This window comes from Clarias gariepinus, chromosome 9 (genome assembly GCF_024256425.1).
Source record: "Clarias gariepinus isolate MV-2021 ecotype Netherlands chromosome 9, CGAR_prim_01v2, whole genome shotgun sequence".
NCBI lineage: Eukaryota > Metazoa > Chordata > Actinopteri > Siluriformes > Clariidae > Clarias > Clarias gariepinus.
Window position 1 is genome coordinate 11152970 of NC_071108.1, and position 144179 is coordinate 11297148.

The 144179-nt window shown below is 37.7% G+C and overlaps 5 protein-coding genes across 8 annotated transcripts; 2 read left to right on the forward strand and 3 right to left on the reverse strand.

Annotated features, from left to right (window-relative positions):
• Positions 1-12102: 12102 nt before the first annotated feature.
• On the reverse strand, positions 12103-26412 carry zgc:136971 (S9 family peptidase). Its single transcript, XM_053504535.1, has 22 exons — positions 26307-26412; positions 25598-25759; positions 24001-24127; positions 23757-23832; positions 23595-23670; positions 23364-23482; positions 23047-23181; positions 22492-22583; positions 22381-22418; positions 22127-22248; positions 21091-21151; positions 20846-20940; positions 20700-20757; positions 20517-20605; positions 19304-19442; positions 17583-17666; positions 17364-17444; positions 17161-17249; positions 16658-16851; positions 16036-16138; positions 15821-15927; positions 12103-15697 (listed from the first exon to the last, which is right to left on the reverse strand). Exons 2-22 carry the CDS (start codon positions 25737-25739, stop codon positions 15589-15591), a joined length of 2136 nt encoding a protein of 711 aa, XP_053360510.1. The 5' UTR covers positions 25740-25759; positions 26307-26412; the 3' UTR covers positions 12103-15588.
• Positions 26413-32768: 6356 nt separating this feature from the next.
• Positions 32769-62779, reverse strand: spats2 (spermatogenesis associated serine rich 2). 4 transcript variants are annotated; one of them, XM_053504147.1, is made up of 13 exons: positions 62686-62779; positions 56070-56160; positions 46277-46356; positions 45514-45622; positions 45002-45051; positions 44555-44792; positions 43418-43612; positions 39962-40097; positions 38911-38969; positions 36335-36444; positions 36149-36251; positions 35903-36057; positions 32769-35667 (listed from the first exon to the last, which is right to left on the reverse strand). In XM_053504147.1, the coding sequence occupies exons 2-13, from the start codon at positions 56092-56094 to the stop codon at positions 35392-35394; spliced, it is 1536 nt and encodes a 511-aa protein (XP_053360122.1). In that variant the 5' UTR covers positions 56095-56160; positions 62686-62779; the 3' UTR covers positions 32769-35391. The 4 variants fall into 4 exon arrangements, with proteins under 4 accessions (XP_053360122.1, XP_053360121.1, XP_053360125.1 ...); XM_053504146.1 differs by lacking the exon at positions 62686-62779 and adding an exon at positions 59437-59457; XM_053504150.1 differs by lacking the exon at positions 62686-62779 and adding an exon at positions 57357-57374.
• A 9749-nt stretch (positions 62780-72528) lies between these two features.
• pym1 (PYM homolog 1, exon junction complex associated factor) lies at positions 72529-76871 on the forward strand. Its single transcript, XM_053503366.1, has 3 exons — positions 72529-72601; positions 74225-74318; positions 75554-76871. Exons 1-3 carry the CDS (start codon positions 72571-72573, stop codon positions 76041-76043), a joined length of 615 nt encoding a protein of 204 aa, XP_053359341.1. The 5' UTR covers positions 72529-72570; the 3' UTR covers positions 76044-76871.
• Positions 76872-86008: 9137 nt separating this feature from the next.
• On the forward strand, positions 86009-91756 carry LOC128530652 (matrix metalloproteinase-19-like). Its single transcript, XM_053504703.1, has 9 exons — positions 86009-86116; positions 86256-86347; positions 86709-86839; positions 87011-87223; positions 88844-89089; positions 89180-89263; positions 90278-90442; positions 90725-90849; positions 91517-91756. The coding sequence occupies exons 1-9, from the start codon at positions 86009-86011 to the stop codon at positions 91754-91756; spliced, it is 1404 nt and encodes a 467-aa protein (XP_053360678.1).
• Positions 91757-92235: 479 nt separating this feature from the next.
• Positions 92236-113081, reverse strand: LOC128529710 (transmembrane protein 198-like). The gene is made up of 5 exons (XM_053503187.1): positions 112851-113081; positions 100742-101062; positions 99034-99612; positions 94482-94615; positions 92236-93661 (listed from the first exon to the last, which is right to left on the reverse strand). The coding sequence occupies exons 2-5, from the start codon at positions 100893-100895 to the stop codon at positions 93509-93511; spliced, it is 1020 nt and encodes a 339-aa protein (XP_053359162.1). The 5' UTR covers positions 100896-101062; positions 112851-113081; the 3' UTR covers positions 92236-93508.
• Positions 113082-144179: the final 31098 nt, after the last annotated feature.

Consider the following 144179-nt stretch of genomic DNA (forward strand, 5'->3'; position numbering starts at 1 on the left):
TATTGTGTAGTTTCCTGTTGTCCAGCCTCAGCAGTCCTGGATAACCCCACAACACCTCTAGGGCTCTGCTGTAGTGTCTGGCACCGGGTTGTTAGCGGATGATTCTTTGGGTGCATTCCATGGATGTTCTTTCAGATTAGGGTCTGGGGAATTTAGGGGTCAGATCAACAATCTGCTAAGCTCCTTACACAGGAAGCTGCGATGCACTGAATATTCTGATACCTTCCTATTACACCAAGCTTTGACCTTTTTAAAGACATTTACTGTATGCTACATCAGCTATTGGCCTTTTGTACTCACAGGCATACAGTAGATGAGCCTTGGGTGCCCATGAACCTGTCACCAGTTTACTGGTATATAATTATTAATTAATTTTATTCAATTCATCTGGCAATGAAATTTCCACACTTCACTGTGTGAGAAAATCATGCTTAGCCATTAATGCTTTAGACATGTTCAGACATCTCCACATTCACATTCATTAAACAAGCTCTTTAGCTTAAATTTATCTTTGCATAAAAGATAAAAGTTAGGTTCTGTTAAAGATGGCCAAATGTTTTGGGGTGTTTTTGGTTCTTTTCCAGTATTCAACCCCAGCAACGTCTACCAGGACGCTATACATCTGTTAGCAGTGAGCAAACATGGTTGGTAGTTTGCAACGTCAGCCGAATGGCCTTTCCCTGTGAAACTAGGCCACATTTAATGATGAAAAGTGCGGGACTCTTAAGAAAAAGTTACACATGACTTTACAGTATTTCATTTTTAGTTTTTGGTCTGATCTTGTGCAAGTTGTGTTTTGGTGAAGCAATATTGTACCTCACAAGGCTCTAAATGGGATCTAGGAAATACTTCACAGCAAGAGTGCAAGTGTTTGAGGAAGGAATGACTGAGAATTTGTAACTCCTTACAGAAATCACTAAATAGCAAGACATCACAAAAGCTTTAAGTTGTACAGCCAACATACAGTAATGTGATGAATAACTTCAGGATTGTCAGGACTGTCCTAAATCCCCACTTCATTGCCACTTTGCTTCAATACTGTTACCGCACCATTGTTTATTGTAGCAAAAAGATTTAGGTTGGAATAGCATAGTTGACTGTACAATCATAAAAACTACGTGTCGTTAGTTTGAATACATGCTGAATATACTAAACACTTTAAATGCTGCACCTGCATGCCAAAGAAATTAGTTTTTCCTTCTCCCATAAAAATTTCATTTCACGGGGCAGTAATAGGAAAAACAGCCACCTTGGTGCTGATTAGAGAAAAGCCGCTCTAAGAGGAGAGTGAGAAAATGGAACATGGGTTAAAGGGGACAGACAAAAGAGAGCCTCTGAGGTCATCTAAGAAAAGCACCTTTTTAAAGAGTGGGACAATGGGTTAAATAAAAGAAGGAGGGAAAAGAGTGACTGGCAAAGAAAAAGGACTGTAGAAAGAGAAATAGATGAAAGTGCTCTACAGATCAAAAAAAGCAACACTGAAAAGAGAGGATGCACAGAGGAAACAGAATAATTAGAGAGCGGAAGAAAAGAAAATAATGAATAATATAGCACAAAAAAAGTCAGCAGGCACACTCTGCACATATTCATCACATATGTGCCACCTCTCCCGCTTTGTTTAAACATGTTTAAACATTCCAGGACAATCATTCCCACTCCCCTTAAAATAATAATCAGTTCAGCTACTGCTGAGACATTTAAACATTTAAACACTCATTTACCAACTTCTTGTCTTTCCTCTCCTTTTTATCAGCCCTCTGTTAGGCTACAAGACTGATGAAGAAAACAGTGTGTAGTGTGGAGGGTCTAGATGCTTTTAACAGAATCTTGATGTTGCATCATAAATAGATCAAACACAGCATTTAGTGTAATGTAGTAAAGAGCATCCTTAGGCTGATTTAGCCTGTGATTGGATAATTATTGTAAAGATTAATACAGTATGCTTCACCTGAAAACAATTCAACCTTAAAATTGATTCAGTGAGTAGCTTCTCATTTATTGAAATGTATTTTCAGAAACTGATCCTGTGGTTATGGAAAAAGATATTATTGTGTTTCACAAAGGCAAATTATTGGTTTGCATAAAGCAAACAAAACAGCTAAAGAGATTGTGTTAAAGTGTTGGAATTGGGTTACAGTAAACTGCCCAATGCATTATTAAAACCTGAAATGGTAATAATAAACCATCAACTTCTTGGAAGAAATGTAGTCAGAAAATGAATCATAAATAAACATAATAAAAAATAAATAAACAAAAAACATAGAGATCACAGCTACATTTAATAGTTAAAAGTAAAGGAATATCCATACGCTCAGTGCAACAAGAACACACAGGATTGGGATGAAATAGATGTGTGGGCAAAATGTAAAAAATCATATCCCAGAGTGATGGATGCACCAGGTAAGAAGGAAAGTGCTTGAAAAGATGCACCTATCATGCATAGTGTCCACTGTACAAGCCCCTGGAGGCTGTGTTATAATGTGCAATTGCTTCAGTTGGTCAGGTCTAGGCTCAGCAACATCATGTAGCAATAAAATGAGGTCAACTGACTACCTAAATGTACTGAATGATGGCATGGGCATATTTCATTGACCACAATGGGGAATTATTTGCACACATAATTGGCCACAGTTAAAGCTTTTGGAATGGCTTTATGGAGTTGTTCAACTCATCTGCGAGTACTAAAAACTCTTAGCCAAAAATGTATGCAACTCTGGACAGAAATAAATGTTACAACATTGCATAAGCTTTTAGAAATCTTGCATGTGTTCAAGCTTGCTGTAAAAAAAAGGGGCATGTTATCTGGCAACTTCTTTACATCTACTTAACATTTCATTCATGAAGTTAACCAATCTGCCAATCATGTGACAGCAGCACAATGTATAAAGTCATGATACAGATTAAGAGTGTCAGTCAATGTTCACATCAAAGGGAAAAAAATGTGGCATGGCATGATTCATGATGCCAGAGGGCCTGGTTGGATTTCAAACTGCAGATCTTTTTGAATTCGCTCACACAATGGTCTTTATTGGTTACACATAATGGCTCTTAAAAAATATAAACCCCAGTGAGTACAGAAGCAGAAAAGGATTAACAAGCTTCTTGACACAATATTAAGAAAACCACTCCATCTTTCACATTCTTTGAAATAGGTCTAGTAAATAAAGTTTTCTTTCTGTCTTCATATGCCACTGTTATGTCCTTAACAGAATTGAATACTAGCCATATTTGATATTGTGGCAAAAACACATAACAGTCCAGTATAAGGATGTGATTCATTTTGGGTTAATTTTTTCTTAAAACTGTTGCATTGCTAAAGTCATTACAGTTATTGCAGTTATTAATGCAGTTATTAATGTTTTACAGTTATTATTCAGTGATATTTTAAGATGATGTTTTAAGTCTGTGGGTTTACATCTTAAATTTAAGTATTGTCAAAAAGCTACTGTTGTGAATTGCCCTGAGCAAGGCTATAACCCTGAACTACTTAGCTACATACCGGATATTGTATCCCCTTTCAATACAAGAGTACCATAAATAAAAACATCTGGCAAATTAATATATTTCATTCATCAGTGTTTATAAAGTCTTTTGTAGTATCTTAACATTTAACAAATAATCAAAGAATGTTTCTGGTTAGGGCTGAAATGGATTTGAATTCATCCTGGAGTCAATGGATGGGATTCATACTGTACATGCACAGTCACTCATGATGGCACTACTGCCACATATTCGGGAGGTGTGATGAAATCGGAGAACCCGAGAAAACCCCCCATAAAAGGGGGAGAATATGTGAAACTCCAAATAGGCAGTAATCCAATCTAAGAGTTCAACCCTGAACCCTGGAGCTGTGGGGCACCAACAGCGCCAAACACAGTGAGTGCTGTACAGGTATTTAACTTAAGTATGAATGGTTTTCTTTTCCTCCAACATCCGCATTAAACCTGCTTTCCACATTTATTTATAGATTTAAATCCACTTATACCTTTAAACCAGCCCAAAGTTTTAGTAGCAAAAATAGGTCCTATCATAAGGCATTTTTCAACTCCAATTTGGATCACATCTGGCACATTTTCATTGCTCAGCATTTTCCCCTTTCAAATGGTGATGGACAGGAGCACAGCAATCTACAAATTAAAAATGTAACCTTTGGTATGGAAGGTTTAATTTCTGTCTGTAAAACTGTTTAACGCTGCACAGACAGCAGGTGGTAAATATTAAGTACAATAGCAGTACGCGTGTCCGAACGTGTTTATTTTACGTTTATTTTAACAGCTTAAGATTGTTTGGAAAAAAAGCTCATGGACATAAGTATACAGACTACAAATGTAAATGTTTTTACATGTGGCAGAGTATAACTGGTGTATCATAAGGGATTCTGAACATAAAAGTGAACAAAAACCCTGAACAAATTATCAATGTTTATAAGAATGAGTATGCTCGCCCTCAAGATTTTATTAAATCTTTACTAGATGTAACTAAACAAGTTACAGTTACAAAATACATATTGCAATTCTTGTGATATTTTTGAAGCATTACTTTGTGATCTTTTGACATATCATTATACATCCCAACTTAAATGTTATTATGCTTTTATCCATTAACAAGAGTTTCCTAAACTAAAGTAAGCTTATAGCATGTTTTTTACCTTATGTATGCACCATATGTTAGGTATACACAATACTCTGTAGAGCACAGAGCATTTACTCATATTTTGCCTTTAAAATGTTTGAAACTCTTTAGAGCCTAAAATATGCAACATGGTATTCCCCAAGGCTAGGATTTAGGCACTCTTGTTTTACTTTAGATATAGAGCATTGTACAAGTAATTTACAAAAATTGTTTTTCACCATACAAAATAGAACTGATCTTTTATATCTGTTGTGTTTTTCATTTTTTTATTTTTATCTTTTTAATGAAAATGAAATATACATTATGACTTTGGACAGCTCGTCAGTTTTTAGGATACCTTGTTCTTCTGAGAAATTCATTAAACAATGAACACACATTCCACTAAACTGCACCGGTCTTAGTTTTACTGTACCCCTTGGATTCAGCTCTCATAATGTATCTCAAGATGAATATTTTACTGCAGTGCAAGGTTCTGTCTGTAGATTTATACTGTAGGTATAGAGAATGAATGAGGCACTCATTTCATTACTATTGTTGAGTAAAGTATGTAGTTTAAAGCATCAGTTACGTAGTAACGTGATATATTTTAAGATAATTTTTTTGTAATATGTATTAATATTGGTGGCACAGTGGCAGAGTATTTGGCATTGTGGCCTCGCACTTCCAGGATCGAGTGTTCGATTCCTGTCTTAGGTCTGTGTGCTGAGAATTTGCATGTTCTCCCTGTGCCTGGTGGGTTTCCTTCAGGTACTCAACTTCATCCCACACTCTAAAGATATGCAAATTAAATTAACTGGCGTTCCCAAATTGCTTCATTTAAGGAAGCAGGCAGGTTGGCTGCTTTACAGCTCCAGTGTCCCCAAGTCTACTCCCAAGAACATGCCAGCAGGTGGATTATCTCTCACTCATTCTCTATAATGCTTATCCTGTACAAGATCATTGAAAGCCTGGAGCCTACCCCAGGGGACACAGGGCACAAGGTGAGGTACACTTAAGCACACACACACTCACACACTATGGGGAATGTGGAAAAGCCATTCAGGATACCCTGCATGTCTTTGGATTATGGGAGAACAGAGTACCTGGAGTAAACCCACCAAGCTGGAGAAAAAATTTCTTGAACCCTTGACCCTGAAGGTACAAGGCCACAGTGTAACCACACTACTCCAGCAGGTACAGTAAGTAGGATACAGTATGTATGTGCCCTAATGTCTGTGAAAAGAGCCTGTGAATATGTATCCTTCAAAGGAATGTCCAACCCAGGGTGCATTCCTGCTATGGATCCAGAGCAACCCTGATAAGAATAAAGCAGTTACAGAAAATAAAATGAATGATATGTGTTTTTCTTAGCCTGTGAAAATTTTCAACATGTTTATGCAACAGGAACACATTGTGTAGGAATCTCAGCGTCCTAATGCAGCTAACATTAACCATGTCCCTCAACTGGAAAGCCACAGTAAATATGGGTGTTCTGAACTTTTTGCTTTCTGTATAATGTTACATATCAACATGCACATTTAAACAATCTATTTACATTGTCTAATTTTTCTGAGTTTCCATAATGTTACTCAAACAGTTCTTTGGATGACTCATTCTGTTTCTAAAATTGAGGCCCATATTATTATAACCTAGATATATCTGCAGTACATCAGTCTCTATTCAGCATTCATTGTGCTTTAAACTGCAGAAAGACCGTAACCACAGAAAATCGCTTTCCTTCACCGACTCAGTGGGTTCTGTTTATGGTTCTGGCTATAAACTAGCAGTTGATAACATTACACGGTTTGTTATTCTTTGCAGAACACACCCACACACAGCATTTCACCACCCAGTTTCGCTCTAGGGGTATTCAATATACAATCCCTGAAAGGAGATCTGTTTAATTCTATAGAAGCAAATAGACATCTGTAGTATTTTGATTCCCATAACTGAATAAAAAAAGGGGGAAACAGAGAGTTAACAAAAAAACTAAATCATTAGAACATTGTCACAGGAAGTGATGAGTTTGGTTAAAGTTGTTGAATAATGGATAAGCACTTTTTTTTTTAGGTCAGACACTGAGCAACGACTTTTCCCTACAAGGGCATCGAGTGGACTCATCCATTACTGGGGGTTGCAGATCAACCTGCATGTGACAAAACAGGGGAGACTGTGGTGAGATAAATTAAGTTTTCAGCAGCTGCTTCCTTTTCCAATTACCCAGAGCACAAGTGTGTTGTACTTACTGCCCTCTGAAAAGACATACATTTATTATATGACTGCAACATCACTATTATTCCCAGAGGTGGTACGTAACTGAGTACATGTACTTCTTTACCTTGTCCATAAGAACATGTTTCATGTATCTATACTTGAGTAATTGTCTCAGAGGATACTTTTTACTTTTACTCAAAACTACACTAGTGACTATTATGCATAATTACATGACTTGCCTTTTCTTCGCCTGATAACGCAGTTGCCTAATAGCGCACCAGGTGTTTGAAGTCAGAAGCGGAGCTGGTTGCAGACATTGATAAAAACAACATTTTCACAATTGGGAAGGGGAAAAAGATGAGAGTGAGTTTTAGGCTTCTTTGAACTAATGCAAGACCTGTACTTTGGATACTTAAGGTGAGTACTTTCATTCAAGCGTACAAATAAATGGAGGACTTTTATTTTTACTGGAGTATTATTTACTCAAGTGAGTTTCTAATTTTACTCAAGTACCAGTAACTTTGCTACACATGATACTCCATCAACAAACTGTGCCTTAGTATCCACTTCCCCTTCGGAAATAAAATGGACCTAATCGGTTTTCTTACTTCTAATTTTGCATTTGAAGGTAAAAACAAATAAATGCATTAGAATGGCACGAAGGTTAATTTAAAAAAGCAAGACCCATAGTATACACCCTCTCTAGAGCCACCTCTGGCTTTTATTACAGCTTCTGTTTTCTATGATAGGCCTTTTTTAGCACTGAACATTTGGATCCTTATCTTCCCCATTCTTCTCAGGGAATTTGCTCAAGTTTGGTCAAATTGTTTGTGAAGAACATATTTCGAATCTAACCCCTAGATCTAGAATTGATATTTGCAACCTTTTTGTGGGCAGGGATTCGACTGGGCTATTCAGGTTTTTACATTGAAACTACTTCTACTATTTTGTTGGCAGTGTGCTTAGGATACTGCTTTTGTCCTGCTGAAAGGTTAAACACCGCACTAGTCTCTAGGATTTGTCTTCCTCTAACCAGCTTACCAGTCCATTCTGATAAAAACTTACAATATGTAAATTCTGATTTATACTTTTCAGCTGTTTAGCTTTCTGACACTGTTGTAGTGGATGTACTAAAAAAAAAAAAAAAAAAAAAAAACACTAGGGTCTTCCAGAAACAGGTGTATTTATACTGAGAACATGTGATACTGAGTGATTTCTGACGGTTAATGGTTGCACCAGAAATACTTTAGGATAATCCTTAACATTAACTTACCTTGTCCATTTCAGCTCCAGGTTGTACTGTAGCACTACAAAATATGGAAATGTTCAAAATGCACTTCTGCAAGTAGTCCATCTCTCTTTTTTGCTTGTTCGCTCTCAAACACACACATACACACAACTTCAATTATAACACTCCACCTCCTCTTTCTCTCTCAGCCCATCATTCCCCACCTCTCATTACCCATGTTTATAGGTCATTACATTATTTCTCTCTCAGCACCTCTTTTGCGTCGTCCTTTGCTTCTCATTCTTGCAATTTATCGAAATTGCATCCCATTACTCTTTCTATTTACCCAGTGGAATTTTAAGGGGAAGAAAGTGAGAATGTGCTGGTGCTTAAAAGGTGATGACTCTGGACAAGTGTTAGGGTCAGATCGTAGGTTCTACTACAGGTGAGACAGATTCATGTGTTCCTGTGTACATCATCTGTTAAGATTAGTAATCGGATACTCTGGGTTGTTCCCTAGACATCTAAAGTGCATTCTGAAGAACTTTAGATACATTTCCACTGTTCACCAAGATGAAGCACTGCTGAGAAAGATTTTGGCTCAGACATAAATAAACCGTTTTAGTTTCTGCTTTAAAAGTAACAACACTAATAGTCAAGGAGAAGGAACTACTAGGTTGTAGCTCTGCTGGAATGGAAACACAAGTGCTAAAGAGACATGTTAAAATGGTCTGTTTACATCAATTAACTGAATGAAAAAAAAATATTTTCCCATGACAATTAGTTAAAACATGCATGATATAATATTGGCTTTACACAAAACTATTGGTTATGTTCAATGTTAGAATTGTTTTATTACATGTTATGAAAGATCACAACATGTTCCAATGTTCCAATACTGGCCATTGAGAATCCAAGCAAGTATAAAAGCATCGATTTTTCCAACTGAACTTTTTTTTGGTTGGCAATAGAGTATGGAATAGAAAAATCCTCAAATCACTTACTTTCACCTTCCTTCCCGAAGTTTACATCACTCCTGTTAATGGTCACATTTCCAGTTAAAAATACTTAATGTGATGATTAGGGAGAGCAATATGAAATCATTTGTGTCATCTGAACCACCACTGAGATTTCCATACATTATACAGTAAACAATACTACAACATCCACCAACTCTCTTACCCAATGATGATGTTAAAGCAGACACAAGTCTTGATTTTAAGACAAGAAGAAATAAACACTGTGAGACACATACAATACACAGAATCCATCCAGGCAAACTCTTGAGCTGTAGTGATCTTAGCCGTTACAAGAGCCTTACTGCAATCTGGTTTCTTTCCTACTCATATACTTTGAGATATATGCCACAGAATAATATATTATTCATGCTCACCAAATTCATGCTCAGGATCTATTACATCACAAATTCATGACTGTCTCATCTGACACAGGAAATGAACAATACACTTGCAAATTTCATAGTTAACGCTTATGAGCCAACTTTGCCATATTTAACAATAGTTCTCCATGTGCTGACACCATGCAGCTATTCATCCATAACATTGTGTTGAATAACCAACAGTGATGCATCCATGCCAGAAAACATCATCTGTTGACCAGAAACATCAGCGTCATGTTCTGTAATGAAACAAACCTACAGTACAAAGTCCAAAAGTACAGCACTAACTCAAACCACATGCCATTACCCCTCTCATAAATAACTCTCATCATAAAAACATTTTTTTTCCATGCCATTACTGACAACATTCCAGCTCTGATCAATGTTCTTCTACATAATTTTTCTTTTTTTCCCATAAATAACTATGGGCCTGATAAAACTTTGGTTATTAATGGATATTGTTTTGTATCTTAAGTATGCAAGTGTGTATAAGCTGAAAACAAAGCATCTTTTTTGTCTTAATTTAAATGTCCAATCAATTTTAATAAGCACTTTATCCAAAGCCATTTCCCAAATAAACTGGTCAAAAGGAAGAAATTCGCCACAGCTGTGAGTTGTGATACATTTCACACAAGTGAAAGAAGAAAAAAAAGAAAAATTATTCTTGTCATTCTGTTCGTTTATCCATCCTTGACTACTGGGTATCAGTATTGACGGGTAACACAGGTGACAATTTCCTTCTTTTGACCCATAATTTCAATAGTAGGACTACTCTTTAATGACTTAATGGCATATTTGAATTTGTAAACCACAACAGTGCACATGACATAGTTGATGGTCAATTAATATACTTATATAACAATGAGCTACCATAGATAATTATTTATAAAATGATGAATGCTTAGCGTGTTTAAAATGTATGACAGGCAAGAATGCCATCGTTTGATGCCCGTCATTCAGCACTGGGATAAAAATTAGCAACCTATTACTAGTGAAGTAGGATGCATATATGTGTGTGATATTATGACATAATATTTTACACTTAATAAAAGTAAGTGAAATTTTTTTTAAGAAAATATTTTGAATATTATCAGACATGGAATGCGCACCAAATTATAAACACCATCATAATCAGAATAACATTCTTACATAGGTGGTTTAGCACATCCAACATGCCTCCCAGCATATTTTTCAGAGTTGGGAGGAAACCAGAATGCCCATAAGAAACCCTCGGACACAAAGCGAGAATATGTGCACAGATACTGTAGTAATCCCAAAACTTATAAAGTTGAACCCTGGAGCGTGAGGCAGTGATGTTACTTATTGCTCCACCCGATGTGATCAGATTTAAATATTTCTCTTATAAAAAGCAGAGATCATGAAGTCTTTTACTTCAAATGTAAAAGCAAGAAAAGATTTACTCCATTTCAGAATGAAGGCCAGAAAAGATTTTAAACATGAATGGAAAAACAACTGTATTGAAAACATTTCAGGCAAGAGTGACAGACAAAGAGAGAAGTTAGTTGGCAGCAAATGTAAGTATAGTTATTTACAGTAAAACCACTTGCATGGCTGTGGCAGAGCTGAACTATAGTATTATAATACTAAATTTCATCTTCAGAATGATGGCAGAGAAATTGAACACAGTAAAGTCAAACATATTAGCAAATATTTGGATTACACTGGGAAAAAAAGTACTCAGAAAATAAAACATGAGAATACTGTATAATTCTAACTATATAATGATTGTAATAAAATCAGCTCACACTGAAATGAGCAACTCTAGAGTACAGAAACAAATAAAAAAGAAAATCACATGATGATATTATTTTAGCAGAATAGATGCAGAATATAAAGCACAGCCGATCTGCACAACTTACTGCAATACAATAAGGTGTCATCGACACCAGGGTTGCAAGGGTAGCAGTTTTTAAAAGAAGGCTGCAGCTCAAGTTGTCTCACACACTGTAGAGCATGGTGATTTTTTTTTCCTTCACAGCTCGTTAAGAAATTAGGATCAAAGCGCAGGGACAGCCATGATATATCACACCATGAGCACAGGGCAATTACAACCTAAAAAGTGGGGTTGGGGTTTAAACCTTCGACCTTCTGATAAGTAACTCAGGGCCATGAACCACTGAACTACCACTGCTGACATAAAGAGAATATGGCTGCAGGTGAAAGAAGTCGTCTACCGGTAGCATTGTTTGGGCTAGTTTGAAAGTATTTCACAGCTGACAATGCTTTGGAGGAAAGCAAAATAGCAGTACATTTATTTTGGGATGTTATAGGACATTGAAATACTGTATATCGATTGTTGATAAGCATGTTCGTTTCTTGATGCCCCTTTCAGACACTACTGTAATTATTTAAAATTACAACTAAAATGGGTGCATTTGCTAGCCAGTTCATATTGTAGCCTAATATCCTAACATTAATAGCTTAATAATAGTTTAATAACTTTATGAGGCCACAGTAGAGATACAATCACTGCTTAAACAGACAATAAGGCTACATGTAATGAGTCTTAAGGGTATTCTTTGAAATTTTCCCTGAATACAGACACATCTAACAAAGACAAACTACAATGTACTTAAAACCAAGTTTTATGACGTGCTTAAAAAGGGTGAATAATGACCAGGCGAGGTGATGATGATAAAAGCTGTATTACAGATTATATTGCAGAAAATATACTGTGTTTCACCTAAGATAGGCCTACTAGGTTTTATTTTTTTCAAAGAATTCGCAACCCTGGCCTGTATCGGATGTGATAAGACTACAAATAACTTTTTAAAATTAATATAAAAAATATGAAGCTTACTTTTAAAGCTCCAGCATGTGGGATCCTGTAAAACGTACCCACTCTTTTTTTTTTTTTTTTTTTTTAATTGATGATTCCAACAGTCATAGCAAACAACTTTCTTGAGAGAAAAAGCTGCTGTCTAGACTCAACACAGCATTTCTCATAACATACCATTATGGCAACTGTGGTTAGCTTAAATTCCCTTAAATTTAATCAGGCACTTTGCTTGATGGGAAACAAGTTTGAAAACCTTTGCAATCAAGAAAAACCTGGTAAGAATAAAAAAAAAAAAAAATCCTTATGGAAAAATAGCAATGCTCATACGTTGTGAAATGGATAACCTGTCTCTTTCATTATGTTTTCCCAAAAAGAAGAAAAGGCAACTTATTAAAAGATGCGTTAATGCTAATTAACGTCTCACAATGCTTTATAATCTCACTGCCCTGGTGGTACTGAAGGCAGACGCATGTGATTTTTCAAATCGATCACATTCTCAGGCCTTGACTGATTGAGGGATTTTCAAGTTGGCTGCAAATGACCACAATCCTGACTGAGCCTGTCTGGAGTTCATTAAACTAAATGTAATCCGTTTTCTGGGAAATGATAAATCAACAGGCACAAGATTTTGCTAAAGAACCTCTGGATTTGAAATTATGGGGTTTTGTTTGCTTGTTTGTTTGTCTTTCTGGAACAGACCACTGGGGTGGTCTTTATAAAATATAGTAAATGTCTTCATTCAGATTTTCATGCGGTTAAAATGTGCTTAAAGCGCATTTGCCACTGAACGATTTTTTCATTTACCCGGTTTTGCAGGATAAGTACCACCCATTGTACATTTGGAATTTTTATGATCTTTATGGTTTCAGTAATTTGGCTATAGTTAGGTGTAGTCTAAATTATTTCTTACACTTTCACTGTTTTCGTAATTACAATACAATGATTTCAAAAGACTTTATTTCTTCTTATAAAATGGAAATAAAACAGCAGCTCGCTTTAAGTATCCACAATGCCATTACATTCTCATGAAAATCTTTTAATGTGCACAGGCGAAGATGACAGATATGGTCTAGCTAGTTGGTACTATTAGTTTTAGTACTGAATATGGTACCAAGATGGACACTATTGAACTATTATACAATACTTATTTTTGTTATTATTATTATTATTATTATTATTTTAATAATGGGAAAAGGGCCTTCACAAACATTTCCCCATCTTCGTTATCATGAACAAAATGAACATTGGCCCTATCAAAGTTTTAAACCTATTTACCTATTTACCTAGGTTTAAAACAATGATCAGTGTGTCCTATTCCAGTCATATTTTTAAATACATTTAATATTTAATTGTAAAAGTTAACTTTCAAAAAAGAAGCTTAATACTAATATTAAAGGGCAACCTTAGTTTTTCTGGCATTTTTTTGCAGTGATTATTGCAGTAAATCGTGAAAAGAATAAAAGGTCTGCCACCTAGTGGTTTGCATCGGTAGTACCCGACAACCAAGGGAAGGGTTAGAGCAGGGCACAAGCTCGAATAATTAACTTAGTAAGAATTAAGTAAGAATTTGTGTATTTGGTCAGGAGATAAATATCTATATTCTTTTTCTAACCTTTTGCAAGTCACATGCCGTATTTGGCACAAAATATGTTATACTTCAGCTTGGATTTGTCAGACATCATCAAATCCTAACTTTAGGCAGAAAAGAAGTCTGACTACACAGCGACAGACAAGGGCTGGCAACCAAGCTAGTTAAAAAGAGAGAGAAACTAATACTACACTATAAAAGAAAAATGGATCCGAGAGTTAAACCATATTTACTGCTCATCAGCTGAGGCATTTTTATTGACCCAGATCTTAGGATGGCCAAAAAGATGATCGAAAGGAATTAAAAAGTTTGGTGCGTTTTTGCTGATTCGGTATATACAATTCAAGTAAAACTTTTTTTTGGCAGATTTTTCCCTATTTATTTATCTGTTCTACAAAGGACAGTTTTGTAATCAAAATTTTGTTGCTAATTTATTTATGGTAAATGAGAGAGAATATAGGCTTTTGCACCCGTTTAGTGTGTGCATTTTAGATATGGATTTTTTTTCTACTTTTTTTAGATACAATGCCTGGCCCAAAAAAAAAAAGAAAAGAAAAAAAAAACCTCCCTATTTTAGAGGAGTCAAATTTTTTGCTTGTATCCAGCAAAGGAAACAAAAACTAAGGAAGAAATTGCTGTTTGGTTAAGAACCACCCAACACATTAAATCCTGGAAGAATAGCAGTACACCATCAACTTCAAGAAAGAAATATGGTCAGAAATCATGAATGACCATGATCAGAGATTACTTAAACATTTGGTATAGTTTCATTTAAAAATAAATAAATAGAAATCACAGCTATGTTTAATAGTGAAACGAAAAAATTTGGAACAGAAACTCACAGGATTGGGACTAAATACTGTACCTGTATAGCCATGAGAAAAGCATTGGTCAATGAAGCTAATCAGGAAAAAATGCTTCAATCTGCATAAGGATTGGACTTTGGAGGAATGGAAAAAGGGTCATGCGGTCTAATAAGTTCAGATTAACCCTATTTCAGACTAAAGTGTGCATCAGGGTAAAAAGCGTGCATGGATCTAATCTAATCACATCGGGTCTAGTTTCAGTAATGTTATGTGGTAAAAAATGTCAGCTGATGACCTGAATGTACTGAATGACCAGGTTATTACATAAATGCATTTTTTTTCTCTGATTGCCCAGGCATATTTCATTACTTAAATTATGAGAGTGGTCCTGGATGCATAAAGAATCAGTTTCACACATGAACTGGCCACCACATTGTGTGCTGTATTTAAAGTTCAGGTGGTTGAACAATGGTTTATGATATGATAACTTTTTTTTTTTTTTGGCTAGGCAGTATAGTGTGCCACTATGTGTGTGTGGTGGGTCTTTAAATAATTTTATTTTCATTGTCCCAAACCACATTCCTCTCTGCATACCATGTTAGTCTACCGATGTTGTCACTGCTGTTTAAACATTGTGTTTGTGGAACGTGGCTTCAGATGCAGCCCTGGATTCTTAGTAAAGGTGTACCTTATACTTATTGTTTTAGCCATGTACACACATCGTTGTTGACACATCCCGTTTCACTGCACCTTCGTACCAGCTACGAGTGATAACGGCTTAAGGCTTGACCCTTAAACATCAACATCATCAGATTAATTTGCACAGTGTAGAAAGAATTTGAAACAAAACGTTATTATGCAAGCAGCACACAACAGCATTTTGTTTTACCGGTTTTAGCAGCTTCAACAATTGTTGATGTCTTAGTAGAGTCTAGATGAAGTTCAGTTTAGGTTTAAATGCTGTTTAAACCACAGTGCAACATTGAGGAAACAGTCTGACTGAGTTTTCACTTTAGACAGGGAATGACCATCATCATCGTACCACAACAGCCTGAGAGACAGACAGAGAGAGACGGGGACAGACAAATAGAGAGTGAGTTAATGAAAGCAGGCATATGATATGAGTGTTTCGATAGTGCAGCTGTATTTTACATCTGGTTTTGTGTTTGTATACCTGACAGACGAGTTCCTGCTCTTGAGCGCTTTGTAAAGCTCCAGACCTTGATATGGCGACACTCTTTTATCCTTGCCACCTAACATAAGCAACACTGGTGTGCGAATCTACTTCAGACACACACACCCACAGAGATAAGTTAAGGAACATGCAGTATGTAACAACTGCCTTCACTAGTGTGGTAGTAATAACATCTAGCAACCATATTTATGTACCTGTGCTGCATGCATTATCGGTGATTTCTCCAGCATGGTGGTCAGGTCTTGTGGAGTGGGCAGCTGGTCAAAATTGTATTCCAGGCCAACAGAGGAGTATCTCCTGTAAGGGGCAGCAGAACACATTAGTTCATTTACTACAACTGCAGTACAGGTTGTCCCCTACTTACAAACATGTTCCATTTCAGGAAAACATTCGTAAAAATTCGGATTTGTTTGTAAGTCGGGGACGAAGTGACTTCTAGACACCTTTGACACAAATATACCAATATAAAGCATACCAAGCCGCTTGATTAAATCTGTACCCTTTTCTAACACTGCCATCATGTGGCCAAAAAACCATAACTGCGTCTAAGGAAATGAAACGCGTAGTGAAATGTCATCTCTGGCCCTTAAAATTACGGGTGGAAGAAATAATGGAAAGTCCAATGATTCGTCTCACAATCCAAAAATATTCATATGAAAATGACTAATAATTTTACAGGCTTGAGATGCTTACTCAAGAATGCTTACTGATTTATATCTGTAGTTGCCATTATATAGTTTCTGCAATATTGTTTCACAGGATTTGAATCAACTTTTAATACTTAAAATGTAGAATTCCCATACTCTAAACATTTACCAATCAGTGATGTCACTTGTCCCGAGCAGTGTGGCTGCGTTGATGACGGGGTTCCGTGCTGCACATGCTCTGTAGAAATCCGGATACTGACCAATAAGATGACAGGCCAAGAATCCACCATGAGACCCGCCCATTACAGCCACTCTATTAGGGTCAAGGGACTTGTTACTCTGCAGAACGTGCAGCACAGCCCTCTGGGTAAGGATGGGAAAAGTGAGGAGACATCACGATGACTTTAATTTCAGCTTTAACAAGTTTTCACATGTTAAAATATACTACCCATGTCATTAAATTAAAACTAAAATTTAATGCAATTTAAAATTTAATAGAATATCAATTATTGTTATTAATGCTATTAGAAAAACAGATTTTCTCACTAGTGGCTTATGATTCTATTAAAATGTTCATTTACTGTAAGATGCTTCTACTGGACATTTTAGCTAAAAACAACTGTATTTAGCATATAAAGTATTTTATTGATGAGAACGTGAATCGAAACAAACCTGCACATCTTTGACGTCCTGACTGCCAATGTTTCCAAGGAGAGAATCGATACTGTCTTGGCCAAAACCAGTGGAACCTCGATAGTTTACTGTTTACACATGTAATTATCCAGTCATACATTTAAGGATTTATCCAAGCCAGATTCATTACATTTATATTTAAGTAGCAAGGACACACACACTCTCAGAAATACAACACTGACCCATTAGCACAGCAAAACCCAGTTTAGTCAAAGCTGCAGCAGTGACGTTCCATTCAGCAGCAAACTGAGAATGAGGCCCTCCTGCATGCACACATACACACAAAGATCTAGCACTGAAACAATTCACAGAGCATTCTTTAATGGTAATGGATCATGGTAAAAGGGAAATAAATTTATATTTTATATATGAAAAATTTTATAAAATATATTTGCATGCACCATGTATGAAAATGACCAGAGGAAATTTCAAAGTCTTGAAAGAGCTTGCTGGTTTCAACAGTATGGCACCAAAACGCAGGCCAGCTAATGAAAAAGAAGGAAAGAAAAAAGAAAGAAAGGGAGAGAGAGAGAGAGAGAGAGAGAGAGAGAGAGAGAGAGAGAGAGAAAGAAAGAAACAGTCAGTGCAGAGGTCAGGACATGTTTTAATTCAGCAGGTTTTTAAGCCATTTTCAGACATGCACCTCTTCATACAAGTTTTACTGAAGTTTAAGGGGTTCCACCCATAAAAAATAAAATCATGAAAATCAACCTGAAAATCATACTAGATCAGTCCGATTACCTTTTACAGATCACTGTCATCCAGGGAACAATAACTACAACGCACCGACTGGACATATGTGGAATGTAAACAAAAAAGTGAGCCAAGCAATCACAGCAGTCTAGAGAACGATGCTGTAAAGCTATGCTGCCAGATTGGGCAGGTGTAACTGCTAAGCAACTTTTTAAATTTATTTACTAAATCATCTTGTGGTTAAAAATGGGTTTGGCGCAGGTAATGAAAAAAAGAAAAAGACTTTTTAAAATGCTGAAAGTAGTAAGATAGCTCTGATCCATCGCCTATTGATCAGAAAAAAATAATGATCATCAGTCAATTCCGATCAGTTGTTTTTCAAATGGCGATTATTTAAACCAATATTGTTGTAATGAAGCAAAAATACACAGCCCACATCAACATGCTGTCGCCAGTCTGGGAATATTATCATGTCTCCTTAAAAAACCTCTAATTTGAAATATGCAAAGATTTTTTTTCTACAGCAAAACCACACAGGAAAACGTCTGTCAAAAGCTTTAACACAACAAACCTTATTTGCCACTTAAGAGCATCGTAGCGTGAATAATTGGAGTATGAAAAGTTATTGGCAAAGTTTACTATATGCAGCCAAATCTTACTAAACCCTCACTAAAAAGATCTGTGTGTTCATGTGGTACACAGATTGGTGCTCAGAACAACAAATCGTTATGTGTATAAAAGCCACCTGTCCACAGAATCTCTATCTTCCATTCAAACCTCACCACCATGGGCAAGACCAAAGAGCTGTCAGGGACAAGACTGTAGACCTGCACAAGGCTGGAATGGGCCACAAGACCATCAGCAAGAATGCAGATGGGAAGGAAACAACTGCTGAAGCGATTATTTCAGCGATCAGGATCGGCCCCTAAAACCCTGATTGAAGCAACCCTAGAAAGCAGTTCTCACTTAAATGGTCTTAAATAACATTCCTTGATGATAACGCACAGAGCTCATAATGTAACTGAAACAGTGCTAAAAGCTTAACCACTATACGCAAAGCTGAGAAAAAAAAATCCCTCCATGGCAACAAAAAACAATGCGAAATAAGGACAGCTGCTTATGCAACATGTCACACACAAACGCTGTCAACAACTTGTCAGAAGTTTTACAAGATGAGTGCATTTAAAATCCACAAAACATGTCTATGTGTTTAGTGAGTGCTACCGTGTAATTACGGCTCAGCGGGCAGACAGAGATTTAGCTGAGCTCCAGCCTCCCCAGGCTCAAGCTTATTTACTTGGTACTTTTCAGTGCAACCAAACCAAAGTGAGGTATGTATGAGCAAAAGAAAGACTTGTTTAATAAAGGCGAAAAATGTTACACATCTCACATCTGAAAAAGGCTTTATACATACTGACATGTAACTCACAGAACTGATGGTTTTCCTCTTCTGGTGTAGGAGTAATCATCAGTGACTCCCAGTCAAAGCTTTCATATGTGTTAGCTCCGCCCAGATGAGACCACTGTATACTCTCTGGGTGCTTCCCATCGGGTACAAACCCTACTTTCTATCCATACACAGACAGATCATCAAAAGCATTGTGTAAACCTCTTTAAAAAAAAAAAAAAAAAACTATTTACTAAAATCTCAGTCAATAAAGATAGAAGAGATAAACAAAATTAATAATCAGCTAAACATTGCTCACTTCAAAATGTTGCAAAATGTCTGGTGCGAATATTTAATCGTCAACTATTGTATCTTTTAGGTCTTGCGTATCTATGCAGGACAGTAAAGGAAATAATGTTCAAACCTACTGTAATCTAGGCTATAGTTGTATGCAATTATGTGCAATCACACCCACTCTACTAAACCTTTAACACGTAATGCATCTCTAGCATCATAAACAGACTATTTCATTTCTATGAGATTATTTTTCATGCATAGCTGCCTGGAATACCAGAACGTTCAAAAACCATACTTTTCATTTGTTCCATGTGTTTACACATAGCATACACCATGATGTGACTCACCACCTAAATACTAGAACTATAACACATTCACCTAATGCACTACATGTACGTATGCACAACCTTTTCAATATAAGGAACCGACCCGCTAGCAAAGGATTCAAGTCAAACTGGAACTTTTGATTGTGTAGAATAACAAAACACAGTTATAAAAAGTATTAACTAACTTAATTCCTCTATATACCAAGCTGCTAATGCATTTATCTGACTGTCTGCTCCATGTCCAAAATTCTGGCCTCCCAGAAACTTCCCAAACATGTGGAAATTGCTTATGGTCAAGGTAAGGACTGTACAGAGGATGTGGTAATAACTTCCAGCCATTTTCCTGTAATAAGTAAAATTGAAGTGGACGCCGAGTGACTTCACCAGCATCACCATTCAAGGACGTACGCCTTCTTTAAAACGTTTGCACTATTTAAATGCTTTACTGTGGCTAAGAGTCTTATCACTGTACTGTGCTTGAATTCTTCTGTACATGTTCATGAGAAATGTCATCTCAGGTCCCAGTTTGACTTGAACAACCCTGATACAACTGCCATAGAAAAATGTATATCGTAAACAAGAATTCCTAAAAACAGGCAGGTGTGTGTGTGTGTTTGTGTGTGTGTGTTTACCAAACTAGGGGGGTGATTAGGAGAAGAGCAGGACAGCACCATCAAGTCTTTCATTACTGCTAAAAGCTTGATACTCCCAACCTCTTTCCCTAAGGAGAAAACATAAAATAAAATGAATACTCACCACCAGTAACTCGAGTGTACACAGAGCATAAACAATATACACACACATACTGTACATACAGGCAGTGTCCTGCACAGGCGTTACCCTTCCAGTTCGTCTCTCCACAGAAAACAGCAACTAGCAGGACAAAGCATGGGCTGATTTTACAACAATAATGCTGAAATAATATGTGTATTCCTGTACATTTCTGTGCTCCTGTCTGTACCTTGCTGTTTTCACAGCCACTGCTCAAGAAGATTCTGTCACTGTCTGAAGACCAGCAGTGGTGGGCAAGTGGGTCATACACACCCATAAACTGACCTGCACATGTACACGTATACATTTTGATGTCATCTTTTACACTCACAGTATAAAAAAATGAATTTAACGAATAAAGTGAAAGCTAGAGAATAATGAGAGAGAGAGGTCAAAAAAGAAAAAAAGTGATCAGTCTGTGTGTAGATACTGTACCGTTCTCTGCTCTCCTCACTACGTCCACCAACACGGAGGTAGTTCTGTTCTTCATGTCATACTAAAACAGAGAGAGAGAGAGAGAGAACTGCATTTGTCTGCATTTTACATACCCTGTGCATCCCGCTCATCTGTCATCATCCAGTTACAAGCATAACAACTTAACAATACGTTTTCCGTGAAATGAGAAATCATGTCTGAGATGTGTTTAATTTAATTTTTTTTATTTAAAAAAAAATTTAACCTGTAAAGATGCCAGGGGCTTACCATAAACATTTCTACCGCAACAGAAGAGCTAATTTAATCCTCTTCTAATTATAATTTCCATTAGAAGTATTTGCAAACTGTTAGATTTTACACTTAACTGCATTTCTTTCCGGATTTATTTTCTACATTTTACTACAATACTGGATTTCTTTCAAAACTATGAAATAACACACATGACATTAGCTAAATAAGTAACAACAACAAGTAGTTATTTTTTTATTTTAAATCATGAAGGTCAGCTGTTCTGAAATAGGTTTCGCAAGAACAGTATTGTTAAGTGCACCTGCAGTATTGTTAAGTGCATTTGCAAAACCGCGTGCTGCAGAGGAGAAGTTACACATATGTCAGTAGAGTTACCAGTATATCGATATCAACTGTTTAAAGGAAATTACTGCATATTTAGGATGCCTTTAGCAGCTTTTACACTGTAGAAAGAAAAATCAAGAAATGACATAGAATTAGAAGATGGGTACAAACTTTTGACTAGTAGTTTACAATAGTAGAATTTATCTTTTAAGTGAAAATACAAGACAAGCGTTTACTGGAAGGTGGGAAGTTAATACCTGACTGTTTAAAACACTTATGCAACTGTCTGTTATTAAAGACATACTATATGTCGAATGGCTTACATGGTTGTCAAATGTACTTTATTTCTCTCCTCATAACAACAGCAATCATTTTTTCTGATGATACTTTTCCTACAAATGTGTATGCTGGAAATATTTCATTATAATACAGAAAAAACAAAAGGAAGATTCTGTTTGTTTACCAGCATCATGCGGAGACACTGTTTATGTGGGCCGAACACTTTTCCCTGCAGATAGACCAGCCACTGAGAGTCTGGACTCAGTCGAGGACTCATCACCGAGCCGGAATCACTTGACAGGAGCTCTATTGGTTGTCAGGGGTAACAGAGAGAGACCAAGTCTCGAGTGTGTATGGTGAAATATGAATGTCTAGGTTATAACTCCACATATACAGTATGGTCCATGCAGTAGTCAACCACATATAGCAAAAACGTACCACAATTTCCTTTCAAGTCAATTGAGAAAACAGCTGATCTGAAACAAGATAAAACGAATTAATAGTTAGCCTTCATGGAAATTATGTAGCTTGCTAACATTGTCCCCTCACCTCCGATTGGAACAGAACTGCAGGCCCAGTCGGAAGGGTTCGTGCCACCAGCCTACGAAGATCACGGCCTTGCCGTCTCCTGACCAAAAGGCCTGAGTAACAGCAATTACAAGTAAGCAAAGTCATAAAATCAAATTATCCATATTCTCAGTGCCAGTACAGCACACACAAAAATTATAGGCGAATGAGTGTGTTGGGAGTTGTGGTGCTGATTTTGGTCAAAACAAGCAAGAATTTTTTTTTTTGTAGGGTTGGGTACGAACATGCAAGGGTTTATTTTGCTTTGACTTAGTTTCGTCCCACTTCCATCAACAGAATATAATGGCAATGTCATGATTTTTGGATAGAAAAAATACCTAAAGATGACAACTATGACTTATCGGATTTTATTTAATGAAACCTCCCAAAGCACTCAGCAAAGTCTGATCTGGATATTTGCTTCTGCGTGTTTACTGTGTCATATAATTGTCATTACTGATATGTGTAAGAAATCAAGCTTGTTTTTAATAATTTAAACAACCATAATATTAATATAAACATGAATAAATTAGCTACCTGTCCAGGTGACACATGAGAGGGAACTCCAGAGCACACGGTCACTTCTCCTTTAGTTAGATTTGCTACACATAGCACAGGGGCACTTTTCCCAACCAGACCCTCACCCCAGTCCTCCACATAAACGTTTTTATCCTGAAACACATACATACACAAAAAAAAAGGCTCTATACATGAAGTACAACAGAATTAATAATAGGGTGCCAACCAAAGCTCTATTACAGTAACACATTGTCATAGAATTATGACCAGAATATGTTCGTATATAATATTTCAGACAAAGTTTTTAAAAAATAATTAAGGAAAAAATGATGTACCTCTTCTTCAAGAACACCTACACTTCCACCGTCTTTGGCCGATGGCCCCGGCCTCTTCTTCTCTGCTACGTAAAGTAACCTTTCCTCAAAGGGGGACCAAAATAGACATGCAAACTGTGCTAAAGACAAAAAGACATGCAATCAAATTAAACCGAATAAAAAACAATACAACAAACTAAACCAACTCAAGCAAAACAAACAAACAAACAAGGCAAAAGGAGGCCTCCATACCATCATCATACACTCTTCCATGTTTGTTTAGAGCTGCCAGGTCCAAGCTCTTCTCCAGTCCGTTGCAGCCCCATACCTGAGCAGTGACAATTCACCACAGCTTTAAAGTAAAAGGCATATTCTAATTGCTTAGCAATCTATAAATCGCATGGCTATAAGTACCTCAAGGTATTGACACCTCAGTCCATCTCGGATGACTGCCCTATACACTCCGGATGGGGCGTGGCTACTGAGCAGCCTGCAATCACAGGGGATGTGGATTACAATTCAATTATGATCCTTTGTGTTATATGTACTGTATATAGTATGTGTGTTTATTTATTTAAAATTGATCTGTACAAGTGTAAAGGTCAAACACTCTACACAAACACTGTGGGTTTTGCTTATGTATGTGCCAACGCCTTACTCTCCATTGATGTTCATAGAGGGTCCCAGACACACAGACTTTCCGAGAGCATTTTCGTTACATTGAAGATTCCAGTGCTGGCTAAAGCGCAATCTAGTGCCTCTGTCAGCATCACACTGACTCCACTCTGAAAATAGACACATGTATGATTTTAACAATGACTTTTGTTACAGACAAAATGAGACAAAAAAGGAGAGAAAGCACATTAGGCTTGGTAGTAGCCAAAAACATACTGGAGAATATTCAGTGCAATCTTTCTCTCCCACACAACAATCCGTGATATAGAGTCAAACAAGACATGACATCCTATAAAGGAGAAGGAGTTAGTGTGTGTTCATGGTTGTTGATGCAGTGTTCAATGGCTAAGCTGGATTAGTGGGAATTGAGCAGTGGCTTTGATTAAGAGGCACTCTTTCATCACCTGGCTGCCCTTCTACTCGCTTCAGCTCTCTCTGAGGCATGTTAACAGGCCGTGTAATTTAAGGGTCATTGGTACTAACTGACACGCAAATTAAACTCAGTAACATGTACAAGGGGTGTTTAAGTCAAACCAGGACACAATGATGAAGTTTCTTGTGAATGAAACCGTAAAATCGATAGACATTTACGGAAGACTTCAAGCACAGTACGATGATGGGACTCTTAGCTGCAGTAAAACATTTGAATGGTAAAACACTGTCAACATTCATTCGTTTATGTCAGCAGTCTTTCCCATCAACATTCAGCAAGTCAAGTGCCTGATCCTTGAAAATTGGCGGATAACTGGCTGAAGAGGTGCATCTGTCTGCAGGAATTGTAAACAAGAAAGAAAGAAAACACACCACTTACACATTACACAAATTTGGCTGTGAGTTATTGCCACATATCTGTGGTTTACTGAGAAAAATTTCTCTCTTGATGCACTTGAACATGGTACTAGTGAAACGCCTGGATGAATGCATTAGTGTAGCAGGGGATTATATAGATAAAGGTAGTTTATTTTCTTATAAACATATTCTGTTATTCTGCACAACCAACAAAAATAATAATAAAAATCAAAAACTCTTCTAACTCCTGGTTTCACTCATAGTTTGCTTGGTTACTTTAATGTGCATGGGTTAGCTATAGATCAAATAATTACTATATAAAAATAAAAATTAAAAATAATTTATGGGGTCCAGAGTGGGACAGTGGCAAAGTGTCCGCCTCATCATCCAGAGATTGCTAGTTCGATTGCGGTGTATTCCTGTAGCCTCCCGCAGCCATGGGCCTGAAGAGAGATGATTGGTGGTGAGCTCTTAGCGAGGTGGGATGGGATGGGATGGGAGGCAATTAGCACTCTCGCATCAATCATGGATCTACAGCCAATCATGGGCGTCTGTGAGCTCACGCAAGCGGTGCATGAGCGACACTTCAAAAATAAGAGGCCGGCTGGCATAACGTCGTTCAGAAAAAACACAAGACAGTCTTCGGCACTCAATGACTGAATTAGTAGCCTTGATGTGGGAGACCTCCAGCGACGGGTGGGAATTGAAAATGACTAAATTAGGGAGAAAATCTGGGGAAAAAGAAATAATAAATATATATTTGAAATGCACAAAATAAAAATTAAGGTTACCCGTGCTTAAGGTGAGGTTCTGGTTCTTGGGTTCAGACCCGATGCCTTTTTCAGTAGTGATGGAGGCAGACACAGGAACAGGATATCTGTTGTAGCTGTTGAACACATCTCTGATCACGCCCTCCTCCTCCACCATCATCATTGTTGTTGATGTTGTTTTGACTAAATGTTTTAAAGTATCAAGCATAAATAAATTTCCTTTTTATTATTTTAAAAGCAATAATTTCAACACACGAATATCAGGAATCAAATGTGAATAATGACTGTGATCTCTACTTAGTTTCCACCCTTATGTCATTTAATTCACAAGTGATTTGCAAACAGCTGATGGATTATAGATGTAGTTTTTCCTAACAAAGCAAAATTACTTCTAAAATAAAATCCTGATCTTGATCCACAGTGCCATGTCTACTATACATCTTTAATCCTTTTACTGTTCATGCAGTTTTGGTGAATCCAATGTTTAAATGATCACTGGAGTGTTGGAGGAATGTGTACTACAGGGACTACAGAAGCAGCTCAGTAATGCCATTATTGTTGCCTTCAATGTGCATCAATAAATAAACCATACACTACATAACTGAAGTGTAAACTTAAAAAATGGCTTTTATAGTTACATGAGAAAACTTTACCCCACCCTTAGACAACATTTTATTTAAAAGGTACTTTACGCATAAACTAAACGACTGATACTGATATGTATACTCACAGAGCTGCCGTTTAAACCAAACGCGGAAGTGACTTTAAACGTCTCCAACAGAGAAGGGTGACCGCACGCGCGCATATTGCCCAGCCGCGGCTCGTTTGTGTTTGTGGTTCTGTTTCTTCTTCGTCGCCGTGTACCGGACACAGACAACCCGCACATTACCGCCACCTAATGGATTGACGTTTGTTTGTACACCAAAGAAACATCTGTGTTTAGTTTGGCATACATTTCTGGCCTACTCTGCCCCTAGGGTCCTAAGATCAAGCATGCTTTCTATCTCTCTCTCTCTCTCACACACACACACACACTCACTCACTCACTCAGGTGCAATACAAAGGGTCATTATATTGCAAAGAGCACCAGTAGCCCATTCATTTTTATTTTTCATTCATCTTCTATACCTCTTGTCCAAGGCCATGGGGGGACAACTTTCAAACACACACACACACACACACACTAACGGATTGGGAATCATTACTGTCTGGCTCACAAATTAAATAAATTTTCTGAAAAATGGATTACATATGTGAAAATATAACTAAACAACTGAATACTTAAATGACGGACACCTAACGCGTTAGATTACTCGTTACATCAAAAAAGTAATTTAAGAAATCCAAGTACCGAGTGATGAGCAGTGTTGGGTGTAACGCGTTACAAAGTAACACGTTACACCCAACACTGCTCATCACTCATCATCTATATCTCTTTATCCTGTGCTTAGGGGGGGCTAGGGCATATCCCAAGAGTTAGGGCACAAGGTGGGGCACACCCTGGATAGGATGCCAATCCATCACAGTGCACACATATACACACACTTACACCTTCATTCACACACTATTGGTAATTAACATAATCTGCATGTCTTTGCACTGTGGGAGGAAACCCACCATCGCAGGGAGAACATGCAAACTCCATGAGCACAGACCCAAGGTGGGAATCGAACCCGGACACTTGAGGTGCAAGGTGACAGTGTTAACCACTGGGACATAACCGATTAATTTCCACAGAAAACGGACAGCTTTAAAAAACATAACTGAAATCCAAGCATTTAAAAGTTACTGACTTTTTGTGTGTTTTTCTGATGTAATATCCATGTGATAAATAGCAAGATTATTGTGGTATTTTTTATTAATGTTTAAAAAAAGTTTTTATTTGACTATTGTTATTCTTATTTTAGGTCACCAGGGGGGGCAAGTGTATTTCTGCACATGTTGAGTTGCAGTTAAAAGGGACTTTAAGAAATACATTGAAAAAAAAACATTAAAACTGTTCAACATTTAGATAGTTTTGTTTTCAAAAATTGCAAACTATATGTCTGCCTTTTTTATTTTATGAGATAAAACATTAATGCCTGTGATAACTACGTATTATACACAGCTGACATAAATGCATCAAATATTTGATTACATTTAAAGTAAATGACCTTCTTGATTGTTTAACTGTAAATTAACTTGACCAAATAAATGACAAATGTGTCACACAGAAAATATCCCTTTGCTAAAACACCTGCATGGAAAGTGCAGTAGACTTGTTTAGTGGTATACAACGATCAATCATAATATTCAAAACCATTAACATTACAAACATCTAGGTTTTGGGCTGATCTTGTGCCACCAGGTCACTCCGGGGTGTGGCTCCGCAACCCTTTCTTGGGGTGTGCTGTGTGTCTGGTACCAAGCCATCGGCTGCGAATCCTTTGAACGCAGTGGGTCTTGTCATGGAGTTTGAAGGTCACGTCATCAGGCTTGGGCACCATGCAGGTTTTCTGATGCCTTTCTGTTGTGACCAGCATTGACTTTTTTTCTGGCAAGTTGTGCTACATTGGTCCATAACGTGCTGGTAATATTATGGCTGATACAGTGTACAGTATCCGCCTATTCAGCATTTACACATTTAGAAAAGGCTTGACCACAGTTATATTTGCTTTTGAGAACATTATGTTCCCCAGAAGACACACAGCTGGGCCTGTTGACAGGCAGCTGAGCTTCATGCACCATTAGAGTTTCTTCTTGTCTCACACAAAAATAAAACACTTTCACTCATTTAACTCACACATCTAACTCTCACACAAGTTTCACTTTGGTCTATTTCGGTCAGATGGCTCTAAGTCATGCAGCCAGCTACACTAGCTCGTTTGTTTTACACCCAATGCCAGTGTGTCAGCACCAGTTCCCCAGACAATGCCAATTATTTTGGCAAATACACTTCGGATAATGTACTGCGAAATGAAACAAATCACCGAATTCTGGATGGAGTCTCAAAACCTATACAAGGACATCATTATCCTGAGAAATACTCGTGAAATGTATATTTCCTGTAGCACTAACAAACATTAGAACTAATCATTAGCATATAGGACGTGACCTTGCAGATGAATGTAGCTGTACTGCCACAGGCTCTGTCAGTTCTCCTGTGGACTATAAGAGATGTGTACAGGGACCAAGCAGCTAATGAACAATAGAATCATCTTTATGATAACTGAGGCTTGAGTCCTACTATCTACAGAGACACATACTCTTGGGGAACATAGGCTCTAAACAAGACAAGGGGAAGTGGAGAAAGAAACCATGAGAGACAGATATGACTGAGTCACTCTCACGATCCCTTATGAACTCTGTACCTGCCTCATAAACTGAAAAAAAAAAAAACTGTCAAGCTACATCTTCAGACAATATAGTTCTATTTTTAAAAAATTGACAGCAAAACTCACAGCGATGTTCCACACATACATTGTGGAAATTCCACACATTTCCACAATGGAAATGTGACTAAACAGCTATGTGCTCAAAATGAGACTAATCAGGAAAAGGGTTTCGATTTGTTACGGAACATTAAGAAGAAGCTTTAGAGGAATGGATAAAGGTCACGTGGTCTGATCAGTGCAGACTGAGGCTATTCCAGAGCGATGTGTGCGTCAGGGGAAGAAGGGAAGTGCATGAAGCGATGCATACATCATGCATAGTGTTATGATTTGGGGTTGTTACAGTCGGTCACATCAATGCTTAGCAATGTTATTTGGCAATAAAATAAAGTCAGCTGCTGACCTGAATGTGCAGTGATGGTGAATGAACCAATGAGGTTAGTATATCAATGGATTTTTCATATCAAAATTTTTTTTTTTTTTTTTAAATTGTCCACCATTTGGTCACCACATTGCATGCAATAATCATAGCGTCATTAATTGATTTATTTTGACAATAGGCAAAACCTTTCAACCATGTCAATTCAAGCCCGTCATATTACCGGCACCTAAAGATTCGTGATTCTGCTTATCCTCAGCTGCTCTATTCTGAGGCATCAACGCAAAATGAATGAATCCAACAGCATAGCAGGTCCTTTTATCAGCAATCGCTTAATCCAATCAGTAGATATCTTTAAAAACATCATCATAAACTAGATCAAGCTGCTATTTCATAGGCTAAGACTAGCGGCAAGAAGTCAACCCAGCTTAATAATTCACCCTGTGGTACTTCCATCAATCAGCTTAAAGTGGAGCTAATGACTACTTATGTAACTGGATTCCCTACAGTTTGCATATCACTCTATCCATTTTACAGGTGACGCATATACTGTACATGACTTGGCTCTGCTCCACCTCTTACTTCCAGTATGTAAGAATGCTGTTTACCCATGCAACCCATGGACTGCAGTTAGCCTGGATTGGGAACATGACTGTCCAGAGAATTATCTTGCTGTTCGCACTGATGGTATATCACTCTACTGTAAAGGATTGCCCAACCACATATGTTGTCTCATGACACAACAGCAATGAAGCAAGACAAAGAGCAGAGTGGGAACAGGTAGTAGACTGACGGAAAAACAACAAATCTACCAAAGTATTGTTTACGTCCAAAAGATTTGTGGCCATATTAAATTGCCCCTTCGGAATAAATGAAGTTTTTAATTTTAAATTGACTACCTACTGTACCTTAACGTCTTTCCAATGAAGATGGTCAGGAGATTCAAGTTCCTGTGAGTGCATGTATCAAAAAAACACCCTATTTAGAGGATCAATACCACAATGGTAGACAAGGAAGCGAAGTAACAACTCCTTTTTCTGTTGTTAAAGAGGCCTCAAGATTCTCCATCTTCCTTACCATGGTATATAGAGGTTGTTGTCTAGTTTGGCAACCTCCGTGCCTCTGACCATTCTTATCCTTTGGTCTTAGAGCACCTAATGTGTTGTGTTAAAGCAATGAAAATCACTAATAAGTGCAAGGCAGGGCTCTCCAGATGATTCACTATGGTGACCGCTGAAAGGGAAAAGCTGAACGACAAAAAAGGAGAAGATTGTGTAGATTTACCTTGTCCCACCAAAACAGCTCTGATCCATCAAGGAATTACTTGAACCTCTGAATGTGTGCTGTGATGTCTGGCACCAGAATGGATTCTTTAAGTGCTGTACATTGCGAGATGGGGTCTCCACAAATCAGACGTGGTTATCCAGCATCTTCCCTGGATGCTTGGTTGGATGGAGATCTGGGGAATTTGGAGAACCTTCAACTCTTTGCCCGCTACGAGACATACACAGCAAGCTCTGCTACATTAGCTTCACTGTGGGATCGGACCAAACAGTCTATATACATGCTTAACCATGCAAAGTCACATGTCATATTTAACATGTTCTTGTGTTTGTCAGCTTGATAAGACCATGTGTATCTTTTATTAGAGCATTTAAAATTTAGTGCTTTGAGTACAATTCACTCATACTGACCACTGGATGACCAACACGCATACAGTAGAATTGTTACTCTCCATAAAGATGGGTTAGGCTACAAGAAGATCGGTAACACCCTGAGTTACAGTACAGTGGCCAGGGTCATACAGAGGTTTTCCAAGACTTCCTGATCTGCACCGCAAGGCACCACAAGAGTTGATCAAAGAAGTTGAGTCCAACAAGTTGGTTTGCATGGCCGTCATACCAGAAGGAAGCTTCTTCTGAAGCTGGCTCCCAAGAAAGCCAGCAAACAGTTTGCTAAAACATCCGGTCCAAAAGCATGAGTTACTGGAACCATGTTCTGTGGTCTGATGAGACTAAGATGAACTTGTTTGGGTCAGATGGTGTCCAGTACTGTATGTGTGGCAACGCCATTGTGAGGAGTAAAAAGATAATCATCTCTTGCCTCCAGTTAACCATGGTGGTGGTTGCATAAGTGCTGCATGTACTGACTGATGAGGTTATTATATCAGTGGACTTTTTTTTATGTCTTGATGGCATTGGAATATTCCATGATGTTTTCTTTCAAGTTGTGAAAGAGGTTTTGGAAAAATGAATTCTTTTTTACACAGGAATTGGCCACCACCTTGGATGCAAGAATCAAACCTTTATTTATTTATTTTGACTGTAGGCATCTAAAGATGCATGACTCTGCTTATCCAAAGCTGCTCTAGGGGGCTATGGTTCATTGAAGGAAAGCATGGAAGCAGAACATGAAGCTCCCCCCGTAAAAACTGGGCCAAAGGGCATGATAACCCCAAACACATCACCAAGATGACAACTGCCTTGCTAAGGAAACTGAAGGTGATGAAGTGGCCAAGCATGTCTCCAGACCTGAACCCTATTAAGGAACCTGTGGGGCTTCCTCAAGCGGAAGGTGGCATAACACCGGGTGTCTAACATCCGGCAGCTCCATGATATCATGGAGTAGTGGAAAATTTATACGATCCTATCAAGCTGACAAACATGATGAATAGGACATTGGATTTTGCATGGTTAAAAGATGTACAGCTGTTATCGCTTAGTGTACTCACTTTTGTTGCCTGCTATTTTGACAATAGCGTCACATAATGGCGGTGTTAATGTTATGGCTGATCTGATTTTTTTTTTCTTAGCAACTGATTTATCCTGTTCAGCTGGATGCTGAGACCATCAAGGGTACACCAAATATGAGACAGAAATACATCCTGGACAGGGCACAAGTCCATCACAAGGCATCACGCATGCCCATTTTTGCAACAAGAAGCAATTTAAAGAGCCTAGTCATTTTACCTTCTGCTATGTTTTTGGGAGGAGGGACATAATTGAAGTACCCAGAGAAAATCCAGTGGGACACGAGGAAAAGGTGCAGAACTCCCCACACAGTAACCCAAACCTAGGATCAAAGACTTTCCTTTTCCATAATCATTTCCGTTTGCACGATGCATTTTTTTTTTTTTTTGTAAACCTGGCTCAAGGACGTGTATGTCGGATCCCAGCAGTGCAGACTCTGTGTTCCAGAACCGGAGTTGACAGCTGTAGTATAACTACAATAAAAATAAATGTGTGATGTAGCTTCAAGAAGAACATTTCATTGGTCATCACACATCAGTAAGTAGTGACACTTCAGTTTTTTTTTCCCATATGCACTCTTCCACACTAAAACATTGTGTTAACTTTGCTGACTTCGAAGTAATAGACAATTTTCAATACGCAATTTTAAAAAAACAAGACAAATCATTCAACAATCAGAAACGAATCATGAATTTGACAATTTTTAGTTGTTTTTATTCAATGAGAAGTGTGCCCATCAGTGACAAAGGGGAAGGAGATTCGTTCAAGTGCTGCTTGTACTGTAGCCAGAGAGGTGAGAGATCCTGTACAGTGGAGACTGGAATCTGAAAAGGGCTAAAGATGTCTTTGGTCCACACTTGAAAATGATGGGATGGAAATGACAATGTAGGCAAATAACTACAGAAGGCACTTGAGTTTACAGTTGTCTCAATCGGAACCAAAGAAATGAAAGGGACAGGATTTTTTAGTTTTCTATACATCAGGAAGAATTGAACTACACTAGAATTTTTTACAACTGCATGTAAACCATAGGCCTAACAATACAACATACATATATGTCCCACTGCGGGGACTCAAAAAAAAATGTATAGATACATATGTACAGATACAACTGTGGAAGAAAGGAAAGAATGGACGATAATCAACTGAAATTGGTGACCCATTAGGAAGAGACAAAATTAGAAACAGAAATATTCAATAAAACAAAAAGAAAGAGAAGGGAAAAAAAAGATTTTCTTTGGCAAAAAATTAACAAAAAAAACGAAACGTCTGGATTTATGGTTGAAGTTGAACAACGATTATCCAGACTTCCTCCATAGCAACAAATCCTTAGTATCATGCACACAAACAAAGTGAACTATATCTTAGTTTTATGTGGATTCCAAGTTAGAGGTGATGACAAAGACACTTCGTTCATCTTTAAGCGGTATTTTGGTGAAAGTGCAGCAGACTCCAGAAGAAAACAGTGGTGCTGTTTTGTCATTTGTGACACAGATGATTGACTAGATGTCAACAATTAACTGTTGCAAGCACTCAGTAACTGTATTAAGAGACCAGGAACAAAAAATAAATAAATTCAGCCAATCAAAACAGTTTCAACCCTTTATGTATTCAAAACAGACTGGAGAAAGAAAAAAAAAAAAGGTCATTCTACAAAAACCCCTGGTGAAAAGAGACGGTCACACAGGTTTCAGGTTGAACTGTTAAGGCAGTGAAATTGGACTTGGTATTAGGCCATTTTTTAGTTGTTTTTTTTATTTATTTCTCATTTTAAACTAGACTTTGACTAAAGATAGCAGCACGGCACATCCTCAGGATAGAGATTAATTTTAACGCACTTCTTAACTCCAAATGAAAAAGCTTGACCCTGGTTTTCTCTATGGACTATCGGAGTTATAACGGCTGACGTATGAGGTATATCAATCGTATAAGAGCGATAAAGAGCGACAAAGTCCTACATTTCGGTTTTAGCACCTTCAAAGGGGTCAACATGCACTCGGAAAAAGTCTGGAAAAAAAACAACAACTGCTGAGTATTCCTTTACTTGGTATACGTGTAGACTTATAGTAATACAGCATATGCATTTGTGAAAGGACTAGTCATAGTTAAGTATTTGCGAGCACACAGACGCTTCATAAAAAGACGAAAGTGAGGTTGTTCTGTAATCAAAGGCAGGTGTATTGGATGCACCGCATGCATACTGTGGAAGAATGAGTAGGGCACACAGATCTAACCTCTTTTAACCACTGTGGCCTTTAAGTAGAGGTGAAATGGTGATCAAGTCTGTGAAACGCTGCACTCACAGGCAAAGCCAAAAAGAGCAAAAATCAATAAATAAAAAGGCAATTACCATGGCCATAAGGTCGTAGGAACTTAATGCTGACCGACTACGATCAGAACATTTAGCCCCATGGATAGTCTGTACGTTAATTCAGTCAGCAGCACTTCTTTAAATTTCTACAGAGACTAATGGTCGTGTTTCTACTTTTTACAACCATATCTACCCTTCAACACTGCGATTAACAATTGACTTTAGAATCAATGTCAAAATCTAATAGCCCATCAGCTAAACACCATACTTTTCGATTTTAATTAAAAAAAAAAATTTATTAAAAGAAAAAGAGAAAAAAAAATTCTATTTAAAGAACAAAGAATTTATATTAAAGCTCAAAAGCTTGAAGTATGATTAGCGCACTATATAAAAAAATAATAGAAAGAAATCAAACAATTGCAAAATGTAACACAAAATTTAAAGCTAAAAGAAATAATGAATAAGAAATATGAATAGTGCACTACATGTTTACAAATTCTGAAAAAAATATATATATTCATCAGTGAAAGCTCTTATTGACTTTACTGAAATAACAAAATATTCGTAGGTCTCTCCCAAATGAGGAAAAAAATGAAACAAAAAATTCTTAAAGAGAGAAGAATGACAACGGAAACAGCCATTTCATTTTTTTCCCTTTTTTTTTTTTTTTTTTTTAAGAATTTAAGAAAAAATTAAAACTAGAACATGGTAGAACATGGAATGCATGAAGGAAGGTAGGGATAAAAGACTAAGGGACAAGTGAATATTGGGGGAAAGGAAGAGGTGGCACTACTACTGTGGGAGGGGGTGGGGGGAAGCAATGTAAACTTTGATTTTTATTCTTCATGTTTATGGAACAGTTGAGCAATCAGGGAACTGGGGCTTCAGGAGTTCAGAAAGGGCTGTGGGCAAGGGAAATGGATGAAGGATATTGTGGGAGAAAGAAAGGATAAGAGAGGGCCAGGGACTCACTCAGGAGAAGTGTGCGGGGCATTTCGGGTGTGTCAGGGTTTTTTTGGGGAAGTCCTAGGTTGCCGCTGAGGCAGCCCGTTTTGGGCGGGGCGGTCTTGCTGGTAGGAAGACACAGAGGGGTGGGCGGAGCCTTTCATGCTGTTTGAGAACTGAGAGTTGGATGGGTCGCCATTGGTACGGTCGCCTTGTTGACGCTGGTCCCCGGAATAGCGGTAGTTGGGGCGGTTGGAACTGCGATCGTAGTAGGAGCTGCCGTTATGGCGCTGACCCGGATAAGCCTGAAATATACGTCTGTTACCCTGGAACACCTTTAAAACAGACAAAGAGATGAGGAATTAAAGTCCATGCTACTCAACATCGTTTTCAGACGTGCCCAAAATTGAGAGGGTAATGCTTCTCCCACTGAATTTTGCACTCTGGACTCTCTCGCTCTCTGTGCGTGTACACTATCTGCATATATGCAAAAAAGTCTGTCTTTGTGCTTCATCTGCTATTGAGGGACAGTAGGGAAATGTGTGTGCGTGTGTGTGTGTGCAGATTTACCTGTTTGTGTGGGACGTTGGGGCGACTTGTGTATCCAGAAGCTTGAGGCTGAGCTTGAGGTGGGGCAGGGGGTTCTACAGTGACAGAGCTCGTGACAGAAGAAGAAGTGGAACTACAGCGTGAGCGGTTGGAGTAGCCAGTCTGCGGATGATACACTAAACAGGAAGCAAAAAAACAGCAATACGGTTACAAAAAATTAAACAGAATTTGAATTCTCATACATTATCAGATGTATCAATACCCTACCTGATCCGAACCCCATGATACTGGCTTTCAGAGGTTCCAGGTCATGAGTGAATTTAACAGCCTTTCCTAGATCCTCATCATACTTCCTCTCACTCACAAAATGCTAAAATAAATAAAAGAGAAAACCAGGTTAATGGCATGTGTGTGTATGTCTCGCCACATGTGCGTTTATGTGCATGCTTGTACCTTGATGTCTGCACGGAGTTCTGTTAGCTGCTCCTCAGACATGGAGGCGGACTTGTCAGTGAGTCTCCTCAACTCCTCCGCTCGCTTCTGACGCTTATCCAGGATAGCCACTACGTCAGATGAATACAAATAGCAGTCAGCATCAGACAAACACACAACACGGAGGAACTCATCCTACCCTTAAGCAGGAAAAACATCTTAACTCGTTAGCTGTTAACAAGCCACTTCCCTTCTCCCTAATCTTTTTTTTCCTTCTCATTCACACTGTGAAATATGGATATGAGAACAATAATTCAATCATAGAATTGCAGAGTGTAGCTAAAATGTGCCAGGGCAAGTATGATTCAAAAGGTTAGCACTATTCTACATTCTGGGTGGTAAACCTTTTTGATTCTCAAGTCTGCGAAAAAATATGTAACTGTACCAAATGGTTTATTCAGATAAGATTTAAGAGGCATTTTGCCATTCTGCCTGCTCTTAAGACAATGATGTTGCATATCAGCCTTCTCATTTCCCTTCAAAAGATCTCAGTCCTACTGTTTAAAGGTGCCTATGAATGGATATTTTAGAGTTGTTTTCTTCTTCTTTTTATCACTTTTGCAGCACATACCCAAAAAAAAAAAAAACAACAACAAAAAAAAACATAATGGCAAAAACATTAGCAATTCAACATCCAGTTGGTATGCACATGGATGTTCACCAAGGGATGCGCAGGCAGTAATTAGAAACCTTTGTTCCCGGACACTCAACATAAGTGCCAAGTTGAAAAGGACCAACTGATGGAAAGAAATTCAACATAGCTATCTCGAAATTCGTTCCAATTGCTAAGTCACTCTTCGGTCTCTTCAGATGTAGGAGGTGCTCCCACCCTGACGCTCTATTTCAAAAGGAAGTATGTCAACATATGGAAGGAAATCACGCTGCATTTCAAGAGCACTTCAAACTACTAATGCCTCAAAAGAAAAAAAAAAAACAAAAAAAAAGGTTCTGTGTGGGGGTTTGGTGAATGCTATTTTTGGACCAAAAAGCTAAACAGAAAAAAACTAGTCAGATTGATTGCAGCATGGAAAGCAATTTTTCTATGGTGTTTTTTTTACACAGGTGTATAAACACTAGACACAGCATCTGTTAGGAAAAAGGAAAGCATTGGATGGCTCTGATCCACTTGAAGATAGGGGGAATTTCTTGGGGAAAAAAAAAAACTAAATACATAAAGAACTAGTACTGCACATAATTTCTGTAAAACAATTGGTCTTTCAGTAGGTATAAACTACACATGGTCCAAAACCACTTTTAAACACTGTAAAGTGCACTTTTGATACACTCCCTATTCCATTTCCTTTGACAACTCAAGCAACTTGAAGACAGCTTGATGTATGAAAAAGCCGTCTATTATGACCACAATTTACTGCTGCAGAAGACATCAGGAGTACTTAATGTGTGGGCAATCTTAGGGGTCAAATGCACGTTCAGCACTGAGAAAAATGTCTGAGAATCTGTGTTACAGTGGAAGGACTATATTAAGATGAGCTCTCGAGCAATGCACATTACCCACGTTGACACACTTCTCCATCGGGTAAAATGACACAAAAGATTTTCGTTTTCTTTAATGAAAAGGACTGGCAAGAGAGCAAGGGAAAGGAAAGGAGAGAGCTGAGCACAGAAGCTGAAAGCCGGATTACTGTAGGCTGCTGTTTCCTAACCGCACACACATACAAAAGAGCCATTGAGGAAAGCGTGACACCTGATAGTGTTTCCCAGGGCAAAGACCAGGAGAATGGACTCCTTGTGAGGTATGCATTCCTGCACAGCTACACTGCCCCCTGATCAACACACATGCAAGTCATATAAACCGGAATTTGCGTGCGCAAAAGGATCTTTAATAATGCTGAATAACTCTCATCTTAGTTATTAAGTGACATTGCTCCTGTTAATGTATGTTACTGTCCATGGCACAGTCCAGATGCTGGAAAAAAATATATATATATTGGAAGTGGCTTAGCAGTGCAGAACCATCACTGGGTCCGTTAGGGGCTGACCTGATTGTGTTTCAGAGCAAAGAGGCTAAGAGAAAGAATGGCTCGAGTGTTTCTTTACCAGGAGGTCTGTTACGCTCAGGTGCACAACACAGACCTTGATGAGAATGTAGGAATCCGTCATAAGTGCCTACTTGAAAGCCCTTATGAAACCCTGCTGTCTGAAATGCTGAATCACTGGTTCTTTTCAAATAAATCCCAAAGAACAAGACTTTAAGCACTAACTTAAAGATGTACTAACTAACACGGTTTAGGTTTAAAGCGTTCTGAAGTCTTTTGATGAAGACTTCAAAGTTAGTCGGTTTTGGGATTTCCACCAAATGTAATTCAAATATTTGCCTACCAAAGTTTCAAGACAAGATGTTCAGTATATTGAGGATTATTTGCTTGTGTTTTTTTTTTCACTTTTGATTGCATTTAAAAACATTCTACCACTTTAACATGTTACAACAAGAATGTTCTGAATTTCAGTTTTGGCCATCTTTTGTGCTAATAGAAAAAGACAAAGATGTAAACCTATTGGTAAAAGTATATACTTACTGGCTTCTGCTTTGACTTTATCCATCTCAGCCATCAGAGCCACCTCTCGATCCATAAGACTGCAACAGAAAATGAGGAATCAGTATTTAAATTTATCAGCAAAGGAAGGAAAGTGTTCAGTCTAGTCACTGATTCTAGATTGTGCCATCAGTTGGTCTGCTTTTTAAGATAAATCTAAGATGGGTTGGTCCTTCAGAGCTTAGAAAGTTAAGATGAATTTCACTAATCCTTTTCAAGAATACCATAAAAAGTCTGTACAATAAGAGGGATCCTGTGAACTTGTTACTAAAGTTTACGGACAAGTTCATGAGGTACAATTTGTGACTCAGTGCTGATATCCTCTCCAATTTCTTAAATACTTTAGTATTTGATTGTGCTGCATAATCATGTATTAAAAAAAAAAAAACCACACACACACACATCAACTAGAAGGCCAGGTGTTTAGACAGTAACAAGATAAAATATATAAACATTTAACAGAACCAATGTCAATATTAGTCTTTATTTTGAGGGAAAAAAAGGGAGGGACTTGCACAACATACTAGGTGATGTTATCAGGAGAATGAACAGTACAGATAAAATGATTCATAAATATGGCTGGTTAGTTATGGCTGATCACTTTTAATGATACATTTTCAAGCAAGGACAATACAATTAACAGAACTTCACTAATTATTAATAAATAAAAAAAACAGTGAAATTTCATAATGCATGCTTTCTCCAATGATGCAATTCTTCTTTAGTACCGGCATGAATAAAATGCTTTGCTCAAGAAATAAAGGCAATTCAACAGCTCTGATTGTTCTCACTACTGAATAACTAGTGATTAAATGTTCTTGCTCACATACGGTTAACCAGACATCTTAACGTGACCGACAAACAAAAAGGTTGTGTGTGTGTGTGTGTGTGTGTTTAAAAATCGTTCACTATCACCAACAGCACAAATGGCAGAGTGAGAAAGAAATCCTTGAGAGCACAACTACTACATGATCAGATTTCCTGATCACACCAGTAGATAATCTCGTGTGATGTGTGGAAGACAGAAACTTACCAGCTCTGGAGCTCAGCAAAGGTCTGTTTCATCCTCTTGATAGAGGAATCCATCTCCTCCTTCACTACCACTCTATATCGTGTCAGAGATGCAGTACATCGCTGGAGATCCTTCACTGAGCGGTCAATGTTAGGTGCTGCGAAAGAAAGCAAGAGGAAAACAGGAAACAGGTATTAGAACATGTGTGATGGATATATTTTGCTGATGCACTTTGCGTGACATACTTAAAAAGTAATTCATGTACGCAATCACAGTATACCTACTGTTCAGATTATTGAAAATGGGGAAAAAAAAAAAAAAAAAAAAAAATATATATATATATATATATATATATATATATATATATATATATATATATAATCAGAACAGGTGACGTTTGTCCTGACTACTTTCATTTCCAGAGAGACTGCATCCAGCCTGAAATTCTCTTTTTGTCTGACATTTCAATCTGCTGCTGTTGTAACCTACCCATGCTGATGCTGTACTGAGATGCTTTTCTGCTCACAACTTTACAGTTGTAAAGAGTGATTACTCAATTTACTGTCACCTTCCTACCAGCTTGTGCCCGAGTGGTCATTCTCATCTGACCTTTCTCATCAGCAAAAACTTTCCTACTGCAGAACTGCTGCTTACTGGATGGTTTTCCCCCTCTGTACAATTCTAAGACTGATCTCTTGAGATCGGCATTTCCAGAAATATCCTATCTGGCACAAACACCATTCCACAAAAACCTTCCTTGTTTTGATGCCCAAGGTAAACTTAAACTAAAGCTTATAACCTATAGCTGCATGAGTTTAGAGTTGGTGTACAGGCATTCCAGTTAAACTGGATTATAATTATAAAATGTAAGGAGCTTGTGGCCTTTTAAAAACTGATTAGACTGGAATTCGCTCACTAAACTCTAAGTTATACACATAGCCATTGCCTACTAAAGTAAGTGAAAAGCATGGGAGGGAACAACATAGCAGGTCCACAAGGATACCCAGGCCCGGATGGAAATCAGGTCTGTTTACTGTGTCAGACAGGGACGAGTCAATTGCACGTAAAAGGCCACAATTAAAAGTAGACATTTATCCATGAGGTTAAAAAGAGACAGAACCCGTTAGAGACATTCAACTCCCTGTTGTGAAGCAGAGATCCCTTGTGCAATATGCCGGTGGGTCTGGGTGTTGACAAACTGTGGCGCTTATGCTAAAAGAATGCTTTTCTTCATCTCTATTGCTCTCCGAGACTCTTGTTAAAGTGCAGTGCATCTCTCCCTCACTCTCCCTCTCACGAGAGCAGTAGAGTCTCTTGGCTGAGGTGTGTAGTGAATAATAGAAGCACACCAACACCTGGTCTCACAGCGTCAAAAGCTTCAACTCTGTGCCTGCTGCAAATCAGTAAACACGCTCCTGAAGTAACCTCACTTCTGTGACCAGTGTATTTTAGTAACAGGTACGAGATTAATCCTGTGTAACAACAAGTGCAATGACCTGAATAACCACTGCTTCTATTTGATTAAAATTGAGTAATAAAGCAAATATCTCGCAATTTACAAAAAATGGGAGAAACAAAGTCCAAAAACAGACCTGTACAAGGACATGGAGAGAGGCAGAGAGAGAGAGAGAGAGAGAGAGAGAGAGAGAGAGAGAGAGAAAGAGATGGCTCTGTGGAGGAGTCTAAACAGCAAAAACATCAACTGTATTGTTCCTTTATTTTGCCTAACAACAATGCTCTAGTTTAGTATATTTTACAAATAATACGTTTGTGCTTATCTATCAGTTACAAACCTGTTCATTCCACCACTACTGAGGTAACACCACAGAAATGTACAATGTTCAAGGCCAGGTATTATTGGTATGATTACCAAAATATTATATATAAAAAAAACTGTATAAATTTTTCTTTTTAATCAGATTTCTACCTCAGTAAAAAAAACAAAAAACAAAGGCAACCAGTGTATTTCTTTTCCAGTATTGGTTTCTGAACTCCTTAACCCTGTTTATTTGTTTCTTTCACTTTCATATTTTTTTAAAATTTACATTGGTTCCCAAAGCCATCACACTTTGGCACTGGGGAGGAAACAAAACTCTGACATCCCGTGCCAAAACAAAGAAAATAAATGTACTTTCTGTGCAGTTTCGGCTTTTCCTATTACCCATTCGCTTGCCAGAAAAAGGGGTTTTATGTCAGGACTTTCTCACTATGAGAAATAGCTGGTGCATATTGCCTGTATTGGACTGTGAGAATATTCTAAACATGCAATATCGCTGTATTCAACTAAATAAGGTTCATTAGAGCTTCAGAAATTAGCTAGGTAAGTAAGAACAAATCACTTTCAATAGAAAGTTTACAGGAGCAATTATTAAAGTGTCACTGGTTATTCTAAATTGCGATACACTGGGACACAACACCCAAAGACTTGTCAAAGGTGCAAATACAATGGGTTTTAGAGAGAAGCAGACAGTCCCCAGTAATTAAAGGATTTTGTCTGTACAATATTCCAGTCGTATTGTTTTTTTCCTTCCTGTAAACATCTCACAGAGCATCTACCTACAGTTACACCCACATTGGAATACTATGACTCTGGACTGACGATAAGAAAAAACAGCTTTTAATTTGAAATATTTCATGACTACATAGCCCTACAGTAAGACTTGTTTAAAAAAATAGAATAAAAATTCAGCCTGATACTTGTCATTTCTGCCAATCTGATATTTTAGACAGGATAAACGTAGTGTGGTGGTTTGCTTTTCTGAAACACTAACTGAAAAACCCCACTTTTCTGGTGTTTTACTGAGTTTAAAGGCGTTTTCAGCTGTCTGAGGGGAGGGAAAATAAAAGGTTTGGAAATTGGTTTTAAGTGGTACGCAACCAGCATGAAGAGGCTGAAAATGTGACCAAAACAGTAAAACCTACAACACTGCATGTGTCAAACATGAAGGCATCAACAGAGGTCAGACAGCTCAAATCAGAGATCAGGGAGCACAGAAATTACCACCCGTAAAAAAAACCTTCAGCAAACATTAAGTCTATAAATAGAACTGAAATTATGCTCATAACATTGAATGATTTTGGTTGCTCAGCACCGAGATAAACATTGTAACCTTTAAGTCTGTTTTTAGTCACTACATACAGTGTTTTCACCTAAATCTTGCATCTGGGAAGAAAAAACAAACAAACAAACAAAAAAAAAAAACTACCAAGATCTGCAATATATTCCCCAGTTTCACCGCCAAGCTGCCACTGTTGAACCCTTGAGCTTTAACCCTGTATGATTTACGGGCGCTGTAGCTTGGACTGACCCTGCGTTCTGACTGGGATATGAAGGAAAAAAAATATTTTCACTGCACTACAGTGCAGTACATGCCAATTTTTTTTATTTTTTTTTTTACCTTAATCTTTCTTTGTGTCTGAAAATAGGAGAAAACTGAGGTGATGTCTTTAAAATCTCACTCAATCTGCCACTCTTACCAATCTTTTTGCCTGAGGATGAACCTTGGCCATCATCAAGAGGAAAAAGAGGAGCCAGAGATGCATTATGAGAGTTGGTAGAAGGTCTTGGGCGAGATTTGTTGCTTCGTGAACCATGTTGATTCTGTCTGGTGTTTTGCTGGGGTGCTGGACTTGGAGCTGGGGCCAAGCTTTTTTGAGATTCTGCTTCTCCTCCTGTACGAACAGCAAATAAATAGAACATACCAACATAAACAAATGATGAAAGGATACATCTGTTTCCCAAATTGGGCCCAGGAAGGGTACATTTTCTTTTCTCAGATTCAGTCCAAATTTCGGTTTTCACCATGATGCATAAACAGTTGAAATTCTCACTGCAGCTATTGTTAATTATTTAAGATAAAAGAAATAGAGACAAGAAAATATCAAATAAAGAGCAAATGCTAACATCATTGAATGCTTTAATAAAAAAATAAAACACATACATTTATAACTGGTGGTGCTGTTATAGGAAATCAGTGACGAGCAGCATGGTTTGATGTGGCCTGATACGGAGCAAGGTTACTACACCATAGCTGACTTTCCCGAAAACAGCAAAGTCTTTCATTCCCCTCATATCACAACCAATAACTACAATTTTACATTCATTAACAAACACCAAGTGATGTTTTCTATATGCATCGACATATATAATCACTTCCCTTAAAACTGATATAAAAAGTCTTTCCTGCACTACGTCTTTTTTCCACTTTCCTAAAAAAGAACAAAACAGCAGCTTGTACAATTACCAAAAACTTGTTTACTCTTACACACTAATACTAAGACTCCTTAAATACATGTTAAATAACTTCATTATTACCATTAGATTATGTGAAGCATCGATTATACAATTCCACCTGAATGAGCTGTTACCATACAAACACTATTGGAATGAGTTCACTGACAAACATGTGATACAAATTACAGTTAAAATCACTATCAGAGTTGTAATCTAAAAATTATTCCATGCCATTTAACCAATTACATTTAAGAACAGAACTGAGTTGTAATAATATTATTTAGTGACAATTAATAACCGATATATTTTACAGCCTGCCTACAAACTATACATGGCTCTAGCAGGAACCAGAAGTGTATGTCGGTGGCCGTCATGCTTACTTGTGATGGGGAGCGTGGTCGTAACAGGTTCCAACTCGAGCTCAGCTGCGTCTAACGAAGCAGAGTCCAGCTGTTCGCTCAAGGAGTCCAGAGACTCACCATCAGCACCAGCTGAACCGTTGGCATGGAAACCATTAACAGCCCCTGCACACTCCGTTTCTGGGGACGAGACGGATTCAGAAGGGGCAGGATCTACCGGGGCTTCCGGCTGGGGTTTGGGCTTCTTTTTCTTCTTAGGCTGTTAAGTAACAATTTGATTAATTAATAAACTTTCTAATAAATATGACACATAAATACTAACCTTCATCCACAAGTTATGTTTTTTTTGTACAAACATTCCAGGTATAGCAAAACCACTTCCTTTAGCGCTAAATTTAGCTCAAGAGTTTTAGAGCAATGCTATGACGCAGGCATTCGCTCTGCGTCATTACACGCGCACACACACACCTTCTTTTTACCGGTGACATTCCATTCCTTTAGGATCTCTACTGCACTGCCTGAAGGTAGAGAAAGAAGATGAAAAAAAAAAAAACAATGCCTGGTCATAAGGTCAGTTGTAGATGATGAAATGCTATACACAACACAACAATCACCATTAATGGCTGAATACATCAGACCTTGTTGTTGCACAATAGCACAGCTTATGGGGTATCCGGAAGATTTATCATGCTGATATTCAAACTATTTTAAGAAACTATTTCAACTTCCTTTTAAGACTTTCCTCCTTTCTACACTCGCAATCCATTTCATAAGAGTATTATAAAGCATTACAATGGTTCGGGTGTGTTGGGAGCACAGAAAGGTTAAAAGTGTGTCATCTTGCTACTAGCAACACATTCAGCAAAAGTCTTTAAGCTCATTCCACCTGCATATTACAGGTTTTGCCTTTCAACGCATCAACAATGTTCACATTTCACTTCCACAACCCTAATTAAGGTGTGCTGTGGAACGAGTCTTACCTTCGACGAAGGCCTGTACAGCCCGATCCACACTGTTCTCAAAGTGCTGCAGGACAAGGGCAATTTCATTATTGCTCTTGTTAGGAACAACTGCTCTCACTGCATTGATCTGATGGGAAACAGTTAAATGGGAAATTAAATTAAAGTAGCTGATACATGCGTGTGTGAAAAAACAATAATATACAAAATAAAAAAGAATTAAAGGAATACACATTTTGGAAGCCATGTTAGTTCTTTTGTCCATGTTACAACCCTCCAGTAAAACTATAGTTTTCATTTTTAACACAAAAGGACTAAAAGGACCCACTAAAGAATAAAAGTATTCCCTTGTGTGCGTGTGAGTGTGGGAAGGAAAAAGTCTTTCACTCAAAATAAAAAAAAAATTTTACATCCAATTATATATACACAATGCATTAGAAAGTATAAAAATGTGACAACATCTAGATCTTTTAGCAAAAGATATGATCAGGACAAAATGTGTCTTATATTTATTTATCTTTAAACCTTTTTTTTTTTTTTTTTTTTTTACAGATTTTATGCACAATCATGCTTAGAAAGCTACTTCCTAGATACTGTAAAATGGGCACAGACATAAAACCTAGTTAGGCAAGAAAAAAACAGCAGAGGGACTAAACTGAAGCAGTACATGCACAGGCACACACAAGGAAAACACATTTAACAAAAAAATATTATGGACTTCAGGAATGTCACTTTTCAGGTCTTCCAATCCAGATAATGATAAAGAGTGAAATTTATGCATAACCTTTTCTTTCATCCTTTCAAATGTTCCTCCTTGGGACATGACCATTTTGGAGTGTGTGTCGAACTCCACCCCTGATGTATCTATTAACAAAAGACACAAAGCAAAAACAAAGCATGGAGTTAATATTTCAGTCTGAGCTGTAGCATTTGTAGCCTGAGGGTTCTGCACGACTTGGCAGAAGGAAGTGGGGAAAGGGGGATTTTCTTCTAAATATTTAGGTCACAAGCACAGCCCAGGGAGACGGACGAGAAAGAGGGACTAAAAGAAAGGGGCAGAGACCATTGGGGAGGCGTTGGTTTCATTTACAACAACAAAAATTTCAATCTGCTACACTATGATAAAAACCCCGCTAAACTATAGCCGTGGAGCTGTTGCCAAAACATGGCACTTCTATAGCTTTTCATTTTCTTTCATAACAGAGAAGCAAGCAGGCGCATTGATAAGGCATGAAAAGCCATGCACAGCCTATACTCAGAGAAACTGTAAAATCAAAACACTGAGATCTTAAAACTCAGTTCCATTCCAGCCTCAACCTCCTGACGCCCCTTCTTCACCCTCCTCCCTTCCCTTCAGCTTGCTTGTTCACCATTTCTTACACGGAGCAACAGTAGACAGACCCTAAATACAAGCACTGATGATTCCACTGGGCTTACAAACATTAATTAGGCACATGCCTAAAAAAAAAAGAAGATCTGAATGAAAGTTAAAAATAGGTCAAAAGTGTTGCAGACGACAAAGACAGTCCTGATGCAAATCACTCGCTGACCTTGTTTGCCAGTCAAGTGCATTAATACAGACTAAGGGAAATAAACACGGCCGACGTTTTGGATACGTGTCTTGTTCTCTTCTCTTACAGTAGACGTAAACAATATTATTCCTCTGGCATACATGTTTGCAAGTTAAACTCTATTTTACTTAAAATAACTACAAATATAATGACTGAGATGCGAATAAAGTTTGAACGAAAAAAATGGGTGCAGGCTACAATCAATGCATTTCTAAATAAATCTTTTAGAGCTTTTAATGCTTCAGAACAGTAGCCTAACCAATAACTGCGATATTAGGTTACCTATAATATGCATGTTAACTATGAGAGCTGCAAAGATTTCAGGAAAGCCCTGGAATGCATTCTGGTGCAGAGTCAAATTAAGATTCAGCAGTTTTTGCCTTGACATGATCCCGGACAAGATTAAGCAAGAACGGCTTCATAGCTTGTCCACGCATCATGTTCTGGGTGGTGCTCCTGGAAATCTATCATTAGGTCCAATGGTTAACACCACACATAAAGACGATTGGGAATTCACAGATTGTATCCCGTTTGCCTCATTTATCCGAATTCCTGGTTACTTTACAGGTCCAAACAAGTTAATAGCTAATGAGAGTTTAAAAAGCTCTTTAAAAAAATCATGGGAAAAGTGTTTTGTTTCGTAACTTAATTCAAAAAGTGAAACACTCATTCTAGATTCATTCCACATCTAGTAAACATTTTTAAGCTGGTTATTCATTTCACACAGTATAAATACTACATATCCCTAGGTTTAGTTTAATACATACAACAACAAACATTGGGAAGTCTGCTGACAGATGTCCAGAAGATGATCACAGACCCCCTCCACAAGGAAGTTCAACCACAGAGGGCCATCACTGAAAGTGCTCGCTGTTCACACAAAACTATATTGAAGAACAGTCATTTTAAGCTGGCTGAAAATGCAAAGCGTGGTGGGAAAAATGTACAAGCAATAGAGATAATAGGAGCCTTAAAGGAGATATAAGGCTTTTTAAGAACGACTGGATTTTGTACCCGTCACATTAATGCAAAGTCAGCCACTTTTCACCCCACCCCCTCTTGTCCAAAGAGTGCTGAAGTGAGAACCCCAGGTCTGGTTTGTGCAGCCAACAACCAAGAAGGTCTACCTCTATAGAAGCGCATACTTACCTCCATTCTAGTACATGACTATGGTGCTTCGGCTGTGCTGTTACCAAGTAAAACAATATGGCTATAAGATCTTAAAATGTTTGATCGTGGTCGGCCATCCAACTTGGGTAAAAGGTGTTTTTTTTTTTCTCAAGCATCAGCCTTTGGCTACTAAAAATGACTACACTTTAATTCAATTCAATTTTACTTGTATAGCGCTTTTAACAATTGACATTGCCGCAAAGCAGCTTTACACAATCAAAAGAATTATTTAAGTTTCTATGAAATGTGAATGTGTATGAATCGATAAAGTTGTCCCTGATGAGCAAGCCGAGGACGTGGCAAGGAAAAACTCCCTGAGATAGTAATAGGAAGAAACCTTGAGAGGAACCAGACTCAACAGGGAACCCATCCTCATTTGGGTGAAAACGGATAGCAGGGATTGACCTGCATAAAACTATGTGAGACTGGAAGTTCAATATAACAGGAGATTTATTAAATTAAACGGAGTCCAGTTTGTTCCTGGAGGATCAGGTAGACTGTAGGAAATTCCACTCCCGAACTATTAACTTTAATTCCTCAGTTTGTTGGGAAATATAAAATGTTCAAGCACAAAAAAAGTGAGTTTCTATAATACCTTTACGGACACTGCTAAGCAAAGCTGACTGAAGAAGTTGGAAGAGCTTCACAAGGAGTGGGGCTGGAGTTGGTGCATCAAGAGCCACCACACATCAAGACGGCTTCAGGAAATGAGCTACAAGAAGGTTAGTCCTTAAAGATAAGGGCTAATACCAGAACCGTCTTATCTGGATTTAGGAGGTAGAGTGGAAAAAGAGTTCAGTGAAGTTTCCACAGTTGGTGATGATTTGTGGTGCCAGGTCATCTGCCGTTTACAGCAAACTTGCCTGACCTCAACCCAATAGAAGATTTATGGGATACTGTCAAGAGAAAGAAGTGAAAAACCTGACCCAACAATACAGACAAGGTGACGGCTGCTATTATAGCAACCTGGTCTTTAATAATGCCTAAGCAGTGCCTCAGGCTGATCACCTCCATGCCATGCTATATTAATGCAGTAAATTGTACTAAAGGAGCCTTGCCCGAGTATTGAGTGCATAAATATGCTTTCCAAAAGATTTAGAGTTATCTCTTTTTAAATTAAATGATGGAGGGCAGAAAGCAATTATCCCCTCAATATCCTAATATATTGAGATGGACTGTATATGTTTAAAAGTACTTTACATGACTGGACACCACCAACATTAGGGCTAATGAGCTACAGAACAGCAAAAATTGTTATGCTTCCTTTTTTTTTTTAAGCAGAAAGTAACGTAAAGCTTTAGCAAAAGAGAAAGCTTCTCTATTTATCCCAGGCACACAACCTGAGCTAGGTGTAAAATATAAAAGATCTTCTAAAAAGTTGTTCAACTGTTGTGTACCTACTAATCTACATTATGTTTACAGGGAAAAGGAAACCTGAGGCATTGTAAATCTTTAGAATGCTTACTGTGCGAAAGAGAGAGATAAGACGCCTAGTTACAGTCATAACCATCCAGGCTGTTATGAGAACGCACGTCAGCATTTAGCAGGGCAAAGAGCATTTACAAATGGGAGCATAGGCTGTACTGTATCGCTACATAAGGTTACCATGACCAATGTGCGGTCATTTGACCACTGTTATCCTTTCCACCTGGCCTGATTACTGCAACCTTTTAGGAAATGAGTAACAAAAGCCACTGGTGGCCTTGCAGTGCACCCCTTAACTCCTCGATTTGCAAGCGCATTTAAATAAAATTTGCAAAACAAAATTAGAAGTCCCTAAAAAAAAGTCAGGCGCTATAACCTCAGTCAAGTGCTGTAACCTCGGATATACAGTACACTAGTACTGTAAAATTACAGCTATACCTACCTAGAAACCTTATAGCTTTTGTGTTGAGATCATGCAATGTGCAGATTGATCTCTTCAGTGTTAGCCTTGAATTTCCGAACAAAATTGGACAGAAACTCCTTAGAAGCAAATGTATTTAAAACATAAGCACTTCTCAAACAAGGAAAATAACTGAAATATAATTTCTCACAACTTTAATGAATAGATATGTTTTGATTTAGGAAAATTGTAAAAATGGCAACATGGGAGGATTTTGGAAAAGATGTGGTTGTAGCCAAAAAAAAATTTCTGTCATGGATTTTTTCTGCTTGGTTTTTAAATCTAAACCCATTTTACCAGATTGCCATGAAAACGGTTTTATTCAGTCTACTTTCTAATCGCATCTAGGTTATCTTTCTGCAAAGATATGTTGTGTAAGAAGCCAGTTCAACAAACATAGCAGTAAAAACAATCAGTCTGCTCAAAGATAAGCTTGCTAACCGAGTGTTATTTTGTCTCTCTGGGTATGTTAGGATTTGATCAGGTTGATTGTTCGATAGCTACATGTGACAATGGAAAGAACATACAGAACGCTTTGTTGATTATGTATGGAATCAGGTATGGGTTGTTAAAAAGTTCATGTGGCTCCAGCTCTGAAGTTAATATTTTTATATGCCCTAAAATTCTAGAACTACAATTCTGGTTGACATACATTGAAAGATGAATTCATTTCAAGAAAACAAAAGGTATTTATAATGAAGAAAGGCTAAACTTTCCTAAATGATGTAAATAACACTGGCTAAGGCATGGGTAAATAAATCTATATTAAGAGGAAAATCTCAGAATCTAAAACATTTGCAACCATTTATATACATCTGCAACCATTCAACAGGAAAAAACAAAATAAAGTCTACTGTGCACAAATACAAACGGTAGATTTATGCTTCATTCCAAACAAAGTCACATGTGGAAAGTTCCTTCTTGATATTTCCGACTTGACCACAAAGCATTCCCTGTGCTCGGAGCTCGAAAACACGACGCATAAATAAAGAAAACGTCGGAGCCTAAAAAGCTGTAGTGTTTTTAAAGCAAAAGAGAAGTTTTCTAACACAGGTATATTATCCTCAACTGTAAAAATATTTGTGTCTGTGACAGTGTTAGCAGGACATCAGGTTGTTCAATTACATCAGAGATTACTATTTGGAAATCAGGAATAGTGTGGTATTCTGTTGAACTTTTCCTAGTGGGAGGCGTATATTCAGACATTCATAGTTGAATGAAAGGCAGAACAATAATAGTAGATAAAAAAAATATAGTGGCCGCATTGAACTAACTTTCCCGGCTGAGATGACTGACTCGAATGGCATTTCAACAGACAGAAACACAGTGTTTTGTAAAATGTTAAAATGAAATCCAAGCATCATGTAAATGACTCACAGGTCAGAAATCAGTCCAGATCAGCTGAGTGGTTGTGATTGTTATTTTACTTACAGCACATATTAGGTTTGTCAAATTATATGCTGATAAAAAATAAATTCCAACAATTAGACAACGCTGTTAAATAAGAAGAGGAATCACCAACCACCTCCTGATACGATCACAATTCTTGGGAGTCGATTCGATTAAATTAGCAATTCTATAAAGTAACGCGATTTTATAAATATCTGATTCGAAATTTCATTTTCACCCGATTTTATTACAATTTTTAACCTTTCAAAAGTTTAATGATGAATTAAATGTAGCCTGTTCCTTATAACATTAATTTTCTCACGTAAAAGCTGAGCTAAGCATTTAAACAACACAAACTTAGTTCAAATATAAAAGTTTAACATTTTACTGACCAGCACGCATCTCTGCCATCCGCCATAATTATTATTTCTAATAATTATTCAAACTTAGCAAAAGATTCACTTCTAATGAGTAAACAGTTTACCTGTAGGATTATAAAGAAACTGCGACGTTTTACTGCCTCAAATGCCTTCACAGTCTCAAAACTTGAGCACGCTGGTACGTGCGTCTTCTCACACGGGCACAATAGGCTTCTAATGCACATGATTTTACACTAATTATCACTCCTGGCATTTTTAGACTGGTGCATTAATACAGACTAATATCTTTCTCATACACGTGAGATTCTACAGTAAATAAGGTGACTTATATGGCTTGAGTTCAGATCAGTTTATGTTTGCCTTTACTTGAGTCAAAACAGTTCTTCATTTCACACCAACAGTTCCCAAATAGTGTCTGGAAGTTGGTCGCAGACAGGGTTGCCAGATAATGACAAAATTCTACCCATCTGTAAAAAACTAAAATTAGCCCAACTAATTAGCCTAATAAAAACTAATAAAAAGTTATTAGCCACTTAGGACACATTTTCTCAGCCCATAATAAATAATGATTAGCAGCACAATCTAGCATCATGACTGGTAGTTTTCAAAACATCACTTACTAGACCATCATGATTGTTTTCTCCAATATCGAAACAACCTACTGTACACCACATCATAATCTTGAATATGTCTGTAAACTTATGTGACTGTTAGCCACACAGCAATGTTTTATGTTGAAAGTAGGGCTGTACAATTTGATAAAAAAATAAATAAAAATTACACTTATTATGGTATTTGGACACACATTGCAATTTAAACTGATATTTAACTATCAAAATGTACCATTTTGGATTTAAACATTTATCTAGACGAACAACAAATAAAAGCATAAATGATCTTATTAAGTTAAGCCTTTATTTGTCACATATACATTTGCACATTCCACAGTAGCTTGAACCACTGACTTGGTGATCAGTAACTCAGCGCCTTAACTCGGAGCTACCACTGCTCTCACATTAAGATGATGTTTGTCAATATTTATTTGTCACCTCAGAATTATCCAAAAAAAAAAAAAAACCTAATACTTAAATTGTATATAATAACTCTACATAATTTCTCGACTATGCATACATTACCTATAATAAATTGCAGCCTTTTACGATTAAATAATTGCACAGGCCCAAATTGCGATTTTTTATGTGAGCCGCCAAACGTAACTAGGTCCGGCAGAAACGTGAGCAGGTCATGCTCACTCATATGAGGCAGAAACACCGAGTTGCCATTAGATTTATGGAAAGGAGTGCATGTCTGAGGGGCTCCTGGGACAGAATATAGACTGAACGCTTTCTAACATTTTTGAATTGGACTTGATTGTGTTCAGTTTTGTCATTCCCCCGTGCCTGTGTACGCCTGATTCTAAAAAAAAATGTCCATCATCCATGCATGCAAATTAATCCTGCTTGTAAAAACTCTTCTACCTTTAACTGCATTGTGCTTTGACCCGTGTGCAGGTGGTAAGAGTCAGAACAAAAAGCTCATGCTATTTTTACAGGCGTGTTACACCGTTATTCCAGTTGTTCCAGTCCCAAAGTGTTCAACAGTGACTTGTCTGAATGATTACCGCCCCATAGCTCTAACCCCGGTAGTCATGAAGTGCTTTGAGAGGCTGGTCATGACTCACATCAAAGCCTCCATCAATGCCACTGTAGACCCCCATCAGTATGCGTACAAGACAAATCGCTCTGCAGATGACGCCATCTCATCAGTGATCCACGCAGCCCTTACACACCTGGAGAATAAGAATTCCTATGTCCGCCTGCTTTTCCTGGACTTTTCCTCTGCCTTCAACATCATCTCTCCACAGACATTAATTCCAAAGCTTACTTCTCTTGGCTTAAGCCCTTTAGTAGGGAACTGGCTCCTAGACTTCCTGACCAACAGATTTCAAACTGTCAGGATCCATGACACCATCTCCTCCACAATCACCATCAGCACAGGCTCGCCTCAAGGTTGTGTGCTGAGCCCCCTCCTGTTCACTCTGTTGACGTATGACTGCATAGCGAGACACTCCAGCTGTCATATAGTCAAATTCGCAAATGACAGCAGTAGTGGGACGCATCACTGACAACGATGAATCCTATTACAGAGAGGAGGTAGAACAACTGGTACAGTGGTGTAGGGGAAATAACCTCTGCATCAATGTAAAAAAGACTAAAGAGAGGGTGGACTTCAGAAAGGACAAGCCAACTCCTCTCCCCCTACACACTGATGGAGCAGCTGTGGAAGTGGTCTCCAGCTTTAAGTATTTAGGCGTCCATATAGCTAAGGATTTAAACTGAAGCGTCAACACCTCGGGCCTGATTAAAAAGGCCCACCAGTGCCTCTACTTCCTCAGGAAGCTAAAACGAGCTGGGCTTGGAAGCCTGGTTCTGAAGAGTTTCTATCGAGGAGCGGTTGAAAGCATCATTAGCTCCTACATCACTGTGTGGAATAGCGAAAGCACCGTAGATGAGAGGAAACTCTGCAGAGAGTAGTTAAGGCTGCACAGAGGACAGTGGATAGCAGGCTCCCCTCTATCACCGAACTGTACACTGCAAGATGCAGAGGAAGAGCCCTCCGCATTAATAAGGACTCCACCCACCCTGCACATGCTCTATTTCAACCTCTTCCCTCAGGCAGAAGGCTGAGGAGCCTTCAGTGCAAGACCACCAGGCTCAAAAACAGCTTTTACCCAGAAGCAATTAGACTGCTGAACTCTAGCCGTGCTCTGTAGGTCCTCTCCCATTAAACACAATCAAACTTTTAGTGTAATATATAATTCTATGGCGCAATACATATATATAACCCTATAAGTCGAATATACAATGTGTGCAATACAGCCTCTGAAAATGTGCAATACACTATGTATAGTTTATGTCTAATTTCCTGCATAATATATCCCTGACTGCTCTTAATTATATTCATGTATATACATATTTACACCCTCATATTTATACTACTATGCTATCCCTGTGGCTTAAACGGGATCTGGGTCCTAATTTCGTACCAGAGCATGGAAGTGTGCTGGTATGACAATAAAGCTCCTTGAATCCTTGAAGTGGCTTAATTTTACACACGTTCTACATACCAAACCTTTACTTAGGTCAAAAGGGGTGTGTGTTGTTCTTTTGTTAAACCTAATTGTCTGCGAGGTGACTATGAATAGGAAAAAAATAAGAGAGTAATTTGTCCGTCCCTGTGATAATGCAGTGCGCACGTTCCCACTCTTGTTCTGGAGTATACACTCGTCCTGCATTCACCGTTTCCACTAATGAGCTAATTAGCCATGTTTCCTGTGTTAAAGTGGGTGGGTTTAGACACTAGACTGTGCGGGGCAGGGAGTACTCCAAGACCAAGGGTGGTGTGATCTACAGTAGGACAGATTTTAAACTGTGATTAATGCTTCAGCCATACTACCAAGTACTGGAATACCAAGTTAAATGCTTTAGATCATGGAAAAAGGAATAAAATGGAGTTACTGCCCTCTAAGAAATTGGATTACAGTCCATAAGGGTGGCTCTGCTTTTTATTACCAACATCAATTCAGTGCATGCGTCTGGGATGTTTAGTCAGTGTTGTAAAGTACGGGCTCTATGGCCTTTCAGGGGAGATTTCAGCCTTTGCTGCATGAACCGGTAAACATTTTATTCGTTGAAAACTTCCTGTGAAATGTGACCGGGATTAACCAAGGGCTGAGTTTATGTCCTGGGTTTCAATGTCTACCAACCAACGACCGCTACTCATGAAGGATTAGGGTAAAAAATATAGCCAGTAATTAACATCTAGGTGAGAGATGAACTTTATCGTTTCTGTAAAGACGACTAGTGGAGCACATATCAAGGCGGTCAGGGCTGTGTGATAATGTGCTGTGCTGACATGTACAAGTCAACATGTCAAAGTTGTTTGTACAGAGGGAAGAATGTGGATGCCCTTGAGCATCACAGACAAAGAGAGAAATGTGTGCGTTTACTTCGTCACACAACTTCTTTTTTGCCCCATAATTATTAATAGCCTAGCTTTTTAAGCACAGTATGTATGCACTGTAGTGGACACCACAGTCAGAGAAGTACCTCGGGATTTGTGAATAGGGCACAAGTAAAGCGGAAACTTACTGCACAGAGCGATTTTGGTTTCATGACTTACCTTTGTGACTGTTCTTTTTCGCCATAATCCACTTCTCTGCTTCTCCAACACCGGCTTGAGTAGACTTCAGTCTTAAGACTTGTCTGTTATTCTGTTTAACACAAAACAAGGACAGCATGTTGATTGCAATTTAATACTTAGCATACAGACACAATGAACATGCAGAGTTTTTCCCTTCTACTCTACTGTATGCTTGTCTTTTTTTTTTTTTTCAATAAAAAAACAAACATTTATTACTTTTAGAGAAAGAGATCCACAGTGCTAGAAAGCAATTTGTGTTTGTTTGTGTGTGTGTGTGTGTGTGTGTGTGTGCGCTCTTCCCAGGTTTCCTTTTCTCCCTCTCTTCCTCTCACCCCTTCTGCAAATGCTTGCGTGTCAAACAGGGTCATGTAAGGACACCTACGCCAAACTTCCACATCCACACTTGGACGTGGTAATTTCCTAAGCGTTTACACTCGCTCAGTCTTGCTCTCATAGCTCGCTTCCAAGAACGCTGCTAAAAGAATCTGAAAGGGGAATAAACGGCCTTTCTCCAGTTTTTCTTATTCCAAGAGTATTTTATATCCGTGGAACATAAAAGAAGCCATTGAGTTTGTCTGCGCTTTTGAAAAGACTTCTGCAGATTAATATGCGAGTTGGTTTCATGAAAATCCTGCAGCTGATTCAGAAACTGCAAAGACTCAGCACAGACTACTGAAGTATCTGCATGACCCATTCCTCTTTTCTCTGCTCAAAATGGCCATGATGCAAATCCAGTCTGGTTGAATTACTGTCTGTCTGGCACATATACCCACATGTCATTCAGTATTGAACAAAGCCATTGCTTGGCTCGTCACCACTTTTGAATCATGATCGGCTTTGGTTTATCACGCAAATGGATACAAAGCAATTAGCAATATGGTCAAATATTAAATATTTTTTTAAAGATGATTAATCAGGGTTGTTAAACATCTGGTCATCCACTAATCCCACAAATAAGTTGGAATGTACCTCATGACAACCAGGAATACGGATCACTGCGAGACACTGCCAATTCCTTTCCTCTCCAAACTTAAATCTACTTGTAGATAAGTTAAAAGCTGTCACTCCGCTCCGTTTAGCTTTGCTGCTCAGTGTTTGAAGCCAGGCGTTCTCTTAAGTGCATGCTTTTCCACGTCATCTACTCCCTAAGCAAACCGACACCAACCAGAAACAAGGCACCTGCCCCCTTTTTATGAGCCAAAACACAACTGAGTTTAACTTTCTATTTCTCCTCTCACAGCAATAGGAAAAGAAACTTAAACACACCCGAGTCCCAGCTGTACATGCCAGTGTGCTCTGTGCAGCATACCACCAGCATGAAGAAGGCACCACACCTATACGCACGTCACACACCTGAACCCAGCTGAACGAGTGACGCCAGAGACAGAGTTTATATTTACACCAACAGGAAAATCACCCGGCTGTTTAACAAGAAGGAGGAACACGCAAATCAAACCCTTGTTGTATACTCAAAATAGTGAACGCCAAATTACACTCAAACAGACCTACCTTGATAAAATAGTGCTCATATTCAAATTGAATACCTTTCCTTTTAGCACTCCAGAAAAGTTAAAATATTTTCTAAAATGCAGTAAAAATTTCAATTCACAGTTTGAGAGTTCTCTTAACGCTTATTTAAAAAGAAAAGAAGACTTCATGTTTTAGCTGAGGAAGTTGTGTTTTGCAAATGTATAACTTTATTTGATTTTTGCAGCACACTCAAAAGAAAAAAAAGAAAAAAAAATGCTGACTGTGAGCAAAGATGGGTCAGGGCTTATCACTTAGAACCAAACTTCTTGAGAAAATTGTCAATCTGTATTCTTAAAACAAAACCCGTCCCCGTCCCCCCCAAAAAAAAAAAAAAAAAAACTGCACACGGCAACGAACGTGAAAACGTCATGCTACTGGGATAAATATACACAAGAGTTTTGGAAACCGTTGTCACTTAATCATACAGAGTGTATGAAACATTACATGGTCAAATCTCTGTATCAATCATGACCTGGTTATACATGAGGATGAACAAATTTGTTAAATAATTTCTGGTGTCTTAATTAGTTGAAGTCTCTCCACAGTTACATGACTGTCTCCCTGACAGCGCCATTTACATACATCATGGATGACGCCTTCAGCACTAGATAAACGTATGGGCTATTGACAAACACGTTTATTCAGCTGTGGAAAAGCTGTATATCAATCACTTGTAAATCAATCACCTGTCTCTGAATTCCTTGGAAAGGTTGGGATGTTTGTCTGACAAATGTTTGGCCAAGTTTGATGTTTTTGCCTCCCTCAAGACATTTTTTTAAAATAGAGCATGCATAAAACTTGCCTGTTCCCTATCAACTTTACATGCAAAAACATTACCATATTGTTTATGCTTAAGTCTAGTATCTGTTGACTTAAGCTAGTTGCAAGTCAGGGTTGTCTTTTTTCACCACCATCTGTTATTTCATACAATCCTAGAAGCCAGATCCAATTACAATTTGCATAATAAAAAGGGTTAATCTTTTACAACTGGTATACCACGCTAAACAGGACCAGTGGTAGGTTTCTCGCCTGCCATGCCGAACGCCTGGGTTCAATTCTCACCCAATGGCCACTAGATGCAGTGCTGGTCCCAAGCCCGAATAAAATGGGAAAGTTGTGTCAGGAAGAGCATCCATGTAAAACCTGTGCTAAGTTTTGTATGAACCAGAAGGTCCGCTCGACCTCTTGGTGGGAGCAGCCGAAAGACTCACAAAATACTATGCAACCCTACAGATGACCTGCATATGCGAAAGTATCAAGGACATAAAGGCATAAATTAAGACTCAAGATATATAATGTCGTCAAGATGACGCCCTGTCCCAGCAAGTCCATGATTATTTCAGCAAGCCAATTCCAGGCCTTATCCTGACCTTTACAGCATCGTGCCTTCATAGACTGTGTGTGTGTTAAAACTGCTTTTCTAGCAGTCCAGATCGGTCTCCCACTGAAAATGTATGAAGTGTCATGACAAGAAGATTCAGACGGCAGCATCCAAAAGCTATTCAAAAGTGTAATTATTAGAAAGATGATGCAACCCAGGGGCAGGCATGCTTCTGTCCTAAACTTCCAGGAATGTGTCCTATGCATCAAATTCTAAATTTCTTTATACCTAAAAAATATATACATTTTTTAATTAGTCAGTGAAAACATGGGGGGGGGGGTGAAATTAGAGGACTTTTGTCATTTAAAAGTTTAAGACAATTAACAAAATCATAGATTGTGTTTTTATAGCATTTTTGAAAATAATCGAACTATTCCGGAAATAGGATTCGTAGGTTTGGGGTGAGGAGTGCAGAGAGAGGAAACATGAACTGACCAACATAAAAAAGGTGAACGAGGCGAAAAAAGGGAAAGAATTTTTCTTGTAAAATGGGCCACTGCAATGTGAAGGAAGAGTAGCAGATGTGAGGAATGCAGTCCTGGATGGCTGTAGGGGAACACACACACACACACACACACACACACACACACACACACACACGATGATGTGGCAGATCTGTGAACACCTGGGAGATTAAACAGACGCCGTACACAAAGAGAGCGTCAAGCAATAGAGACATGCCTTGTGGATAAACTGAATATGTATAAAAGTTAACTGATATTTGGTTAACCGCTAGACTACTAGATGGAGAACAAAGAAAAAAATCTATCCATCTCATAATGCAACACAAGTTTCTGCCTGTCGACAGAACTTTAATCCTATTTGAGTGCCAATAATTTAGTGTGTCCTCCCAGAAAACCAGCAATATTAACTATTGATTAAATAGTTAGTCACAGCAATGTTCTCCTGTCAATAGCAACGTTTACACCACTTGTGAGTGGGAGTCTAGATAAACTCTTGCAATGATGTCATGCATAACTAAAATCATTTTAAAATTTACCTCATGGGTTTTTTTTTATTCCTAAATAAAATCATCTGCACTAAACATCGCTGGAAATGCATAATCATGCTTTTGCACAATGAGCTTTAGATCTGTACACGCCCATTGATAACATCAAAAATGTCACTGATAGAGATTCCCTTTCAACGCCATAATTTAGTTCATAGTTAGCTCTCAATTTCCAGGAAAAAACAACACAGCTGGCCCGAGAGATTCCTAAGAACCACTTCTGTGGACTCACTTTTTTTCTAAAATAAAGATATTGATTTTTTTCTAATCACTTGGAGCCACACTTTTTAATGTAAATCCAGAGTCAGGATTCAAAACAGTGACATTAAAAGATCTTTAAAAGCATGCAGTCATTGCTCCCTTTGGGAGGCTTTTCCACACACAGACTTTTTTGCAAGATGGCACCTAATGGTCCTGAATTAAAATGCTCAACAATTCTTGGTCTTCTGACTCTGTGATGAAACATTTCTTAAATCTTAAGTCTACAGACTTCATCTAAAATCATCTACAATCACCTAATACACCTTAAGATTCTCTATTAATTGTCAAGAACTGCTGTGATTTCTCACTTGTTAACAGAGACCTGGATATGCCTGTTTGGAATGCCTGTGTATTAAAAGACATAGTACAGTACAGACACACTATATAAATAATAATATATATATATATATATATATATATATATATATATATATATATATATATATAGTGTGTGTGTGTGTGCAATAAAAATGGTATGTATGCATGATGTATCTATCAATCTATGGACAGCTATAAACTGTCAATAATAAACTAAAAAAAACTGACATTTTTTTACTTGAAAAATCTATCACAACAAGTGTGAATTACCTACAAGGTTTACAATACACTTTGAAACACATTATGCACTGTTTTGTTTTATTTCTATACTTATTTCTATTATAATTTACTTTATTCTATGTCTTTTTAAACCCTCAATACATTTGCCATCTAGGCATTCTTCAACACTAAGACAGCTGAGACAGGGACCACAGAGGCTTGGGATCAAGATCAGGGACAAACATTTTTTACACAATTTTTTTTTAAGCACCACTGGAGATACATCACTTTAAAACAGAATCACTGAAGCTAAACAACGTGCGCTGGGCAACTTCAAATATATAACCCATTTGCGGTGCCATGATTATTACCTATATAAATGGAAGTAAAAATAGTTTTCTATTCTGTTAAATATAGATCAAGTTATCTTGTACTGTGTGTTGGGAATCGTACGTGTTTGATATGCAAACGATCATGAGGTTTCGATTAATATGCAAATAGGATGTATGACGCCATCTGGCGACTCGTAGCGCAGTTTTCAGCCTGCATTAGCCTCTTTCCCTTGAAAAGAGAAAACAGTTGGCACCTCTACTTCAGCCCGCTCCATGCTGAGACTGCCAACTCAACACGACTTAAAAATCACACTCAGTTACTTTATCTTCCTGTACAGCTTCCATATAACTCAGTGCAAGAACGAACGAGCTTCCATAATACTTTAAAACGTGAATAAAACGCAAAATAATGTACCATGAGAAACAAAAAAACAACGTACGGATTAAAACTATTTTAAGTTTGCATAGAAGAGGTCTTTCTAAACCAGTGATCTGTAACTCCTAACTCACGTACATAAATAAATGCATAGAAACTGAAAATCTGAACCGGGTTTCGCTTTTGTAGGAAGCTCTGTGAATTCATTATTTGAAACCTGCCACCTGAAAAACCAATGTCCTGTGCATATAAAAAAAACTATATATTTTGTAACAAAATAAAAATATAATAATAATAATAATAATAATAATAAAGGAAATAAAACTCAGCAGCAAGATAACGCAGGTACTTAATAAAGGGAAAACAGGCAAAACATCAGCGCAAAACAAAGCTAGTTTGCTAAAATTATTATATTAAACTGTGTACATACCGATAGAGTAAACTAATGTGTAGTTTTATTCATATTCGTTTATTAATTTTAACTGCACTGTGAAGCCAGGCGTGCACTGTATAGTAGTAGATGTTGGTTCGCCATCTTAGCGAGCTAGCCTTGCTATCCAGTGCGTAGTTCCAGTAATAGCCCGTGTTAGCTAAGCTCTCGAAAACATTAAAAATACTTTTTAATAAATGCTCTTAGAAGTTATAGATATAAATATAGATATATTACCAACCTGTGTCAATATGTAAAAGGAAAGCCAAATTAGGTCACTGTTAGCTTAACTAAAGGAAGAGGGGGAAAAAACATTAGATAACTATGCTAGCTCGGGGCTCAGAGGCTAGCTGGCACAAGCTCTGGTACAATGCGAGCAGTATCTTAGCAACGCGTTTACTGCTGGCTAGTCGGAGAATTCTGCTTTTTTTTTTAGCAGCTACATGTTTATTTACAGAGTTGCCTTGTGAATAAAACCAATGTGTTTACCGAGTCTTTATACAATTAAGGATTCTTAAATGCTAAATCTTGTTATTTTCAGTTTATCTAATTTATATTTGATATAGCAATTTGCTCCCTGTTGTATCGTCCAAGCTGCAGTGTGTGTGTGTGTGTGTGCGCGCGCTGTGCAGGAATCGTCTTCAATTTATGTAAATGCCGCCGTCCAATTCGCTTGAGTGATATCTAACCTGACATCCTCGAACCTTAAAGATAGATGCAAGAAGGGGAAAAATCCTACCTGGCAGTCAGTGTGAAGTAACCTGCGGGTTAACCTGAAGCGTCTGGTCGCTTTGTGAATCGCGCTTGCTGCTTTTTTCCTCCTCTCTTCACACGTCTCTTGCAGCCGGTCTGACGCGTCACTTCCGAAAGTCGCGGACTTCAGACATCCGCTGTATCACTTCGCACCCAACGCCTATGGAGATTTTTATTTACTCCTAACAAACAGCCTATAGCCACACCAAGATTTCCGAGATGTAACATTATTCTCATTTGCTTGTGCTGGATATGTTTTTTTTTTTTTTTGGTTGCTGTTGTTGTTTTTGTGTGAGTGCTTGGGTTTGATTTTTTTTTCAAAGTATAATGTGATAATAGCATTGTCGCCTTGCACCTCCAGGGTCTGAGTTCGAATCCCAGCAAGACTCGATTCCCTTCTCTGTGTGCATGGAGTTTGCAAGTTCTCCCCGTGTTTGGTGAGTTTCCTCCGGGTACTCCGGTTTCCTCCCACAGTCCAAAGACATGCACATTAGGCTAATTGGCGTTCCCAAATTGCCCATAGTGTGTGAATGTGTGTGTGTGCCCTGCGATTGGAACCCTGTCCAGGATATACCCCGCCTTGTGCCCCTCCTGGGATAAGCTTCAGGTCCCCGTGACCCTGAATACAGGATAAAGTGGTATAGAAGATTATTGAGTGAGTGAGAGTGATAATATGATAATGTATCATGGTATTAATTTATCCTTTAAAGCATAGAAAATGTACAACAAATTTCCTAATCTTAAATATTTTGGTAGCACTGTGGCATAGTGGTTATTACTGTGGCCTCGCACCTGCAGGGACGAGGGTTCAATTGTGTGCGTGGAGTTTGCATGTTCTCCTTGCACTTGGTGGTTTACCCCCAGGTATTCCGGTTTTCTCCAACAGTCCAAATACATGCAGAATAGAGTAAATCGTGTTCCCAAATTGCCGATGATGTGTGCATGTGTGCCATGCAACGGATTGGCACAATGTCCAGGATGTACCCCACCTTGCGACCAAAGTTTCCTGGGATAGGCTCCAGGCTTCCTGCAATGGTATATAGGATAAGAAGCATAGAAGATAAAATAATTCACTTTGTCCTGCATAGTGACAGGATATGAGGTCTACCCTGGAAACACTGGGTGTATTGCAGGACCCGGCGAAATTTTTTTATAATGTGTCTTTTATAGTCTACAGACTTGCAATAGGAGCTTCTGCTCTAATTGCATGTTCTATATAATGTGTACTCAGGCTTATAGAACGCTATGGATCTGGAAAAAGACTTGAAGTGCCTACTATGGCAATGATGATCTACAGAATTCTGAGAGTCCAAGACTGAGGGCCCAATGCTGACCCAGTTTCCAAGCTTTCCAGAAACATTCACTTGAGCACACTTGTGATTCACCAGACAAATAAGTCCAATCCATAGAGGCCACACCCTGCAATTCAAAGTACCCAAAGAATCTGTTGCTATCAACCCGGTGTCAGACATCACAGTACAGGCCCTGAAAAGCCTTGTCCCAAGGAGTCAGAGCCGTCCGGTGGCACAAGTGGGACCCAAAAACTAAGTGGTTTTAATGTTATGTTATGTCTGACTGTCTGGTTTAAAATTACAAGTGCTGAAGGGAAGTAACTTTATTTTTCACAAGATCTGCCTACAGACGTGTTGTTTTAAGACATCAGGGCAGCATTACAACAAACCTTTATGAAGCACAAATATGATCAGTTTTTATGTTTTTGCATTTTCTATTAAAAGTTTCTGGATATTTTCTGTATATTGCTTTTAAATGCTTCAGAAACCAAGGGGAAAAAACCTGAAGCAACAGCAATACATCAAACTTTTAACCAACTATGCTGTAGCCTTAGCCTACTACAGTATGTGAGCTAGATTCCAATTTATTTACCATAGTCCCTGGGTGAAAAAAAGCCGCAAGCACTACAAGAGGAAACAGAAGTGCTGTAAATGGGAAGGCATACAAAATAGGCTAAAAGCTAGCCTGTGCAGATCAGCCATCCCATCCATTATACTGGCAAATGTTTGGTCCCTAGACAACAAATTCGATCATACCAGGCTACAGAGATCTACACAACACTACAAGAGAGCCAGCTCATTTCCATTTTCACAGCAGTGGGTCTGAGTACCGACATCTTTGACTCACACTGCTGAAAATGTTCTAAAGATTAAATTCCATAGAATTTACTGGATGGAAATTCCATAGGATGTTAGTACATGACAAAATAATAAAAATACAGTTCTAAAAAACAATTATTTCAAACAAAGTGCGCTGACCCTGCTAAAATGGTCTATAAAACTCTATTCTACAGATTCTGTAGAATTTCTATATAACAAAAATAAACAAATCATATAGAATCTTGGTTCTCTAGAAAACTTTCCATTGAAAATTATTTTAATAGAAATAGATCTTTTAGGGAGTTTCTTTTAGAGCAGGTTTAACTGACCTGCTAAAATGTTCTTTATATTTCACAAAGAACACATTCTGTAGAAGTTCTGTAGAAAAAAAAAAAGAAATTTTACAACAATTTAGTTTTGTCTGAAATTTTATATTTAAAATCTGTTTTGTAGAAAGAGCCTTATAAAATGGTTCGATAAAATTCCTTTAGATCAGGTCCTGCTGATACTGCTAAAAATGTTCTAAATAATTTTTATAGGGAAAATCTTTTCATAGCATTTCTATAAAAATGAATGATCATTATATAAAACTTTAATACCCAAGTTTAATCGGGCAATAATTATAGAAATGTATTTCTGTAGAATATGTTCAATAGTAGTTGAATACAATTTTAATAAAAGTTTTTTTCTAGGCCTATGTGAAAAGATAACGTTTTAGAAAAACTTTCCTTTTCGAAAGGAATATTTTATAGAAGAAGTCCTATAGAACCCTTTCTACAGAACTGTGTTTTAAGAGATTTTTAGTTCTATAAAAGGACTCTATATACTTTACACAATATATACAGCATATACTGTAATATACTAATACAGGAGGGATGCCACACCATCACAGGGCAAAGGAAATATTCAATCCATTAAGTGTTGTTGTTTTTTTAAAACAAATTACTCCATAAAAACTTGCATTGGGTTTTGGTTATTTATAAGTAAATTGTTTGTACAAGAAATTTGACACTCAGAAAAATCTTGTAAATTTGGCAAAACATATATAAATATATTTTTTTGTTTTTAATTGTAATTTATTAATTAAAAAAAAACTATCTAACTGGCATGGCATGGTGTAGCACTGCTCAGCAAAATCAGATGTTTTGTCATATTCAAATGCTGTGATTTCTCTCTGCATTAGATTTCCACTGTTTATAATGAATCCAAATCTATATCAGGCATTACCCCATGATTTACAGCATAAAAAACTACTCAACTCTTGTAGCACACATTTTTAATAGTAGGTCAGTAATCTAATAAACACATTAGGCCAATATGTACTTTATACCTTAATTGTATCCTTAAGAATTTCTGAGATACCTCATCAACAACAAAGTTCGAGCTAAGGAAAAGAAAACCTTAATAAGAAACATATTACTGTATTTGTGCTCTATACTAAAGCTAACAATAAAATATGATACTATTTTTTATAACATGGTTTTGGATAGATAGATAGATAGAAAGATAGATGGATGGATGGATGGATGGATGCATGGATGGATGGATGCATGGATGCATGGATGCATGGATGCATGGATGCACAGGGCCCAGCAGACAAAGAGCCCAAGACTAAGGGGCCCAACTCTGACCCAGTTTTTAAACCTCCCAGAATCCAGTTCAATTGAGCACCCATTGGATTCACCAGACAAACAAGTCTGATGCATGGAGGCCACACCCTACAATCCAAAACACCCAAAGTATCTGCTGCCTTCGACTTTAGAGCCATGACCCAAGGGGCCAGAGCCGTTCTGGTGGCACAAGTGGAATCTAACACCCAAGATGGTTTAATGTTAGGTATGACTGGTTTATAATTACATGTGCTGGAAGGAAGCAAAAAAAAAAAAAAAAAACACATCAAACACTTAACCAACTATGCTGTGGCCTCAGCTTTTACTTTTTCACTTAAGGTTGCTAATGGAACATCTTTAAAAGCTAGAACTCTGGTATGCTAACCCCTGTATGATCTTTTAGAACCAGGACATTTATTTCTCTTTTAAGACCTATAGCTTTTTTGCATGCAGTCCACAATTTTGTGTGTGTGTGTTTGTGATTAAACTTTAACCACGCTATAGATCTAAAATCAAAAGAAGCCTAACAGTGGGCGAGGATTTATTGAAATGAAAACTGAACATAAAAATGTTCCATTCTGATTTAATAAGCATGTAGTCTTCCCTGTCCAGAGTCCATGTAAGCAGAAAGTTAAGGGAATTTTTTTTTTTTTTGAGGCAGCGCTACTTTTCTTGTGCTTGAATTAAAGGAATTATGTTTTTCGACTAGTTGCCTTTTAGACATTTTCAGCGCTGTTTTCCTTTTAACCTAGAGTCCACGACTAAAGAAACAGACGGATTCCAGAAGCAGAGCAGTTTTAAGCTTCCCCAAAGGAACGTGCAGCCAGATGAATTTGAAATGTGGTTCCATGCACAATTTCAAGTTAATTTTAATCTAAGTGTTAATATTTAAAACAGTTGATTTGATTTCCTTATAGACAGTATAGACATATAGAGAATAGTGGAGTAATTTCTTCTATTTGGATTGCACTACATTTAATAATATTTAAAGTATATAATTTTCACGCACTGAGATAGCTGGCTTTGTGCTGCAGCCAGGATCAAATATGAACCCTTGTGTTTTAAGCTGGAAAAAGCTCTGCACCATATCAGCTACAAAACTGTAATGGAGATCATTGTACAGACCAGCTGGACAGACCTGAATGCCAGATAAGGTCTTTAACTGTTGGCTTGTCCAATACTTCAGTGTCTAAAAAAGTAATATTCCAGAACTTGAGTGTCTGAAAAACCCTGTAGATAATATTTAAGGTAATGTTTAGGTGGGTGGCAGGGTGATATTTGGTGCAAGTTGCATTACATAAAATAATAAATTATTGAACGAACAAATAAAAGGACGAACAAATGACTAAAGGATTAATATTGGCAGTAGAATGGAGTTAACTTCTAACACATCTTAAAAATATATTCCCCTTATAGTCACTTGTTTATTCCTCTGGGGAAAACCCCTAAGTCTTATGTAACCATCTCACTGTTCACTGTCATATTTATCTACTCATCAAATACCTTAATCTGCATTGGCAGTTATTACTTCAGTCTTGCACCACTCACTCTTTGCACAACTGTAACTACCTCATTTACTTACTGTATATCTATACTCATTTCGTTCTATATATATATTTTTATACAAGGTGCCCCAAAATTGATCTAATTTCTTAGTCTAGCAACAAAATCAATTCTCACTTAAAGTATCCAAAATTTTAATGAGATGTGTAAAAACTAACCAAGTTTAATGGTTTACTTCTTTTTCTTCTCATTATGATTATATAAAATTTATATCCGTTTGAATATGTTGTTGGATTTTTGTTAAATAAATCTTTTATTTTTTAGCATGACGCTTATTTAATTTCTTTTGCCTAGGACATGTACTTACCAGATATTTATATTTCAAATGATGTCAAATTTTTTGGGATATGTTGTATATTATATTCTGTTTTCTTTTAGTCGTTTCTGTTGAAGCATGGGTCATCTGCCACTTTCTTTTTGTCTCCATTCTATAAGGTTGATGTATTTGTACTTGATTTGTACTGAAATTGCCACACCATGTCGATTGTGTTACTAACCACAATGGTATCTAAATCCATCACTACAAGGGTCTCTTTTTTAAAACATTTCAAAAACAACACCCTTTTGGAAGGCTAAAAACCTTGACCTCCACAACCCCTGAGAAGCTTCATTTTCAAGAATGTAGACTGTTGATTTTACATTCATTTACTTTTTTTCACTCAATCATCATCTATAGGGTGCACTTTATCCTGTATTCAGGGTAACGGGGGCCTGGAGCCAATCCCAGGAGACTTAGGGCATGAGGTAGGGTACACCCTAGACAGTGTGCCAGTCCATCACAGGGCACACAAACATACACACACTAATTCACACATTCTGTGAAAGGAAAGTCATGCAAACAACACAAGAAAATGTAGCACTTGAACTGGCCACCCTGAAGCCTTAAGCCGGAAACACTACCTTCCTGCTTTATATGTATTTTACCTTTACAATGAACTACTAATGCTGGTTCAGCGGTGTTATTAACATTTAACCGTGTCTAATATTTGGTTATGAAAAGCATTGCACAAAGACTAATTGTGTCTGTATTGTATGTACCCTTAAAACTGTTACAAAGTAGACATTATAAAACTTGTACATCATCTTTGGACTGCATTAGTTTCTAGCATTGCTGGTTTGGAATGCCAGTGCCTTTTGTAGCTGCACCTTCAGGTGTTTGCACGGCGCTCTGGATAAAAGTGACTGCCAAATGACTAAATGTAAATAACTGCAAACGTTTTCTGATCTTTATCCTTTAGCTCACCGCTGGCCTGGCTATACAGGCTATATTCAAAACAAACACTTTTAAACAAAAGACAAACAGAATCCATATCTGTCCATATCTGAGGATTTTACGGTATTGGTTATTGATATGGATACCGTGAGCATTTTAGGGTATGCCGAGTTGGTTTTTAAAATCCGTAATTATAGGAACAAGGAACAATAAACAGGGCGAACCCTCAACTTGTTTGCTTAATCATAAGCTTGAACTGTGTGTAATAGCACAAACAGTGCTCAATAATCCACAGAACCCCAAATTTCACCAAGTCTTTTTTTTTTTTTTTTCTTCCTATTTTTAGCAATAACCATATGTCAAAATTTTTGTAACTTACGTTCAACCCCAAATGTTGCCGTCTAACAACAGGGCTATGCAAGCAATGGAAATAATGTGTGTTTCTTATAGCTTATAGCTGGTTAGAAAGAAAACCTGATTAGCTAGCTTTGCAGGTACTGTACATATCTAGCATGCTAGGTGGATAGCTGACTCAAATAGATGTTTAATTAATCTATTTTTAGATGGATTTATACCATAGGCTTTAAGATGCTTAGAATGGCTTTCCATAAAAGAGCAAAATGCAGCATTCACATTGCAGCATTCACATTATTTATTACTCTTGGTGAAATTCAATATTTAATAAATTAAATGCGATTTGCATTAAATTAAATATCTCAACACAGTAATGGACATAGACAGAATGCTCAGAGCAGTAGGTACAGCCAGTGGGTTAATCCACAACATGGGAGGCATGACAAATGTTCTTGACTTATTCAGTAGCTAAGAATTAAAAAGGAGGCAAGACGAACATATATATAGATGTTATACTTCAATAACAGACACATGTGCTTCCCGTATTAGCACACCACCAACTGCCTGTGATTCATATGCATAGCAAACAACCCCCGCGTTTCCTGTTAATAGTATACTTTTTTTTATACTGTACCATGCAAGCAACAAATCGTCTTCAATTAGTTTCAGCAGTGCATGCTTCTTGTGTGACATGATGATATCAAAAATGTCTGGGGCTGGCACTATTTTAACAATTCATAAATGTTTCATTAACAAATATCTGGCAGTTAGGAGATTTTCTGTTTGCAGCTTAGTGTTTGCGCAGGTACAGTAGTTCAGTCACAGATGATCTGAATGAAACAGTAGGCAGGGTCATCATCAACTTTTATGACATACTGTACTGTGAGCGTGTCAGGTTCCTCACTGAACATAACAGTGGCGAAAACCGGTACGTCAGGCTGAGCTAATAGCTACTGTACCCGGATCAGACTGCGAAGCGTCAACAGTGACAGCACATACAGCACGACAGGCATAAATAAGGCCCGTAAAAACATTGGAACAGCATGAGGAGCAAGTTGACCTCACACTCCATTCACAGGCAATCGCTATCATTAGTGCTGGTCACTATTATTGGCACCCCTGGTTAAGATGTGTTTTTAGGCTTCTAATAAATTAATTTTAACAATATAGAACCACAATGCAAAAATTAAGAAAAATCCAACCTTTAATTGTAGAACATTATTCAGTGGGAAAAAAATCCCACATTAAGATTCTTTTTTTTTTTCATCAAATCATGCGTGCCACAATTATTGGCGCCCATAATTTTAATATTTTGTACAACCCCAAGATAGCACACTTAATCTCTTCCTACAACATTTTACAAGATTGGAGAATACAGATGGAGAGATCTCTGACCATTCCTCTTTGCACAATCTTTCTAGATCATCCTCTAGTCCTGGGTCCTCTCTTTTGCACTTTCCTCTTTAGCTCACCCCACAGCTTTTCAATTGGGTTGAGGTCTGGGGACTGAGATGGCCATGGGAGAAGCTTGACATTATGTCTGCTGAAGCATTTTTTGTGTTTTCACCACACATTTCAAATCATTATCCTGCTAAAAAAAAAACACCAGGACCCATCTTCAGCTTTCTGACAGAGACCATCAGGTTTTGATTTAAAATGTCCTGGTATTTCAGAAAAGTCATAATGCCATGACAGCCTAACAAGGTTCCTAGGGCCTTGAAAGAGCAACAGGCCCACAGCATCACAGATCCTCCACCATACTTTGCAGTGAGCATGAAATTACATAACATCATGTGTGTTTTTATTAAGCAGCTAAAAGTGCAATATAATAGAAGTTCTTTAAATTAACATGAAGTCCAGCTCAGCACAGGAATGAGACAGCAGGTGCAAAGGGCAGATGGGGTCTGGATCACTGGGAGCACAGGAGCAGCATGTGTAGCTCTAAACCATCATGAAGCAAAATCCAGCTGGAGATGGGTAGAAAAATAAAGAACAGATGGAAAGAATTAGCACAGTTGCTATTTAGAATAGATGTACTAGAGTCAAAAACCACAGTAGGTAGCAGATTTCCATCACAGGCATGTCTCAGGCGCCTCCCCACTGTATATAACAGTAGGCAGCATTATGATCAGCTTATATTTCATTTTGTCACAGGTGTTGTAAAAGTAACGAAAATGGGTGCTCCGGGCCGAGCTCATAGCTACTGAAAGACTGGATCAGACTGTGATAGACAGTAAAGACTGCCGAAACATTGGAGCGGGAGCGAGTTGACTGCACATTGGCAGTAGTGATCGGTCGTTCATGAATGATTTGTTCTTTTTGAACAAGTCTTTAATGTGACTTAGAAGATAGAGTAGTCTCTGAGAGTAAATTGTTCATTTTCTACTGGGTGCACATGCACAAAGCTTATAATTTTTACATTACTGAAACGAATGCAAAAATTTGTGTATGTATACGTGTTGGGGGTCTGTTTATTAAAAATGCAACATTTTATTTTATTTATGATTAAAAGAACTAAATGACTCGAAAAAATATTAGTTCCTTTTGAAGAACGAGATTCAAAAAACTGAATCACTAAAATGATTCCAACTTCCCATAACTTACTAACAGGTAATGGTAGCATGCAGGCGTCGGGATCTGCACGTGGGCGGAGCCACGCGTAACTTCTAGTATAATCAACACATAATAACAAAAATATTAAAAATATAAAGTTTTAGATTAAATTATACACAGGTTTGGATTTATTGAGGAGAGTTCAGGTACATATATTATGAACAGACATTAAATCTTTTAAAATATTAAAAGACGTGTTAAAATATAAAATTTATAAATCTACGGACTAAATAAATTAAATTTATATAAATAAATCTTAAATGTATTTTGAGTGTTGCAATGTTATTATTATTATTATTATTATTATTGTTATGGTAAAACTAATTTAACGCGATTCTGTCCATCTTCGGGTGATTTGTCACGCAGGCGACTTCCGCCACGTGACCGGAAGTATAGCAGCTGTTAAAATGGCGACTCCCTATGTAACAGATGAGTCTGGTGAGCTCTGTGATTTTGTTGTCATTGTAAAAATCAGAATAGCGACCAAGCTTGAGAATAAATGTGACTTGTTTGCGCTGAACATGCATGAGCAGTGACTTTGAGCAGGATTCGGTGTGAAATAACGCAACTGGGATTCCAGCACAAAGTCGGTTAGCGGTGTAGCGCGCGCGCTTAGCCAGCTGTCAATCCCGCAGTCTGAATGAAGCTCGTGCCCTTAGGGGAGCCTCGCGCACTTACTCACTCTTCTTACATAACGCGTTGTTTTTATTAAATACATTTGTGCTTAAAGTCCATTTATCATTTAACAGGATTCATAAGAGGTCTTCTTTTATTATCTTTATTTTTTTTAAGGCTAAGCTAATAAGCTAAGCTTTCTGTCTCCAACGAATCGTTGTGCAGATAAGTTCAGAGGGACAGTAAAACACCAGAAACTACTTCACATCATGCTTTTGAAAATGGTGCCGAAATGAAACTTTTATGGAGTTCTGAAAACATTTACACCAATCAGCCATAGCATTATGACCACCTGCCTAATATCGGGGTTTGCCACCATAACAGTGTGTGTTCTGACTCTTTCTATCACAACCAGTATTAACCAATTTGATCAACAGAAGTGCTTCTATTGCTTGCCTTTGCTCCCCATGTGCCATGCCATGACTTTACCAGTACACCGGTTTTTCTTCCTTGAATTACTTTTGGTATGAACATCCCACAAGAGCTGAAGTTTTGTAGTTGCTGTGACTTAGTCCTGCAGTCAATTCATTCGCCCCTTGTCAAAGTCACTCAAATATTTATGCTTGCCCATTTTTCCCAGCTTACGACAAATTGACTTCAGAAAAAAAAAGTTTACTTCCTGCCTACTTTAATACATCCCACCCACTTTCAGCCCCCATTGTAACTGTAGCTACTGTGAGAAGGGCCAAATATTAATGGCTAGATAACTGGGAATTGGTCAGAGCAATTCCAAAACCGCAGCTCTTGTGGGATGTTCCTTGTCTGCAGTGGTCAGAACATACCAAAAATCCAAGGAAGGAAATCCAGTGAACTGGTGACAGGGTCCTGGTTGTCCATTGATGCACAAGGGGAGTGGTGGCTGGCCTGTGTAATATGATTCAATAGAACAACTACTGTAGCTCAAATCAAGGAAATGGTTAATGCTGGTTCCAGTAGAAAGATGTCAGAACACACAGGTCACTACTATTTTGGTGCAAAGGGGGTGACCTACTAAATATTCCTGTATTGAGTAAACTGTTTTTTTCAAACTCATGAATATAAAGTAATGACAATGTACAGAACAGACACTGATATATAACTTAATTTTTGTTATAAAACACACAGTCATATCACCTTACTTGGTCCTCCAGTTAATGATAACATAAAAGATTTGTCCACCCCTCACATTAGCGTATTATTACATAATATGTCTGGTTTGTTCCCAGGTGCATAAGACAAATAATTGAAAATTTGCATATTACAGTGTGGGAAAAATCCTTTTAGCACTCTGACCACAATTCTATTCAGTTCTATTCTATTTATTTAAAGCATTGTTGCAAAGCAGCTTTACAGAATTAAGAAAAAGGAAACCCAAAGCCACAATGTTGACATTGTATGTTTGTACAGGAAAGTACATTGCTGCTACACAGCGTCCGGATGGGACATGGAGGAAACCTCGGCGAGTGAAAGATGGCTATGTACCCCAGGAGGAGGTACCTGTGTAAGTGTCATGGTGCAACTGCAAGTTTAAACCCCCAGCTTTACGTGATGATGACTTATTAATCAGCAATTCAGTTTTATTATCAAATCTGTTTGGTCAGATGGTTCTGCCAGCTGTTCTTTAAATCACAGGATTCTATTAATTCACTCGTTTTCATATGCAATTTTTTTGTGATGGTTTATTCATGTGGAACCAAAAAACCCAAGACTCATAAACTAGTTCAAACTGGTTAATAATCAGAAAAACTATAATTGTTGATATGGGCAGGTGAAATGTAAGAACATGTTTGAGTTCTGAAAAACTTTGTTGCGGTCAGAAAAATTGCTTAGGGAAGGGGGTAGAAAAAGAGTGACTGCTTAATTAAAATGATAACAGAAACTAATAAAAGTTGTATGCACTAAGAGTTCATTTAATTACCTATAGCTTTTATAATTGTGGCCAATGTGTGAAAATGATTTCTCATGCTCCCAGAACCACTCTTTCTCAACCTGAGTCCTGGAATGTCTGAAAGTCCATGACATCAGGAAAGAAAAAAAAAAAACTCCATTGATGTGATAACCTGGTCATTCAGTACATCTAGATCATTAGCTGATTTCATTTTATTGACACATAATGTTGCCAAGTCTAGAGCTGATGTACTGAATCAACCCCAGATCTTAACGCTGCCTCCAGAGATGTGTACAGTGAGAGTTATGCATTCTGGGTGCATTAGGACATGTGCTTACCCTGATGTACCCATCACTAGGGTCAATCTAGGGTAAAAAAAATTTTCATTGCTTGAAAAATCCAATTTTTATGCTCCCTAAATAACAAAAATAATTATATTATAATTTTATAATATAATGTGTGTGTATGGAAATGCTCTTACTTTTACTAATAAACATAGCTATGTTTTTTTTTAAGTGATCTTCATATGGTCTTGATATTTTTTTTTTGACCACATTTCTTTCACAAAGTTAAACGTTCAGCACTATCGTTCCAGGTTTTAATAATGTGGTAAAGGGTTGTTAATCCAGTACCAATAATTTCGATTGTCCCTAACCCTAACCCTAACCCTTAGTTGTTTTCTTTGCTTGATGAACTCAAGAATTTGACCTTTATGATATGGTGAACATGGTCAGGTAGTTATTTTTCTGAAAATGTAAAATATATATATTTTTTTGTACTACAAAAGTCTGTTTCTACAAGTTGAATGATTATTACTTTTCTTTCTTTTCCCTTCTGTCCGCAACCAGTTACGAAAATAAATACGTAAAGTTTTTCAAGAGCAAACCGGATCTCCCTCCTGGAATGAATCCAGAGGATGCTGCTGCAGCCAGGCAGCAGCAGCAGACAGCAGTAAAGACAGACAAAGAGAGCGAGACAACTGGCTTGTCCAAAGCAGCCAAACGTAACATGAAACGCAAAGAGAAACGCAAGCAGCAGCAGACCCAGGGCCAAAACGAAGACAACAAAGAAGTGGACGAAGTTACAAAAGAGCTGGAGAAGGTTTCGGTCGCAGCTGAAGATCAGAACAGCACAAACGCTTCCACGGACCTGTCCTCTGCTACCACAGACAAAGCCAAGAAGATCAAGAACCTGCGGAAGAAGCTGCGCCAAGTGGAGGAGCTGCAGCAGAAAGTGGACTCGGGGGAGCTGCGGAACCCTTCCAAGGATCAGTTGGAAAAATTGGGACGTGCTCAAGCCTTACGTGAGGAGCTGAGGCAGCTGGAGGCAGATTTGTAAAACAAGAAGGTGTATTACAAGCAGAGGGGGCCATGGTGTAGTGTTTTCTTTCTGTATGTACATAGGATTTTTTTCAGGATTTAGAATAGACCATCATTTATTCCCATTGATGTAATTCCAGTTTTGTGAAGCCCCATCCCATAGCCTTGTTCCTTTTTGTTCTTCCAATCTGTGATACACGAATTATATAAAAAAAAGAAATAAAATAAAAAGGTATTTGTAAACAAAATAGTGCAGTTAGTGCTTTTCATCCCAATCATAAGGACAGTACTATTTGTGTTAAGTTTAATCATGAATGACGCACATTACGCACTTCTAAAAGATGGACTTTGCCAAAATGGACTTTTTAGGAATAAATTAGAGAAGTGAGAAGCCTTTGTTTTTGTTTTTTGTTTTTTCGCGTTGGAAATTATGCTTCTGTTTCCTCATGATGGTTATGTCATAGTGGGATATCGGCGCATTGACACTACCGTTTTTTTGTCCTAATAGTACTGACTGAATGAAAGAATGAACAGAACACCAAGCCACTCTGAGGACACAGTGCAAAGACTTGAATGGCTGCAGTTTTTTTTTTTTCTTGTTTTAATATTTGTGACTTCAGTACTGATCTTAACATGTTGTAAAGCATGATGTACCTCTAAAGAGTCTTCTAAAACTTATATGGGTTGGCCATTTTTGAACTAAATAGGAACGACAGTATAGGTTTTTGCCAGTCATTTCTTTCTTTCAGAACTCGATTTTTATCATGTGTGTTTTTTTTTATTGTAGTAGTTCTTAAATATTAAGCAGTGTTGTTGTATTATTACATTAAACTATAAAAGACATGCAGGTTGTTTTAGCTAAATGTGTTTGAGTCCTTCACCTCACAACACTCATCCGGACCCAACATCAAAAGTACATTATGGGATAAACTAAGAGGACTTATCTTGAACGATGGGAAATGCAGTCCTCAATTCATGTACCAGCATAGTTTTAGGAGATGGGCAGAAAAAGAAACCTCTAAGAAACCAATACTGACAAAAGCAGGTAAAAATCCATCCAAAGTTCACAATCAGGATCAATCATGGATCTGTGAGGTGGAAACACTACCCACCATATCACTTTCCTAAATCATTTATTTTCAGTAACTGCTGTCTCCTTTTTCAGGGTTCCAAACCTGTCCTGGGATCAGTGGCTTCAAAGTGAGAATTCTCCCTGGATGGGAAGTCCTAAGGTGCACATTCACACCCTCACAAGGGCAATTCAACATCCAATCCATGTTACTGAAGGAAAATGAAGAACCCAGATGAGACTCTCATGCACATGAGAGAGCATAAAAAACCTCCCCATGGACAACACCCTAGGCTCAGGACTGAGCTGGAGACCACATACTTTAAATGTGATTTGGAAAAGCTGACCACACCAATAGCATGCTGTACAAGTAGAACATTACCTACTGGAAGACCAATCACATGGGAGGATTAAGGGAGGATGAGAGTCTTCCTCACTTATACTTAATTATCAGTTTATTTGTTAATATGTACAGTCAGGTATTAAATAGAATATTTAGACAGTGAAAGTTTTATTTTCAAGAACAATACTGGATTAATATATATATATATATACATATATATATATATATATATATGTGTGTGTGTGTGTGTGTGAAACAAGCTAATAGTTATTATTTTAGGACATAACGGTCAGCTGTTCTGAAATAGATCTTGCAAGAACAGTATTGTTAAGTGCATTTACAAAACCTATCAACCACCATGATGAAATTGGATCTCATGATGACCATCCCAGGATAGCAGGACCAGAGGAGAAGTTCATTTAGAGTTACCAGCATCAAAAATCACCAGGTTAAAACTAGTGGCTTAAAGCTATTTTAAAGTACATAGATAGCAGATGCACCTCAATATCAACTGTTCAGCGGAGATTATTGTATATTTTAGATGCCTTCAGCATTGTTTCACAATATAAAAAGAAATAAAAATTAGGAAGTTTCATGGATATTGAAGGTGTGTCCAACTTTTCAACTGGTGGTATATATACGTTTGCCTCTGTATACCACAATGGATCTGATACAGTATGTCCTTATCATCATAATTACATTGAACTACAGGAGTAGTTTACCAGTATATTTACTGGTATCATCATTGCTCTGGTTTATCGTAAGCCCTGTCCTTTTTAAAGCAAGTTATGTAGATTCAGATTTCAATTTAATTAAATTTAATTCAATTTTATTTGTATAGCGCTTTTAACAATTGGCATTGTCCCAAAGCAGCTTTACACAGTCAAAAGAATTATCTAAGTTTGTATGGAATTTGAATGTGTATGAATCAAAATGGTCAGATAGTCCTTGATGAGCAAGCCGAGGGCGACAGTCGCAAGGAAAAACTCCCTGAGATGGTACTGTAGTAGGAAGAAACCTTGAGAGGAACCAGACTCACAGGGAACCCATCCTTATCTGGGTGAAACAGAGAGCAGGAATTGATCTGCATTCATACTGTGTGTTAGTTGGCAGGCAGTTCAGCATAACAGTGTAATTTTAATTGATGTTAATATGGAGTCTAGTTAGTTATTAAAAACTCAGGTAGACTTGTATGAACTATCGAACTGTCAAGTCCTTAGAGAAACAGTTGCCAACACCAGTGTAGGCCATGACCGTCTTCTAGGTAGCGAGAACCATCCCCAAACACGAGACGCATCCCAAAGAAACACACGGGGCAACCAGAAGCGGGGCACCATTATGGGTCAGACAGGTCCGGAGGGCAGAGGGAGTCTGGATCACTGGCAGCTCAGGAACGACATGTGTAGCTCGACAGAGAGAGGGAAAGAGAGAGAGGGGGAGAGAGCAAAAGAGGAGAGATAACAGTTAGGTATGGTCACAGTCACATAATGTATAATGTGAATGTATATTTACTGTAGAGTGCAAGCAGAGACTCCGGCAGAACTAACTATAACAGCATAACTAAAAGGGAGAGCCAGAAGGAAACACAGACATGAGGGCTCCATGAGATGAAAGCAACCAATCACCTCACCGTCAACAAACCTGAGCGATCAATGAGAGTGGGGAGGACAGTATACCAGTTCACCATAATACTCTACATCCATGAGTCCCCCAGATCTGCTCCTTTACCTAAGGCAAATCTATTTATAAAAATGCTTGATTAAATAAATAGGTTTTTAGCCTGGACTTAAACACTGAAACTGTGTCTGTGTCCCAAACATTATTTGGAAGACTATTCCATAACTTTGGGGCTTTGTAAGAAAAAGCTTTGCCCCCAGCTGTAGTTTTCATAATGCGCGGTACTGATAAGCAGCCTGCATCCTTTGATCGAAGTAGGCGTGGCAGATCGTAAGACACTATCAGCTCACTCAGATACTGCGGTGCAAGACCATTTAATGCTTTATATGTCAAAAGTATTTTAAAATCAATGCGAAATTTCACAGGGAGCCAATGAAGTGAAGATAAGATAGGCGTGATGTGCTTGTATCTTTTAGTTCTAGTGAGGACTCTCGCTGCTGCATTCTGGACTAGCTAAAGCTTGTTTATGCACCTAGTTGAACAACCAGACAGTAGGGCATTACAATAGTCCAACCTAGAAGTGATAAAAGCATGAACTAGTTTTTCTGCATTGTTTCGCGACATTATACTTCTTATCTTGTCAATATTTCTGAGGTGAAAGAATGCTATTCTGGTAATATTATCTACAATTCAAATGAAAGATTGGACTCTATAATCACACCGAGGTCTTTTACTGTTGCACTTGATGGAACAGAAAGGTCATCTAAAGTTACAGAGTGATCTAGAATCTTACTTCTAGATGGATGCGGTCCTATGACTAGAACTTCTGTCTTATCTGGGTTAAGCAGAAGGAAGTTAATTAGCATCCAATTTCTTATGTCCTGCACACATTGCTTAACTTTATTAATCTGGTTTATCTCATCAGGTTTTGCTAAGATGTATAACTGTGTGTCGTCAGCATAACAGTGAAAACTAATACCATGTTTACGGATTATGTTGCCCAGAGGAAACATGTTAAGGGAAAAAAGCAGTGGGCCTAAAACTGAACCCTGTGGAACACCAAACTCCACTAGTGAACATGCAGAATAATCACCATTTACGTCTACATACTGATAGCGATCGGGCAAATAGGATCTGAGCCAGGAAAGGGCTGTACCCTTAATTCCTACTACATTTTCTAATCTGTGAAGAAGAATACTATGGTCAATGGTGTCAAAAGCTGCACTGAGGTTGAGTAATACAAGCATGGTTACACAACCTTGATCTGAGGCCAATAGGAGGTTATTTACTACTTTAACGAGTGCTGTGCTATGATGAGGCCTAAATCCTGACTGATACAGTTCATGTATGTTATTTCTATGTAGATATGAACATAGTTGCTGTGCTACTATCTTTTCCAGAATCTTAGAGATAAAGGGGAGGTTTGATATTGGCCTGTAATTGGACAGCTGACAGGGGTCAAGGTCAGGTTTCTTAATAATCGGTTTAATAACTGCTAATTTAAAAGATTTTGGAACATAACCAATGCTAAATGAAGAATTAATTATTCTCAACAGGGGTTCTGTTATTGCTGAAAATGTTTAAGAAAATGTGTTGGTATAAGAGCTAATATACAGGTTGATGAGTTTGCAGAAGAGATGAGTGAAATTAATTCATTCTCTTCAAGGGGAGTAAAGTATTCTAGGTTCTGATCTGACATGGCTAGTTTAACATCAGCATAAATTACATTGTTTGGTTTCAAAGCCTTAATTTTATGCCTAATATTTACAATTTTATTATTAAAAAAGTTCATGAAGTAAAAAAGTTCATGAAGATTTCAGAAAGAATCTCAATATTAAAAGATATTGATACAGCACAGGTTGTTATTAAAAGGACGTTAAGTATGAAAATAGTTCATTACTAAGCATAGTAGCCATGTTTAAATAAAGACATATAAACAATTTAACAATACAGTGATAGAGGGAAGGAAATGCAATTAAGTCTAATATTTCTCTCAGATAATGTGTTATATTAAATGACAACTATAACGCAAAATTTACTTTTTTGTCATTCAGATGGGTCTCTCCAGTAGGTGTCTACAAACATAAAATGTGAGAAGGAAAAATTTACTCCCAGCTTTTTGCCCTTTTTTTATTTTCGTATGGTCTGTGGCTTAAACAAGCTGATTAGATTTTCTCCCTGATGTGATCTCATATAAGAGGATCTTCCTCCCAAGGCTTCTCTTAAAGGGTTCATCTCAGCAGTAGCTGAATTTTCTGAGGATGAAGAGTACTAAAGTGGTACTCGATCTTTTCCTGTGGATTCTACCTTTCATGATTTCCATAAATTGTTTATATAAAAGGCTTTTTTTGCCTAATTGAAGTTTCTTTACATGGAACTGTTTAGAGCATCCTGGTCCTGCTGTGAAAGATTGGTGAACTAATTTAAGTGTATTTGTGTTTAACTATAGCTAATATTTATCTTATTATTCTTTTGAAAATGTTTCTGCGCTGGATGAGAAACCCATCTGGATGACATCTTAAACGCATAAAGGATTTGAAAAAATGCTGTAAATACTCAGTTGTCTTGGCCCCAGCATGCCCTCCATCTGCTTCAAAGCTCTCAAGAAGTTTTAATAGGTCACACACTGGGGGAAAATATGACACATTGTTTATAGGAAAATTTTAGTGCACATTGCAATCACTTCAAAAGGATTTTTTTCCTCTTTTCAGGACAAAGAGTTCAGAAATAGGTTATCAGGTAAATCTCGATGATCAGTGGAGGCGGTGTAGACGTAACCAGAAACAGGAACACGATATATGAACTCATCAAGACTTTATTATTACCCCATAAAGCCCCTGTATGATGCAAGACACAGCCAGTGTGTCATTCAAACATCTGAGGATTTCACTTAACATTGTATTTTTATACAACAGCTGGACTTCATTTGGACACACAGTCTAGTGATTTAAAAAAAAAAAAAAAAAAGAACGAAAGCTGTCTGTGAGGTCATGTTAACACTTCCTTGTTTATATACAGTACCAGTCAAAAGTTATTTTTTTAAATGGTTTTCCACATTGTATATTGGTACAGAATACTGTACATTGGAATTATGGCAGAACAAATATGGAATTATGCAGTCATCAATAAATGTGTTTAAAATGTTTTATATTTTTGATTCTTCAAAGTAGCCATCTTTTGCTTTGATGACAACTTTCCACACTGTTGGCATTCTAACAGTCAGCCACGTGAGGTAATCACCTGGAATAGTTTTCAAACAGATGTGTTGAGTACATGTTGGCTGCTTTACCAGTACAACTCACCTCAAACTATCTAAGTTGGATTTAGCACGGGTGTTGCACGCCATCTGATACAGCACTTCATCAATCTCCTTCTTGGACAAATAGCTCTTACATAACCAAGAGGTATGTTTGGGGACGTTGTCCTGTTGAAAAACAAATGATGGTCTCATGAAGTGCAAACTAGATGGAATAGCATCAACCTCATTCACAACATTGGAAAATAATGTGGTAGCCATGCCAACAGGGTCACCAGTAAATGTTTTAGAGCCTGATCATTCTAATAAACACTCACCTCTGCAGCAGAGGTAGCTCTTGGTCTTCCTTCCCTGGGACCGTCCTCATGAGAGCCAGTTTCATCTTAGCATTTGATGGTTTTGGCAACTGCAATTAGGAATACATATCAAGTACATTCCAAGTACCCTCCTTACCCTGTGTACCCACCCTTCCGCTTTTTTTCCCGCACAAAAAAAAATGAAATAAACAGAGATCGTGTTGAAAACATGAATTCATTCATTGCTCATCTTGTATAGGATTGCCTGGGGGACCTGTAGCCTATCACAGGAAACTTTAGGCATGAGGCCAATAAACCTAACCTGCATGTCTTTGGACTGTGGGAGTCAACTGATGTACTGTACCTGGAGGAAACCCGGGGAAAGCACGGGGAAACATGCAAACATAAAACATTTTCTATATAAATTAAGCTTTCATTAGGAGGACTAAAGAGCAATACAATAAATAGAGTTAATATTTGGAGTAAAACTCTTTGCATGAAAATAATCAGTGGTGTTAGATACAGATTTTTGCAATTTTGTAAGTAAAACAGCTGGGAGGTTTTACTGAGCGTGCTGGACAATATGCCAGAGGTTTTCTGCCAACTGAATTTCTCAAACAGACATTTTTGATCACTCTTTCAGACGCTCATTTGTGAGGTCAGATGTTGGACTAGAAGGCCTGGCTCGCAGTCTCCTCTCTAATTCATCCCAAAGGTGTTCTATCAGCCCATCACATTAAAAAGTCAATGCTGGCCATGATATAAAGGCACAAAACAGCCAGCGCATAACAGCCCACCATGCACAGGGCCCAGCAGGCAAAGAGCCCAAACCACCAACCTGGCCCACAAATTCCCCAGATCCCAGTCCGCACCCACAGGATACACTGGACAAACAAGTCTGATCAACGGTGTTCCCACCCTCAACCCACAGCATCCAAAGGATCCACTGCCAATGGCCTGATGCCACCTGGTGCAGATCAGGACTCAAGTCGAATTGAGCCACACCACACCAAACCCACTCATCCATGTCTTTATGGACTTTGCTTTGTGCACTGGTGCACAGTCATATAGTGTATGGGCATTCAAGTCAAACTGGGACTTGGTGATTCAACAGAAGGTTTTAAGCACAGTATGGTGATGACACTTCAAGCCACAGTAAAACATTTAAATGATGCAAAAGTTTTACAGAACTCCATATGTCCGTGAAAGACGGACAACATAAACATAAGGGGTGTTCGATTCAAACCAAGACTCTTGTTTACATTTGTGTATATACAAAAGCATATGATAATGCAAACCCTTCCTAAGGTTGAGTAAGGGTTAGATTTTTTCAGCCATTCAGTGTATAAAGTGTGTAAAACAGCAATATAATCCACAAAACAAAATGCTTGATGCTTCATTACATTCACAAGAGGAAATAAAGGAGTGTTCAGATGAGACTAGATGAACATCTGTAAAAATCAGTGTGCCACTAATTAAAGCCTAACAAAGCATTTATATAGTGTCATGAATCTTTTGTTCACAATATTAAATTTCCATTTGTCACTGTGACTGATCCACTCTGTGATTTTATTTTCAAATTACGTAAGCTGTGTGGGAACTTCTGAAACCGTTCTCCATCTGTCCCTAGTCTGAACCACAAGGGATAGCCCATTAACTGTCACAAATCATGTAGTTACCAGAACAGAATGTTCTAATACGTTCTGTTATTAAAATAATTATTAAGGAATGGAATGGAATGGAAACTATAAACTGACAACACTATGTCAGACAAACAAAACACAACCGGCTGCAAGGCTTATGCTAATGTGCTCATTTCATCTTATACAGGGCCCTGTATGGTGGACACATCATTTAGACACATTTAAAAATATGTGTTCAGATGTCGAATGGTATGGAGAAGTTTTCTGTGAGGAAACTTTTATTTTGGAAAAAGACGTCACTGTCTGCGCTTTTTATTAGGCAGAGGTAAAGCTCTGAATGTCTTGAATAATGAGCTTAATTATTTAATTAAATAAATTTCCAAAATGTTATTTAAAAAAAAAAAAGTCATATTTAATAAAAAAAGTAAATAAATTCAAAAAAATAATCATAAAAATTTGAACAACTTCCATCGTATAACAGCAATCAACCACACAAGGGTGTTTTTATATGTACTATAAAAAAGCAATTAGAATTACACCTACTTTTTGCATGATTCTGAAAAAAAAAGTAACTATTTCTATGAATTTAACAAGTAGAAAAAGCAGTTGGAGCTTTTTTTTTTAAAGTTAAAGGTTAATCGTATAAAACTTGTGAAATTAACTAAACTATATGAAAGAAGTTAAAATCTCATGAACACTCTAAAAGCAAACAAAGAAACGAAAAAAAAAATAATAATAATAATAATAAAACAACATATATACAGATCAACCATAACCTAAAATCACCAAGCATTTAGGTTCCCCTTGTGGCAACAAGATGCTCTGGCCCCTTGATGTGTGGATCCACATGGCCTCTGGGGGTGTGCTGTGGTGTCTGGCACCAGGCCACTGGCAGTGGATCCTTTGGATGCTGTGGGTTAAGGGGTGGGAACACTGTAGATTAGACTTGTTTGTCCAGTGTATCTTGTGGGTGCGGACTGGGATCTGGGGAATTTGTGGGCCGGGTTGTTGGTTTGGGCTCTTTGCCTGCTGGGCCCTCTGCATGGTGGGCTAATCCATCCTAGGACTGATAGGTGTAAGATTTAGGCTTTACCTTTTATTATCTACAAGATACAGTCTATGACATGATACCAGACTTATATTTATTACAATACACAAATGAATTTAATAAAATTTGGTTGATACTCCAAACAACAGGTTGTCAGTAACTAGCATGCTAATGAATGCATTGTTTAATACAATAATTCCAAATGTCCCGTCAATATAACTGAAGCACTACAATGAGCAAACAGTCTGATCTCGTAGGGATATTTGAATCCAATTTCTTACCGATTTATTGAACAATTGTCAGTGAAAGTGGCCTTGGCACAACAAAGTAAACTTGCAAATAGTCTTCTATTGAATTTTAATGTCACCAGTGCCTTAGGGGTTCTCTGTCTGGGTGATGCTCTCTGGAAATTTAACAAGTCGGTTTTGACTGCCCACGTCATATTCCTGTGGGTAAAGCCAAACGCCTTCCTTGTTAAAGGGTATAAATGCAAGCATACTCCCTGGAGAGCTGCAGAGATTTAGGAGAGCGCTTCAGATTTAGGCCCTTCGACAAAATCTGCATGCACAAACAAGGACTGGATCTCCACAAGTCAAACGGCTTATGGTAATACAATTCGATTTGCAAGTATTTTATGGAGCTGCACTTTCTTTTACGCTCATTTGCATGGTGTGACACTGAAAAGTAACAGCAGTGATGGTTTCCTTTTAAAATGTGGATGTGGCAGGTGCTGAAGATGGGTCATGCTGTCACATTTCTGATGCTGATTTGGATGCTACTACTTACTCTGTCACATGAAGCAGAACTGGAACAGGCTACAGTAAGACCAAAATCTACTGATTCGTTTTAACCGTGTCAATTCATTATATGAATTTTGTTTTAGGAATCATAACATAAGAACGTTTTAGCATCATATTTTCTGTAATGATATTGTGTACAATAGTATATCTGCTCTTCAGAACTACCTAAAGCGATATGGCTACCTGTCTACGTCACTTCTTTATTCCAAAGAGCAAGGACCACAGCTGGAGCACATAACTGAGGCACTGGGGTAATACTCTCTTTTTTTCAAAAAAAGTTTTAAACATGAACACATTAGGTTGCATAAAACTACTGGGAGAATATTAATTTGTTTTATAATGTCTTTCATCACTCTACATTAAAGGCAGAAGATGAGAATGGATGCAATTTATTTGCAATTTATTGAAAATCCCGGTCGCAATTTTTTTTTTAATTAAAATGAAATTTTATTATCATTGACATTATATTAAAAAAGTGCGAATGTCATTAAAACACTGAGTCACTTTTGTCTCTCACTGTAAATCTAGATGCTTAACATTAACAGTCTTATCCTGAATAGACATGATGAGTTTTAGTCTGTTTTCTCTGGTCTGTGGTATCTATTGTATCAGAGTATTCCAGAAAGTGACAGACCTACCAGTCACAGGGAGGTTGGACAACGGCACGCTAGACATGATGAAAAAGCCTCGTTGTGGCCTTAAGGACCCCTTTAACAACAGAACACTTAAATATCGTGTACTCGGTAAGCTAAGCCGTCACTGTATTTCATAGTTCTAAACCTGACATGGATTTGGGCCATAATATTTTTTTTTCAGTGATTTGTCCACTGTTGGTAAATGTGGCGTCCAACATTAGAAAAAAAAGTCACTGAGACGTAAGTGCCGGATTAGATTATTGCTTTGTATCATATTAGGTTACTGGCGTAAGAAGAAGCTGACTTATCGTATACATGACTATGCTCCTGGTCTGGGAATGACTCAAACACGGGAAGCCATAAAGTCAGCGTTCAGATACTGGAGTGATGTTACACCTCTCAAGTTCTATGAGGTCACTGAGGGAAACGCAGACATCAAGATGTCCTTCCACAAGAGAGACAATGTCTGCCCTGTGCCATTTGATGGACCAGGTGAGAGAGATGAAGAAGGAAAGTCCATGTTTGGTTCCTTTCGAGATTGTGAGACAGAATCATTATAGAGTTAGTGGTTACATTAGCTAATATTAAAGTGTTTTAACGCTTACTGTTGAATTCACAAATCTATCTGATCAATTTTTTTTTTTTTACAGTAGCAAGAATCTCTGGTTTTCTTTCGTTATTTTAAATAACGTTTTTCTCCCCCACATAATTAGACTGTTTACAGTATGTACTGTATATACATGTAAAATGTACTGTATACCATGTGTACTACACTGCATGACCAAAAAGGAGAAGTTGCCATCTAAGCACGGCCTGCATCAAGCAAAGCAAACAACTAAGAAGTTTGCTTATGATGAAAACCTAGTGCTAAACTGTTTTTTGAAATCTTTTTAAAATTACTTTGTAAAATCGGTAATTTTACTTTTACTTAAGTATGTTTTGTTTAAAGTATTGTACTTCACTACATTTTAAATCATATTCACTACTGAGTAAAAAATAAATGAATAAAAATGAAAAATAATTTAAATAACGACTTGCGGAAACGACTGCACTGATTGATTGATTGATGGGCGTGGAGAACTAACGCGCTAAATTCACAATAACGATGGAAACCGACAAAACAGATGTCAGTGATGCAGACACAGCTGAAAGTGAAATGCCAACAAATTCTTATGAAGCAAACCCCTGGTCATATTTAAGCAACCATTTTGATTTCAAGCACAACAATGGGAACACATTTATCATGCAAGGGTGTTCCATCCCCATCCCACCCCCGCTGTTTAAAAAAAAGTAACTCAGTAACTTTTACTCTAAGTAAGTTTTTAATGAGCAACTTTTTACTTTCATTTGAGTAGATTTTTATAAGGGTAACTTTACTTATACTTCAGTAAAAGTTCACTAAAGTAACAGTACTTTTACTTAAGTACAAAATTTTATTACTCTTCCCACCTCTGGAGTTGGACTTTACAGCAATGAAAAAGGTCGGCACAGTGGTGTAGTGGTTAGCACTGTCGCCTTACACCTCCAGGGTCCGGGTTCAAATCCTGGCCACGTTCGAGTCCCGTCTCTGTGTGCATGGAGTTTGCATGTCATCCCCGTACTTGTGGCTTTTCTCTCATAGTCTAAAGACATGCAGGTTAGGTTAAGTGGCGTTCCCAAACTGCCTGTAGTGTGTGAATGAGTGTGTGCCCTGTGATGGATTGGCACTCTGTCCAGGGTGTACCAAGTCTCCTAGGATAGGCTCCAGGTCCCCTGCAACCCTAAATACAGGATTAAGCAGTATAGAAAATGAGTGAGTGAGAGTGATGGCACAAGCATATTCCAGAACTCAAATTGTAAAAGAGTGGTTCTGGGAGCATGAGGAATTATTTTCACACATCAACTTGATACCAAGTTACACGCTATAATCAAAGCTGATGGCGAAAAAAAAGAAGAAAATTATAGTTTGTGAAATGGCGATAAAAAAAGAAAAAGAAAATAATAGTTTGTAACTTTCTTGTTACTGACTTTTTTGGCCAGGCAGTGTACAGTATGTACTGTAGCTATTTTGTGTTTGGGGATTTAACTGACTGATATTCAGTGATAATCAGAAATCTTGTTTTGTTCCTGCAGGAGATGTTTTGGCTCATGCTGAAGGTCCAGAATCTGGCATCGTGCACTTCGATGCAGAGGAGCTGTGGACTGAGGGGCGAAACTTTGGAGCAAATCTGAGAATTGTAGCAGCCCATGAGATAGGCCACGCCCTGGGTTTGGACCACTCACAGTATTCTAGTGCTCTCATGGGCCCTGTGTACTCTGGATACCGTGACAATTTTAAGCTCCATCCAGATGATATTCATGGGATCCAGGCACTGTATGGTGAGAACAGGGTCAGGACTCTATCCCACATGTTGCACAATGCTGACAAATGAAAAGTTACAGTACAAAGTATTTTTCTTTTTGCTTTAGGTAAACCAGAGAAACAACCATCGGTTGCCTCAGACTTACCTCCCCCTGATCCCTGTACTGTCCCACTGGATGCTATAATGTTGGGTAAACACATTAAGTGCTTCATTATGCATCATATGTCTCTCTTTCTAAATTAATAAAAAAAATTTGTGGCCTACACAGAATTTAACAACCAAAAAGTTACCAATTATGGTAAACTGAAAACCTAATCTTAGGATCCCTGAGCTATTTACTGTATAAGCACATTATCCTCATCAAGTAAGGAATAAAACACTTTATATATAGAACAATGATCAATACCAGGATAGTGTTGATGATTGAGAGCAAAAAAAAAGTTTCTGCTAAGTTTGTTATTTTGTAATATCTGCATGTTCAACAGTGTTTTAATCCTCTTGCGTCACAATAATTTCCCAGGAATTACAATTTAAACTTATAATAAATTACATTTAATTGTAGTTATTTGATGTCGAGGAACAAGTGAGTTCCTGTTATATATATATATATATATATATATATATATATATATTTTTTTTTTTTTTAAATATATATTTATAACAGCTTTAAACAGTCGTTTCTTTCACCACCTTTTTTTTTCTCTCTCTTGAAGGTGATAAGCGAAAAACACAACACTCTCTCATACTGTATAGGCAAGAAACTGGAAAGGTCACTTCCAGTGATCTTTAACGCTAAAACTGGAAATGAATATTTCAAGCATTTACTTCAGCATTAATTAAAAAAACATTCTTTTAGTTTGTTAAATATGTTGTGTATCAACCACACAAGTCTTGTGAATAACTTGTAGTTGGAACTACTGCACTGTGAGCTGCAGGGTGTTTAATTCGAGCCATGAATTCTGATTGTGCAGAATACCGTCACGTTATAAAGTTTTCTTTATATGATGGATACATCCACCTCGGCCAGGATCATTATTCATGGACATATGGCCTTCTTTACGTTTGCATTTTTTAAACATTTTACTGCGGATAAGAGTCTCATCACCGTACTGTGCAGGAAGTCTTCTGTATGCCTTCATTTACAAGAAAGGTCATCACAAGTCCAGGTTTGGCTCTTACTTGTTCTAAAATATCTTTTGTTTAGGGCCGTTCCACAAGACATTTGCATTCAGTGGCGAGTACGTATGGACAATTTCAGATGATGGCTTTAACACACCAATAAGAATTAACGTTCTGTGGAAGGAGCTGCCTGGTTATTTAAATACTGCTGTGCATTCACAAAGGACCAAGAAATCCTACTTCCTTAAAGGTAAAACATCACCTTTTACCCACTGTTTCGACAGTTTTGACCTGTATTCATTTGAATACATTATAATAAAGGAGATTTGAATAGAAATGCATATCCCTGGGGGGAAAAAAAAAGCAAATTCGGATACTCTGCAGTCACCTTCATAACTGAGTAAAATATTTAAACCCAGAATTGGAAAGTAAAAGCTTAAAACTAAAACAGCTGCATGAGGCTTGATTATTTGGTTTAACTGCTTTTGATTTATTTGTCATTGTTTAGTCTTTGATCACCCCTTTTTTCTAGGTGATCAAGTTTGGAGGTATTCTGGCTTTAAGTTGGACCATGGTTATCCCAAACTGCTTGCTATACCTCCAAACATTGAAGCAGCCTTTTACTCCCACAGCAATAAAAAACTAACTTTTATCAAGGTAAAGACCTCAAAACATTTGGTTAAAATGTAAAAAAATAATGAAAATACACCAATCAGCCATATTATTTACACCACCACTAGATACAACTGGGGCAGGCAGGGTGGTGTAGTGGTTACACTGTCACCTCCAGGGTCCGGGTTCGATTCCCGTGTGCATGAAGTTTGCATGTTCTCCCCATGCTTGGTGGGTTTCCTCCGGGTACTCCGGTTTCCTCCCAGAGTCTAAAGACCTGCAGATTAGGCTAATTGGCTTTTCCAAATTGTCGGTAGTGTGTGAATGAGTGTGTGAGTGTGTCCTGTGATGGATTGGCATCCTGTCCAGGGTGTACCCTGCCTTGTGCCCTAAGGCAAAGAGTCCATTGATTGTACTGGGCAACCAAGCCTGATCCATGGAGGACCAACCCCACAAATCCCAAAGGATCTGCCTCTAATGTCCCAAAGCCAGACCACTGTGGATCCATGAGCATAAACTTAGGTGGTTTTAATGTTAATGGTTGATCTGTGTATTTGGATCATATATTGAATTTAATTCAATATGAAATTATTTTATGCCATTATTTATAGTAATTGTTAAGCACCTAAACTTTCATATAGAACATTTTTACATTGTTCACATTTGAATAGTTTGTTGACTAGTTCATTAAATGTGTTTTTTCATCTTTTAGGGTTTGGAGTACTGGCAGTGGGATGAACTGGGCTCCCCTGATGACCTGAAACAATTTCCTAAACCCCTCTCCAATCTCATCACTGGGTTCCCGTCTAATCCAGACGCAGCGTTCACATGGACTAACGGTCACCTTTACGTTTTTAAAGGAGATCAGTACTGGCGTGTGGGCCCCAGACACTTCATCGAGAAGGGTTACCCATTAAGCATGAGAGAGCGCTGGATGCGGTGTGGCCATTAACTTACACACTAACATTAATGACTTAAAATTTGCTAAGTATTAAGACATAAAGACAGTCAAAAGAGTTATGCAGAATTTTTTATTTTTATTTTAGGAATATACACTGTAAAGATTGTGGCCATTTTGCTGAACTAAATATGCCGTTTATCTGCTAACAAGTGTTATCTACTAACACTTTCAGAAACAGGACATGGATTGCAGCCCGAAGTCTAACGCTGGTCGCACATCCTGTTTTGATTTCAAGGTTTATCAGTATTTTCACTTCCAGCACAAAATGCTTGCCATTGAGAACCACTCAGATTGGTTTTTGGTAAACACAGGTCCACCACTGAATGCATTCTCACAAGCGTTATAGTGTTTTAGGTAATACAGAATATTGTACAAATATGATATATGCATGTGAATGGTGTAGATATGTCCTTAGCGTAGCTTATGCACTTACGGAAAACATGCAATGCAACCTGTAAACAGTCAGCTGATACACGAACAGCACAGTTTTATTTGTCTGCCTAACAAATTGCTCTAATGGAATACATACTGTATATCTATACGATTCCTAAGAAAAACAGTTGTGTAAATTCAAACAGTTCCCACGAGAGCGAGCATGAGAAAGAAACAGCAAATAAATGTGATCATAAAGCACCTTATCCACAGCTGAGGTCGGAGATATAGTGTGTAGATGTCAGATGGTGAATGTTTACTAAGATCCTGTAAGGATTAGACTACCTTTGGAGTACCAGTCAAAAGTTCGGACACACCCTCTAATCTCCTTTGAAAAGTTGATATTGAGATTTGTGCACTTATATATAGCTAGTTAGCTATAAGTTAACAAATGTAAATTTTGGTCTTGCTTTTCATTATGGTGGTTAATGGGTTTTTCGAATGCACTTGAAAATACTAATTCTTTTTTTTTTTTTTTTACTTAATTTCATACAAAATTCTAACCGGAAAAAAATTCAATTAGAAGGTGTGTCCAAACTTTTGGTTGGTACTGTACATTACTGAAGTGCTTAAATGGGTTTTCCCGATTTTCCTTTAAGCCCTACACACCCCCAACCTTAATTAAAACATTTTTTAAAAACAGTACATAAACCAAAATGTACATTCAGCCTTGATATGAACACAGCAGTCGGAATAATAGTTTTGCATCATAAGGTGAATCTGATATGCCCCACTTGGTGTTTAAATGGAGCTTTTTACTCTCATGCAGGTCGAGCAGGCCGTCAGATCTGAAGCTGGTAGGACGAAGAAAGGCCATGTAGATTAACAGGGGAGAATAAGGGATGCAGGGCAGTGCTGTCTGGCAATACATTTACTTGGCATACGTTTATTCCTTTCATTTATCTTCATTTACTCCTTTATCCTTTGCTTGTGATTTAAATAACAGTTTCTTTATATTTGGGAGGAACTAATTAGATTCATTAGAAAGTACTTCAGGCTGATGTGGTGGGTCAGTATGTTTCTTTTAAAGCTAAATGCAAATTAGTGTCATTTATTACTTAGTGCTAAAACGGTTGTGTCAAGGTAACAAGTTAAGACTTTAGAGTGTTAGAGTGTGCGTGCTTTTAAAAGTCCTGAGAAGATCCAGTGTACAGCGTTCTGTAGACTCCGCAGACTTTTTATTAGTCAACTCAAAGTCAACACACACACACTCTCTGGTGCACTCATCCAGTCTGTTTACCTACTCTCTTCCCAAGTAAGTGTGTGTGTGCATGTGTGTGTGTGTGTGCGCATATATGCTGCCGAGTTGATTCACACCCGGATCACTGCAGGCGAGGACGTCGTGAGAGGCACCATGGATCCTGTCTCATAGTCAAAGTCGATCATGGTGTGGTAGACGGTGCTCAGACTGCTCACAGACGAGCCTGTGCTCATCTGTCTCTCGCGCAGGTTCGCCAGGTAGCTCTGTGACCAAGATTGAAAACAAAGTCAAATTTTCTGCCAATGTTTGATATCATTTCCTTTTCTTCACAGTACTTTTGTAATGTATACATACAGTACCAATATACATAACTAATAATCTAACCTTCCTGTGATATAACGGTAGAGTGTTTCTCCCTTTAATGTTCATGTTGTAGTGTCATATTTGGTGACATCTTTTTAATCACACTGTGACAAGTTTAATATTTCGACATCTGTTATCTATCTGTATATTTAACTGTATTTAATATTAAGGATTTTTTTTAAACATCTTGCTCCAACCTTTTGGGATTTAACAATTTACTATATAATAAAAATATATAAAAACTTCTGTCGTTTATTTTATAGTATAAAAGGGTGACATGAACAAATATAGGTTTAACATAACCAAGCTTATACAAATATTCTATTATACACACACAGTATGTTATAGCAATATTATAATTCACCACCAGATGGCAGTAGCAGTATATAATACTGTAGCTTAACAAGCAAATCTGTTTTCACTGTTTTGAAATCCAACAATGAACATAAGACCTAACAAATCATGCAAATGTTGAAATGTTCCTGTGTAAGCAATCCCTCTTCGCAAAAAAAAGTTTAAGTTTAAGATTCTTGCTGTAACATTAGGACTACTTTCATTAATACAATAATAGTCTTGGTTGGAGATCTTTAAATATGAATATGGCTTTGTGATTTTTAAAAGTTTCATCTCTTTTTTTCTGCACAGTCACATTTGACAGATAAATTGCTTCGGAGATAAAACAATGTCGCTTCTGTGAGTGTTGCATTAGATTCTAATTACCGGAGCGAGCACATCTCCTGCGTAGCGCTGAAGAAGTGGAGGTCTGCGGCGATATTTTCCCTCCGGATGCCGGCGTGCATCAAGCTGTCTGATCTTCAGCAGCTGGACTTGCTTTTGTTTGCCACCCACAATCACTGCCAGAGAAAAAGGATGAGGAAAGAGATTTAAGTTGGGTAGTAAAGGTGTGCAAGAACTCATACCACAGTAGACCTGACCTTTTCAACCTGGTCTGTCTGTCTGACTGACTTACAGACAGACAGTCTTTTAATCGCTAAGCAAGGCTCACACTGCAGGCAAAAGTGGCCGATATATAATTTACTGACAATTAGATTTTTGGGTTCATATTATGTTTTATTATTTGCTGTATCTGACATTAGTTTGGACAGATCACGGTCCTAAACTGACCTGCATGCATGTGTCACATGAAGCATTTAAGCTTGTTGTTAAAACAGGAATGAGTGTGGTTTTGCGCAGTGACCGTAAGTATGGGTCATTACGATTCACTGCGAGTTCTGATTGAGTAAATAAGTTTTCGATCTTTCTGTTTAAAATTTTTAACATTGCATATTTTAGAGCGGTCCTCATGGAAGCTAACAGACTCTGTGGAATGAGCAACAAGCCAGGTGGTCACTTGAAAGGGGGGGGGGGGGGGGGGGGGGGGGGTTGGGGGTTGTTGGGTAAGGTGCGCCCCCCCAATATGACCTTATAAGAAGAGCTCCTCCCCTGGCTTGTTGCTCAGCTCATAACACTAAAACAGCACATTCGAAAGAGGAGTGAAATAAAAGGAGTTTGAGGCATGAAAAAAGGCATTATCTCTGGGGGCTATTTTAACTGGAACACTGTTAACTTGTTAAAGAAATAGTAAAATATGGGACCTTTAAAGGTTTCCTTAACACTTTTAATTTTCTTTTGGCGCTGGTGCCAGGCTCCTCTACAGTCATGTTCCAAACGTGTTCCAAAAGGGTCATCAAGACACTATCCTAAAAATGCTTCTTCCTCATCATCCTCCATCTTACCTAGCATGAAATTGTGACATGAGCAGTGAATCGAATTCACATAAATGTTGCATTCATTCTGATTTGACTGTTTCGATTGAAGCCGCATTGCAAAAAAAAAGATCAGCCCTGTATCTGATTAAGGTTCACATATGGATGAAATCTTTGGACGCATTATAAATACAGAGCTGCCAATCATCCCTATAAAAATCTAACTTCATTATTTTCAACATTCACGCTAAGAAAAATAAAGTTTCAATTAGTCATTTAAAATTAATCAGGTCAGCCAGGTCTGGTACACAGACCTGTGTACTTCAGCACACTGCGAGTGTATGAGTGGTGCTTCACATGCATAACACACTGTTCTCTAGTTAGGTGATTACATGCATAAAACCTTGCCTCATTATTCTTTGACAACGAATCGGGATCATGCAGGTTCACTTTCTCTCTCGTTGCTTTCTAAGCCGGTCTGTATTATTTCCTTTTGCACTGGAAATGTTAAATCCTCAAATGAAGTGGTGTTTTTCACTTATCGATTAATTGTCTAAAAACGACTGGTTTAAACATGGATAACGCTTGATCTCTGGGGGCATGTCGGGGTTGTGAGGGTAAAACAACTGGTAAAGCAAATCACCACCTAATTACAGAAACTTATGCAAATCTATACAAAACCCAACCATTATACATCCACATGAAGAGCCCTGAAGATACACGTGTTTACAAGCTTACACTGAAATCCCACGTGTTTTGCTTTTTTTTTTCACATTAATTACATTGTGGGTTGATGAGTAACAGAACAGAACACTGAACCTTGTACTGCAGTGTTTTCTCTAATCCCGATACTGAAGTCCCCCTGAACCAATGCACCTTACTCAATGAAATAACTTACTCACACACACACACACGTAAACACACACACACGTAAACACACACACACGTAAACACACACACAAACACACACAAAACACACACACACAAACAAACACTCACACACAAACAAACACTCACACACAGAAACAAACACTCACACACACAAACACACATGTAAACACACAAACACGTAAACACACACATATAGTCGTGGCCAAAGGTTTTGAGAATTACATAAATATTGGAAACTGGAAAAGTTGCTGGTTAAGTTTTTATAATAGCAGTTTGCACATACTCCAGAATGTTATGAAGAGTGATCAGATGAATTGCATAGTCCTTCTTTGCCATGAAAATTAACTTAGTCCCAAAAAAACCATTGCAACCACTGCATTTCATTGCTGTCATTAAAAGACCTGCTGAGATCATTTCAGTAATCGTCTTGTTAACTCAGGTGAGAATGTTGACGAGCACAAGGCTAGAGATCATTATGTCAGGCTGATTGGGTTAGAATGGCAGACCTGCAAAGAAACGTGTGCAGCCATCATTGCGTTGCATAAAAATGGCTTCACAGGCAAGGATATCATGGCTACTAAGATTGCACCTAAACCAACAATTTATAGGATCATCAAGAACTTCAAGGAAAGAAGTTCAATACTTGTTAAGAAGGCTTCAGGGCGTCCAAGAAAGTCCAGCAAGCGCCAGGATCGTCTCCTAAAGAGGATTGAGCTGCTGGATCGGAGTGCCACCAGTGCAGAGCTTGCTCAGGAATGGCAGCAGGCAGGTGTGAGCGCGTCTGCACAGTGAGGCGAAGACTTTTGGAAGATGGCCTGGTGTCAAGAAGGGCAGCAATGAAGCCACTTCTCTCCAAAAAAAACATCAGGGACAGATTGATCTTCTGCAGAAAGTATGGTGAATGGACTGCTGAGCACTGGGGCAAAGTCATATTCTCCGATGAAGCCTCTTTCCGATTGTTTGGGGCATCTGGAAAAAGGCTTGTGCGGAGAGGAAAAGGTGAGCACTACCATCAGTCCTGTGTCATGCAAACAGTAAAGCATCCTGAGAACATTCATGTGTGGGGTTGCTTCTCATCCAAGGGAGTGGGCTCACTCATAATTTTGCCCCAAAACACAGCCATGAATAAAGAATGGTACCAAAACACCCTCCAACAGCAGCTTCTTCCAGCAATCCAACAACAGTTTGGTGAAGAACAATGCATTTTCCAGCACGATGAAGCACCGTGCCATAAGGCAAAAGTGGTAACTAAGTGGCTCGGGGACCAAAACGTTGAAATTTTGGGTCCATGGCCTGGAAACTTCCCAGATCTTAATCCCATTGAGAACTTGTGGTCAATCCTCAAGAGGCGGGTGGACAAACAAAAACCCACTAATTCTGACAAACTCCAAGAAGTGATTATGAGAGAATGGGTTGCTATCAGTCAGGAAAATAGAAGGGCCAACACTGCAAATACTGACTCTTTACATAAATGTCATGTAATTGTCGATAAAAGCCTTTGAAACGTATGAAGTGCTTGTAATTATATTTTAGTACATCACAGAAACAACTGAAACAAAGATCTAAAAGCAGTTTAGCAGTAAACTTTGTGAAAACTAATATTTTGTCATTCTCAAAACTTTTGGCCACGAATGTACACATGTAAACACACATGCACACACACACATACACAAAAACACACACACACGTAAACACACACACACACATGTAAACACACACACACATATGTAAACACACACACACATATGTAAACACACACACACATGTAAACACACACACACACACGCACACACACGTAAACACACACACGTAAACACACACACACGTAAACACACACACACGTAAACACACACACACACATGTAAACACACACACACATGTAAACACACACACACATGTAAACACACACACATATGTAAACACACACACACATATGTAAACACACACACACGTAAACACACACACATATGTAAACACACACACACACGTAAACACACACACACATGTAAACACACATATATGTAAACACACATATATGTAAACACACACATGTAAACACACATATGTAAACACACACATATGTAAACACACATGTAAACACACATGTAAACACACATGTAAACACACATATGTAAACACACACACGTAAACACACACACGTAAACACACACACACACACACATGTAAACACACACACAAATATGTAAACACACACACACATATGTAAACACACACACATATGTAAACACATATGTAAACACACACACACACTGTATTATGTACAAGGAGCAAATTTATAAAAACATATGATTTACCAAACTATTGTCTGAGCATTGTGTGTTCCTATGGAGGGACATCTTCTGACCAATTAGAATTGAGAATTAAATAGTAAAGAGTACAATTGAATGAAAAGTATAATTATTGGTACATTAATTTTTTAAACACCCTCTAGTCTAGGCCCATAATAAATCAATGAAATAAAAATCGTTATGCATTGGATTGTTACTGTTATGCAGTGGATACTGTTAGTTTCTTTCTTAATTTCAGGCTTCAGTTTACATTTTGCCAGGCTGGAAATATGCTGCACTCCAGGTCAAACAAAGCCACTCAATCCCTTAATAAGGCAATTTATAATGAATGCATATTTTTCAGACTTGTGACTGTTATCCGCTTACCTCGAGTGTGTGACATTCCTTTAGCAGTGAATTTATACTGCACCAGGTATCCCAGAGCTGCCACAACTGGCCAGATACCCAGCATCACCCAGCCGTACCAGCACAGCACCTTCTCTTGGTTCTCCTGCAGCCCCATATATGCCTTCCACACTAGCATTGGTGTCTCTATGCAGTAATCCATACATGCGATGATGATGGCAGCACCGAGCATTGCCGTAGCCACCATGGTCATTCTTCTCTGCCAGCAGAGTGTCAGCATAGCGAAGAACAGGCCGGTTCCAAGTAATGTTCCTGAAGGCACCCAGATAGGACTGAGAACGGAGTAATACTGTCCTGCTGCCAGCAGAGCGGTGATGGAGAGCAGCAGGCCCAGGTGGAGACCAGTGAGGAACAGACCCACACAGCGCACCAGTATGCTCACCAGTCCTCCCAGTAAGCCAATGCCTAGAGAGATGCCTGCTCGTGTCTCTGCATCCAGCTGTGAGTCCAGCAGCTGTTCCCGGAGACATAGCAGGTAGCCCACGCCAGTCCCGAACGCCAGCCCAGACAGGAACATCACTAGTTTAAAACAGCGGTACCCTGGAAACATGGAACAGACTTGTGAGAGGAGGTGAACTACAATTAGCTTGGCAACTAATGTCAGGAATAAATAAACAAACAAAACAACAAAGTAAGCAATAAACACCTTTATGTACAATAAGGCCTTACTCCTTACTAACTGTCGTTATGGACCAATGTACTGGAAATTACAGTAATTTAATTTTAAATCGATTCCTTTTAAATTCTGATCATATTGAGAAACTCTATCAGCCTATGCAAATAAACTAGTCATTGTTTTGTCTTCGACTGGGTAAAATATTTCGTGATAAAGTTCCAAAGTTTCCCCTTCTTCAGCTACTGTAGAAAAACCCCAGAGAAGAAGGCCAGAAAACAGGAAGCATGCTCTATAAAAAGTCAAGGCCGACAATGGGCGGTAGTCAGCATGAAGCAGGTAAGGAAGCCAAACATGGCTTCCAACTGGGTTAAGTACTTTTGTTGTTTTCAAAGTTCAAAATGTTCAGTAAATTTTTTTTTCTTTGGAAGAAGCACACCTGAGATTGTAATTACTGCAATCACTTACCATCTTTTTTAAAGCAAGCAAACCATGTTAAAAATATACAGTTTTTTAATCCATTGCACATTGTATTTTCTAATTCAATACAAAAACTGTGACTTAAAGAAATGTTACAGTTTTTGCTTTGCTGATCCAGAATGTTTGTGCTATAATTTGTGATGTACCGTAGGAGGCTGCTTGAAACATACCGTCTTATGCACTGGTGCTCCCAAAGATGCTCAGTGGGCGAGATGTCTAGTGTATATACACTATATAGGCCATGGAAGAAATAAGATCTCTTTGTCTAGACGCTAATAAAAACCCACATCTGTGACATTTTTACTTAAGAAAAATCCTGGAAGTCTACACTACATGCAGATCAATACTGGGAGCTCAAAAAATGAAGATGCTCATCTTCCCCATGTACGTATTAACAAAACACTTGTATTTAGGTAGCAATCTATCAATCAATATAAACACCTGTTTATATTCTAAATTAGTAGTGGTAGTGTTTTTGAGGAATTTTATACATCCATTAACCATATTTGATATACAAGTATATTTATTTTATTCCCCCAGATTCCCATTGTTGTGATTAACTCAGCACATACTCACCACAGAAGCAGTAGATAATGCCGAGTATAAAGCACACAGAGCAGGCTATTGAAGGAATGACCTCATAATTCTTCCTCTCCTCCAGAACACAGCTGTTTGTTGATGCCAGCGTGGGCATCAGCCCCTCTGTCACCAGCATAGAGGGGTCTGCCATTCTGGCTCAAAAGTCCACAGTCTGATCCAAAATGGATGATTAGGCTCTCATGGGAAATGTGTAAACTTCGTCGTTGTACATCTCTACAAGGAATGCATTTTTGTATTGTTCACTTCATGTAGCTCTAGCATCCTTATTCGAAACGCACATCTGGAGATCCAAAGCACCTACGGACAAAAAGGAGAAAGTTGTCATTCAGATGATACTGTCAGGATTACGGAAGTGTGAGGCTAATATTTCAATCGTGAGCCCAAAAACCCAGAGAAGAGTGACTATACAAACAAACATTTCCTGATTCATCATGGCTTTTCAAGCCATGCTAAGCTTTTTGTAAATGGATTTCCTGTGCATCTTCGTGTTCATGCCCATATATATACACAGTACCGACAGGGTGAAAAGCCTGGAAAGAGAAATTCCAAGCATTCATAAGACTTCATCAGAATACATTTAATTCTTTGTTGAGTTCTACTTAACTCTGAACACAAAATCTACAACAGTTATGAGCTCTGGAAACACCTGTAACCTTTCTCCCCTCTCTTAAGTTTCCCGTCTGGCAAGCCTAGGGGAAGCAGGATTCCTGTCCCTCCTTCTGCCCGCATCTCTTTCTGTCTACACTGCCTTCCATTAGTGTTCTTCACCCAAACACAGGATGCAGGTTTAGGAAGTGAGCTTCGCTTGAATGTCTCATTGTTCTGCACATATGGCTATCTGCTCTGCTCCTACAAGCTTTATCAAAGTCGAGAAGCAGCACCAGTTAATGATGATGTGTACTTTCGAAAATCATTCAAGTATTTTTAAAGAAAATCTGTTCTTTCTGGATTTTTTTTTATTTCTAAAAATTATAACACTTAAATGTTGGTGGTGAAATAACACGCCAGAACATTAACAGACTGTCAAGAACAAGATGATGGAAAAGTACAGCTAAATTATATCTGAGAGAAAGTAATGGCTTTTACTTTCTGGCATTTAGCAAGTTCAAACTTACTTAGTAAAAAGTGAACCTTAAGTGAAAATTCAAAGACTTATTAGAGGACATTTACTGTACATACATTTACAAGGACATTTTACACACACACACACACACACGTTATATAAATACAGATACATGCAGAGTCAGCCAAAAAATGTATACACACTGCGGGAAGAGAAAAAGAAACATTTGCATAAACATTATAAAGTTGTAATTATGATGATAATATAATAATATTAATATTATATTAATATATAATCTCCTTTTCTAAAAAAAAAATAAAAAATTATAATAGTCCCCTTCTGGATTTTGTGAGTTCGCCTACGTAAAAAGACATCAAAAGTCTATAATAATTTCTAGAAAAAGAGTTATTAAAAATAATAATAATAATATATATATATATATATATATATATATATATATATATATATATATATATATATATATATATACAGAATATCAAGTAGAAATCCAGATTAAAACATTATTCAATGTTATAAATCGAGTTGCATTTTAGTGAGGAAAATAAGTATTTGAACTCCTACCAACTAACTATAATTCTAGCTCCCACAGACTGGTTATGTGCTTATGTGGTACACAGATTAATTTAAGAAGGTACTCCTAACAACAACTCATTGTGTGTATAAAAGTCACCTGTCCACAGAATCTCTCTCTCCACCTCACCACCATGGGCAACACCAAAGAGCTGACAAAGATTTCAGGGACAAGATTGTAGACCTGCACACGGATGTTATGGGTGAAACATCAGCACGAAGCTTGGTGAGAGGGAGACAACTGTTGGAGCAATTATTAGCAAATGGAAGAAATACAAAAGAACCATCAATCGCTCTCGGGCTAGAGCTCCATGCAAGATTTCACCTCATGGGAAAAAAATTGAGGGGTGGTTTGAAATCCTTCAGTGCTGCCAGGTCCCCCTCCTCAAGAAGGTATATGAACAGGCACCAATAAACAGGGAAGGCTTGTGAGAAAGTGCTGTGGTCAAATGAGCCCAAAATAAAGCTCTTTGGCATCAACTCGACTCGCCATGTTCGGAAGAAGAAAAAAGCTGACTATGACCCTAAGAACACCATCCCACTGCGTGTTAAACCACACAGTGACCTAAGAATCATGACAGAATCACAACCACCATAAAAATATCTAACTTAAGGTATGTGAGAAACAGGAGCAAAAGATGATAAATGACAATCTAGTTATTAGTATACTGCTGATGCTGAAGGCTGAGTGACTAGAACAGTAAAGAGGGGAAATGAGGTTGCTGCTGAGGTTGTTACGTAAACAAGCAATTTTTGAATAGTATCTTAGGCATGTTGCAGCCTGTCACAATAAAACATTTCTTCTCACTTCTGTAATTGAATCTAATTTATTATATAAGAAAGAGTAGCTTAAGACTTTTGCATTGTACTTATAGCTAAGTATAGTAATTCTAAACTTCTAAAGCTCTAGTTCTGTTAGAACAATCATATTTATCTTAATGGAAAGCCTGCTTATTTTGTAGTATTTATGTTCACTGGTTATGAAGATTCCCAATAATTTCCAACAATCTCCTTAATGTTTGTTTCTGATTTATTCATGAGGAACGGTTAATTGATTCACGAAAAAGAAAATAAGGGTATAATAAAATAGGGATTTAAAAATAATCCCTCAGAAAGTATCCATACACATTGGCATTGACTTCAAAGGCAAACTTTAAATACTGATCCATTCATCCCTCCATCAACCCGTCCATCCATTATCATTGTTGTTTATACTCCTTATCCTGTTTAGGTTTGGTGAAGTTCCCTGGAACCTATGCCAGGAACAATGTGAGTACACCCTGCCTTTCTATTGCAGATCACAAGAAGACACATCCACACACACTTGTACAAAATCATACACTACTGGCGTTTTTCAAATCTGTGTGAGGGAAACTGGAGTACCTATAAAAACCCACCAAGCATGAGGAGAACATTGCTAAACACAAAGCTACTGAACTGCCATGTTTATATATAGTGAATGAATGCAATAAAAATACATTGAAGTGTGAATAACAAACCAACAGGGGAAAAAAACTATTTCTTTTCAAATTATGAAAAGTAAAAATAGTATTTAAAAAAAAAATGTAGTCATTCGTGGAAATGTATTAGCTGAGAAAGAAACAATGTATTAATCCAAGGTTAAGTCCCTAAAATTATCATTAATTATAATATATTATAAAATATGAAATAATATATTAAAAAAGTATAAGAATGTTTCCTGAGCACCTAAGTGGAATAACTTATTTCTTAATCACGCACATCTCAAAGAACGTACTCAGGATCTGTACTCGGGATCTGATACACTACATATCCAAGAAAGTGTGAGTCAGAAGCCTTACCGCACCTTATGGCTTTTAGAAAGAAATTAGTGGCAGGAATTCTATTTTGGTAGTGAGGTGAAAATAGCTTGTTAAAAATAACATCCTGAGTAATTAATGTGCCCATGCGTCTGGCGATCTACTGCATTGAAGTCCTATATATATCCATTTATATTTATAAAGGTTTAATTGTGGAATTATTGCAGAGGTAACAAGAGACGTATATTATACTGATATTTTAAATTAAACCACATTTTTTTCCAGATGCCATTCAATATTAAAAATAGAAAAAGGTCCCAATGTGTACAGTATATTAACCATAGGTATTTTTCCACTCTATTCTTCAGTCTCTTCCTTTTATTTTTTAATTATAGTTTTAACCTTTGTTAACGGTATATTTTATATTTACCCTATTTTAGCTCTAAAATAAGCAATTTCTTTTTTTGTCTTTCAATAGATGCTTTGCAGACCGTAAAGCGCTCAGAACAAAGATGCTCTCAGCAAACTGCATTTACATTTACATTATATATTTACACCCAGAGCCACTGCGCCATAACTGCTCCGACATAACAAGATAAGAGTAAATGTTTTGACAGTCCAAACAGTGACTTAGCATCTTCACAACGGAGCTCCCACTGCAAAAACTACAAAGAGTGTTTGAGTCAAACCGGGACTTTTAATTGTGCACAATAATAGAAGTTATGAGAGTAAAAAATACTATAAAATGAATTAATTTCTCTATACAGTACAACCCCCTGCTAAACTAATGCACGTTCCCCAGTGTTTCATTAGTGCTTGAAGACCGTCAGGGTGGAAGGTTTTCCTAGTACGCTGGATCCATGATCGGACTGTCATCTTCAAGTCTGAAACGCTGGTCTCCCAGGAACTCCTTTAATGGCATAAGTTGTGTGAATGATTGTGTGTACAGTTACCACAGACAGATGCATCTCTTCTGCATCTCGGCGATCTGTCGCTTTTCAAGGCATTCCGCTCACTGAATGTTGACAGGAACGACTTCAGTAGGCTCTAAGCAACCTCGGCCAAGATTGCCATTCATGGATGTATGGCCCTGTTTAAAACGTTTGCATCATTTAAATTATTATTTTTTATTTTTTTTGCAGCTAACAGTCTTATCACTGAACACTTGAACACCCATTGTAATTGCTTTAAAAATACATTTTATTTAGGGCCTTTCCACAAGACGTTTGCATTCAGGGGAGAATACGTTAGAATGATTTCACATGATGGTCCTAACACACCAATATGGATTTAAATCTTGTGGAAAAAACTGATACAATATATGTCTCCTGCTCCTTTAATATGTCTTGTATCTATAACAGAACACGGTTAAAACGTTTGCACCATTCAAATGGTTGACTGCGGTCCCAGTTTGGCTTGAACGTCCTTCGTACTTCAAAGTTATTGTGTTGGACCTATTCATACCTTAATGTATTTTTTATTTATATAACATGAATATACAGTGTTAAAGTCTTCTTTCAGCTGGCTCAGAATAAACCGTTGTAATTTAAGGAATCCTACAGTACAGTACTGTACTGTATATTGTGGGTAAACCTTAAACACACGAACAGTTTCTTTTTTTTTTTTTACTCGTTGAGGTGCAAACATTTGCAGTCAACTCTAAACAGTTTTATGATTTGTATATTTTTTCAGCCTTACACTACAGTATATCCTTTAAAAAATTGTTTTTATTCCAAAAAGAAAACTTTAAACCCAACCCATACACTATTTATTACATGAAAAAGTTAATAACATTTTATCTGTAATGTCTCTAAACGATTCCTTATATTATCCCACAGGACATAAAATATGTGCTTTTCCCACAGTTGTCAAAGCATTCCTTGTCATGGTAACATCTTTCAGGAATGCTCTGTTTGGGGATGAAACTGCACAAAAGCAGAAGAGGCCAGTAGAGCGTGTGTTTGCATGCTGATGCCTCTCTTCTCTCCAAGCCTCCATAAACTTACAGACAACTACATGGGCAGAAAAGTCACACTTGAGTCACACACAGTCTTGTTCTTCAGCTCTCCCTCATTTTGCTCTACCAACAACTTCCATTGCTAAGAGATAACTCAAACACTTATCCCATATGGCATGGAAGTTACTGTATAAATCTTAAATCTTTACATAAAAAAAAATCTATCGATTGTGACATTTCATAAACAATTTTTTCCAATATTTTTTTGTTGTATATATAGTGCAGACTTTAATGGAAACTCTAAGCTAATACTGAGACATGCCTCACTTTTCTTTTAAAACAGACTCAATTCTTTATGTCCTGGATTCTACAACATGTTGGAAACATTTCTTTGGCTACGTTTACACGGTCAGTTAAATGTGACCCAATTCAGATTTTTTTGCTCATATGTGACACATATCGTATATGTTCTATGTCCATATAAACAGGAAGAAAAACGCATGCATTTCGATATTTCAAGATCGGTTTCAGGCCTCCTTCATATGTGGAAATGAATCAGATATGTGCTAAAGTGATTGTCGTGTAAACAGACAGATCAGATTTCCTGAGGCATCGTGTTCTGTACGTCATTAAAAACTGCGACTTCTTCACGGTTTAATGATGTAATGTTATTTTCCGGTGGAAGTGCGTGTGGAATGATAACATCGCAAGTGACATGGAGGAGGAAAAAGCCCCCCGCCTTGCGTTAATGCTTATTTAGGCTAAATAACATTTAGAAATCAGTATTTGGTGTATAAAGGATATGCACAGGCTGCAATTAGTTTTTTCCTCCTCCTGTTTCAAAACCATGGTGACGTTTGGCAAACTTTGCATATATCGCACTGCTAGCGTTAAGCATATTTTGCCTTCGTCCATCTTGGCTGGTGTGTAGCGCAAGAACCTTAACATACTTAAAGGGTTAAATAATCAACCTTAAATGGTTAAGTATGCGCGATGGTTCAGATGGTATGGCAAGTGTAAACACTTGAATCGGATATGGGTCATAGTTGAAAGAACGTGTAAACAGACTGTCAAAAAAATCCGATATAGGCAACAAATCAAAATTGGGCATCGAGACCTGCAGTGTAAACGGGCTTTTGAGATTCTGAGCCATGTTGAAATGATTGCATCATGCAGTTCCTGTAGATTCTTCAGATGATCCTTCATGCTTTGAATCTATTGTTCTAATATAAGATGTGCTACTGGATTTAGATCCAGTGACTGGAAAAGCCAATAAAGAGTACTGAACTCTTTGTCATGTTCATGAAACCTGTTGTGTGTGGCAGGAAAACATTCCTCACACAATTACACCACCTTCACCAGCCTAGACTGCTGACATGAGACAAGTTAGGTCCATGGATGGGTCCAACTTGGCATCACGCTGGTGATGCCAACTTCCGACCCTACTCTCCGTGTTTCTTAGCAAAAACTGAGAGCTTCCAGTCAGCTCGAATCACCCTTACGCAAAAAAGATATATTTCGAGATATATTAACTGTCAATATATTAAATTATTTAGTATTCTGATCTACTGGTAAATTGAAAAGATTTTATAATGGTAATTTTCCTCGTTGCTACACTAACTAATACTAACTAATACAAACCGGATTCCAAAAAAGTTGGGACACTATACAAATCGTGAATAAAAACTGAATGCAATGATGTAGAGATGCCAACTTCTAATATTTTATTCAGAATAGAACATAAATCATGGAACAAAAGTTTAAACTGAGAAAATGTATCATTTTAAGGGAAAAATATGTTGATTTAAAATTTCATGGTGTCAACAAATCCCAAAAAAGTTGGGACAAGGGCATTTTCACTACTGTGTGGCATCTCCCCTTCTTCTTACAACACTCAACAGACGTCTGAGGACCAAGGAGACCAGTTTCTGAAGTTTAGAAATTCTTTGTCGCACCTTCCTTTTCATGATGCGCCAAATGTTCTCTATAGGTGAAAGATCTGGACTGCAGACTGGCCATTTCAGTGCCCAGATCCTTCTCCTACTCAGTCATGATGTTGTGATTGATGCAGAATGTGGTCTGGCATTATCTTGTTGAAAAATGCAGGGTCTTCCCTGAAAGAGATGATGTCTGGATGGGAGCATATGTTGTTCTAGAACCTGAATATATTTTTCTGCATTGATGGTGCCTTTCCAGATATGCAAGCTGCCCATGCCACACGCACTCATGCAATCCCATACCATCAGAGATGCAGGCTTCTGAACTGAGCGTTGATAACAACTTGGGTTGTCCTTGTCCTCTTTCATCCGGATGACATGGCGTCCCAGATTTCCAAAAAGAACTTCGAATCGTGACTCGTCTGACCACAGAACAGTCTTCCATTTTGCCACACTCCATTTTAAATGATCCCTGGCCCAGTGAAAACACCTGAGCTTGTGGATCTTGCTTAGAAATGGCTTCTTCTTTGCACTGTAGAGTTTCAGCTGGCAACAGCGGATGGCACGGTGGATTGTGTTCACTCTGACAATGGTTTCTGGAAGTATTCCTGAGCCCATTCTGTGATTTCCTTTACAGTAGCATTCCTGTTTATAGTGCAGTGTCGTTTAAGGGCCCGGAGATCACGGGCATCCAGTATGGTTTTACGCCCTTGACCCTTACGCACAGAGATTGTTCCAGATTCTCTGAATCTTCGGATGATGTTATGCACAGTTGATGATGATAACTGCAAAGTCTTTGCAATTTTTCGCTGGGTAACACCTTTCTGATATTGCTCCACTATCTTTCTGCGCAACATTGTGGGAATTGGTGATCCTCTACCCATCTTGGCTTCTGAGAGACACTGCCACTCTGAGAAGCTCTTTTTATACGCAATCATGTTGCCAATTGAATTAATGTTAATTGGTCTTTCAGCTCCTCGTTATGCTCAAATTTACTTTTTCCAGCCTCTTATTGCTACTTGTCCCAACTTTTTTGGGATTTGTTGACACCATGAAATTTTGAATCAACATATTTTTTTCTTAAAATGATAAATTTTCTCAGTTTAAACTTTTGTTTCGTGATTTATGTTCTATTCTGTATAAAATATTAGAAGTTGGCACCTCCACATCATTGCATTCAGTTTTTATTCACGATTTGTATAGTGTCCCAACTTTTTTGGAATCCAGTTTGTAATTAACAGAAAAGAAAGATATTCATATTGTGAAAATATATTCACAATATGCAGAATAATATATAATATTAATAAATAACCATATATTGAAAAATAAATGATGTATTGTATATCTTAATGCATGTAATTTTATATTCAACAATATATTTCATAATACAGTTTCTATTGAATTTGATTGAATATATCTATTTCTTTATATTTTTTGCAATATGCTTATATATTAATGTAGTTCGAACAAAATGTACATTATAGGCATTAATCAGAGCACACTGACAAAGTAAACATGCATAAAGTTTCAATAATCTTTCAATAAAACAATAAGTATAAATATAATGGTTTTTGTCTTTATTGCAATATATATCCATACATATTGCAATATATTCTATTCAATTTTATTTATATAGTGCTTTTAACAATGGTCATTGTCTCAAAGCTTCACAAAAATGAAACAAATTAAAATAAATGAATAATAATAATATATTAATTAATACAAGCTTTAGTTTCCTATATATGGAAATGTATTATTTAATATATTGGATTATATTTTACAATATATTGCCATATATTTTTTCCATCTAGCTATTCTCTTTCGATGGTGTTTCTGCATGCATAACTGCCACTCAGTGGATGCTTTTTCTCTACTTCACCAGTCTGAGTAACTCTAGAAATTGTTGTGTGTGAGAAAATTCCAGCAGATCAGCCATTATGCAATCATCTGGTGATGTCCACCTAGCCACCCACTCCTATCTCATACATCAAGGTGACAGAAGGTAACTGACCTACAGTGACATGATACTGGCGTGCAATTAAACAATATATAATTGATTGTGAAAATGTTACCACCTCACGTCACCAGATGCTGCCCTGGGTGGCTGCCCATGTCACTTGTAACCATAATTTGCATCTGAGTGCATATAGAGACTTGTGGAAAAAACCCAATGGAAGTTGCTATGGCTAAGTTTCAGCAAACAAGCTGCTTTAAGCTCCTGTATGTTATTAGATTTGTGCATTTGCACCTCTTTCTTCAGGTCAGAACTTTAGTAGGATTCTAAAGCACAGATAAATAATATTTTAAAACACCTTTTTTTGCATTGCTTTAGAAGTATCGAGAAGTGAACCTACTGTAAATGGGAATCAGGTGCTTGGGCTGAAATATCCTCAAGCATAACAGAATGCATGATGCAATCAATTATTATTACAGCATGTGATGCACTAGACACAAAACGGTCCCAAAATCTCACTGATCCACCTTCGTATTTTACAGCGTCTTTTCCTTATAAGCACTTAACTTTTTATCCGAACATGCCAATCGTGTTCACAGCCATCAATATTTATTTTGGTCTCGTATGACAACACCATCTGTAGCTCTAATGACATTTGGTGAAGTTCTGGCAGTGCATTGCGCGAGATGCTCTCAATATGGACTTCTTTCTTGCAACACTTTGTAACAAATTGTAACTGTGAAAAGCTTTGTTTACCAGTTAAGTTCAAAACTTGACAACCACATGAAACAAGCACTCTACAGCTCTACACTAATAGGCTTTCCAATCATCCTTGTGTGGGCTTGTAAATGGACTTAGCCAGGGTGTGAGATAAAACTTAAGCAGGCTGCACTGACCCTGTTGCACATACGCCCACACACACATACACAGCTGCTATAGGACTACTGCAAAAAACACAAACATTCCCACATTACGAAAGCCGCTTTGATTTAGTGTAAGTGCAGCTTTTCATGGGTGCAAGGAAATGGAGAGGATATTCAAAAGCTTTCATTGTAATTCATCTGATATTCACTGTAACAAAAAATGCAAAGCAGGCAACCTTCACCTTTTTTGTGTTGTAAAATCTGTTTCATTTAATTTCAATTAGTTTAGTGGATTTACACGTTTACTGAAAAAAAACTTAAAACCCATCAAGACTGTCTATACATCTTCACAATGGACCTAATAAAACCCAATGAAAACTTTAAACTGGTGTTTGAATTGTATAGTTGAATACAAACCCCTGATTTCTCACTCACTCTCATCGTCTATACCGCTTTATCCTGTATTCAAAGTCGAGGGTGGCCCGGGGCCTATCTTAGGAGACTTAGAGCACGAGAAGAGGGACAGGGTGCCAATCCATCGCAGGGCACACATACAAACGCTCATTCACACACTCCTCTGTAATTTATATAATAATGTTCTGTTGGAATCAAGCTGTGATTTTTGTCAAAATGAAATAATCATCCTTAAGGATTACTAAGGTTAATCCTTAGTCGAACCAAAACATTGTGTCGAAATCAAGCTGACCTAATAAAATTTTTATTAAAATATAGACACTGTATTGGTTGAATGATTAAAAAAAAGGGTTATACACACAGTTGACCAAGACAGTTCTACAATCCATTAAATTTATTTTGATATATTTAATATAGAAAAATATTATTTTTACTTACGAAAAAATAACCTTTTAACAATGAAAAGGGGAATCTTTTATTTTTATCAACTTTACGTAAAAAAAAACTTAAATCAGCTGCTTCATACTTTTTTAATATTTAAGAAAATAATTTAAAATAATACTTAAAAATAATAATTAAAAATATTAAAAAGATATCACATTTCATAAAAGTGTATTTATTTCAGCGTAATTTAGCTTACTTTAATAAGCATAATTAATCACAATATCAATATTATGTCAACTGACCTAGCTGATGTTAAAGTGATAAAAACGCATGGAACAAAACCACGGAGCAGTATCAAACCTAAGGCAGTGTCTTAGTGGTTAACATTGTTGTCTCGCACCGCCAGAAATGGGAGTTTGAATTTGAAGTTTGATGTTCTTGCCATTTCTCATTTCAAGGAGGTGAACAGTGCATAGTTTGATTAATTTTACAACTTGTTGGCAGAAAAATATGAAACCTAAAAATTACTAAGGCTTTCCTCTATAGTCCAAAGACATGCCCTGTAGGTGAACAGGCCTTTCAAAATTGCCTGTAGTCTATATTTGGGTATGTGGATGTGTGCTTGTGCCCTGATCAGGGTGGAACCTTGTACCTTGTGACAGGCTTTGGACCCCCAACACAAGCGGTACAAGCAAAAGATGGATGGATAAACCTTGACGTTTGTATTTATGCTGGGATTTATTAAGTGTTAATAATATTTAAAATATACTTCTAAACTTTAGTAGTAATTTTAAGACACTTAGAAAATGATCTACAAAGAACAAATACTAACACTACTAATATTACTCATCATCATCATCATCATTAAAAAAATGATATAGAATCTGGAGAGGGTCCATGATTGGTTCACTCCCAACTATTCTATAACTTCAATAAATAAATAAATAAATAAATTAATTAATTAAACAAACCATCTTTTTTGGGTTAATTTTTCGATTTGAGCACGAAAGCGACCACTTTATACGGGTTTAAATCATTTGAAACTTCGAACTCTTCAATGCCTTGTAAGTTGTTTAAATTAACATTTGTTACAATATGTTACTTTGTTAATTTAAACGATGTTCAAAAGAAATCGAACACTCACCCTGAAACGGATTCCGAGGTCTAAATGATGACACAAGTTGCCAACTTTTTCCCCCAAACAAGCGTAGAAGGATTATGAAAGGATCTGGATGGCTGTCCGAACAAACGGCTATGACGCTCAGAGCGGGCCAGACAGCAGCTTTCACACGCTTTCCTGTTTAAATCCGCGTCTACACAACCCTCACCATCTGACAGCGTCTGACATCACCGCGTGGCCATCTGTTCCAAACACACACACACACACACACACACACACAGGGCCAAGTTCCACGAAGTGCGTTAAGGGTTTTTTTTTGCCATTGTTTGAATTAAGCGCGATTGGGCAACCCTGTTTCCAACAAAGTGGTTGCCAGATTGAGCTTTCAAAAACTCTTAGGACGTGTCTTACTCAAAAGTTTCACCTTCCTCATATTTGGGGTTGTGGTTGTTAATTTTAGTGTATTTAAGATATTTCACAAGTTTTACCATCCCTTGTAAATCCCCCCCCATCCAAATCGAAATTACAGAGAAGTTAATTAGTCCAAACCTGGCAACCTCATCCGGCAGTTATTTGGGAGGGACTCGAATTTCCATATGAATTGCGCGTCTTATAATATCAACGGTCTGGTTTATTTTTAAATATTCTAATAGATAGATAGAGGGTCACGTTTCATTTACTAAATACCTGATACCTGACTTTAATTTACCCAATATGCCATACAAACTGATATTTAGGTTGAATAATATGGAAATATGGACAGTGTGTGGGTGTGTGTGATAAATAAAATGTGAAGAAAAAAAAAAGGATTGATGATGCACAGTGCCGTAGTGGTTAGCACTGTGGCCTTACACCTCCAGGGTGAGGGTTCGATTTCTGCCTCAGGTCTGTGTGCATGGACTTTGCAAGTTGGCAAGGTAACAATGTTGTACTTTTAGATACTTCTGAAAATCAGTGGTGTATACAGGAATTTCCTAGTACAGATACACCTCTTTTCATGCAGTGCAACAACGTGCAGATTAGCCTAATTGAAGGAAAAAATCTGCAAACTCCACGCACACAGAACCGAGGTGGGAATCAAACACAGACGCGGAGTGGCAAGGAGACAGTGCTAACCACTAAGCCACCATCTCTACAAAAGCCTGATCTATGTCAATAATTTTGAAATACAGCCACGCCCAGTGCGCAGACTCCCAGGCATCTTAATGCTAGTAGTTTCCAATTTCCACAAGACCCCCCAAAAGCCCCAAATGGCTTTGACTGATGTCATAGTGCTTGGGCCTAAATAAATAATTTTTAGGAAAACAATAGGGCACGTCACACACTATGATGACATAGAGTTGATGTCATAGTGCTTGGGCCCTAAATAATAATATAACAATCCTTAGGAAAACAATAGGGCCCTTTACACATTATGACAGCATACAGTATGATGTCTGTATACGTGCGTCAAACTGTGGGCTGATGTCATAGTGCTTGGGTCCTAAGTAAGACATGCTCACAGCTTGACGCACGCACAGTATGCTGTCAAAACGTCTGGTTTATAATCTGGCACATAACTGCTCATAAGATCACTTCTACTTAAAATTTTGATTTAATTTATGGCACAGGTTTAGCTTCAGGCAAATGCCTAACGACTGGGAAAGTTTTGTTAGATTTTGTCCAGACAGTTTTGTGTGATGCTGTGATAAAATCTGTCTGGGCAGACATATACGGACAAACAGACAAATGTACAGATATACAGAGATACAGACAAACGGTACAGACCAATAATTTTCTCAGACTGGTTTCGGGTTCATCCAGTGTATGAAATGAAAGATATCATTGAATGAGCGAGTTCTGACCAATGTAAAAAATATTTCTTTTATTTATATGGATAACTGCAACCATTAAAATAAACCACTAAAAACTATAAATGCAGGCTTAGGTACACTTATAGTCTGTAGTACCACTATCATATGAAAATAAATATGGGTTTGTTTAATAACAGACAAATTTACTCCACAGCCTCCACAAGTACTTCAGTGCTAAATTCAGATGCCATTTGTTGTACTCAACAGACAACTGTATTAAATCAAAACATACTCACTGGGCGGTAAATTGTTCTTGTAATGCTACAGATAAACACCAGGTGTCCTTCCTCTGTCACACAAACTGACTGTAAGAATTACAATATTTCAACCTGTATCTTGTATTCTTATTACCATATGTAATCAGTTCAATTTTTACATTGGAAATTTATATTTGTCTAACACCGTGTGCTGCCTCCTTTATCTTGTTCTATTGTTTTTTTGGAACCCATAGATGTGTGAGGTGTTCTTATGAATTATATTAGTTATATTATATTAGTTATTTTCTATGAATTATGTCTCTTGTTACCCATGTTTAATTTTTAAAATCTATTTTGTGACCAACACAAAACTCACAGCAATAACTTGTTTGAGAAACAGAGAAATCATCTGAATTCAAATTATGGCTTAGAAACCCAAGCATGTATATGATTTCTAATATTACACACTAGAGAATGCAGAGCCTGATGAATGCATACTATCATTGCTTGTGAATGGAAGGTGCGGTTAACTCACTGCCGTGCCCCACGCTGCTCCTATGTTTCGGAATGCCGCTGTCACTCTAGATGTTCTGGATTTTGATTCAGGCTCTCAGTAGCCTTGAGCTCAACAGTAATATCTATATTCACTATAGACACGAATAATGAATTGAAAGACTTGAAAGACCATTGCATTCAGAGAGGAAAAATTGTGACACTGGCACAGTATGACATAACAGTATATATCAGAGTGAGGAACAGCTACTGATGTAAAATTTGTAGGAATGATCATTATTCATTATAACAAACAAATCTACCAATGTTTAATTTAAGTCTAATAATGCTTCACGTTTAACCACATTTACAAAATCTAAATCTGATTGGCATAACAACACAGCAAGAAAAAAATAGGATAAAAATCTCATGAAATTTTTGTTATTAAATCAATACTTTACAGGAGAAAGTACTAATTTAATAAACAAATTCACCGAAATTTTTATTCAATTTTAATTCTATTTCATTTCATTCTTCTCTCTTGCTTATGTTGGTGGAATAAACGTACACAATTTATGGGTCCAACTTTGGAATCCTATTGCCACAGGATAAAAATAGACCACAGAAATGAATTTGTGGCCTTTGAATATTACCTAGTGGCCTCAATTTATTAATTCATGGCCTCGCTTCATTTAAAAAAATCACCATGTCAGCTCAACAGCTCTATAAATGATCTGCCTGCAAGGGTAAATTAACAATTAAGGAATATTGCAACAAGCCAGAGTGCAGGTGTACTGAATATAAGCACTGTTGTAATTTGGTGTAGGGATGAATTCAAGATTTAATATTCAAAGAACTTTATTAACCCCAGAGGGAAATTACTTTGGCTTGTTACAGTTGCTCACTGTGTAAAAAAAGAAAGGAAATTACAGTTATAAGAAAATCTAGGGGAAAAAAGCGCTATAATAAAAACTATAAAAGTGAGTATCATAGTTTACAACTGTGTTATAGAGCATGAATGTGAAGCGTAATACAAAGGCAAATATTAAGTATAGTAGCCAAGGGTTGAGTGTGAAAAATAAGACTAAAGTGCATGGTGTACTAGCACACATTGCTGTAATTATACAGTGGACTCTGAGTGTTGCACCTGCAAATTGGTAATAAATAGATTTAAATGAATTTTAGTATTTTACAAGTAATACCATATTGGGAAAAACACTTTCAGTTTCAAAGTTTTCAGAGTTTTTACACAGAAGAGTTGTACAGTTTAATGGCCACACAAAGAAAGGATCTCCTGTGGCGCTCAGCAGAGCACTTGGCAGTGATCAGTCTTTAGCTGAATGTGTTCCTCTGATCAGCCAGAACACTGTGACATGGGTGAGAAGGATCGCCAAGGATTGAGTGGCGTTCAGAAGCATCCTTCTCTCGGCCATAACATAAACAGGTTCTAGCTCTTTGTCTAGGACAGACACAGTATACTAAAAAAAAAAATTCCCATAACCTGTCAGAATATACTAATAGTAACAAAAATTTATAGTTACACTACATCAGTCCAAGCTACTGTCTTAATATCTTCTACCTATAGTTTTGGATGGTCAAAAAATATAGAACAGTTCTATCAGAGGTAAAATTTCCTGACACACTGGCAATACTTTGTGACATGTTGTTCTTAACATAATGAGAATATAACCCATAGCGGCACGGTGGCATTGTAGTTGGCACTGTGGGCTCACATGTCCATGATCAAGGGCTTGATTCCTTCTTCAGGTCTGTGTGTGGGTTTCATTTGGGTACTGTGGTTTCCTCCCACAGTCCAAAGACATGCAGAGTAGAATAATTGGCTTTACTGTGTGTGTGTGTGTGTGTGTGTGTGTGTGTGTGTGTGTGTGTGTGTGTGTGTAGGTATAATTGGCATCCCTTCTACCTTCATATGACAAGCTTCATATTTTATGTCAAAAAATTATATTCAGGCAAAATGTCTCGTTTGTCATGTTAGCTGATGATGCCTCTAACTTTATCGGAGTAAAGTAGGAAATAAAATGTTAATATGAGTGATACAAACAGAGAAATGCCTTGTCCTATCAGCCCCAGTCAAAAGTTTGGACACACCTTCTAATTGGATGTTTTTTGTTTTGTGATTTATTTTCTACATTCTAGAACAATACTGGGGATTTCTAAACGATAAAATCACATCGAATTAGGTATTAGGTTTTTATAGGCAATTAGGTAAATTAAGTAACAACAACGAAAACATAAACAACAATAACAACAACAATCAGTTCATCAGGCACCATGATGAAACTGGCTCTCATAAAGACCATCCCAGGAAAGCGAGATCAAATCTACCTCCGTTGCAGAGGAGAAGTTTATTGAGAGTTACCAACCTCCTCAGATTAGATTCATTAGAAGGTTTTACAAAGGATAAATAGCAGGCATAACAAAATATCAACCATTCAAATTATTCATATTTTGGATGCCTTCAGCATTGTTGTACATTGTAGAAAGAAATAAAAATCACCATTAGAAAGACCATTAGAAGGAATGTCCAAACATTTGACTGGTGCAGTATAAATGAAGGTCTAACACATTTTCTAAACATTATAATAAACTATGTGAACATTATGCCTGGGAAGGAAGACAGAATAGTACTATCACAACAAAAACCAGGTAATACTGTTATTCATCACAGAGGTACCTTTTCGGTGTGATTCGTAGTTAGTTTACTAGGCTAATGTTTTAAACTTCCACAAACTTCCAATGTGTAATATGATTGTTGTATTTGTCACTATGTGAGTGTCGGCATGAGCTCAGACTAATAAGCTTCCTGATTACAGGAGGTAATTACACAACTTCTAAACACACCAAATAACATTGTATGGCTTATTTTAGCAGGATATAAGAGAGATATACAAAGTGATTGAATTTTTTTCTTGATTGATTGATTTTCTGATGTCTTCACTCATTTATTCATCAGAGAGACAAGGCGCTGAGAAGAATTAGTCCACGAGAAAGCATGTAGAATAACAGGACATTTAAATATTGCTGACACATTTACATGCATTGTTTAGCATTAATTAATCAACAAGTTTATTTCTCATCCACGCAAAGAGGAAGAAAGAAGAAATCAAACTGAGGCAAAATGACCTCAATGTTTTTAATCTGAAGGCAGAACTCTAATATTGTATAAGTAAGGCAAAGTGGAGTGGGTTTTAAAAAGACTGCGGCTGATGCTCAGGAAGACTCTGAAGCTTTGTTAGTAGTGGAACACACGAAATGACAGCCAGTGTAAACTAAGCCATCTAGAGCCATCCAAAGAGACTGAATTAATCTTCATTTTAGGCTAAAGGTTGCATAAGCATAATGGAGGATGCGAGGGCATGGACACAACCATGTCAAAGCAAAACCATTAAGATCTATTCAGCCTGGCGCTCTCTCTGGAGTTCTCGGTAAAAAGATATGAAGGCTAATGCCAGTGCCGTAGAGGCTGTTTTGTGTTCTAAGAAAGCTCTTTCTGTGATCTCTAATGTAGAACAGATGAAATACAATGAAGCCTTATCATCCCTTATTATAATGTCTGCTTTTTAATTTTCTTGATAGATAGCCAGAACTATAAAGAAAACCATCCTCTACAGTATATTCAAGATAATGAAGTTAATTGAAGCTCGCAGCCATCTGTGAATTCAGTGACTTAAAAATAAGGCTACTACTATTACCAGTAAACCAAGTACTATTACAGCTACCACTAAATCATCACCATGATCGACTGACCAATCCGGACATTGTATTCATTTTTTGTTTGGTTGGAAGGAACACAAGAATTGGCTATGAAGCAAAATTTCCAGATTCAGTATTCAGGACTGTAAGCAACCATGATTGTAGGCATGATGAAGGCGTGGCTACCTGTGGTACTCGCAAAAGTGTGAGGTGTAATTGAGTTAATTTCACTTTTGTAACGTGTGTTTGATCTGGAATTATATTTCTGATGTATAAGGAAGGTAAGAGACATGTTGGCTGGATACACCAGTACAACCTCACATCACCAGACTTTCTGTTCAATTCCAATTGGTCGGATGTCATGGTGGTTCACATTCATAATTACAGGTGGCTTTTATCTGACTCTACTATGCGCATTGTGTCCTTTGAAACGGCACACTCAAGCACATTGATATGTCTTTGCTAACTATATCCAGGTTAAAACACATCATATCATTCACAGTATTCAGCTGGACTTATAACAGCTGGAATATGCTTGAGATTTTGCCCTCGACGATGGCCAGTAGCTATGTTGCCGTGTCTGTTGAGGTCTAGAAGATGGAAGAAAGTCAGATGCCTCGATTTCAATATTTTAGCAGCTGATTTTACCGGCAGGCAGCCTATGCTAGCTGAAGACGTCAGCGCGATATGCATGAATTCCTCATTCAAATTGTGTGACCACATTGGATTTGGATATACATACTGTACAAATAATATTGTAATAATGAAATATTGCAGGGAAGAGGGGGACATAAAATGAATAATAGAACACATCAAGATGTTTTTTTTATTATTGTCTGTCTGTTTGTCTTTTAGTTTGTGTCTTTAAATCATAAAAAAATCTACCATGAAAAAAATTATTAGTTGATGTCCAAATTCAACAGATGGCGCTGTACATTTTTAAATACGCGCTCATGAGTGTGAAATCTAATTAATAAACGCCTTTGCACACCTTAATTTTGCGCACTTTACGGTAACAATTTTAATTCATTCCAAAATTCAACAGATTACATTGTAATTTCTTTTAAAACATGCTTATGAGTGTGTAATTAAATTCCAGTCGAGGGCACATTTAGTATGTCTATTTGGACAACATATGAAAACTACTCTGATCTGAAAAATATCAGATTTATGTGTACAGATAGCGATAAAGGTACAGTATCAGAATTTTTTTTAATCGACTTACTTCAGTCTGGTTATGTGAGCATGACCTTGATTTGACACTTTTTTGCATAAAGCAATTGTTATGCAAAACTTTATTTTTGCTAACTATTAATTTTACCCCAAATTTGGCCATTTGCAAATTCCTACCCACCATGCCCAATCTGTATCACAGGAAAGCATAGACCTTTAATGAATAGCTTTCTGTATTCTTGAACTCACAGACATCCACGACTAGCTAGTGTCAATATGATGGACAGGAAAGAGCTCACGCCAAACCCTCCCACCCAAACATCACTCTCTTGGCTCCCAGCCACAGATGTCTGTTGCAGTGTCAGGATTTGAACTCGCAAATTGGTGAACGCTATTTTGTTCATGACATTTTCTAAGCCAGCTGTCAAACATTTCGTCCAGTTTAATTAATGAAATGGCTACAGATGAACAGAGATTTAGTTCGTTACACCTGTTGTTGCTCGAATCCCTATTATTTGTATCTGCTTTTGACACCAATGTAGTAATGATCTGATGGTGTGTGTGGTGCATTTATTATTTGGAGCAACATTTCTGGGATTTTTAAACACCTCAACACCATTGATGGGTCCTGGACAACCTCCCAGACTAAATCTTCCAGCCAAAAGCAGACCAGTTGTCAGAAATATTTGTACATAGTGTTCGAAATCCATAGCAATATTGCTGTGGCTGTTAAACCAGAAACTAAGAAGGCATGTAAATGTCACTGCTGTGCAGAGAATAATCCACCGTACTAATAATCTTTAATTAATGGTGGTCTTATGGATAATGAATGGTGGTTCACATTCCCTTGATGCATAATGATTGCATACTTAGAGAATGCACACATACGAAGGGCATATCAGATGAACTAAGCAGCCAACTGTACTAAATATTAATGGAATAAATATAAAGCTATTATTATTATTATTATTATTATTATAAATTAAAGTACCAGTTTGCCATTGCTTAACATTGCAAGGTTAAGCCAACCGAGTTTATTATATTCCCCTGGAGCAGCAGAAATTCATCCAATTCCACAGTGAATCCGTGACGACCCTACTGTGAAATTTGATTAGCCCCCACACTCACAGATGGTAAACACATGACAGACTCTATATTTCACGATACCTCTGCGTTTGTTAATCATAGCTTAAGTCATACTGCCGGTAGCCATATAATCCATTAGACTATAATGACCAACTTCTATTTGAAACATGCTCTCAAGAGACTACTCGCAGTCCTGGCTGTGAACGATATATTTTTGGTGCTCTGAGGTTTCACATGTGAAATCTTAAGACAAGAGGTTTCTTCCATCTGTACAAGAGCTGCAAAAGTGTCAGTAGTGTATTTAAAGCATTAAAGCCAAATGTGTGAAACTCTTTATTTGAAATATTTTTTTTTCAATGCTATAGGGAACAGGATTTAGGCTGAAAAAATAGGACAAAAAAAAGACAAATCCAGCACAAAAGAAAAAAAAAAGCAGTATTTTTATGCTTCATCTGTTTGGCAGAAATTAAGTCTAAAAAATTAAAGACGGCTAGAGGAAAAGTTCAAAATTTCAGCCCAGAATGTGTCATTCTGTCCTCTCGCATGTGCAGGTTGTCGGGTGTTAGAGGATAGCTCAAACGTTTCAGAGATCAGTGACTGGGAGCAGATTGCCTGTGACAGGTGATGGATTTCTTATCAAGTCCATGGTCCGTCAGTGAATTTCTTTAATGTGGAAATTGCTGTCCATAATATCGTCCAAATTGATGTTCAAACCGCCCTGTCACATGGCATCAGGTCTAATCTACTGATCTCTCTTTCTCTCTGACTTCCTCTCTCTCCTTTCTTTTGTAAAATCACTGTCAGAATTTTCGTCGCAAAGATTTAAAATCCAAAAATTTGTGTTTAAACAAACAAACAAACAAACAAACAAACAAAATATTGTCTACAATATATGCTGCTTTTAAATGAGACAATTGTTTCTGCTTAAAGAGAGATTCAAATGGCTCATTCATTCGCTGTACTCGACTTTATGAGTTTAATTTTCTGCAACGGGTTTCCAAATATGGCTCCATGCATGAATGTTTAGTGTGCGGTGAATGCTAAGTAGAGTACGGTGTAATTACAGTCCTATGGATTCTTTTCTTGGTAATTTACCAACACCTCTAAGGGAATCATTGATATACAGTATAATGATGGTTCTGTCTTGTCTCCCCTGTCACTATGCCTTTGCATTTCCCATATGTTAGACTTAATAGCTATTTGCTAGCTACCTAAATAGGGCAACCAGAACAGTATGCTTTTAAAGGAAGAAACAAGTGATGTGGCCCGCTTTTATGTGCTTTAATTTAAAAGTATTTTGCAGAAGATTTTCTTTAACCTGCTGTAACAAAGCTCCAGCAACAAAGATTCAAAGACAAGATAAACAAGTTCCATTCAATTTTATAAAAGCCAGTGAAAGGATGACTGTCATGACTGTCACTGATATCACAATTGTTTTTTTTTTTAAAAAGGGAAATGTGTGCTCAAGCAAAACAAATTCCTTGTTCTTCTTTGTCCTTTTTTTTTAGCAATCCAAATAACAAAGACATGCAATACCCACAAATGTGCTAAAAAAACAGTACAGATCTTCATTCAAATTAATTCAGTTGTGCGCATACTGACTGTGATACTATAAAGCGGAGCAAAGAGTGGTGAGGGGGGGATCCCCAAAAAGGTGTGGGTGACTACCTCATCCCCAAATTCGCGAATGGTCTCATACTTCCAAAAAGGCCACATAACTGTGGATAAAATAGCCCCATACCGGGACATACACTCATGTGCAAAAGTTAGATCTCCGTCTTTTAATTTTATGTGTAAGAATATAATAAAAATCATCTGATCATAGTGGGTCTAAGTATTAGGCTAATACAATCTTAAATGAACAACAACATCTATTTTTTTTCACTTTATTATTATATATTAAACAAAAATTAAGCCAAAAAATAAAAATCATGTGGGCAAGACTAAATACCCCTTGATTAATTCTTGATCTTGATCTTGTAGATTCACATTAAGCATTATGTTGTTGAAGTACAGTACTCATTTCTTGAATGACATCATTGAGGAGGAATTTCGGTTCATTCTTCTTAACAACATTGCTCTAGTTCATTAAAGTTTTCGAGCATTCAAAAAAATAGTTTTTCAGAATTCAATATCTCTCCAAAGATCCCACCACATTTCAATCAGGTTGAGGTCTGGACTTTTTTTTAAGCCATTCTGATGTAGATTTACTGGTGTACTTCGGATAATTGTCCTGTTGCATGACCCAATTTCGACCAATTTACAGTAGCTGATGGACAAATGGCCTCACATTTGCTTCTAGAATATTCAGAGGAGTGCAATGACTGCAAGATGCCCAGGTCCTGTGGTTGTAAAACAATCCCAATCATCACCCCTCAACTTCCATGCTTGACAGTGGGTATGAGGTGTTTCTGCTAAAATGCATTGCTTAGTCTGACATTAACAACACAAATGTGCTGGGACGTCGACTCCTGAAAAGACTGGCAAGTGTCTTAAATGCTCTCCACTTGTGAACAGTGACACTCACCTGAATGCTTCAGACCAGCAAACTGCCAAAACGTTTGCTTTTTATACTGGTCTGCACACCCGCTGATTGACAGCACCTGACTGCAACTTACCCTCTTAAACGCTGTGGAAGCTGTAAGGGGGGTATTTAGGATTGCCCCTATGTTTTTTTTTTTTTGGCTTCATATTTGTTAGATATATAATAGTCCAGTGAAAAAAGGTATGTTGACGTCTGTCTGAGGTTGTATTTGCCTAATACTAAGACCCGCTCCAATCAAATGATTTTTATTATGTTTTTACACAAAAAACTTGTAGAATTTAAAATGGGATTACTAACCTTTACACATGACTGCAATATGCATGTGGCATTTGCACAGTGCAATAGGAAAGACGTACAGGATGCTGATTATTAAGCGTTTGAATTTAGACAATGAAAACAGATGCCTCTTTCCTGAAGCTGTGCTGGGAAATGACTAATTAAACCCGCTTAAAGGAGCCCACAACCATGACTTTTGCACTGGTTATGCTAGTCATAAGTGGCTATAACTCTTTATTATCATTGTAACCAACTATTTAAATAATAAAACTGACTTTAGTTCAGCAAATCCATTTTTTTATCCATCAACCATTGCAGCTTCGTTCTTTGGTAAAGATCCTCTGCTTTGGCCAATTACATGCATTTACACTGCTCGGTCATAATATTAACACCACCAAAGGTGAATTGAATAACACTGATTATCACTTATATACAAGTAAACTGGCTATGAGATCTTGGGCACCCAAGCCCATCTATGCCCACAAGGACCAAAGTTTCATTAGTAAATTTCTTAAAATGTACATCTTGGCAAGCACAGAACAACCTGCATTATAAGATTTAAAATTTTGGCAAGCGCAGAACAATTTGCAGTGTACTTTCTTATTTAGTCAGTTTCATCCATGACCTAGAGCATTACATAGCAATACATATTCATATGTAGTTTATTCTGTATGGCAACAGAATTTAACTAATCATACTGTGAGAAAAGAGCATTGGCAACTTCTACACTTTTTACATGGGACTTTTTTTTGTCATTGTCAAGTTAATTTAAATACTGAGATCACACATGCCTCTGACCTGACTTGCACAGTAAGGATAAAATAAAAGCAGCCCAGTTACCCATGTACTGGTCTTAGGGGACGCGGATGGTAAAGGGTTGGCTTCTCTGTTTTAATTTATGTGTGAGGTATATCTTCTCTGGCAGTTCGGGGATGAGAGGCCTTACCAGTAAGTGAAAACTCTGCTCTGTAAATAATGACAATGTGAAGATTTATCTAATAGCAGATCCCAAAGCTGCTGGCTAAGAGGAAATGATTCCCCCATAATCTGCAATGACACAATGCTCATATATCACTTGGTCCGATTTTTTGCACATCAACATAAAGAGCTGTCGTTGCTTTGATACAGTATCAGTGTTAGCGTTTAGACTGCTGATGTAAGGTCTAGTTTTGTTTTCCTTTCTGAAAGTAGTATTATCCAATCAATAAATGTATAGAATAATCTCTATCAATATTAATAATATCAATACAATTTATATATTTAAGTGTAAACATAAGAACTCCTGAATACTAAATAAAACCTTTTTTTCCTCTAAGATTCTACAAAGTAATAAAATTGAATTGTGTAAGCTAATTTGAATGTATTCCAAATTATAAGCAAATATGCAATCTATTTAATTAAAATCTTTTTTTTTTTAGTATTGCCTGTGTAAAATATTCTTACACCAGTCATTCTGGAATTGGAATAGTATGCATTTTCATATTGCCTTCAAAATCATATACGTACCACCAGCTCTTTGATACAAAGTAGGCGATGTATCTTCAGTGTACCTACACACAATGAAGTGGAGTGCTTCTAAAGATACAGCAGTAATTGATTTGCAGTGTAATACTGATGACCAAAGCTGACACTCATTATTTTACAGACAGACAGAAAGCACAAGACAAATGCCCAAGATGTCAGATCTTATAGCAGAGCACTACTGAAAGCAACGCACCATATTGCATGCTAATGAGGCTCTGAAAACTCCCAAAGCCCCATATATCAACTTAGTTGCAGTTGCATGTTGTGAAATTTATCCCATTGCATTTGTAAAGGGAAAAAAATGCTCTATATAAATTTATGGGGCAATCATCGATTATATTTAATGATCAATAATTTTTCTTATTTTTATATATCTCCTAAAACAGACCATGTTGCATGCATAACTCTCTACCCAGGACAAGCATTAACTGTCATCTCTTTGTTGTTCAATTTTAACTGACCACAATCAATATAAATGGGGAAACATGCCATCCCCTACCCTTAGCCATGTAGCCCTCAATGCTTGTGTCCTGAATTTCCTGCTGCACTTACTGTACACTGGCTGTGTGACCCTACCAGCTCCACCACCACTATCATGTTCACTGAAAACAATTTCTGATACTTTGATGTTCACATCACTCAGGACCTGTCATGTGCCTGACAGATTACACCATGGAACAAGACTCAATATCATCTTTTCCATCTTATATGTCCAAAGGAATTTAAACCGCCTTCCAAGGTGTTAAGGAGCTTCTATACATGCAATATCAAGAACATCCTGACAGGAAACATCCCAGCCTTGTTTGGGAACAGCACCAAGAAGAACATGGACACTCTCCAGAAACTGGTGTGGTCAACAGATAGTATGGTGTATATCTTACAGGCAGGGTTTTTAGGCTTCAGCCAAATTCCTGCCCAACTATAACTAAAAAAAAAAAAAAATGGCAAAAAATATATAAAGGCTTACAAGGTTTGAGCCACTGTTTCATATAGCAGGATTACACAGACCTTGTGCTGTGCACTGTGCACTAAAAATGTTGGAGGGAAAAAAAAGGGAAAAAACAGAACTATAATTTATGTTCATTGTGTTTGTGTTTGAGTGTGTGGCCTTACTATTTAAACAAATAGTTCTTTTAAATAGCTTTCTATGCAGACTTGTACTTGTACTGTACTGTAAGTGAGTAATTTATGTGCACATCTAATTCCAACAACCTTACAGCCTCAGAACAGACTAAAGTCCGTCCCATCAAAGGTGGAGTGGACCCCATGTTGGGAACCACAAGCTTAAAGAACTTTTATTTCGACAAGCATCCACAATGCTAGTAATGCTTTTTCTTTCTTTTTTTTTTAAAGCATGTTTCCTCTTGAGTACTTTCTACCCTTTGTGAGGCATAGGGGTAGTTAATACAAAAAGGTCACAAAAACCCTCTTGTATAGGACATGCCCAGTCTTTGGACTTTCACTCAGAATAAAATGAGTTCCATTGTGAGTTTGGTTTTGGTAAATTTCTATTTTTAATTTTTATGTAATTTCAGGGGGTCTTCCTTTCGTACTCTTGTCTCTATCTTGCTCTTAAAGAATCTAAAGCTACATTTGGATTTTTTTTTAAAGCTGCATTATAACAAGTATGTATTTCTAACAATGTATACAATTTGTAACATATTATACGATTATCATGCACGTGTACATAGAAGCAGTATTTTCATATTCATATATTATTTAATAGCATTTTTCTACCTCTTTAATGCACATTAAACTTGGCACATTTTTTTACCTCATTGCACCCTAAATTGTTAACACTGTTCATTAATGCACCCTAAATTGCACCTTTTAGTTTTTTCTTCCTCAGTGCAATTCTTGTTTGCTGCTTAAATGTTAAATATTATTATGTAAAGTGGCTGCTGTAATGATACAATTTCCCTTTAAGATTAATAAAGTACTCTATCTATCTGTCCGTCCTTCCATCCAACCATCCATGACCATTGCTTTTACTTTAACACTTAAAAAGAATGTGTCTAAAAAGTATGTGTTCCAACCAATTCTATTTATACAGCTATATTATTCCCCTGGCCAATATCTGCACAGATTTTGGTGGGCCATGCTTTTTTCAAGTGATGCACACACTCCATTTTCTGTCCTCTGAACCACTCCAGAGTCATCAGCATGGTTGCTCTAATAAGCTCAGTCAAAGTGCTAATAGGCAGGAGGGATAATAACAAGGAGCTTTTTTAAAAAAGGAAGAAAGAAAAAAAACTTACTTCTTACTCGCAATATGTCCCAAAATCTTTTCTTATTATTATATGTAAAGACATAAGGGTTACAATCTTTAGTACTTATTAAAATTTTTATTCCGCTAGATTGTGTGTGTAAAACTAAAAATTTATACAATGCACGCACATCAGTTTTCCCATTACAAAATGAACACAGGACTCTTGTGATTGTTAATCGTCAATGGCCAAATTAATATAATAACAACTAAGGAGCAGGAAAGACTTTATACTCAAACATTACCTGTCACTTCCTAAATTAACACAAAGAACAATCATGCAACAGAAGTATTGCATAAAACCAATTCAATTATTTTTAGCAAGTCATACATGTGGTGTAAACCTCAGGGCTGGAAGGAACAAAAAAAAAATACTATTGCACTTTTTTAAATTTCACAATAAGGAAAAAAAATGCAAGGATTCATCATGATGCTTTCAGTCCTCCTTAGATTTCCACAATGATAAAACTGTAGTAAAAATCATTTGAACAGAACAGATCTCTAAGGAAAAGACAGTGAATAAGTTTATAGCTTCTATAAAGAATGCATAGGCTGAGTGATCCAATGATTTTTTTTTCCGAACTGCTGCTGCAACTAGAAGGTGGAAAAAGTAATATTTATCTACTTGCCATATTGCATTTTTAATTTTAAAAATCAATTATATGAAAAAAATATACAGTATGTTCATTGTTTAGTGAATTTGTTGCTTAAATACTTTTAGTTATAATCATGAAACGCTAGGGCATTCTAGTGATGTCACAGAAAGAAATTTCTATTGGTTACAGTAGTATTCTATTAAAGACAAATATATAAGCACAAGTATAAGACAAGTTTAAAGTATAAAGCACAAGTTTAAAGAGTTAAGGACTTCTTTTAAGGGCCCAACAGCGGCGACCTAGATGAGCTGGGGCTCAAACTGCCAACCTTCCGATAAACAACTCCCTTAACACACTTAGCCACTACTGATCCTAAAATGGCATTAATTTATGCCATATTAATCAGAAACAATGTAGAAATGGAGATAGCAAACCACCATTTGCTTTAATTTCAGACGGAAAGTTCCAGAGTGCAATGCCAATCAGCCATAACATTAACAGTACATACCATTAAGATATTAACACTGGTTATCAAATACATACCAGTAAACTTCTATCTGTGTCTGTTGGGAGCAAAGGCGAGCCTGCCCAGCAAAAATGCAGCACAAACCCACAGCACCCAGAGGATCAGCTGTTAACGTCCTGGTGCATGGCACCATAGCACACACCCCAGAGGTTCCATGGAGCCACGTCCCATGGGATCAGAGCTGCAATATCATAATCAGAAATGTCTTAGTACTTGCAAATCCAAGTATAAAGATCCAGCACTGTCCTATTTCGGGTGTTACTGGCTGTTGTTAACGCCGTGGGCTTAAGAAGGGCAGGCATAAACGTAGAGGGTTTTCAAAACATAAAGAGTCTTTTATTTGAAACAAAAATCACAATTCCACTAAATAAACAAAACACTGGTTCCTTTGGTGTACCACACTCACACACCCAGGTTCTTTTAAACATAAGACTCAATGCCACACAGGATCTCGCTTCTGTGAGCGAATCACGCAACCAAGAAACCAGCAACCTCAATAACTGGATACAATACACACATACTACAAAGATAAAACTAAAGATACACTTAACTACATTTAACCGTGGTGGGTCTCATTAGCAAGAACGACGAGTCAGCGTACAGAGAGGAAGTGCAGAGGCTAACGGACTGGTGTAAAGACAACAACCTGTCTATAAATGTTGACAAGACAAAGGAGATGGTTGTTGACTTTAGGAGGACATGAGGCGACCATTCTCCGCTGAGCATCAACGGCTCCTCTGTGGGAATCGTCGAAAACATCAAATTCCTGGGTGTCCACCTAGAGAAGGACCTCAGCTGGTCCCTCAACACCAGCTCCCTACACAAGAAAGCCCAACAGCGTCTCTTCTTTCTGAGAAGACTGAGAAAGGCCCAGCTTCCACCACCGATCCTGACCACCTTCTATAGAGGAACTATCGAGAGCATTCTGAGCGGCTGCATCACTGTCTGGTTTGGGAATTGTGCCATATCGGATCGCAAAACCCTACAGCGGATAGTGAGGACAGCGGAAAAGATCATCGGGGTCTCTCTCCCCTCTATTGAAGACATCTACACCACACGCTGCATCCGCAAAGCCACCAGCATTGTGGCTGATCAGACACACACCTCTCACACACACTTCACACTCCTGCCATCTGGAAAAAGGTACCGAAGCATTCGGGCACACACATCCAGACTGTGCAACAGCTTTTTTCCACAAGCCATCCGTCTCCTCAACAAAAAGGGACTGGACTGATAAACACAGACACACTAACACAAACATTATCACACAGCTTAACTCAACTACCTCAAAATATTGGGACTGGACTGACTAATTAACACAAGTGCAGACACACTGACCTACACCACCAATTTATCGTACACACCGACCTGTAAATGCTTCACTCTTTATCTTTTTGCACAATGATCATTACTGGACTACTTTTTGCACTAATTCCTCTATTCTTGCTGCTGTTTTTAAAGAATGTTTACGTTTACCCACTACCTCAACACCATATTTTATGTTCTGTAACTGTTACGTTTACGTTTACTCACTACCTCAACACCATATTTTATGTTCTGTAACTGTTACGTTTACGTTTACTCACTACCTCAACACCATATTTTATGTTCTGTAACTGTTACGTTTACGTTTACTCACTACCTCAACACCATATTTTATGTTCTGTAACTGTTACGTTTACGTTTACTCACTACCTCAACACCATATTTTATGTTCTGTTATGTCGTGGTTGCGCACTGTCACTTTGTTGTTGCTCATGTTTGCACATTTGCACGTGCACTTTATGTTGTCTGTTAAAATAGTTATACTTAGCTAGTTAGTTTTTGTTAATTTATGTTGTAATTTATGTTAGATCTCTCTGTCCTGTCTCTGCTAGCCAGTTAACTAGGCCTCTTGGTTAGCTAGTTTAGTGTCCCAGTTAATTTATGTTGTAAATTTATGTTGCATGTAGCACCTTGGTCCTGGAGGAACGTTGTTTCGTTTCACTGTGTACTAACTGTATATGGTTGTAATGACAATAAAGCCTACTTGAACTTGAACTTGAACACAAAAAACAAGCCTTCAGAGCCAGCTTAACATAAATCCCAATTTAAACAAAACAAAATAAAACAAACCAAATGTCCCAAAACAGCTTTTTATAACAACTCTAATGAGCTACCTTGGTTCAGGTGAGCTTCATCACCTGACCAAGATGCCTTCTGGGAAACTGAGTCTACCAACAAAACTACAAACAAAAAATTAATAGTGCACACAGTGCCCTTTAGGGGCGGTCCCTTACAAGTCTGTCCTATTTTGACCGAGTCCTGAAACAAACAAGGTTTTGCAGGTCATTGTAAATGCTACAAAGCCTAAAAAAAATCAGATTTATCAGATTATCTGTATAATCTGGACATTTTTAATGGTTGCAATCAATAGGGTTACTGTGGAAAATTAAAGACAATTTTGAGGTCTAGACATAGATATAATGATAGGTTTCTTAGAAAATGTTCCTCGGAAAATTTGTGAATACAATTACAGGCAGTTAGCTGTTCTGGAAGGCTCTGATAGTAAAAGACCAGACTAATCAGCTTTAATAACTGCTGATGCTGTGAATAAGAGCACTTGAAGAGCCTCATACAATTACGATTGGAGGATGAATGAATGGAGGATCATGAACACAGTGGAAATTTTCACAAATGTCAAATAGTAATACATTATAATGAATAAAAAAAAAAATCTAGTAATCTCTCACCTTCCACCATTTGCTAAAATGATTAATGTCAAGTATGTAAAACTGTAAAGTGCTCCGAATTCTGTGTCTTCCTTCTTCTTCTGTGACAACATTTTTGGGGAAGGCTGACTGCTTCTGCAGAAGGCAGATAAGACTGATGCTTCTCAGAGCAGGAGTAAGAGAACAGCAATTAATTCCAATGTGCATGAAAATCAGTTCAGGCTGCTATGTGCGAAGCTGAAGCATATTAAACACTTTGCATATTTCTTCAAGTATAGGTTAAACAGACTGTGTAAATACCAACAGTGAAATCACTATGAGGGATTTTCTGTAATATACAAATGGTGAGGGGAAGTACTATAAATCAAGCTGCTTTAATGATTAAAGTCTTAATTTTAGAGTGTTCATATTTACACCACTTTTTAAAAAACTATTCTTGTACTTCTCTGACCTATGCTAAATTTCACCAATATATGAGGGGCGTTCAATCAAACCAAGACTTTGTGATGAAATTTCTGGTGAGTCAAGTTATAAAACCTATTGACATTTACAAAAAAACTGTATATGTAAAGTATGGTGGTGAGTCTCTTAGCCCAGTAAACCATTTAAGGCTATACGTCTATGAACGGTGATCCGAGGTAGCTCAGAACCCACTGCAGTCGTTCCCGAGAATATTTGCTAAGTGGAACGCCTAATCCTTAAAAATTGATCTTGTCACCTATTCGTGAAAGAGACGTACCTGTCTTTGAGAACTGTACACACAATCATTAACAAACACCACTTATAGGAACTTGATTGAGAGTTACTACAGTACCTACTACCATACAGTTCCTGGTTGGCTCTGGCATACTGAGAAAACTTTATACCCTGATGGTGACCAAGCACTAGTGAAACACTGGGATAAGTGCATCAGTTTAGCAGCGGATTATATAGAGAAATAAAGGGAATTTTTACTGTCATAACTGTGTTCTGTTATTTTGCACAATCAAAAGTCCCAGGTTGAGTTGTATGATAATAACATTTGACTTAAAATCCTTAATGCTTATAATAAATTCTAAATATAGAAAATAGTTTTCAATTAAATTAATAGCTATATATTTAATGAAAAGTTTGGAATAATGGATAATAATTTTTATTTAATTAGAAGTAATTTAAACCTGTTCTCTGAGCATTGCTGACAAGTACAAACAACAATAATAACCTTGCAAGTAGGTTCAAACAGCTGTCATTACATTTGTTCACAATCTGGGATGAAGTAAATTTTGATTTAACTGCTAACTCTCCTCCCACAATCATCAAGTCAAGTCAAGTCAAGTCGCTTTTATTGTCACATAACGTACTGGTACACTGGTACCGTACACGTGAGTGAAATTCTTATGTGCAAGCTACACAAGCAATAGTGGTGTACAATTATAAGAATAAATATACATATGGATAATACAGAAGTAAAATATAGTGCAAGTGTTTTTAAAAAAAAAAAAAAAAAAAAAGTGAGCATAAGTATACACATCTACACATACAGAATATACACACATATACACGTCTATGTATATATATACACATACATATGTATACATATCTCTACATATGCACATACACACATACTGTATGCATACGTGTATATACCCATACACACACGATTGTGGGAGTGTTTACTTGTGTATAATGTATAAGGAATGAATGATAATGACATGATTAAGCCCATCCTTATAGTTATAAATATACAGGGGTTGGACAATAAACCTGAAACTCTGGCCAATTTACTGTTGGAGGTTTATGGCCAATCCTCATTGATTGCACATTCCACCATGCAACCAAATTGTTTAACCAAATTGTTGCTGTGCGTCTCGCTGACGTATCTGTGACTAAGACAGCAAGTCTTTGTGATGTATCAAGAGCCACTATATCCAGGGTAATGTCAGCATACCACCAAAAAAGACCAACAGGAGTAACTGTGGATGCAAGAGAAAGCTGTCTGAAAGAGATGTCCGCGTGTTAACCCGGGTTGTATCCAAAAAGCATCAAACCACAGCTGCCCAACTCACTGCAGAATTAAATGTGCACCTCAACTCTCATGTTTCCACCAAAACTGTTCGTTAGGAGCTCCACAGGGTCAATGTGCATGGCCGGGCTGCTATAGCCAAAACTTTGGTCACTCGTGGCTATGCCAAAAATGGTGCCAACAGCAAAAATCTTAAGCTTGGACAATGTGAAACATGTATTGTTCTCTGATGAGTCCACCTTCACTGACTTTCCCACATCACAGGAGAATTATGATGTGGAGAAACCCCAAGGAAGCATACCACCCAGACTGTTGCTTGCCCAGAGTGAAGCATGGGGGTGGATCAGTGATAGTTTGGGCTGCAATATCATTGCATTCCCTAGGCATAACACTTGTGCTAGGTGGGCACGTCACTGCCAAGGACTACTAAACCATTCTGGAAGACCATGTGCACCCAATGGTTCAAACATTGTATCCTGAAGATGGTGCCCTGTATTAGGATTATAATGCACTAATACACACAGCAAGACTGGTGACAGAGTGGTTTAATGAACATGAAAGTGAAGTAGAACATCTCCCATGGCCTGCACAGTCACCAGATTCTACTGGAGGAGCCAGTTAGGAAACGTTTTCCTTTACCAGGCCATCATGTAGTGACCTGGTCAGTATTCTGCAAGAAGAATGGCTCAAAATCCCTCTGGCCAATGTGCAGGACATGTATCTGTCATTCCCAAGATGAATCGATGCTGTATTGGCCACAAAAGGAGGCCCTACACCATACTAATGAATTATTGTGGTCTAAAACCAGGTGTTTCAGTTTGATTGTTCAACCCCAGCCATGAAGAAAGAATCTCTTCTCTAATTTACTGAAGGAATACTGTACAGTATGTTATTCACAAAATGATTATATTACTGACCCATCAGTTAGCTGAATGCTTTCTTTTGTTCCCTGAAATCTCTTTCTGTATTTACAGTATGAGTTGAAATAGCAAAAAATACAAATAAATAATAATAATAATATTTTATATTGCTGTGAGAGAGAAGAATTGTGTATCCAATACCATCATGTCTGTGGCAGAGATATGATGATAGCACCCATCAGCCCCGACATGTCACATGTTACTAAAGTCACACAACTGTGTCTTAGCATTATCACCAAACTCACTGAACTTTGTAATTCTGTGTGTGTGTGTTGGGTCAAAGAGATCTAAAAAAAAAGTATTAAAAGTTTCCATCTGTATAATATTGCACACCTGAAAATTGTACAGCTCTTACCAGTAATTTAGAAACATTGATGTGACAGGAGTTTCTTTTCAGCTGCTTTTTTACCATAATGTGCTCTTCCTTCTGGGGTCTAATTAGATGTGCTTTGACTTTGATCAGCCTTTGATCAGTCCTGAACTATGACTGTGAATATTTTGACTGCTCCTTTAATTGCTGCCATCAGTCGCTATGCCTCAATAAGACTTAGTGTGAAGTGCTTTTAAAGCTATTTCAGCGTAATGTGGTGCAACGGCTGAATTAGTAAGTATTGCTGATGTGGTACAAGCCCATGGCAATTTTCTAGCTGGTCACAACCAAGCATAGATATAAATGGAATGGAGGTATAATGCACTTTATATGGCTATAAAGGAGATATTAATATAATGTATTAATGAGTGCCTCGGATTACGAGTAACACGGCTTATGAGTGTTCTGCAAGACGAACAAAGATTTTCAATAAAAATGAGCATTGTCTTGGTTTACGAGCACCAAGTATCATGTATCATGCATACGCTTCTTGTTATCATGCACACACACACTCTCACCTTTACAGCCCCCCTCCCACCTTCTCCTCCTCTCGGCTTCACACACACATACAGACGCACACTCTCTGCCTCACACAGAAACTCCGCTGTGTCGCGATTCTTTTCAAAGGTAAAGTGCAGGTTCATTTGTTTTTGTTTTATTTATTTATTTTATTTTACAGCAGTAATTCCGTTAGTATGTGCTCACGCGAGTGTGACAAGCAACGTTCCTTGTTGTTTTTTCCGATAAAACAGTCCCTCCGTTATTGTGTGTGTGTGCATGCACCACACACACACACACACACACACACATACACACACACACACACAGCGTGCACAAACTGAAACTAATAAAAACTGGATTTATTTTTCTTTTTTTTAAAGGTAAAGTGCAGGTTAATTTGTTTTATTTTTACTTTATATTTTGTGTTAATTATTTTAATGCTATTTTTGGGCTGTAGAACAAATAATTTGAGTTTCTATTATCTCTTATGGAAAAATTTAATTTGGTTTACGAGTGTTTTGGAATACCAGCCCACTTCCTGAACGCATTATGCTTGTAATCCAAGGTTCCACTATATCCCTATTGGCACAAAATGTTATAAAAAGTGTTCTCTATAACTTCATCCTCTTGTGATGTGTAGAATGGACATAGCAGAGATGAGGTCTCTAAATTTCTGATTCTTTCTCTTCTGCCATCAGATAGCGAGATCACAAATGACAGCCCATTACCTGAAGCTGAATCCTTATAAGACTGAGATGCTCAGGCTGATATTTAAATAATAATAATAATAATAATAATTATTATTATTATTATTATTATTATTTTTATTATTATTATTTTGTATATATTATTAATTTTTTATATATTATTATTATAAAAACTTTGGTATAACTTTGGACCATCGGTTATCCTTCTTGATAAACATTACTTTTTTATCCAGATTTGCAGAACCAGGATCAAGAGGAGGTATGTAAATTTTGGTCTGTTTTTGAGTTATGATTGGTGAGCACTGTCTGGCTGCCTCTTCTAATTTGCATGAATTAGCTTAATATTCCTCACGGTATCATGTATCAAGTTCTTGCCGCTAGATATTACAATTTCTTGTGACTCCCCATTGATAAATCTTAAGTGACACCCATTACAGTCTATTCTATATAGAGAAGTATCCAGGGCAGCAGTAATGGAGAATGAATTCCGACAGAAGTTACTAATGAGTTCCCTATAAACATATCATTATAAATGACCTTTCAAAATACATAGCAATATGAAATCACAAAAGTATAGAAGTTTCAAAAGTATAGAAAATCATTTGCTGTACTAAACACACCACGTACCACTCACTCACTCACTTACTCATCGTCTATCCCAGGAGACTTGCATGAGGTGAGGTACACCCTGGATCGGGTGCCAATCCATCGCAGGTGCACACATACACTACTGTATGGGTAATTTGGGAACACCAGTTAGCCTAATATGCAGGTCGTACTGTGGGAGGAACCTGGAGGAAACCCACCAAGCACAGGAAAAACATGCAAACTTCATGCACACCGAGGCTGGAATCGAACCTGGCCAGGAACTGAATCCATGCCCTGGAGGTGCAAGGTGACTCTGCTTACCACTATACCCCTATGCGTCCATGCCGCCAAACACTAACCAGTAAATCCTTTATTCACAAAGTTTGCTATTTTTGTGTAACTGTACTGGTAAGCAAATTTCAGACATTAAGAATTGTCGCACTTGTGGCAGATGTAGTCTAAACTGGTTGTATTGTACACTGGATAAATGGTGCATAGTGACAAACATAATTTGTCCATTGAGAAATTGTACAACAAACTGGCCGCTTCCCTATGACATATAGTCCTCTATATAATGAGCAAGGATTGAATTCAGACATAGTTGGAAGAACACTCATTTATGTGCTAACTAATAAATAAACTTCTATGTTGTTAGCAGAGCGTGACTCTTTCTGACAATATAATCTTGAAAACAAATTCAGCATCACACCACTGGCTTCTCATAACTGCTTGCATTAGGTTTAAAAGCTTGTTCCTTGCTTACAAAATCAAAAACAGGAGTGGGAAAGAATGTGTTCTTTAAACACATTACATATCACTCCTGGATGTCACTTATCTTACAGGAGTGTTTGCCAAAAGTTATAAATATGCACGCTTAAATGCTTGGTTAGGAAGAGAGGCGCTCTGAGACTGGGACTTTCAATTGTGCTGAATAATAGAACACAGATATAAGAGTGAAAACTACCTTTCTTTTTTATATAATTCCCTGTTACACTAATGCACTTATCCCAGCGTTGGATCCCATGAAGATAGAAAGTTTTCTTAGCATGCAAAAGCCATGATTAGACTGCCTGCTTCATGCCTGAAATGCTGGCCTCTCAGGAACTCCTTTATTGGCCCAAATACAGTATGTGACTATACAGGGATGTAGCAATAGTTCTGACTTTCTATAATATCCAAGTGGTGTTTGTGAATGATTTACAGTATGTGTACAGTTCCCACAGTCACATGCATCTCTTGTACAAGTTGGCCACAGCTGTTGATTTTCAAGGATAAAGTGTTCCATTTGCCGAATGTTCATGGGAACAACTGCAGTGGGCTCTGATCCACCTTATCCGGGATTGTTCTTCATGGACGTACAGACTTCTTTACAATATTCAACTGTTTTCACAATTCCAAAGATTCTCAGTATACTGTGCTTGACGTCTGCTGAAAATGTCAACTGAATTTAAACTGTCATTCATGAAACATTTTATTACAAGTCTCAGTTTGACTTGAACGTTCCTGAGATATTGGTTGAAGAAGTACAAGAGGAGTTCAAATGTGCACATTAAAGAAACATCATTTATGATACTCAATTTTCTGTTTTGTCTCTGTTGAAAGCTGGCACTTCACATAGCCTGATAAAATGTTAAAAAAAAATAATACAGCTGTATGCTCAAAACAACTGGGAAAAACATTAGCTAAGCACAGTAGGCCTTTAATGGTCAGGACTGGTAGATCTCTTTTATTTATTCGTATTTCCTTTTTGGAAGACACACAATCTCTTCATTTGTGATAAGGACAGAGGGTGACAGAGGGGAAGTCAGAAGCCATGGGGCTAATGATGAATTTATATTTCTAAAGCATTCATAGCACTCATTAACTTTGGTACTTATCAGCAGGATAAAAGCACTTAAACAGAGCACAGTGTTTCTTCTACAATTTATGTTTTCTTCCCTCCTAATTCACTTTAAATCCATTTCATTGTCATCTATCTGTTGGGTTTCCTCTTTAGTGTTTGCACTGAGGCAGGTACTGATCAGTCCAGTTGTTTTTCTGAATCTGATTCATTTCCTTACTCTGTATGGCTGTTCTCAATGAAACCATGTGAAAAGCCTTAGTTTAGAACACAGCATACACAATCTCTCTTTCAAGGCTCGTCACCTTAATTCAAGAGCCTTTACATAGATTTTAATATTAATAATTAACCTCTCAATGAGCTCGGCTCTGAATTTTCCATTTTTTTTTGTATCACTGACTAATTCTACTTTATATCCTCCTCAGAAAAGAGGAGGACTTGTTCAGCTTGTTTATTAGCATCACAATGGTAGGATAATAGGGGAGCTAAAAGAGGCTGTTGCTACGAGACGGCTGACGGGGACTGTCACCAGGGCGGAGGTTTATCTCGCATTCAACGGCCAAGGCATGGGTGGAGAAGGACATTCTGGCCTTCTTCAGCTGGAGATGTGCGAGGCATTTGGGCTATTACTCACTGGACCACTGATACTCTCCTAAAGCTATTCACACACGAGCACATACTTACACCTTTGTTTCGCATACGACAGGATAATAGACACTTACGTACTCTTACTGTATACACCGTTGAATCCTGTACCTCCATGAGCTGAATGCATCTAGAGAAACAATGGAGAAGACATGCATATGCTGCATTGTACTATCGGCCATTTATATAAATGAGAGGCAAATAATGATTATTCAGTTAAATTATAATGGAATATAAAATGCTATGTATGTCAATACTCCTAAGTGTTAAAAAGAGCAATTTGTAAAAAATTCTCCTGCATGTCACACTCTTAATGGGAACCTAAGCTCATGCAAAATTTTTTGCATTAACTTTTGCAAGACTTTAAACGTGTGTAGGTGAATAAAGACAAAATTGTGACGACTCGCCCTGACCATAACCTTATCCTTTTTCATATTCAGTGAGTATTATGAATTATTCATTAACTCCGGTGAAACCATTTGAAATGATATTGTATGTAGATACAAGAGTGAGGAAGTACACTTGGTTAAAGTTGAAGCTTAGCACATGTAGAAGATGAGTGAGTTTATTTTTATAAAAATGCATTTTTTAGGGTTTTGTCAAGTTTCCAGGCTTTTGCTTCAGACATGCCTGGACTACGTCTCCCTGTGGTCTCGGGTGCTGGACAGGTGGAATCTGCCTCCCTGTTTTTCCCCAGGTATGAGAGACACAGACAGCTTATGGTCGCATAAATTAATTGTACACATATGTGCACTAAGAGCCTCAGAGGAATTGTTTTTTTTAAGCAATATTTTTACAACGTTCTGCACAATATCAGCATTACAATATAAAGATGACGATTCAGGGTATTTCTTAATGCAGTACTCTTCTTTATCAGTTTTATCACTTGATGTATCTATTAATTTATCTACTGATCTAAGTTCTATCTACACATCGATGTAGAGATCAGAGAGATGTGTATTCATATAAGAGCAGGAAAACAACTTTGAGTTCAACACTGTGCGTTGAGATCTCCACACGTGTTTGAAGACGTAGCAACTTTGCTAGTGCGTGGACACACTGTTCACTTACCTCTAAACCCTGTAGGAACTGTCTTTTGGATCGGAAATCAAAATCAGACAAAGAAACATAAACACACAAGCTGGTGGCAGCACAGGTGTATAAAAGCAATATGACTCCTGGATTTCACCACATTTCATCTCGAACAATACTAATCCATATTACTGTATCTATCTTGTAAGGATAGAACTATATTAATATGAAAGTCTTGCAAATATAAGCTTAAATTCTTTAGGGAAAAAGTTTAAGCGATAATGGAAAGTTGTTGGGTCTGGGCCATGGAGGTGCTGGTGGTAGGCATGCGGGGTTCTCGCGCTGGGGGTGCAATCCCCCGCTTCCAACGTGTATGCCTGTTGAAAACTGTTAATTGGTCTTTTATTCTCCCTTTTTTCGTTATGTATGTGCTTGCTCTTGCTCTCACATGCAATTACTTTTGCATGTCGGGGATGGGTTGCATACAACCAATTCTCACACTGGTCTGAGGGAATGTTATTCGTTGCTTGCCAATTAAATTGAATTGAGAAAGTGAACCACTTCATTATTTCCTATAGCAGTTAGTTATTTAAGATCATCATTATGTCTTATGTTACTGGTTGTACTGGCCAGTTTTCATTTTTGGAGGTTATACTGTACAACACCATCACCATCGTAAATTAACACCAATTCCATTAAGTATTTTTGTTCTCCTATAACACAGCAATTTTCCAATAAGATTCCAAATGTTGTAACAACATCTTTTTACAAATAGCTTAAGCTGATGATTATTATTGATTCTAGTTTTTAGATTCTTGATTATATGGAATGTCCACTATATAAGTCTTTGTGAATGAGGTTGATACTATGGAAATGTGTAGGACAAGTGCGTTAATATAATATTGTAATTAGAATTAAACCTGGCTCTACTGTCCAAGATGTTGTAAAACATTAATCAACACTTTGTGAGGAATCAGATTCAATGAATTCAACAGTGCCCTGGTATAAGGGGATATCAAGGTACAACTTGGACCCGAGAGACAATGATGTTTGTTCCTTAACAACTGGTTATTCTTGTATATACTGTAACAGAGCAGAATTTTCAAAAATCAATATTTCTATTCCTGCAAGTCTAGAGACCCAATACAGAGTGCAAAAAGGGCATTTAACAGTGTGATAAATGTATTGACATTACTGAAAGGCCAATAAGTATCTGCATGTTAATGTATGCCTAGTTTTTGCTCATGAGTGTAGATGTGTTTGAATAATCAGTATATCTGCATTATGGCAGCTGATAGCATGAACTTCCTGTGTTAACACAGAGCGATAGCTGGTTGGCAATTGCCAATAGACATCCAGACACACACTGAGCTCCACACTAATTCCTGGCAACACATTATATTGGCTGTTTGTCAAATCATTTTGTCAATCTAGCTTTTTTTCTCAGAGAGATGCTCATGTGAGAAATAGAGAACGGGAGCAGCCATGAGCACTGTATTGTATGCCAAGGTGCAGTTTTTTTTTATCCCTCTCCTGCTGACAACATGGAAGTAAAGCAGAAATGAAAACTATAATACACTGCTAAAAGAATTTAAAGGAACACTTGGAACAGACATTAGATATCAATGAAAAAATAATGTTGTATATCTATACTAATATGGATTGGATTATGTGTTAAGAATAAAAAGATGACGAATGAAGATCATTTAATGGGAATACAAATTTAAAGACACCTTAAAAATCATTAAAAAATGACGCGGCAGGTTAGTCCATTTTGCTGAAATTTCATTGCAGCAACTCAAAAACAGTATTTAGTAGTTTGTATGGCCCCACATGCTTGTATGTATGCCTGACAATGTCAGGGCATGCTACTAATGAGACGACAGATGGTGTCCTGGGGTATCTCCTCCCAGATCTGGACCATGGCATCACTGAGCTCCTGAACAGTCTGAATTGCATCCTGGCAATGTCAGATGGACTTGAACATAATGTCCCAGAGGTGTTCTAGTGGATTTAGGTCAGACGAGCATGGGGGCAAGTCAATGGTATTAATTCTTTCATCTTCCTGGAACTGCCTGCTTTCAAGGATTCCATCTCTATACCTTATGGCAGTCAGGGTGCCATGTAAAGCCCCTAGAGGTCTGTGTGTCCATTCATGGATATGCCTCCCCAGACCATCACTGACCCACCAAACTGGTCATGCCGAACAGTGTTGCAGACAGCATAATGTTGTCCACAGCTTCACCAGACCCTTTCACGTCTGTCACATGTTCTCAGGTTGAACTTACTCTCATCTGTGAACAGCACAGGGCACAAATGGTAGACCTACCAATTCTGGTGCTCTTTGCCAAATCCCAACTGAGCTCCGCGGTACCATGCAGTGAACACAGGGCCCAGAGGATGTCAAAATATCAGGCCATCAGGCCACCCTAATGAAGTCTATTTCTGATTATTTGGTCAGAGACATTCATACCAGTGGCCTGCTGGAAGTCACTCTGGCAGTGCTCACTCTTCCTCCTTATGAAAGCAGCAGAGACCCGTCCTGCTGATGGGTTAAGGACCTTCTATGGCCCTGTCCAGCTCTCCTATAGTAACTATAGGAGAGCTGGAGAATCTCCTCCACGATCTTGAGACTATGCTGGAAGACCTTCTGGCAATGGCACATCTTGATGTGCCATCCTGGAGGAGTTGGACTGCCTGTGCACCCTTTTGCGGGGTCCAGGTATCACCTCATGCTACCTGTAGTGATACTGACACTAGCCAAATGCAAAATAAGTAAAAAGACAGCCAGAAAAGATGAGTAGGGAGGTGAACTAGATGGCCATTAGGGCCATTAGGTCTCTCGATGACGCACACTATTCACGAGCTAAGAAGACTCTTAAGATATATCTTACATAAAGTGACAACTCTTCTTCGACGTTACAAGGCACTGTCTACAGTGAAGGTCCTGAATTAGCTGACATCAATTGCTCAGAAATTTGTTAAGAAAGATAATGATATAAATGAAATCACCAAATTGTCGCTAATATTTTCATGTAACCTGTAGTGACAGTGAAACGAACCGAGTATACAATCATAGTTGATTAACAATTAGCTGTGACAACACTCTTCACCAGCATCAGAAACAATGTGAAGCATGTCAGTGGTTGGGGTTGTATAGCGCACTTATGGAATGAATACGATGAGATGACAGAGTAGAGGTTTAATACCCCTACAGTATCTCATCTACATGGTTTCGCGCAATGGCCGTACAGTAAGTACGGTTCATCATGATTCAGCACGAGTTTTGGTGCCGTGGTTACGGTTTCAATTTACCACGCAAAAAACATGCAGAAGCTCGCGGCAGCTCACGGGGGCCTAACATCGCATCTCACCGTGAGTCAAGCCGCACAGGTGAGATAGGGGTATTAGGCACCATGAGCCGCCTCGACTGCCGGCCCGACGTTCCGCGAAGATCTGCAAGGTCCTTTTTTTTATTTATTTTTTTTATAGCAACCTCAGGGAAAATTAAAAAATATATAAAAGTTTTGCCTAAAGGAAAAATGTACATGAACCTCACGGCTCCGCGGACGGCGCCGTCTTCAGTTTAGCACAACAACACGCTGTATCGCTGCCAAATTGTTTGCCACCTGTTTAATATTAATAGTGATTGCCAATTTTAATGCATTAGTCACATTATGAAATAGGCTAATTAAAAGTCACTCTATTAGTTCTGATATCAAATACAATATTTTTATTTATCTATTATTTAATTATATATTTATTCCATCATTAATATGACTTTAATAA

What these genes read in the sequence shown, in the direction of transcription:
- zgc:136971 (XM_053504535.1), bottom strand. Translation starts at nt 25,739, where the DNA reads ATGATGATGGTGGAGGAGGAGGGCGTGATCAGAGATGTGTTCAACAGC. An exon ending in CTCATGTGTCACCTGGACAG is followed by an intron (nt 22,584 to 23,046) that starts GTAGCTAATTTA and finishes GCTGTTACTCAG; the next exon opens with GCCTTTTGGTCAGGAGACGG. An exon ending in TCTGGTCATTTTCATACATG is followed by an intron (nt 17,445 to 17,582) that starts GTGCATGCAAAT and finishes GTGTGCATGCAG; the next exon opens with GAGGGCCTCATTCTCAGTTT.
- spats2 (XM_053504146.1), bottom strand. An exon ending in ATGTCACCGGTAAAAAGAAG is followed by an intron (nt 44,793 to 45,001) that starts GTGTGTGTGTGC and finishes GTTACTTAACAG; the next exon opens with CCTAAGAAGAAAAAGAAGCC. An exon ending in GACCACGCTCCCCATCACAA is followed by an intron (nt 43,613 to 44,554) that starts GTAAGCATGACG and finishes CTGTTCGTACAG; the next exon opens with GAGGAGAAGCAGAATCTCAA.
- pym1 (XM_053503366.1), top strand. Translation starts at nt 72,571, where the DNA reads ATGGCGACTCCCTATGTAACAGATGAGTCTG. An exon ending in CTATGTAACAGATGAGTCTG is followed by an intron (nt 72,602 to 74,224) that starts GTGAGCTCTGTG and finishes ATGTTTGTACAG; the next exon opens with GAAAGTACATTGCTGCTACA. An exon ending in CCCCAGGAGGAGGTACCTGT is followed by an intron (nt 74,319 to 75,553) that starts GTAAGTGTCATG and finishes GTCCGCAACCAG; the next exon opens with TTACGAAAATAAATACGTAA.
- LOC128530652 (XM_053504703.1), top strand. Translation starts at nt 86,009, where the DNA reads ATGTGGATGTGGCAGGTGCTGAAGATGGGTCATGCTGTCACATTTCTG. An exon ending in TGTGCCATTTGATGGACCAG is followed by an intron (nt 87,224 to 88,843) that starts GTGAGAGAGATG and finishes TTGTTCCTGCAG; the next exon opens with GAGATGTTTTGGCTCATGCT. An exon ending in ACTGGATGCTATAATGTTGG is followed by an intron (nt 89,264 to 90,277) that starts GTAAACACATTA and finishes TCTTTTGTTTAG; the next exon opens with GGCCGTTCCACAAGACATTT.
- LOC128529710 (XM_053503187.1), bottom strand. Translation starts at nt 100,895, where the DNA reads ATGGCAGACCCCTCTATGCTGGTGACAGAGGGGCTGATGCCCACGCTG. An exon ending in CATTATCTACTGCTTCTGTG is followed by an intron (nt 99,613 to 100,741) that starts GTGAGTATGTGC and finishes CCATGTTTCCAG; the next exon opens with GGTACCGCTGTTTTAAACTA. An exon ending in AGGAATGTCACACACTCGAG is followed by an intron (nt 94,616 to 99,033) that starts GTAAGCGGATAA and finishes TTTCTCTGGCAG; the next exon opens with TGATTGTGGGTGGCAAACAA.